Raw genomic sequence first — 144,179 nt, forward strand, 5'->3', positions numbered from 1 at the left:
AAATAGTGGAAAGTGTTACCCAAAACAGCATACATATTTTTATTTTTTGTGAAGATGTGCTTTTGTTTCATGTGGACTCCCTGCGTCTGTGTGCCTTTAACCAGTTCACCTGAAATAAGGGTTGATGCGTCCTAAGCATACAAAATATCTTGAAACCAATTTTTCTAATAGGGCCACAAAGGCACAAAGTATTTTGTCAACAGTTTTGCAGAATGAAGTGTAGCTTCACTGTCATTATTCTAGATCATCACCTAGATGTGATTACAGGTGTGGCCACACATTCTGTATTTCAGTTTTCTTGGTAAAAGAAAAAGTACATTTAGCTCTCGTCACTATCAAATATAGTGTCAAATTTATATTTGTTATTTTAATTCTCTAACCAATTAGTTCATATACACATTTTAAAACCCAAATAGTTACAGGATGTATGACTACAAACAACGATACCCATCCCAACACTTCCCACCTTTGATTTCTGCTACCCCAAAACAATCTTTTTTTTTAAATTTTTTTAATGTTTCTTTTTGAGAGAGACAGAGCGTAAGCAGGGGAGGGGCAGAGAGAAAGGGAAACACAGAATATGAAGCAGGCTCCAGGCTCTGAGCCGTCAGCACAGAGCCTGATGCTGGGCTCGAACTCACAAACCATGTCATGGATCATGACCTGAGCTGAAGTCAGATGCTTAACTGAGCCATCCAGGTGCCCCAAGAACAATCATTTTTTAAATGAAAATTTTTAATGTTTATTTATTTATTTTGAGAGAGAGAGAGAGAGTGTGTGTGTGTGTGTGCACAAACAGGGGAGGAGCAGAGAAAGAGAGATAGAGAGAGAGAGAGAGAATCCCAAGCAGGTTCCACACTATCAATGCAGAGCCCAACACAGGGCTTGATCTCACAAACCACGAGATCATGACCTGAGCGGAAATTAAGAGTTGGACACTTAACTGACTGAACCACCCTTCCTTCCTCCTCCCTCCTTCCTTCCTTTTTTCCCTCATTTTATTTCTCTCTCTTTCTCTCTCATTGCTAGAAGGTCATATTTCTTGAAAACTTATCTACAGGAATTCTTTGAACCCTACGCTGAAGGTTAATTTTCAATATTTGAGACACCTGAGGATGTCTGCTAGCTCAGGACTACTTGCTTTTTTCACCTGCTGGTTTATTTTTTATTTTATTTTACTTTTTCATGGTAAAAACACTTAACATGAGATCTACCCTCTCAACAGATGGGCACATGTACACTACAATACTTTTATCTATATGCACAATGTTGCATAGCAGATCTCTAGAACTCATTTATCTGGCCTAACTGAAACTTTGTATAGAAACTTTATTGTAAGTAGAATCAGGCAGTAGGACTACTATAAATTAGATTCTTGGCTTGAGTCATTCAGAAGCACCCAGAAGCTGCAAATTCGAGCTGCAAAACCGTGTGAGAAAAACCCATGGTTACAAATTATAATGGGAAAATATAACCTTCCCAGTCACTCATTGGTTGGCAAAGCTCTTAACAAGTAAGTCAGATTTTGTGCTTTTGTTTGTTTCCTTGCTTTGCGTCTTAAAGTTTTTCGGTAGGTGTGTGCCTGACAAAAGGATGGATGGGTGTGTGGGTGGGGTGGTTGCGTGGGGAGGGAAAGGGTTATTTCTAGCTCACCGTTACACTGAGGATGTAGCCAGTTACATCCACCATCTGGACTTCTCTCCCATCCCCATATCTCATGAGGCCATAATAATTGCCATTCAAGTTCATCCAGTGGGGCAGATACCCCCAAGGAGAAAGCCGAGGTCAGTCTTCTGTCTCCTCTCTGGGTTACTGCCTACATCCAGCTTTTGGCTTTGCTGCCCTGCCAGCTCATCAATGCTTTCAAAATATATATATTTGAAAATATTTCATTGAGCATTTTTAGTTGTTTCACTTGGGAGTTTCCCCCATACTGCTAGGAATAAAAGTTGCCCCCTTTTTAATGCACAAACTTGGTATTATGTCTTTATATAGCATCACATATTATATTTTGTTGATGTCCTTAATCACTTTATTTATTTATTTATTTATTTATTTATTTATTTATTTATTTTTAGTTGTTTTAAAGTTTCTTTATTTTGAGGGAGACAGAGAGAGAGAACAAGTGGGGTAGGGGCAGAGAGAGAGGGAGAGAGAGAATTCTAAGCAGGCACCACACTGTCAGCGCAGAGCCCAACATGGGGCTCGAACCCACAAACTACGAGATCATGACCTGAGCCAATATCAAAAGTCGGATGCTTAACCAACTGAGCCACCCAGGAACCCCCTTAATCACCTTTTCATATATGTATATCACCTTTTCTCAATTAAAAATGTCTTTGTTTGGTCCTTACTCTTAGATCAGAGTCAACTGGGTATAATAAATTTGTTTACCTGTTTATATTCTCTGAGGTTATTCATTTTTCCTCCTGTGGCATCTGTTATTACTGTCGAGAAGTCTGAGAGCAGCTTCACAGACAATGCCTTGTAAGTAAAATTTCTTCCTTCTCCAACGCTTTTTAAGATCGTTTCTTCGTGCTTCACATTTTGACATCTGTTCACAATATGTGTGATTGTGGATTAGAGTTTCCTTCTAACCCGAGGGTTCACATCTTCCTATAATTCTGGAAAATTCTCTACGATCACCTCTCCATTGCCTTTGCACCTTCTTTCTCATTCTTTTCTTCTAAGTATTCTATTACATAAATGTTGTAGCATCTCCATCTAACCTCCAAGCTCTTACCTGGGTTTTCAAAAAAAAAAAAAAAATCTCATGTCTCTTCTCTGCGTTACACGTGAGTGTGCTAGTATTCATTTTGAATTCATTAAATTAACTCATTCTTTCGCTGGGTCTGGGATCAAACTTTCCTTGTCTACTTTTTTTTTTCCTTCACAATAATTGAATTCTCTTTGTTATTTTCTTTTTTTTCTTTAATTTTTTTTTAACGTTTATTTATTTTTGAGACAGAGAGAGACAGAGCATGAACGGGGAAGGGGCAGAGAGAGAGGGAGACACAGAATCGGAAGCAGGCTCCAGGCTCCGAGCCATCAGCCCAGAGCCCGACGCGGGGCTCGAACTCACGGACCGCGAGATCGTGACCTGAGCTGAAGTCCGACACTCAACCGACTGAGCCACCCAGGCGCCCCGTCTTTGTTATTTTCGAGATGTCTTTTAAGTCGTACCTCTTCCTGTTTGTGGTAACAGTCGTTTTGCCCTCCTCCCCTCTCCATACCACTAACTCTTATTTACTCCAGCTCAAGGCTTCCTTTGGCCAGAGAAATGTGTTCAGCCCCTATTCAGGACAAGAAAAAACTGCAAGGTGTCAACACCCCTGTGAGCAATGCTTCACCAATAACAAATGGAACTTGATAAGTATATACCTCGAATTCCTTGCCTCTCAGGAAAGAGACCTAGAGCAGGTTCAAACCGTCTCCCAGAAGCCCTCGGTGATAACTGAATGTCAAGGCTTGAAATGGTACCTACCTGATCGCTGACTCTCCATCTTTTTGGCTTCCAGGCCCCTGTCTCACTTCCCCACTCTTGAATGACTGGTGCTTTCAAGAATCGTCCTCCAAATAAACTGCCTTCAGGCAGATTCTAATCTCAGGATTGGTGTCTGGGAAAACCAAGCCTGGGCGTTCCTTCCAATGCGTTTGTGTTAACTGTTTGTTTGGGCAGCCTCAAAAATGCCCAATTTAAAGACTCTGCTTAGCTCATAAATTTGCAAGACTTATGAATCTTGGTATACGAAATGGCTGTTGCAATTGTAGCTGGTGGTCTTACTTTAGTAGAAGAGATTTTGGTTTTTTGTTTGTTTGTTTTCCCTTCTTTTTATTCTTTTTTTTTTTTTCCCACTCAGGTGTCTACTCCTTTCTCTTTGAGTTTGGAGCCACTGCAGTTGGGAATCATTAGAAAAATGTCTCATGTTTCTATTTCTTACCCAGTATGTTTTACATCTTGCTTTATATTTCTCACCTTTTCATCTCTTCTTGACGCCTTCTGGCAGAATTTTCTCAGCCTGGATTTCTAACTCACCGGTTTTTTTTTGTATCCACTCGGATCTCCATTCCTTGATTGTTTTATTTCAATGGTTATTTTTCATGTTAAATATTTCCAGTTCTTGAGAAACACCTATCACTATCACTCTTAGATTTGTAAGGGCTTTATCGTTCTTTTAAATTGGTGTCCTGACTGTTTAATTATGTCCACCTCCTCTGGTGTAAGGTTCCATTTTCTTTACAGTGCATGTGATTCTCTGTCTCTATCTCTATCTCTGTCTCTCTCTTTCTCTCCCTCTCCTTCCCTCCCTTTCTTAACACCAAGCTTCACTTTATCCCCTGACACTGTCCCCAGCTTACACTTGAAGTGGAGACCTTGGAGGAACAATTAAAACAGAGCCTTCATGGCAATTTGTGAGTTGAGCAGGGCAGGCCGCCTCACTCACTCAGTTTAGCAACTCTGGGTTTCACTGTGTACAACTCTTGGTTTTCTTGGTCTCCCTGCTCCCTCTCCTTCCCACCTCACCTCTCTGTCCCAGGCACTGGTCAGCTATGGGGACACTACCCTCCTTTATAGTTGTCTTAGAGTTTCGCACAGAAAGCTCGGGAAATAATAGGACAGTCAGCACTTTTCCTCCCCTCAGTACTGACACCATTCCATGCTGTTCTTCTGCTTTTTGATGGCACTGCCAATGTCACCCAATGGCACAGCTACAGCAAAACCTGGGGATTAGAGCTTCAGGGTGATGGGTGCTTTTGATCAAGACCATTTTGTGCCCACTTGTGGCTGGCCCTGCCTGCCATCACTTCCCAAAGCTAACATGCACAGAGGTAGAGATGACAGCTTAGGCATACTTGTTTGACCCAGAAGTGTCATTAGGTATGTCATTCCACCCAGATAACAGCTTCTGGACCTGGTTTTCCAGGGCTGAGGCAACATGGCTGCATCCCACTGCTTCCATCCCCTGAGTCTCTCTTTGTCCCCACCTTCTCCTGTATGTCCCCTGCTTCACTCCTCCAGGCCCCCAACTTGCCCTTATGTTGGACCCTAAGTGCCTCCCATCTCTTGGAGCCTTCTTGTAGGTGTGTTCCAGCTGTTAAAGCGAGACTTCACATTAATTCAACCTTGATCAGTGGACAGTCAAAACCCAGGCTGGATTCCCCATATGGAACTGGAAGCCAAATTCCCACTGGGATAAAAGTGCTCAAGGGAAAGAAATGGTCATATCTTCTCTTGAAAATGATTGGGAACCAAGTGAATAAAAGATAATTCAAGCATGAGGTTTCATCAAAAAAATTTTTTTTGTTACTAACAATTTTAATTAGTTCCCAGAGTACTTTATCAGACACCTATTGGTTAAAGTCTTTCTATTTTTAAAAACTTGTTCATTCAGTTAATTAATACTTTCGTATCAAAATGATTGGATAATCTCTTTTGTGTAACTCTAAAGAAAAATAATGACAGAAAATTACACAAAGCTAAATTTAGTATAATTTATCAAAAATCCATATGCAGAAACTAAAATACAGTAATAAAATGCTAGCACTAAATGTGCTTTTACCATAAATCCCCATTTTATCTGGAAAGTATAATTTAAACAAAATAAAAATGATTAAATGGCTTTATTGCCAAAATCTTCTGAATCAAATAAAATCTAGAACCGTGGGTTTTTTTTTTTTTACAAAGCTATAAATTTGGTACTGTATGCAATTCTAACCAAAAGTGGAGATAAGGGAAATATTTGAATCATTCTAACCCGGGCACCTGGGTGACTCAGTTGGTTAAGCCAATTCTTGATTTCACCTCAGGTCATGGTCCCAGGGTCATGGGATCAAACCCTGAGCTAGACTCAGTACTGAGCATGGAGCCTGCTTAAGATTCTCTCTCCCTCTTCCTTTGCCCCTCCCCTGCTTGTGCACACTCTCTCTCTCTTTCTCTATCTCTCTTTCTCTAAAATTTAGGAAAAAAATCATTCTCAGGAAAAATAACTTCCCTTGGTGTGACCATTCTCAGTTCTTCTAATGGTTCGATCTTTAAAGAGTTCACTTGTGTTGGGGTGAGAAAAAGAAATTTGGGGACTTCAACTAGTTAAAAAAAAAGAAAAAGAAAGAAATAAAGGAAGGAAGGAAGGAAGGAAGGAAGGAAGGGAGAAAGAAAATAATTACTCAGGGGAAGCGTGTGTGGATTTATAGATTGGAAAAGATAAGATGGGAGGGAGAAAAATTAGCACACTCGTCCTTTGTCTTCCCCCACCAGATACTCAGATATCAGTTGGCTCTTCATGTGAGAACAGAACGTTGAGCTTCCAAAGCCCTACCTAAATCCTAAAGTGGCTGGTTAAGCATTTACAAGGCATTGCAATTCTATTCACACTTCAGATCACTTTGGGTGATTTGGGGATGATTCTGATACAGTCAGCATTATAAAACATGATATCACCTTAACTTTGAAGAGTCACCCTTGGGCGTGCCCTTAAAGAGTTGTCAGCTTGACAAAACTATAGACAGGCTTCACTGTGCCTCTAAATGCCTGATCTCTCAATCCAGCCCTTCCAGAATCCTGTGGGCCTCACCTTTTCTTGAAGAATTTACTTTTCTTGAAGAATTTACTTCCAAAAGTGAACACTTTAAACTTTCCTTGCCCCTTTGAAATGTAAATATTTTTAGATGCCTCTTGCTTGTTTTATAAGTCAGGACTGTTTTTATTTTTTTTTAAGTTTATTTATTTATTCTGGCGGGGGGGGGTGGGTTGAAGGCCGAGGGAAAGGGAGAGAGAGACTGCCAAGCAGGCTCCACTCTGTCAACGTGGAGCCTGACTTGGGGTTTTATGCCACAAAACAGAAGATCGTGACCCGAACCAAGCCAAGAGTCGGACTTGGCTTAGCCACCCAACGTCCCAATCCAGGACTATTTTTATCAAGAACACAGGTATCATTCTTCTGAAATATAATCATCGAGGAAGACAATGCCCTTATCTCCTTGTGTCTGTGGAAGGGTGGAAGCCTAACTTCCATGAGCATCTAGTTTCATGTTGTAAAACTACCTCCTGTTATAAGGCTAAGAGAAACTTCATTTTTTCTTTGGGCAAAGCCAATTAGCAAATGCTCATGGCCTACAATCCTACTACCCTAGCTCTTAAACACTTTCCCATACTTTGTTTCAATGGTGCTGAGCTCAGACCGAGTTCTGCACTATCTCTCCTACTGCAATAATTTTGAATAAATTTTTCTTGCCTGGTAAAGTTTTTCCACTGAAATTTTTGCTCTGATAAGAGATATTATGGAAAAACCACATTTGGCTTCAGCATTTTTAGGGGTTATTTGGTGCTGTATTTAGGGGTGAGGAGTTGATTGCCAAATGTTTAAAAAGATAACTTTGTAAGAATTTGGAATTGGGGCAAGTAATTACAGTGGTCTGTTATTTTCTGTGTAATAATTATAGGACAAACAAGAAGTTAGAATATTTAGAATTCTAGGTCATCCCAAATTAAGTGATCAAGGGAAAATTATTTAACCACTTTGGGCCTCAGTTTTCTCATTTGTAAAATGAAGAGTTTTGACAAATTCATGTCCAACTAAATATTCCATGATTATTTGGTCATATTTTTCTCTTAAAGATTTGGTTTGATCCCAGTTAAGAGGCAGCCTCCCTCTTCTATCCGGATATAATCATTAGGCTACATGGTATCTTTAGTTGGGAACACAGATTCATCATGATGAGTTCATTGCAATGAGCCCATACAACGTCAGTGGCCAATTAACAAATCTTTAAATGGCATCCTTAAATGAATAACACAGTTAGTGCCAAGGAAAAGAGCTACCACACCAACACTCCAGCTGTTAATTTTAATCTTAGCTGTACTTCCAATAATTTCCCTTTTCTGACTTGTAACGAATCGATGTTGGTGAAAAAGCGGATATCAGACTGCAAATGTAGAAAAAAAATGGTCTGACCTCCTCATCTTTCTTGTCCATGTTGCACCTTCAATTTCTATAAAATCTTTTGGAAATATTTTTCAATGTTCTGTCATCGTGTTTTAGTCAGGTAACTATTATTGATGAACCAATAATCCAGGGGAAAGAAAAAAAAATGTTTTCTCCCTAAATTCTCATGTCATAAGTAAATCATTTCCATTTGAAAACAAGATAATTAACTCTGTGGGGACATGATGTTGTTTTCGTACTTGTTCGTATTTTCAGGTGTCGGATCTGTGGGCCTATGGAGACCACCTAGAGTGTCACCTCTGCTCCCTACTCATAGTGGTCAAGGCACCTTATCAATAAAGAATCACATTCTAGGGGTGCCTGGGTGGCGCAGTCGGTTAAGCGTCGACTTCAGCCAGGTCACGATCTCGCGGTCCGTGAGTTCGAGCCCCGCGTCAGGCTCTGGGCTGATGGCTCGGAGCCTGGAGCCTGTTTCCGATTCTGTGTCTCCCTCTCTCTGTGCCCCTCCCCCGTTCATGCTCTGTCTCTCTCTGTCCCCCCAAAAAAATAAATAAACGTTAAAAAAAAAAAAAAAGAATCACATTCTAGAAGAGATGGCACATAGATGCCCAAGGTGTTTCGAATTCCAGAGCTAATGTGGGTTTCATAAATCATCGAGTCCAATGATCTTCTTTACTAATGAGAATATGGAGAGATTTCACTGGTTTGTGCCATTCAATTTCTAGTTCCACCATTTGAGCTACTCTTTTGATTTACTTGAAGGTACTGTTTGGTTACTGCGATTAGCTCCTTGCCGGTGCTTTGATTGTTGAGTGATTGATCCAACATTAATGAAAACCTTAACTAGAAAAAAAAAATCTACCTTTGCAAGTTCTGCCACCTACATCCTCTTGTGGTTTCACAGGCTTCCCTCATTTTGCTATTCTTTCTTTCTGGCAAATTACGAATTTTAATTTTCAGACCTGAGGTCAACAGAATTGGATGAACAATGACTCTTGGTTTGTGACCCAGCATCACCACTGTTCCTTGAAAAGAGCCAAAATAGTTTTCCATTTGTTTGTTCCCAGCTATTTTTTGTTTCCTTTCATAATGTGATAAACAGCCTTGAATCCACCCTCAAGCAGGAGTTGACATTGTCTCATCACACGGTCTTCCTTTTCATTCTCCTGCTTGCTCTACCCAAGCCAAATTATTGATTCGTGCGTGGTTATCCCTCCCTTCTTTCCTTCTTCTCTCCTTCCTTCCCTTCCTCCCTTTCTTCTTTCCTTCCTTCTTTTTTTCCTATAGAGTTATTTTTTTAATGTTTATTTATTTTTGATAGAGAGACACACACAGAGTGCAAGTGGGGGAGGGGCAGAGAGAGAGGGACACACAGAATCCAAAGCGGGCTCCAGGCTCTGAGCTGTCAGCACACAGCCCGACACAGGACTTGAACTCATGCACCAAGAGAGCACGACTTGAGCCAAAGTCAGATGCTTAACCGGTTGAGCCATCCAGATGCCCCAATACAGTTATTTTTATAAGATTTTTTTATGTGTTGTCCTCACTAGTTAATTTTCCTTTATTTTTTTAATAGCTTGATTGAAATATAATTCACACACCACACAATTCACCCATTTAAAGTGTATATCCAGAGAGTTCAATAGCTTTTAGTATATCCAGAGAGTTCTTTACCCATAACCACAATTTCAGAACATTTCATTACCTCAAGAAACCTGGCCCCTTGGCTGTCACTTCCTTATCTCTCCATTCCCTCCCCAATCCCCCAAGTGTAGACAACCATGAATCCATTTTCTGTCTCTCTAAATTTGCCTCCTCTGGACACTTCACATAGTGTAATCATACAATATGTGGTCCTTTGTGCCTAGTTTCCTTTACTTAGCATTCCATTTATTTCATGGTTCATCCACATTGCAGCATATATACTTTTTTTGTTTTATGATTGAATAACACCCCGTTGTATGGAAATTTTATTCATTCATCGGTTGGTGGACATTTGAGTTGTTTTCACCCTTTGGCTATCATGAATGATGTGGCTATTAATATTCATTACAAGTTTTGCATGGTCTTACATTTTCATTTCTCTTTGGTATACACCTAGAAGTGGAATCATGGGACCATATGGTAACTATATATTTAATAGTTTCAGAAACTACCAGGCTGTTTCCCAAAGTGACTGCACAATTTTACACTTCTAGCCGAAGTACATGCTGTTTCCAAGAAAGGAAGGAAGGAAGGAAGGAAGGAAGGAAGGAAGGAAGGAAGGGTTGCTACATTTTACTTACGAGGTTAGAATTTTCTTTGTATTCTTTTGTGAATGGGTGAGCTTTTTACTTTCTATTTGTTATGAAGAGATCCTTCATGCTTGGAGTTCAAAGTGAAAATGTAATATCCCCTTGAATAGAAATATGATCTACTTCTTGTGCCACATCGTTAACCATCCTTGTGGCAACAATATGTGGTGCATTTCAATGTTACCAACCCACATCTAATACAATGCACGCTATGGTAACTGAAACAAAAGAAATGTCTCTCCATCTGGAAGTAAGAACACTAAGTTCAAACCCCAGAACTGCTATCTACTAGTCTATAATCTTGGACAAGCCATCTAACTTCTTTTCACCTGATCTCTTGCCTGAAAATGTACGTTAACAATAGCTTTCCTATCTATTTTTCAAATTGCAGTAAAAAGGAAGTGAAATAATATAGGGAAGACTCTTTACAAGCCTGAAATGCTATTTAAAAAGTTATCTTATTTTTGCCACAGTTAGGGTTTCTGACTTCCTTTCCTTCTATTTTGCTCTTAATCCAATTCTGTATATAGAAGACACGTTCGGGACAGACTTTTCAGGGCATCGTGTAGGCAAAGCAGACAGTGCATGAAGCTGGATCAACTCACATATTTTTCATTCTTTATGTTGAGTAGCAATCTCGATCCCTGTTAATCACCATCTTGAGAATCCCAGTATATCATAAAATTTTAATGGGACTCTGTACTTTCTTTCTATATCTATCAATATGGGCATACCTTATATTTAAATTAACCTGTAAAATAAAAATCATAAATATCAATCTTAAAAATTTTGCTTTGTCAAAGTAAAACAAAAACAATTAGAGTTACTAAGATCTAAACCCTGAGTTCCTAGTTTCATTAAATACAGTCTGGAATTCAAATGAAAAGATACAATGAACTATATCATCCTTTAGCTTTTTATGACAATGATGAGAACTTTACACTTGGTAAATAGTTTATTGAGAACATATACTCTGTTAATATCGTGGATCCAAAAGCACTTAAAAACTATAGTGCTTCCACAAGGTAAAAGGATATTTTCGTAATAAGCCAATCAACTTCTTTGATGTAGACATCCCAAATCAAAAAGATCTGTATCCTCTGGATGACTTTCTAAATGTATGGTAGGTCCCCCCCGCCCCAGACTATATCCAAGCTCCTCATCCCTAAAAAAATAAAAATGTAAAAAAAATTTTTAAATTAAAAATATTTGGTAAAATGAAAACTGCATTTTGTTTTAGTTTTGAATATTCAGGATTAGACTTTGTGAAGCTGGTTTTACTAAAATGTCTATTGATATTTAACAGATAGATTCAGAAGATTTTTTTTTGCTACAACATGTTGAGTAGAATTAACTTTCAGTGGTTATATCGAGTGAGCACATAATGCATATTCACTCGAAATTGTACATTATGTGGTTGATATATGTTTCACCAGGAGCAAATACTCATGCAATATCTTTGGAACAGTTTTCAGTTTGCTGAAAGAACTTTAAAGGGTCAGAAATGGAGCATAATCACTACAGTATTTTTTCATGATGAACCCCTAGCCACTCAACTGTTTTTATCAGTAAAGCCCATATTTTAGAATTTTCAGTATTGTGCCATCAAATAATAAATGTTGAACTGGAATTAGGTTTAGCTTTATTGTCCTCTTTCCTGATTTCTTGCTATATCTGGCTCTATTTGGGAAAAAAAAATCTTCATATATTTTTTGACACATTACATAGAAAGTACTCTCACCTTGGCAGAGATGGTTATAAAACTGGCCATCTGGGTATAAATTTTCATCAAAGGTGCCTCAAGGTATTTACATTTTCACATATGCCTCTGCTAATCCTATCACTAAAATAATGATTTTTCAGGTCTAACTGATTATAAATAATAATCAATATTACATGTCAATACATACATATGGGTGCTCATATATATTTCATATTTTTACATTAAGCAGTATGATTACCTTTTATGTAAAACACAGTTTTTCTATTTGTAAATGTAATTTGTCCCCGTAACATACTTGAAAGTCTTCTGCGTGGTTTGACATCCCAACACCCCCAGGAGACTGCAGTTTTCTGTGTGATGATCCCAACATCCAAGAGAGAGCAATCTTCCATTCCCTGTGCAGGTAGCACACAGGAGCCTAAAGCAGACTGAGACAAAGGAGTAGGATCACATGACCAAAATATAAATCCACTGGGATACTGTGTTAGAGATTGTGAGTATTAAATACTCTTCTATATCAGGTACGGTGGAACACAGACTGAGAAGTTGAGAGTATGGGGTGTTCCAAGCAGGTTGCCTGGTCTTGCCTTTGCTCCACTATTCACTTTGGGCAAATTACGTACCCTCTCCATGCTTTTCTTTCCCTTTCTTTCTGTAGGAGAGGAACAGCAGAAACAATCACTTCATGGATGTTTGAACATTAAATGTGAGATCAAGCATGCAAAATACCTGGTATTTAATTGAATCAGCAGTTAATTTCATCTTTGGGTCAAGTTCCAATTTGAAAATTACATTTGATTGCTCCTACATCATCTTTCAAAAGGCTGAAAGCCAGGTGATTTTGATAATCTAATGTGCCCCAATTTCTACAGGAGTCGAATGGGCCCAACGGGCACCCTGGGCAAAACTAAGAGCTACATAATTTGCTTGATCTCCAGCACAATTTATCTTGAGATTTCCTTACTTTCTGTTGGTTTTGTGATCTTCTAACTTCTCATCGTCTGCCTCATTTCTCTCCAATAATTTTTGCTGTCTTTCAATATTAGACTAAGCGCCGTACTAGAGTTTGAAAACAAGAATAAACTTTCTCCCCTTCCCCAAGAAGTTGACAGCCCAGTGGGAAGAGATAATATTGGCTATGTTTATAAAAGATAAATACCTCTGAAAGAATTAAATCATAGTTGAAGATAGTAGAAAAGATATCACCAGACAAGAGTGACTGATACCCGAATTCCCTTCTAATTCTATCCCTGTATTCATCTCAATCAAAAGGAATATGTCTAAACAACATAATCTAAGTTTCTACAAAAATGACCCCTGTGACTTTGTCTATTAAAGTGATCCTCTTGACATCTCTGTTGAGTACCTACAACTCCACGGAGAACCGATTGAAAACCACTTTCTTTGGGGAGGAAGCACATGTTTCATCTTTACACACACAGTCTTCTTCAGCTCCAGAGAGGATTGCCAAATGGATGGTTTGTGACTACTCAGGACTGAAGCAAAAAGCCCTCAAGACAGTGCTCAGAGACAGATGTTCAAAAATATATAATAAATTAATTCCCAGAAAAACCTCCTTTCCTGTGACCCCTTATGCTACTATAACAGGGGAAAGAAATAGAAATATTGTAACCTGATCGAAAAGGCATTTAACAAAATGTGCCATTTTTCCTAATTAACCCACTAGAGAATAAAGACAAGATCAGTGAACTTGTGGTCGGTGGAAAAACCATAGCTGATGATTCTCAATTACTGGGTGTGTACTCACTTTTAAGGAAGCATCTAATGAGATCACAGCATTCTGTCCTTGGTCCTCTTCTTTTGGGAGGCTTATTATTGACTTACAAATAGGGGGCACGCGTATCAAATGCGTGGATGACCCAGGATTAAGATGGGATGATAATTCATGGTATAAAAAGATAAATACCCTAAAAAATTCTCAACAAACTAGACTAGAAGTCAGCATCCACCACTTGAAGTTGAACAGGAATGGACATAAAGTATTGTGGTTCTCAGTTTGAGCTGAGCCAATATGAAAGGGAGATGGTACCTGTCTTAAAGTAATTAGTGTAAAAAAAATTAAGGGTCTTGATTGACAGCAAAATTAACATGAGAAAACTGTGATGTGGCTGCCAGACATGTTAATGGTTTCTTAAATCATATAAATAGAAGCCTAAAGTCTAGGTGAGACATCAAAGTACGGTGCATCACTCTTCTAAAGTGATTTTCATGCTGGTAGCCCCTTCAGAGGATTGGGGTAGGGAATAAATGGCACATTATATACAAATACTCTGTTAGTAGCTTTAAGCCTTTTTAATGGTCATTTTATCAGCTATTTTGTTTCAGTTCTATTGTAAAGTTCTTCATCTGGATCAAATTTACCAATTTATCTTATGCGTGAGACCTTTCCTTCCTTCCTTTCCCCTTCCTGCCTGTCAGTTTCCTAGCTTTCTAAAATTTCTCGTTTCTGCCTTTTCACATGTATTAATTAGAACTTACTATGTACCTGGTTTTATCCTTGGTCATGTGGAGACTTAAAAAACATGGGTCCTGGGGTGCCTGGGGGGCTCAGTTGGTCGGGCATCCAAACTTTGGCTGGGGCTCAGGTCATGATCTCATAGTTCCTGGGTTCGAGCCCGGGGTTGGGCTCTGCATTGACAGTGCAGAGTCTGCTTGGGACTCTCTCTCCCTCTTTCTACCCCTCCCCTGCTCACATTCTTTCTCTCTCTCTTTCTCTCTCAAAATGAATAAATTAAACCAACAACAAACAAACAAACAAACAAAACAAAACATGGGTCCTACCTTCAGATGATATCCACCTGGTAGGGGAGGTCTAACCCATAGGAGAATTGAAGTGCCCTGGAGCAGGGGGAAGCTTTCTGGAATTGCTTGTGCGCCAAAAAACACGAGGAGCAATAAGGAATATTCCAAAAATAAGCATTCGACTCCTGCATTCTCTTAAGGAAGGACATTTTCTGCAACCAGGAGACCCTTGCCAGGGGAAGTAGGGCCTCTTGGCAAACACAGCCATGTTCAGTTCTCCCTGCCAACCCCCAACTCCCACCCTTTGCCCACCTCTCTTTAGCCCCACACCAAAGCCATTGGCCCTGCTCCAAAAGAAGACCATACCCTAGGAATGCTCCCCAACATTGTTGGAAATGATGTCACGTTCCCCCAGCTTCAGAATTTCAGCCAGTGCTTTGCAAACCTTAATGTGCATGTGAATCACCTGGGCATCTGGGTTAAAGAGATTCCAGCTCAAAGGGTCTGGGTTGGAGCCTGAGAATCTACATTTCTAACAAGCTCCTGGGTAATTGTTATACTGCTGTTAAGAAAAATTGTAAAAATTGATAAACATAAATTAAATATTCATGAAACATCAGCAAAGCGTTAAAATGCTACCTTGTCAAGCAAGTAGAATAAACATTCAGATGTCAAGAGTGTATCAAGAGTGAGACTCCTAGACCAAATTCCTTTTTTTAAAAAAAGTTGAAGTTTGGTTGACACACAGTGTTACCCTAGTTTCAGGTGTACCACCTAGTGATTGAACAAGTCTATACCTTCTGCTATGGCCATGCTCACCGCAGGTGTCGCTACCCTCTGTCGCCATGGACTGTATTTCCCAGGCTACACCTTTTATTCACGTTCTTAAGACTTCCAGGAAATATTTTAAGTGCGAGATGGAAAAGTTGGAGGATGTTACCCGTATTTATCATTGCCTGGGAAATGATGCCACAGGTTTGTTTCTTAATTTCGTCCAAGATATTATTGAAACTGTGTTTAACTGCATTTCTGCCGCTTCAAAAACACGTTTTCAGGCTGCAATGATTCATGAGTCTCCCATCATGTGTATTTATTAGGTGACAGCTCTTGCCGACAATGGCAGAGAATAAAAGGCTTCCGGAGGAAACAAGAGATCCAGGTGTCTGCTTTTGGCTTACGTGATGTCAGCTCAGTCTCATTGTACATCGGGGAGTCTTTCTTTTTTTGTGATATGACAACAGGCAGGGTCAGATTCCAGATCGTCATCTTATTTTAAAAAGTGTGAAGAAAACAAGTGATTCCAAAAAAATTAAGAATAGATCATTTGGATAATAATATATCCTCAATTTAAGACAGTTTATGAAATGAAGAAATGTACCATGCAAATGAGAAGCTATTTTAGCAGCGAAATGTTCCGCCTCGTCACAGTTATTATTTGAATGTTTATTAGCAAGATGAGAAACTCAAGTCTGGACAATGTTGGAAGAGAAAAACAAATGGGCTCTATTTTCGCCAGACAGAAATTTAAAAGTTTCTCTATTTTTATGATATTTAACAAAAAAGTACATCTTTTGAAATGTTTGCATTTATATTAATACAAAATATAAACGTACGTTTACAGGAAAGATCACGACGATAAAAGAAGTAACAGATATGAGTTGGAATGACCAAATGAGCAAACTGTATGTTCTAGATCTCATCGCTTTCTGAGAATATCAGAAATAAAATCATAATGAGGACACAAAGGATTCAGATAATATATAAATAAAGTTTCCAACTTGGAATAATAAATGCAATACTCAAAAACTTTTAAAACTCAGCCAATAGACATTATTGTGCCTAGCGTACGTGTGCAACATATAAGAAGATTGTATTTTTGTCTTCTTATCTCAGAAATATTGCTCAGTTCCTGGTATGCGGGCAGCTTTTAATAAATTGTTTAATGAATACATGACTGCATGAATGCCTGAAATTTCTGGCAGTTACAAAAAATATGAATAAAATAGAGCAGACGTTGGCAAACCTTTTCTGTAAAGGGGTAGGGAGTAAATATTTTAGGTATGCAGGCCATACAGTCTCTTTCATAAACACCCCGACTGGGCCATCATGGTGAAATCACTCATAAATGACAAGTAAAGGAAGGGGTGCGGCTGGTATTCCAACAAAGCTTTATTAACAAAATCAAGCTCCACGTAATAGGCTGTAATTTATTGACCCCTAAAATAGAGTCAAGTCCGTCCTTGTCTTTAAAAAGGTGCAATGGGTGAAGGGAAAAAGAAACAAATACTAAAAACAATCTGAATAGGTTTCCTTCTACTTAGCATGGTGCAGGTGGTATTTAACTCATACTCCTTTTGAGAAAAACTAAAAGCTGGATTGAAAAACAAAAATAAAAAAAACTACATAAAAATGAAGACAACAACAACAACCAAGATTGCAGACGAAGGAGTGCAGCCAACACTTCAGGAAATGCATCCTGGTGAGCTGTAAATTCCCTCCCACGGGCCTTTCCCGGTATTTGCCAACCCAAACGTAGGCAGCGTCCTGCCGGGGTGCTAAGTGTGGTGCAGTGCCTATCTGGAAGCTGTTACTACCAGGATGTGTTGAGATCATTACAGTACGTGACAAATTTAGAAAAGCTTCTAACAGAGCAATTTTTTGGTCCGTTTTACCGAGTAACTTTTAAAAATGGCCCTGTATTTTTATGTCTTTCATGCATTAAATCTTCTCAGGAATTCATACTTACTGTATTTTGTAAAGGTATCATTTAAGGACAGATAAGACATTTTTAGCAAGGAAAATCTGAGCTCTTGGTGGTGACGCTAATCTCTGCAATCCCACCCGGAATGCAGTATTGCTTTGGATTTAGTATTTTTCTAGGTAGAGGCAGTTTGAATGGCTTGCATTTGGTCTTTTTCTCCAAAGTAGTCCTCACTCCACGGGTCAGGGAGCCAGTGTAGGGATTCTGTTTGCTGTTAAGTACGTCTATGCCAATTATGCATTCGAGAACTTAGGAAATAACCAAAGATGGAATCCTGGATTCAGTGTAGTTAAGAGCCAGTATCTAGGAGTCCCTGAAAGATGCAATTTCCTTTTCCCTAATTCAGTTACCCTGGCAAAAGTCCATAGATCCCTTTGGGAGAAGACTGGAAGAAAGATTGCCAGTATAAACTTTCAGTAGTTTAGTGGGGTCCTCTCTTGAGGAAATCTGGCCTTCCTTTTATTGAAGGTGTTGGGTCTGTAAACTGGGTCATGCCTGGGAATTGCTTGAGGGGTCATGACCCTATTTTTATGATTTGAGTAAGACTTGTATTCACTTGATCTAGACGTTGTCTGCTTATACAGATCAAGTAAGAATTTAGTAGGCTTACTATCTACTTCATTTTTAGAAACACCGTAGGTCTATGCAAGACACATGATTCTGATTATTGCTCTAACTCTGCTGTCCAGTGCAGTAACTACCTCCACCTTGCCTTTGACTGTTGAGTGCTGCCCCTTTGGTCCTGTCACCCTGGGGTGCAATTGCTTCCATCACATTTAAATATTCCCGTTGAGTGGCCGTGGTTCCCTCTGTAAGGTCTGGCCCCCAGATAAGAGTGATCACAGAGCTCTTCTAGGATGTTGGGAATACCCTCACAAATTTATTGCTCAAAATATTAGTGAAGGTATATCTCTTGAACCGTTCATTTGAGTAAGTAGATCTTAAATGACAAATCCATTCTAACAACCCCATCTGCCTGAGCCATTGAAACCCTTCTTCTATGTTAAACCAAGGGAAGTAAGACATTTCCAGTTTGCTCACAGTGGACTGTGCTTTGATCTATGCTTTTGTCTACTGGAGCCCCTTCTAACCCCCCAGCCTGCAACATTAAACATAGAATCTTTGCTTGGTGAGCCCATATCAATCAATTCTGCCTAATTCAACTTCACATTCCTTCTACTGTTACCCCATACCCTTCAATGACCATTTCATATATGTTCTCCTGCTGTCTGTTTGTATAAATTGGAAAACTCTTTTCTTGGAGTGTTATGCCCTTCCTCATGGCTGCACCTCACCTCACCTTTAAGGGCCTGCTGGAACTTGAGTCAAATTAAGCCTAGAAGCAAAGAGAGGTGGTGGCAGTGGGTCCTGAGGAGACTCAGCCTGTCTTACATGACAGCTGCCTCAGGAGAGGTGATTATGGTTTTGTCCGAAAACACAGGCTTCATCTCCTCAGTCAAGTGGAAAGGGAGATCTATGAATGGGGATGACCCTGCTCCTCTGATTGAGGAGGACATTTTGCTGGAGGGGAGGAGCCAATTCCACTGGGAGGAGGGAGGACTTCCCCACTGGCAAAGAAGGCACATCAGAATTTAGGGGCTCACTGTTCCCAGCTTCATCAGTGCCTTCCCAGCTTACAGTATCCCATTCTTTCCAAATCAATGCCCTTACTTTAGCAGTAGACACCCTGTGAGGCTCACAGTTCAACTTGCCTTGTAATTCAGCAATTTCAGCCATAGGGCTTCTGGAGTTACGGCTCTCCTTCAGGAGATGCTTAATAACCAGGAATTATTTCTGGGTGTTTCTGTGAGAGTATTTCTGAAAGAGATTGGCGTTTGAATCTAATGCTGAGTGCAGGGTATCAGTCCCCTGAGTACACCACATAAACTCAAGTTTGCATACCTTGGCTAATGCTCCCCTTTCTTCCTGGAAGGCACTCTTTCACATTCTCTCAGGTTTAGCTTGGTCATTTTGTTCCAGGAAGTCCTTCATGAGTTGGTGCCTTCTGCATCCCCTGTGATCAGGCTAAGTGCCTCACTGTATCTCCATAGAGCTTGGGCAACGCTCAACACCTAATAAGGGCTCAACAAATGCTTTTTTAATTTAGTTGAATTGGAAATTATCCATGAAGTTAGCAATTAAGTGAAATGTAATTATTTGCCCCAAAAGACAGATTTCATTTAGCATATTTAAAAAGGGTTATGTATCCCCTTAGATGTTGTTGGAATATCAACATTATCACTGTTTCAGAAAATACTGCCCAAGAAACCAGACACTTATTCCAACTAAAACCTAAAGTCATTTCTGAGATGTAAGTTATCGTTGACATATATCTAAGCAATTAGGAGTCATTAAACATAACTCAATATTTGAAACTATGTTCCTTTTATGTCCTTCTAGTAAATCTGCTCTATGTTTTACAATAATTCAAATTTTTGAAGAGTGTGGTAGACTGTTTTCAAACGTGGCATTGGAAGATGGAGCTGAGGGTCCAGAAGGCAGAGCCCAAAGCTGAAAAACAAAAATAAATAAAGGAATCACTCCCGGAAGGCAGAAATAGTCACAGGCTCTGCCCCTGCTGAAGGGACTCAGTGACATGCTCCCAGGTGGATTTCAGAATTAATTCAAACCAGTAACTGCTGTTTACAGTCTCTCCTTCTGTGCATTGAGTGTTGAGGGCTTGAGGCACAGATGATATACGTCTTTTTTCTTGTTCACAGATGTCTGAATGAAGAGTTGCTGCCCCTGTGGAGTCTTCCCACATTCAGACTTAATTAAAATGGAAACGATCTGGAGGTTGAGCCTGATATCAAAATGGAGATACAACTTGGGGGAAGGCTTGAGAGTATTTGTCACGGGAGAAGCACATGAACAAATTATTGTAGCTGGAGGGTGGACTCTGGAAAATCGCTTTCAAAATAGCCACAGTGATTCTCCCATCCATCTCTGCAAATCCTTTGCCATGTGACTTTCCAGTGTCTTCCAGCAAGAGGTGGAACCCTTTTCCCATTTCTTTAAATATGGGATGACCTTGTGCCTTGCATTGATCAATAGAATGCGGTGAAGTTACATCATTAGTGCATCTTCTTTTTTTTTTTTTTTTAATTTTTTTTTTTTTTCAATGTTTTATTTTATTTCTGGGACAGAGAGAGACAGAGCATGAACGGGGGAGGGGCAGAGAGAGAGGGAGACACAGAATCGGAAACAGGCTCCAGGCTCTGAGCCATCAGCCCAGAGCCCGACGCGGGGCTCGAACTCACGGACCACGAGATCGTGACCTGGCTGAAGTCGGACGCTTAACCGACTGCGCCACCCAGGCGCCCCCATTAGTGCATCTTCTTAGCTAGTCCTCCAGCCACCCTACGGCTTCCACTTTCACCCTCTTGGACTCTTGAACCCCCAGTGCTGTGGGAAAAACCCGGTTTACCCTACTGGAGAATGGTGCCCAACTGACAGCACCAACTACTGGCCAGGTGAGGGGTGCCATTTTGTAGCCTTAACCACAGTCAAGTTACCAGGTGAAAACAACTGATGAGTGTTCCCGGGGGATTGCAGCAACACAACTGCCCCGTTCACCCACCCAAAAAATGTTAAGACGTGATCAACCACTGCCGCTGTTAGTCCCTGTGTTTTAAACTGATGTGTTGCACGATTTTAGAAACTTGAAAAAAAGTGTTTACCTAAATTTTAAAAATGAGTACATGGATTTGTCATACGGCCAGGTGATTTTACCCAATCAAGTGTTATTGTTGACAATTCAAAAATCAATGTTTGGTAACTGAACAAAGTAAGAGCTCAGTAAATATTTATTGAATGACTAAATCCATGTGGGCACTTTCAATCCTCAAATCAAGAATCAACTTATTTATTTTTTTATTAGTCAAGATTCTATGTCTATTGTTAGGATTAAATTAATGTTTGTTTCTATTAATTATAAGCATCATAGTGTGGCAGCTTCTTGTGCATTTTCCTTCATTTGTTTCCATTTTTTTGGAAGCTGAAAGACAAGAGTGATGATGGAAAAGACAAAAAAAACTGATAAAGATCGCAATCATAGCTTAATTTACACACTGGCTTAAAAGGCAATAAAATATCTTTCAGAGATTTTTTTTATGAGACCCAAATGTACTTTTGTTTAAATGACGAGATTAGAAATAAATACTATGGGGGTGCCTGGGTGCCTCAGTCAGTTGGTTAAGCATCTGACCCTTGAAATCGGCTCAGGTCATGATCCCAAGGTTGTGGGATCGAGCCCTTGGTCAGACTCCATGCTGAGTGTGGAGTCTGCTTAAGGTTCTCTCTCTCTCTTTCTCTCCCTCTCTTTTTCTCTCCCCCTCTCTCCTGCTCATACTCTCTATAAAATGAAAGAAGGAAAGAATGAAAGGAAGGAAGGAAGGAAAGAAGGAAGGAGGGAAAGAAGGAAGAAAGATTATAGGGATGGCTTGTTAAAGTTTAATTGGCATTAGATTTACACTTTCAACTTTCAGCTCCCCTACTTTCTGGCATGCAAGCATAGCAGATAACCAAGCTTCTCTCAAGTGTAGTATCCTCATCTGCAAAATGGACACAGTGATATATGTCTCAAGAGATTATTGCAGTTTATAGACATTGAAGTGGTCAATAATGTTATTATTATTAATTCTCATTCTAGAAAGTTCTTTGCTTTAAATTGCAATCTTTAGTGTTGCATGTAGGCTGGCATGATTTCATAGACCAATGTAGGCTACATGACACAAAATGGAGGTTAGCCCCCTCAAATACTGAACCCAATCCCTTTCTGGATTACCTTTCTCAACTCTTAGAACTGGGAACCTAGAAACTTCACTTCCTAGAGTCTTTTTGAGCTCAGTGTGACCACACAATTCACTGCCGTACAACGAATGAGGTGCAAGCATTAGTGTGGAATTGCCTTCTTCTCTACAGTCTGTAATGTAGATGTGACGATGGGAACTGCAATAACGTCCACGTCACCATGAGGGAAAGTGAAAAGAATGGAAGCCCAGAACCGAAGCTAACAACCTCCTACCACTAGATCTATTGCTGTATGAGAAAAAGGATGTCCCTAGTTTCTTTAAGTCACAAACTGATCGAATTCTCCCTCGCAAGTGAATACAGTCCCCAGCTGAGACATTCCCAGTGTGTGCGGAATGGACAAATCGCTATTCTGGTCCTTGCTAGTCACGTGACATGAGAAAAAGCAACATGTGGGAACAAGGGTGGGTGAGGGAGGCGTCCCGCAGTTGAGACAACGCAAGGCCGAACACGGTAAGCACCTGACAGTCTTTCTGGCGTAAGAGGCTACCGGTGGCCTTATCTTAGAGCCTTGAATTGTTTGGTAGTGGGTCACAGAATTATTTCTCTGTGGCCATTTTGCGTTGAAGAGAACACCTCAGGCAATTCAGCAGAGGCAGAACAGGACATACAAATGAATGAACATATTCCGCACTAAGCCAACGTCAGCACTATCTCCTTTACGTTGTGTGCTGGCAGAGTTTCCAGACAAACCCACCAAATAACTTTGACAAATAATTACAACTTGAAACTAAGAGGAGACTTGATCCTAAAAGTACTTTAAAAAAAAATTTTTTTTAACATTTATTTATTTTTGAGACAGAGAGAGACAGAGCATGAACGGGGGAGGGTCAGAGAGAGGGAGACACAGAATCTGAAACAGGCTCCAGGCTCTGAGCTGTCAGCACAGAGCCTGACGCGGGGCTCAAACTCACGGGCCGTGAGATCATGACCTGAGCTGAAGTCGGATGCTCAACCGACTGCGCCACCCAGGCACCCCTTTTTTTTTTTTAATTTTTTTTAATGTTTATTTATTTTTGAGACAGAGAGAGACAGAGCATGAACGGGGGAGGGGCAGAGAGAGAGGGAGACACAGAATCGGAAGCAGGCTCCAGGCTCTGAGTCATCAGCCCAGAGCCTGATGGGGGCTCGAACTCACGGACCGCGAGATCGTGATCTGAGCTGAAGTCGGCCACTCGACTGAGCCACCCAGGGGCCCCCTAAAAGTACTTTTTTAATGTTTATGTTTGAGAGAGAGAGAGAGAGAGTACAAGTGAAGGAGGGGCAAAGAGAGCGGGCGGGGAGAGGATCTGAAGCAGGTTCTGTGCTGACAGCACAGAGCCCTACGTGGGGCTCGAATTCATGTACCATGAGATCATGACCTGAGCCGAAGTTGGAAGCTCAACCCGCTGAGCCACCCAGGCGCCCTGAAGGTATTTTTCAAAGTCAGTTTTCAAATGCACTATGTCTACTAACAAATGTGGTTCATGTTCAACGGTCTTATTTTAAAATAAACAAAAATAGCAGTAACCACTCGGCTAGGCATGTACATTTCATCACATTCTGGATACTGAGTTGCTTACTGTCAAAAAATAACCCAAGTCTAAGAAAATGTTTTACTAAAAACTGGCTTATAAGAATTTTTTGCTTTTTACCTCTATAAGAAAATTTCCAAATAACATTGGACAATGTAGTCCCTTGGAATATATGATCTCACGGTATTTTAAAAATAAAGTCCTGACACATTGTATTTTAAGAGTAAGAGTGGGTGAGCCATGAAAGAAAATAAAAATCTTGAGTTTCTTTGGGGTTAGAATTTGTTCTCTTCTGCATAAATAATTAAAAATAATCTCTCCCTCTTCTGAATTCAGTTATGGCAAATTAGGTAATATGGACCAAACCTCTTGCTGAAAAGTATAAATCACAAAGGATAAAATACATATTTTTAAATCTTACAACCATCAAATAAATAGCAAGGATTTACCAGGACACCTTATTGGTGAGAAAACAGGACAGCAACCTCGTAAAGCAGCAACCTCTACCCTGAGAGAATATGAAAATCTGGACCAATTTAAACCTCCATTTTGATAGCTCTGTGCAGGAACAGAGCCAAATTAAGGTCTAGAGCGCACGGAAGGTTGGGCATCCAACAGAAGGCTCAGTCCCGTGATAAGCCGGAACCTGAGAGGTCTACTCTCTGAAAATAAAGGGAATGAGACACAACACAGCTCCTCCAGAACATGCATGCCTGAATGTCCAAGGATGCTCGGCTTGTTGATTTTAGGTGCTCCCTGACTGGTAGTTCCCCAAGAGTCTGGCAAGAGCAAATGTAAATCTTCTGGAGGAAAGTGTGAAATCCTAAATCTCAAATTATTCATCTGTGTTCCCCCAAATACCTTTGCCGGCAAAGATAAGATACCGTATAACAGAACGATCTGCAAATAATAAACAAATAAATAAAACCTAGATGCACAAACACATCAGATATCTGAATATATCATAGCCCATGAAACCCATGCGTATTATGTTTAAAGAAATAAAGGTGATAAAGTTGAAAATAGCAGTCGTGAGCACAAAGCTGTAAAAGAGGTCAATAAACCTGAAAATGAAATAAAGACTATGAATAAAAATAGAGCTGGAATTTAAATGTCAATGGATAATGGGGTGAGGGGAGGCTATACTGAAAACAGTGCCACAGGCACAGGACACGGGTGGAATTGATGGGAGTGTTTCTTTCTGAAACAAATAGAATATTGCTCATCACAATGAAACATAATTTAATATGATGTATCATCCGCTGCAGACTCTTCTAGACCCATTCATCTCCCTTTTGTTGTTCATTTCATCTTTAAAGTTACCCCATCAGTGGGATAGGGAAGATGTGTTCATTTTCAAATGAGAGAACTCAGTGCATAGGTGTCTTTCAAAAATTGTCATTGGGGTGCCTGGGTGGCTCAGTTGGTTGGGCATCGACTGGATTTCAGCTCAGGTCATGATCCTAGGGTTGTGGAATCAAGCATGGAGCTGGGACCCTCCACTGAGCACAGAGCTAGCTTGGGATTCTCTCTCTCTCTCTCTCTCTCTCTCTCTCTCTCTCTCCCCCCCCTCCCCTGCTTGCGCTCTCTCTCTCTCTAAAAAAGAAAAATAAATGTTGCCACTGCCTTTTTACTTAATTTCACTTGTAGTAATTTAAAGGTGCTTTGGAAATGGATCCATATCGTGCAGCTTGCTGGATGGGCGAAATTTGAGATTAGCCCTTAATTAGGTGTTTTGTCTACCTATGGATACAAACTGTATTTACAGTTTGTAAGTAAATACTAAAATTGATGGTGAGATGTTGATTTTCAGCCAAATAGACAGCACATTGCTGAGAGATATTTGTATTTCTAGGAAAATAAATACATGTGTATCTGAGCTGTTAGGTGTGGGCGAAAGTGTTGTGAAGTCCACGGGTGGGTGATCCGGCCTGACCTGGCTTTCCGAGGTGAAACTTCCAGTTTGGGATTTATAAAGACACAGACTTCAGAAACCAATGAATAAAAAATCTATTTCCATCAGAATGTGAGGACACCATTATCCCACATCCTACGTGATATAGACAGAGACACCGAGGAAAGGCATTAGTTTTTGTCAATCAAAATTATGTAGGAGCAAAAGAAAAGGCCTCTTTGGAGGTGCTGCAACAACGCTATTTAAAGAAAAGAAGACAAATCTTAGAAATGATTCCCTGGGGCTCCCGGGGGGCTCAGTCAGTTAAGCATCTGACTTTAGCTCATGCCGTCATCTCTCGGTTTGTGAGTTCAAGCCCTGCGTCGGGCTCTGTACTGGATTCCGTGTCTCCCTCTCTCTCTCTGCCTTGCTCACGCTCTGTTTCTCTCTCTCTCTCAAAAATAAATAAACATGAAAAAAATTTAAAAAGAACAAAAAAAGACATGGGCTCCCTGTTCACAAGTGGAGGCAACAAAAAGAGGCAGTCAAGCTTATTGGGAAAAAAGTGACTCCAAAAGCGCATGTGGCCCCAGTTGCTCAGCGCCCCACCCTGGGTGGCCCCAGCTCCCACCACCAGACCCCCTTCTGGCGGCTGGGTGTTGCTCCAAGACCAAGGATGTCCCACGACCCACGCGATGTGTGCCAACGAGGACCAGGAGATGGAACGAAGCACGGTGTTGTGTTTATCAAGGAGTTGAAGTTTCTGGTAATTAAGTCCAGTGCATTTCAACCTAGGAGAGGTGAATATGGTGATCCCAAAACCCTCTTAATAGAAATTTCCTGGACAGAAACATATCCCCAAACGGCTCCAATGATTTCTATGAACGCCTTTTTTAACAACACCCATATCATCAACTGTAAAGCAGAGCATGTTATCCAATCACAGGAAGCAGTGGAAGGTCAGTCTTGGGACCACCATGACCTACACATCGTTGGACAATGAAGAGCAGTTCATGGAGAATCATCATCCCGTTGATTCTCTGAGACCCATCAGCAGGACCGTCTCCGTTGAAGCTCCTACGACTGCCGCATCAGGTAAGAAAAAAGACAAAAAAGAACAACTTCGAAAAACCCAGAAATGTAAATTGGCAGACAAAACAAAACACAAAGGAGATCTTCCTCAAGGATGGGACTGGGTTGATGCAGTGAGGCATTTAGGCAAAACTGACTCTAAAGATGATGAATAGTGCTTGGAGTTAGAGACAAGAGAAGAGCATCATTTAAAGGGTAAACTGGGCTCAGGTTGCCTGGGTGCCTCAGGCAGTTGAGCGTCAGAATCTTGATTTCGTCTCCGGTCATAATCCCAAGGTCCTGGGCTCCAACCTAGATCCAGACTTGGATCCAGCTCCAGGCTGAGGGTGGAGCCTGTTTAAGATTCTCTCTCTCTCTCTCTCTCCCCTCCTCCTCCTCCCCCCTCACTCTCTTTAAAAAAAAAAAAAAAAGTAGGGGCCCCTGGGTGGTTCAGTCGGTGGCTCAGGTCATGATCTCACGGTTCCCGAGTTGGAGCCCCGCCTCAGGCTCTGGGCTGACAGCTCAGAGCCTGGAGCCTGCTTCTCCCTCTCTCTGCCTCTCCCCTGCTCATGCTCTGTCTCCCTCTCAAAAATAAATCATTTTTTTTTTTAAAGTAAACTTGGTTCAACATCTTTTGTAGTCTTTTCTGGCATTGAGGTGGCTTTTTTATAAAACAGATATTTTTTTGCCCGTGGCTTATATAAAAAAAATGTTTTACGCTGAAAGTTCACAAAGGGATCTGGTTGTATTAAATTATTCTCACAAGCTTGCCTTAATAAAAGGTGAGACGGTACTGTTTAGTATACTTTAGAAAGATGGTTGAGCTTTGTTAAGGGACCAAATGGGGGGAAATGAATGTTAACTTATTATTCTAGTGGATGTGATATTTTTTAAAGGACTAGGAAGCCCTTTTGAAACTCTCACCCCAATGGAGCAGAATACTGAGTGAACAGTTATTTTGCGGCGTGAGCCATATTAAGAGATTTCTCGTCTTAATAAAATTCATCTCCTTTCCCTTAATGACTGAAGCATAAATTGCTTCAGATAAATTTAAATACTAGTATTTGAACTTTAGACATAATATTCTTTGTAGTTCCTTTTTACTTTTCAAGGGTGAACCACTTCTTTTTAGTAAATGAGTATCTGTTTATACTTTTCTCTTGGTTTGGGTCATGATAGTTGCCCACGAGAGTTTTCAGTGGTGTATAGAATGGGAGAATATGAAAGTAAATGTGCCAAATATCTTCGAAAGCATTTGAACAGAAGTGCCGGTTCCCACTGAAAGCATTTCTCTTTGCTGCATATACCAAGACGGGAGTAACGAATGCCTTAATATTTCATTTTTGTGTTGTTGGAGACAATGGTTTTAATAAAATCTGCTAGTGTGTGTTTTTAGTTGTCTGGTAACTGAGGTCTTCTAAATGACTTAACATAAAACCACATCTCAGGTCCCATTTCTTTGCACATATCCAAACATATTCCTCAGCCCGAGCATCTTCATAATAATAGACATTGAGGTTTTTTCAACTGCTGAATCATAGTATGTGCTTGGTTATTTTTTAAAATCACGAATAGGGTAACTATTAGTGTGATGTAAGCAGGAAGTTATTGATGTATATTGTGATTTATAGTGACTGCATTTGCTCCCTGGTTTTTTTTTTTTTTGTAACTTTATTTATTTATTTATTTATTTATTTATTTATTTATTTAGAGAGGGAGAGAGGGATGTGGGAGGGGCAGAGAGAGGGAGGGAGAGAGAGAATCCACACTATCAGTGCACAGCCCATCACAGGGCTCGAACTCACGAACCGTGAGATCAAGACTGGAGCTAAAGTCAAGAGTCAGAAGCTTAACCAACTGAGCCACCCAGGCGCTCCAGCTCCCTGGCTTTAAAACCTTAAGACTTGTTGGGGCGCCTGGGTGGCGCAGTCGGTTAAGCGTCCGACTTCAGCCAGGTCACGATCTCGCGGTCCGTGAGTTCGAGCCCCGCATCAGGCTCTGGGCTAATGGCTCAGAGCCTGGAGCTTGTTTCACATTCTGTGTCTCCCTCTCTCTCTGCCCCTCCCCTGTTCATGCTCTGTCTCTCTCTGTCCCAAAAATAAATAAATGTTGAAAAAAAAAAAACCTTAAGACTTGCTACTGTGGTATCTCGAAGGGTAGACTGTTGTTCCTCAAGTTACACCTATTCACCTTGGGTCTGAAGTTTGTAAAGAATAATTGACTTTTAAAGATGTTTCCTTCGCATAATGAGAGCAGTTTGAGTTGTATCCGTGGCTTTTACGGGGCTAACATTAGGCTCAGTTAAATCGTTTGAATTACGAAGCAAATGCCATTGGTGGTGAAGAAGTGTAATCTGATTTTCAAAAGTGGGATCACATTTTATATCTTGAATTAATATCATAGAAACATGAAAAGTCAAGGCCACTGGAATATGCCAGTTTTTGTTCTGGGGATTATGTGAGTGGTTTTCGTTGTGTTGATCTGTTTGCTTGTTTGTAAAGAAACTGACCCAGCTACATCTGCTGGCGCAACAAATTGTTTTACTCTGAAGATTCTGAAATTGTTCAGGCTTATTATGGTTCATGGATGACAAAGAATAATGTTAGTTAAATGCCAATGGACTATTTTTAATCTTTTTGTATGAAATGTACAAATTTGGGGGGCAATGGTGGCACGGCTGCCTCTTACTACTTATGTAAAACACTTGAGCTTTCTCGTCTATATTTCCATCATCTAATACTCCAAGTGTATTCTTTCAAAGTCTGTTGACCTAAAATTGTATGGAATGACATAATTAATAAGCAATAAAACCTGAATTACACACACACACACACACACACACACACACACACACACACACAAACACAAGAGTATGTGACAATAGGTTTAAGGAAGAGAGGAAATCGGGGTGGGCAGACCCCTTGCCAGCATGCACCTGTCCAGAATGTGACATTGAAGCAAATATCCTAGCAATGTGGAACTCTGTGGGGTAATGCGTCTCCAGTTTTTGTGTGCTATTTAGTTCTATTAAATAATTACATTTTGTTCAGTTAAGCAGATTTAATAGGACACAGTTTTAGATGGTTAGTTTTCTATAGTCTTTTGACGAATACATCTGAAACAAATCTGCTCGTCAATAGCAAAGTTGTTAAGTTTGGCTTCACCCCCCATGCATTTCTTAATTTTCACTGCCAATTTCACAAATGGAAAGAATCTCAAGAGCCTTCTCTTCAACTCTGTTAGCACCTTTAGCAGTGCCAATACGTGCAACCAAACAAATTTCAAGGGATTGGGGCAGCTATGGTGTGATCATGGGAACTTTAAAAAACAATGCAAATGACAAAATGGCAAACTTACAGTTGGAGACATGTTAGTGGTTCCCAGAGGTGGGAGGTGGCTTAGTGGAGCAAAAGGGCAGCACAAGGAATCTGCAAGGTAGATTTCTGTCTCTTACCTAGGGTTTTAGACACATGAACCTACACGAGTGCCAAGAATGGAAAGCACGCACAAATGAGTGAGTGCGTGCAAGACCGGTGGGACCTGAGTGAAATCTATGGACTACATCACTGTCAATCTCTTGGTCGCGCTGTTGGTGTTGTAAAATGTTATCTCTGTAGGAAGTTGAGTAAGCAGCATAGATCTTTCTTAATACTTTATTACAGCTTCATGTTAACCTATTGAAAAGTTAAAACCTATGCAGTTCAGTCTTTTTACTTTCAGTCCTTCTCATAGATGTATGTTGGTATCCCATCATGGTTTTAATTTACATAATTGGTACTTATTTGCCATTCATATATTTTCATTGGTTAAGGGTTGAAATATTTTTGTTATTTTCTTATTATAAATTGAATTTTAGAGATTTTTTTTAATTGTCTATAAGAACTTATCAATAGGTGCTTTGTCTTGTGTCTGTGGGTTTTCATTCTCTTAACAGTGCTTTTGAAGAGAAGATTTGCTTTTATGCTGTCCAATTTGCCGATTACTTATTTTATGAATTGTATTTTAGATATCATATCTATGAAATATTTTTAACCCCAGGCCACAGAGATTTTCTCCATATCAAGTAGTGATGAAGATATGGAGGAAAAGACTCTTATACACTACCTGTGGTAATGTAAAATGCTACAGCCTCTTTGAAAAACAGTTTGGGAGTTTTTAAAAATGGTAACTTATTCCTAATATATGACTCAGACATTTCATTCCCAGGAATTTACTCAAAAGAAAAGAAAGCACGTGGCCATGCAAAGTCTAGTACAGGGATACTCACAGCAGCTTTAGAGTAATGGTCCCAAACTGGAAACAACTTAAATGCCCATCAATAGATGAATGAGGGGCGCCTGAGTGGCTCAGTCGGTTGAGCGTCCAACTTCGGCTCAAGTCATGATCTCACGGTTCGTGAGTTTGAGCCTTGCATCGGGCTCTGTGCTGATGGCTCTGAGCCTGGAGCCTGCTTCAGATTCCGTGTCTCCCTCTCTCTCTGCCCCTCCCCCACTCGCACTCTGTCTCTGTCTCAAAAATAAAATAAACATTAAAAACATTAAAAAATAGATGAATGAGTGTACAAGTTGTGGTATATTTATGCAATAGTATACCACTGATAAAGATGAATGAAAGTACCCAAAGCAATCTACATATTCAATGCAATCCCTATCAAAATAACACCAGCATTCTTCACAGAGCTAGAACAAACAATCCTGAAATATGTATGGAACCAGAAAAGACTGGAATAGCCAAAGCAATTCTTGAAAAAGAAAACCAAAGCTGGAGGCATCACAAACCTGGACTTCAAGCTGTATTACAAACCTGTAATCATCAAGACAGTATGGTACTGGCACAAAAACAGAGACTCAGATCAGTGAAGCAGAATAGATAACCATAAACGGACCCACAAACATATGGCCAACTAATCTTTGACAAAGCAGGAAAGAATATCCAAAGGAATAAAGACAGTCTTTTCAGCAAATGGTGCTGGGAAAACTGAACAGCAACATGCAAAAGAATGAACTTGGACCACTTTCTTACACCATACACAAAAATAAATTCAAAATGGATGAAAGACCTGAATGCAAGCCAGGAAGCCATCAAAATCCTTCAGGAGAAAGCAGGCAAGAACCCCTTTCACTTTGGCCACAGCAACTTCTTAACACATCTGCAGAGGCCAGAGAAATAAAGCAAAAATGAACTGTTGGGACCTCATCAAAATAAAAAGCTCCAGCACAGCAAAGGAAACAATCAGCAAAACTAAAAGGCAACCGACAGAATGGGAGAAGATATTTGCAAATGGCACATCAGATAAAGGGTTAGTGTCCAAAATCTATAAAGAACTTATCAAACTCAACACCCAAAAAACAAATAATCCAGTGAAAGAATGGGCAAAATATATGAACAGACACTTCTCCAAAGAAGACATCCAGATGGCCAAGTGACACATGAAAAAATGCTCAACATCACTCATCATCCCACAATGATATATCACCTCACGCCTGTCAGAATAACTAACGCTAGTAACTCAGGCAACAACAGATGTTGGCGAGGATGCAGAGAAAGAGGATCTCTCTTCACATCATTGGTGAGAATGCGAACTGGTGCAGCTACTCTAGAAAACAGGACGGAGGTTTCTCAAAAAATTAAAAATAGAACTACCCTAAGACCTGGCAATTTCACCTCTAGTTATTTATCCAAGGAATACAGGTGTGCTGTTTTGAAGGGGCACATGCACCCTGATGTTTACAGCAGCGCTATGGACGATAGCCAAAGTATGAAAAGAGCCCAAATGTCCATCGATGGATGAATGGATCAAGAAGACATGATACATATATAATGGAATATGACTCTGCAATCAAAAAGAATGAAATCTTGCCATTTGTAACTACGTGGATGGAACTAGAGGGTATTATGCTAAGTGAAATTAGTCAGTCAGAGAAAGACAAATATCATATGACTTCACTCATGAGGAATTTAAGATACTAAACAGATGAACATAAGGGAAGGGAAGCAAAAAGAATATAAAAAACAGGGAGGGGGAAAAAGCATAAGAGACTCTTAAATGTAGAAAACAAACAGCCGGTTGCTCAAGGGGTTGTGGGAGGGGAGATGGGCTAAATGGATAAGGGGCCTTAAGGAATCTACTCCTGAAATCATTGTTGCACTCTATGCCAACTAACTTGGCTGCAGATTTAAAAATTAATTAATTAATTAATTACAAAATGAATGAAATCAATAAACACAATATGGATGAATCTCACAATGACTATGCCAAGAAAAAAGAGCCAGAACCCCTTCTTAAAAAGAACATATTGTATGATTCCATGTATATAAAAACTCTGGAAAATGAAAACTAATCTCTATCAACAGAATGCGGATCACTAATAGGGGGAGAGGGAAAGAAAGATTTCAAAAAGACATTTAGGGGTATTGGGAACATTCACTATCTTGATTGTGATAATGGTGTCCCAGGTGTATACATCCATCAAATGTGTCAAATTGTACTCTTTGTTTTTTTAAGTTTGTTTGTTTATTTACTTATTTATTTATGAGAAAGCAAGTGTGGGCAGTGGGGGCAGGGGTGAGAGGGAGGGGCAGAGAGAGAGGGATAGATAGAATCCCAAGCAGGCTCTGTGCTGTCAGCGCTAAGCCTGACTCAAGGCTCAAGCCCACAAACCAGGAGATGATGACCTGAGCCAAAATCAAGATTTGGATGCTTAATCAACGGAGCCACCCAGGCGCCCTTATATTGTATGTTTTAAATATGTGCATATATATATACATTTGATAAAACTGTAAAAAAACAAAAACACCTGTACACAGGGGCACTTCTGCTTCTGCTCAGCTGGAGAAAGAGGTTACACAGGGACAGGACAGAGCCTCCTATTTCCCTAGGCCCTCCTCTCTTACCAGCAAATTCCGGGAGCCACTTCAAGAGGGGCAGAAAATGCTCCCTCTCCCAAAGCCCAGAAAAGATCCACTACCTTGTGGAAAAGGTAGAAGCCGAAGTCCTTCTGCCTATGAAGGAAACCAAAAAAACCCTCTTGGACCCGGAATACAGCACCTACATGAACCCTAACGGAGGCGTTAGCCCTAAAAATAAAACTGCTTAATAAAAATTTATTATTAATAAAAATTTATTTATTATTAATACACTTATTAATAAAAAATAAATATTATTAGCAAAAATGGGTTTATTCAGGAATAGCAGAGAATTGCAATCTGGGATAAGCAAGCTACAGCAAACCTACAGGCAACTCTGTGGAACTAGGGAGAGAAACACGGTTTTGTTTTGTTTTTGTTTTTGTTAGAGACAGAATGAGAGAAAGGGGGTGTTGGGAGGGTCCGTTATAAACAAAAAAGCCATTGGAGTACACTGGGACTTCAAAGTATAGTGGTTTTCCATTGGCTGAGCTGTGACAGTCTCTCGTTGGGGAGGAAGGAAGCCTTTCTTTCTCCTGCTGGATAGTAAAGTATTACCCACTTGCAAGGCCCATTTCTTTCTGTTGGGGTCTGCAATTTACGATGAGTGGTAGGACATGAGAATGTCCCGTTTTAGCTCCTCAACTCCATTCTAACTGAGATTTCCTTTTATTCATTTTCACAGAGGTCAGGTGACACTCCCACCTAAGACTTGCCCTACAGCAAAGGCAGAGTTTGGTGGGAGAGGGAAGGGGGCCGATCCACTAAGAAAGCCTTACCCTTGAGTCTTAGCCCAGGCGTACAGGGCCAGCTTAAGACTGAGGCTGGACAGGGCTCTGAGAAAGAAGGTAAACATGGAAACTGGTTTTGTGCCTGGCTCGGAAGGAAGCGTCCTTGGCATGTGCTGGATCTTTATGACATTTTGTCTACTGAGCCATCCTGGATTGGCAAGGTCTGACAAAACTTCTACCCAAATGGTAGGCTCTTGTTTTCTAGCAGGTGATGAGCGGACCCCCATGTTCCAATGTAGAGCTAAAGGCATGTCCATATCTGACTCTGTTCATTTCCTCCCTCCCCCACCCCACCCCCACACCAACAAAGAGCCAAGTGTTTAATATCAGGACACGGTGATTCACATCCTTCCGCATCAACTCCATACACGTTTCTTAGGTTGGGGGAGTAGAGTGTAAACTCTCATCTACTTGAAATGCTAGAGGCACTAAGCACATGATCTTTTTCTTCCAAGTGGTTTTTGCATGAAAAGAATGATTATTATTATTATTATTGCCTCTGATAAGTTTTGGAATGAGTCGTCAGTTGGTAGGTGTTAACCTTTATTCTTTACTGAAAGAAAACACATTTCTGCATCATGAGGTATCCTGAATAGCTGAAAATTGCTTGCGGGAAAAATTGCTACAATGAAACTTTAATAGGCTGCTTAATATGGAGGTTTTTAAAAAATGTCCACCCTTATTGTTTATTGAGAGATATTTCTGTAGATTTACCCCCCCCCCAGAAGAATTTTTGCAAGCACTGCAGAATCATTGTTCCGTTTAGAACTGGTTTCGGTAGTTCCCATAGGAATGGAATATAATAGACCCATCGCTGTATTTGTTTTTCTCTCATTACATGTTTCCATGAAAGGTTTCAGTTATTTTTTTTTCCGAAGGAAATATCAACTTAACGAACCTTTTAGTTAGAGACGTTTCCTAGTCCTGCCTTTGTTTTTTTCTTTTCTTCTACAAAGGAGACGGGTCGCTTGAGTGGAGTGATAAACACCAGTCAGTACTTTCCTTGACAAAATAGTTCCCATTCGCTGAGGTAAACAAGGAAAACTAAAATGCAAGGAAAACTAAAATGAAGGTGGTCACTTAAAGCCAGGGATGCGAGAGTCCTGTTCACCCACCGCAACTCGGCCATGCTTCCTCCCACACTGTGCCGTTAGAAATCAGCCATCACACCCAACAGGCCTCCATTCTTGTCCAGGCCTCCCCAGCAGGCAGCCGCCCCAGTCAGAGTTTGGTTTGAAGTGGAGGGGAGCCCATCTCTCCCCTCTGTCACCATGACCATGAGGAGCATGGGTGTCGGAGTCGGAAAATACGTTGGTTCCACCTCGGTGTTTGCACCTCAGCTACCTCAGGTCAATGAGTGATGGTGACAATGACCAAAAAAAAAAAAAAAAAAGTTGACATCAGTGAAACACTTGTATGTGCCAGTCTTTATATTAAACACTTTAGGTGATTGATTGATTGATTTTATGAGAGAGAGAGAGCATGCACGCGCACGTGTGGGGGAGGGGTGGATGAGGGAGGGAGAGTGGGGGGGGAGAAGAGGGAGAGAGAAAGAGAGACAGAAAGAGAGAGAGAGGGAGAGGGAATATCAAGCAGGCTCCACTCTCAGCTCAGAACCCAACTTGGGGCTCGATCCCACGACCCTGGGATCATAACCTGAGCTGCAATCGAGTTGGATGCCCAACCGTCTGAGCCACCCAGGCGTCCCTTCTAATAAACACTTTATCCGTTTCAATTCATCTGCTCTTCACCACAATGTTCTCTAATCTCCCTTTCCCTTCTGATATGAAGGCTTGTAGGGACTGGAGAACTTGGCCACTTCTGATAGTATGGCTTGTAAGTCACCCGATGGCATAATTAGCATTGTATCTGATGCCTTTATGAATATGCACTGACATTTAGAGGTCATCCAGGGAGAAGCTCAGCAACCCAGGACCGTGGGTGGATGTCCATTTGAGAGACAAGAAGGAAAGTGGGGCAAATGTGTTCATGCCTCAGCATGAGGTCACCCCAACATTAAGGCCAAATGCACTAGTAGCATCCCTTGTTTTCTGGCAGTGTGAAATCAAGTCCCAAAGTAGGGTGTCTTAAACCTGCAGACCAGTGGGGAGGCGGGTGTCCCTTCCCAGGGAGGTTCCAGAAGGAAAAAGGTGGATCCTGACTCCCATGACAGCAGAAACTAGCCTCCCTGAGCCCGAAATCTTCCCTCAGGATGTAAGTTCTATTATCTACATGGATCCTCTTCCAAAATAAAGCAGGTTCGTAAGATAGAAACAAAAACTTGCTCCCTGGAAAACTGATTCGTATTTTTTAATGTAACAGTCAGTCAAGTTGTGCTGCAAGACAAGACGCGGGAGAAGCTCAGGAAAGAAGCAAAGTTTATTATACTCACAGGTCTTCGAATCAAGAGACCCTGCGCGTCTGCCTTGCAGAACCATGTGAGAAAGGGATCAGGGTGGTCAGGAGCCAGGAGCCAGAAGCCAGGTGCCGGAGGGGTGCCTAAGCTATAACATCTACTGGGGTTTCCAGGGAAAGGCAAAGCAGGGCAGGAGAAAGGTTTAGAATGGACTAGTTTGGATAATTTCAACAAGCTTTGAGCTGTAGAGGAGATCCCCAGGTGCTGGTGCCTTGGCCCTGGATGATTTAAATGGAGGAACATTGCCTCATGAGTGTGTGGACATATAGAGGAGGTGTGGCTGGGGACTGCTCAGTCTGCAGATCAAAGACATGCTCCAGCGGAGCCCTTGGTTGTCTCCAGGACTTGCCTGACCCCAAGGGCCAGTGCTTCCCGGGGTGTTTGGGTGTAGGGGTGTTCGGGTGGCTCAGTCGGTTGAGCTTGGGCGTCGCCCTTTGGCTCCGGTCATGGTCTCATTGGTTGTGAGTTCGAGCCCTGCGTCGGGCTCTGTGCTGACAGCTCAGAGCCTGGAGGCTGCTTCGGATTCTGTCTCCCTCTCGCTCTGCCCCTCCCTCGCTCACACTCTGTCTATCAAAAATAAGCATTAAAAATTTAAAAAATCATAATACACAGAAAACAAAGCTATATATATATTTATATCGTGTATATAATAGTTATATATGTGTTTATTTATTTTTATAGGCGTATATATAAAAAATACAAAAGTAAACAGCCCATTGTAAAGGGGCACCTGGTGCCCACACTGCTCGATTCTGCTTCAATGTCTTGGGTTTCCAAATGCGATCACCCTCCGAGCTCATTATCTTGCCTTCTTCACCCCACAGCAGCTGGTGTCGAGTTGGACTGTGAAGTCTCATAAAACTGCTAAATACCCAGAGTTCTGGAACCCGTTCCCAAGATGCTGATTTAGTGTGCTTGCCTAAAGACCTAGAAACCTGAAATGTTAGCAACCGCGCAGACCCCGTGCCAAGGATGCCAGCCCCAGGGACAAGCTCTTCTGTCCCTGGCCGGAGAAATGTACACACACACACACACATTCCCATGTGGACGCACGCTCACACTTGTACCTGGAAACTTCCGATCCCACCGGCCTTGGGGAAAACTTCCCCGAGCCTCTCTCCACCCTGGATTAAACCACGGCAATTTCTCACAGCCTATGCCTTTAAAACACAACAACATTCTGGACGGGGGCCATAATCCCAGTGCCTGCCAGCTTCTACTTTTGGCTCGACCATATGAGATTTGTTACTCTCCTCTTAACGTGGCATTTAATTCTCAGAACACAAAACCTGGCAAACGTGTTGATACAGGAAGGGAGGCTGCTTCACATTGCTTCCAGTTCCTGAATCGAAAAGACCAGAATGCACCAGAATGAGAAAGAAATCTAGTCAGTGTCACACTGAGTCCCCAGGAGAAAGGGTGGCCATCCTCTGAAGGGCCTTGACACTGGGCAAGGTTTGTGGCAACCCCACAAACGGAGGACTTATCACTGAAATGGTGCGGACTTTCAGGCACGTCAGCAGAAAATTGCCCTTTGAATTCCAAATCTCAGTATAACCTGCAAGACAGAGAGGGAGGGAAAATTTAAAAACTCTCTATATTTATTTTTTTTCAACGTTTATTTATTTTTGGGACAGAGAGAGACAGAGCATGAACGGGGGAGGGGCAGAGAGAGGGAGACACAGAATCGGAAACAGGCTCCAGGCTCTGAGCCATCAGCCCAGAGCCAGACGCGGGGCTCGAACTCCCGGACCGCGAGATCGTGACCTGGCTGAAGTCGGACGCTTAACCAACTGCGCCACCCAGGCGCCCCAAAAACTCTCTATATTTAAATAGGCTAAAGCGTCAATAGTATGGGCTGAACGGTGGTCCCCAGAAAGGTATGTCCACCTCTCAATCCATAGAACCTAGGAATATTATTTTCGGTGGCCAAAGATGGGATTCATTAAGGATGTTGAGAGGAGAAGCCTATCCTGGAGTACCCAGGCAGGCTCAAACTCCGATGACAAGCGTCCTTGTAAGAATGAAGCAGAGGGAGGTCTGACGAATAGAGGAGAAGTAGAGGGAGGAAGGAGGCAGAGACCCAGGTGATACAACCACAAGCTCAGAATCGCTGGCAGGCGGCAGACACTGGAAAAGCCGAGAAACAGACTCTCCCCAGGGGCCTCTGCAGGGAGCGAGGCCCTGCTCACAACTTGACTACAGCCCAACGAGACCCACCCGTCTCAGACTTTGGACCTCCAGAACTGGAAGCTGATACATGTGTGTTGTTTAAGCCACATTTGTTACAGCAGCAATAAGACACTAAGACCCCGAGTAACAAGGAAGTTGCAGGTTTGGAAAGACAGTCTAAGCAGACCAGGTGGGCTTCCAATGCTAACCCAGCCGCAAACTATCTGTGGGACGTTCTGTTTCCTCTAGTGTAGAAAGGGGATAGTAATATTTCGTTCATAGTGTTGTTGCAAAGATCACATAAGGCAACTGGAAAGTGAGGAATAGTAGACTGAAAATAAATAATAGCTGCCAGTATGAGGCCTAGTTACCAAATGTTGCTGGATAGAGAGAGTCTTTACGTTCCCACATGTTTCCGACACTCGGAAGGTGTGTTTGAGGGGCGCCGGGGTGGCTCGGTCAGTTGAGCATCTGACTTTGGCTCAGGTCATGATCTCAGTGTTCATGAGTTTGCGCCCCGCATCGGGCTCGTTGCTGTTAGCACAGAACCCCACTTCAGATCCTCTGTTCCCACCCCCCTCTGTCCCTCCCCAGCTCACGTTCTCTCTCCCAAAAATGGATAAACATTAAAAAAAGGTGTGTTTGATTTCAAAGAATGCTGCAAGAAGCACAGAGGTAAAGGCACTCCGTTTCCATAACTATGCCCGGTAGAAAGTCCTGGATTGCACAGTGGGAGAAAGTTTATGACATCTCAAGGGGTCTGGCTTCAGAGACCTCTCGGGCTCTGTCAAACAGCAAAGAGGCAAGTCTGTTGTTTTGCATCAAAGAGTGCCAGGAGACTTGCATGGTAATGGGAGTGATGGAGGCAGCCGACAGAAGCAGGCCAAATTTGAGGCAAATGGAAATATGAGAAACTAATGATGAAAAAAGCCACTACACGTGATTGTCTGATTTGCCTGTTTAAATGCTGATGCTACTGACAGTGTCTGGGGTAGGGCTGGAGGGGGTGGGGTATGGAAAAACCTACTGGATATGAAGTGCATGCATTCTTGTCTTTAAAGAAAACACTTCATCACTTGTACCTGTTGTTCTCAAGTAAACAACACTCCAGCTCTTTCAAATGGGCCACTGTTAATTAAGTTCAACAAACATTTCAGATATCTGAAATGATGAGCTAATATTAAGAAAACTTCTTCAACCTTCTGGAGCAGCATCCTGAATACTGGGCACTAGGGAATCAAGCCTGAGGAAAAAGACCAGTCAGTGCTCCACACTGACTCACCATCTGTCTCCCTTCTACATTGCCGCTTCCTGGAAGCTTGGCCCATTGGACTCAAGGGCAGCCTCTGGCCAGACACTGGCATCAGCACACACCTCAGGGAGTGGGGACATCAGTATTCCCAGGACAAGGCTCCTCAGTCAGTTGAGTGATAGCTCCGTTGTCTGCCCCACTTGTTTTGGTTTGTTGTTGTTGTTGTTGGTTTGGTTTTCGTTTTTTGTTTTTGTTTTGTAGTTCTGTTGTCTTGATCCTTGCTTTGCTTTCTGATGACTGCGTTCCTATCTAGTATTTCAACTCTAGTGGCTGAGTTGTGTGTTTTCTTCCCAGATCACAAGCTCAGCGATCTCGTTTCTCTGGGATCCAGTCCCCAAACTCTCTTTTCTAGGGCCAAATCCTAGCAACCTCCTGGCTAACACCTTGGATGCCGACTGTCCACTTGCTTGGCTTTGGTGCCTAACTGCCCCCAATTAGCTCCTCTCTCCTGGTAAGTTGACCCTTTTTCCATCCCCATTTTGTTGCATATTAAACCACTGCCATGAAACATGCTAAAATACAAATTATTATAATTGTATTAGGATCAGAAACATCATTTTCAGAAGCAAAAACCTCTTGAAAGGTTATGAGGGACAGCAGTATTTATCAGCTGATAGGGAGCATAAACTTGCTCCTAATTCATGGTTTATTTAATAATGGGAGTTTGGATATGAGATATTTTGGGGTATAGACAACTGCCCCCCCAAATTAAGTGTGGATGCTATACTGCTGTGGGGGAGTCTGGACAAGAAGAATTCAGACCATAATCCCTAAGAAGTAGAGAGGTGAGGGGTGGGGTGACATAACATGTTGGGGGGTAGGGGGAGTTGCCTTTTCTTCACCAGACAAAGCCTTCCCACTTCCTTTATCAATTGCCATATGTCGCTTTCCTCCTCTCCTTCTCCTATTCTAATATAGAAACTCATAACGTGAAAACTTTATTTGTCTGGGGCACCTGAGTGGTTCAGTCGGTTGAGTGTCTGACTCTTGATTTTGGCTCAGGTCATGATCTCACGGTCGGTGAGATCAGGCCCCACGTCTCGCTGTCAGTGCAGAGCCTGTTTGGGATTTTCTCTCTCTCCCTCTCTCTCTGCCCCTCCCCTGCTGGTGTGTGGTCTCTCTCTTTCTTGCTCTCTCTGTCTCTCAAAATAAATAAACTTAAAAAAATCCATTTTCCAGTACATCCCCTTCTAGTCTTTATATTAGAAGTGAATACATATTCTTCACTCATGGTTGATCCACATTCAATTAGAAGCTGTTTCTTTTTGGTTGCAAATAATATGCCTGTAAGGATGGAACTCATGGCTACCTCCATTCTTTCATATTCCCCCACGCTGATTAGCTAGATTATGCCTTCCTTATTAGGTGAGAGATAGCTAGATTTCCAAGGAACCTTTGATGCACCACTTTTAAGTCAATTCTTTCTCATTTCAAAATTAATGGAGCTCATTTCGTTTTGAAATTCAATGCAAAAGTTTACAGTTATCATCACTGAATTTAATCTTGTTAGAGTCAACCTCTCATTTATCACTCAACATTTCTTTGGATCCCAATCTTGAAATCCTGCATGACCTCTGACAGTTTTGTGAAATGCAAATTTGAGAAGCATGTTTTTCATGTTTTCATAAAGTTCTTCCTAGGAAAACATGCGGTGTTGAGAAAAATTACGGAGAAAAGAAAAGAAAAACGAGATTCTACATGTCTAGAACATGCTGGAAGTTCCTTGGAGCTGGACTGATGTTTTCATAGAGGAAAGAACAGGTTTTTCCTAATTTTTCATGTGTGCTGCCTGATCTTGCTGGAATAAGTTCCTCTTTATTCTTATCCATTTTTCTTATCCATTCTCCAGTTTGCTGGAGAGACTTGTGGTGAATCCCACAAGAGCTCGATATAACATGGAGGTATTAAAGACAGCAGGTATGCACTTAGATTTTGACAGGATATTTAGGAACTCATACGACATAGATTTCAGAAACTCTTTTCACCTTCAATTGAGTTCATGAGACTAATCTGTTAAGCAGTTTGGGTTGTTGGGATCATTGTCTAGATTTCCCATTTAGTTTGCCTAGGAAGACATAAAAATGGCGTTTCATAGCAGAACAGAAATTGGGAAAGTTCCATATCTGAGTGATATCATCTGCTCGTGTGTTTCCCCATGAAATAAACTTCTTTACTGGAGTGTTTGGGGGAGGTATACCATTTGTCAGGCACAAGGCTATAGCAAAATGAAAATTAAGTCATAATCCTTATTTGACTGAGGGAAATCATTTTCTAGCAATGGAGGCAAGCATATAAGTGAACTGTCACAGACTACAGACCAACCTAGCTTCTGTTGGGAATGACATCTTATAGAAAATGACTATTCTATTTTGTAGATTCAAAAAAGGTCTACAAGTGGAAGTTCTCACAAAGAGCATGTCTTCTTCCATTGCCATTAGATTCAATAACAGAACGTCCTTTTGAAAGTGCAGCTCGCTACTAACATCCCTCAATTTCCTGAAATACGCTGTCATATTGAAAGCCATCTCCTCATAGTGGCGTCTGTCTGGGTCTTCATGACACGAAAAACACCATCATTTGACTGTTTTGGTTTCACGATGTAAAATAGTTCTATTTGGAAACACTTTTTAAAGCGTCAGTCGAATGATGTAATGCTAGCAAAGCTAAACTTTTTTGTTCAAAGTAGAAACAAGTATCTGTGAGACAGGAAAACATGATTTGTCCTTCTGGATGGCATTCAGTCTCACACTCTTGTTTACGACAAGGGAACTAAGAAATCCTCTGCAGGAGAGCATTATTGCTCTGCTGGTCCTATGAAAGCAGCATTGCCACGATCCCGTACGGGAGAGCTTTCACATGATGGAAAATCAACGCTCAGCTATTTAAAGATGCTCTTTTTTCATCAATTGCCACAGTTACCTCTTTTGGAAGTTTATAATCAAGGCATTTCTATAAATGGAAAACAATTCTCTTGTGAGCCAGCAGGAGTGTATTTCTTTGGCCTATTCACGTGGAATTGAGAATTATATGCAAAAAGTGAAGATATGGAATAATCTTTCTTCTCCTCTTTCCCACTCTACCCTATACCCAGGAATGCTGCTCCTCCTATGCTCTAAGGCTAATATTACTCCCAGTACTGGTACTATTACTGCCCTTGAACTTTTACTTCCACAGCAACTACTGATGATGACAATAATCACAGCTAAAACGTTCAACATTTTGTCTTCATAATGACCCCATGAAGTTTGATTCTACCACGATCGCCATATTTAAATTGTAAAATGGAGGAAGAGAGAGGTTGAGTAACTTTTCAAAGGTCTAACAGCTTGGAAGTCAGACAGTCAGGAGTCAGCCTAAAGCGCTGGGACTCCAAATGTTCTTACCTATCATGATGGCTCTTACCGTCATTCGCCTCTGGATGAATCTTTACCTATTCCAGCTATTACAAATAATTGTATACATTTATTACGGAACTTAAAACATTTTTAAGACCTGTGTTTTAATAAACTCCAAGGCGTTTTCAGAGTGTGCTATTCATAGAAATTATGTGATAGCTTATTTTGGAAAAATGATGTTACCCTATGAAAAATATTTTTGAGCTTTTTGTTATTTTCTTCTCAAAGTAGCTCAATTAACATTCAATTTATTTTTAGCTTTTTAAGTTTTTATTTTAATTCCAGTTGGTTAACATACAGTGTTCTACCAGTTTCAAGTGTACAATACAGTGACTCATACTTCCATACATCAGCCAGTACTCATTGTGACAGGTGCACTCCTTAATCCCCATCACCTGTTGCACCCATCCCTTACCCCCGTGATTAACGTTCAACTTTTCGGGGCGCCTGGGTGGCGCAGTCGGTTAAGCGTCCGATTTCAGCCAGGTCACGATCTCGCACTCCATGAGTTCGAGCCCCGCGTCGGGCTCTGGGCTGACGGCTCAGAGCCTGGAGCCTGTTTCCGATTCTGTGTCTCCCTCTCTCTCTGCCCCTCCCCCGTTCATGCTCTGTCTCTCTCTGTCCCAAAAATAAATAAACGTTGAAAAAAAATGAAAAAAAAAAACAAAAAAAACATTCAACTTTTCTTCTCTCTGTATTTAATATTTGACCTCCAGAAATATATAATTAACCAGTAACCTAGTAACATAATGTTTTTAATATTCTGAAATTATGAAAAAATTCAAAAAGTTTATTATTTTTAAATTTGTCCAGAATATGTATATCTCTATATATATGGGTATAAATTTGCATATTTATTCATGTGTATAGATAGGCCAAGAGAAATAATAAGGATTTATTATTGCCTTTAGGCCCTCAGTCTCATGGAGAAGAGAAGTATATAAAAAGATCATAATATAATGTATAATTGCAATGCACGATTAACTACATGAAACTTTAGCTTTGTTATTTGTATAATAATGAGAAGAAATCCTTGGAGGGTAAAGAAGTGAATCTTTCTTTTTAAAGCACCATTACATGGTTTCTTTTTTGGGAACTAAGTAGCAATCCATAAATATTTATTGGGTGTTGAATCATCATGATATTAGATTATTTTTTGTTTGTAGTATTTCAGGCATCATAAGTATCTTGGTGTTTCCTAAAAGGTGTGATAAGTTTCAGAGACTAAGTAGCAGTTACCAAACCAACTCTAGAAATTGGAAAGTAGGAAAGCGATCGGAGGTTCACAGTATTGTGATTTTATTTAAAAAATGGTGAGTTATATGTATCCACAACTTTCTCAAAGCCAGAGAGACATCCAATTAAAAGTTATTTCTCATATTCAATATGTAAGTCAACTTAAGTGTTAGCAAAACAGAAAGAACGTATTTCTAATAATGAATAGTCAAAAATTAGTTTAGGGGTAAATATCACATGTTTAGTCTTCCCTTTCTTTCTTGGTCCCAAGAAAGCCGAGGGAGATGCAGTCTTCTTGTAACACTGGGGGATATTTACATTGCACATAAAACTGGAGATAAGCTTATATTTAACTCATACTATTTGGGGGCTTTGATCCAGCAAACCCGGCGCTAGGGAGTTTTAGAGCAAAATCTAAAACCTCTGCGCTAGCCCTGCTGGGACAGCAGTTGATAATCAAAATAGAGCTTTTGAAGATGGAACTGGGGTGGTTGAAAAATAAAGCAAATATAATTGATCCCACAAAGTCAGTTCACTTCTCACCGTCTTCCACACTGTTTAGATCACAAGGCAAGGTCTTCATTATTTAAGAGATTCAGAACAATAAATTAGTGTTGGTACCAAATGCAGTCTTCAGATTCTGCCATTGACCATAACACCAACAGCTCACAAATGGCGTGAGAAAACAGATAATAGGTTTAGGGGTGCCTGGGTGGCTCCGTCAGTCAAGCGTCAGCTCCGGTCATGTCTCATGGTTCGTGAGTTTGAGCCCCTCATCAAACTCTGTGCTGACAGCGTGGCACCTGCTTGGGATTCTCTGTCTCCCTCTCTCTCTGGCCCTCCCTGACTCAGATATTGTCTCTCTCTCTCCCTCTCTCTCTCTCAAAATAAATAAAACTAACCTTAAAAAACATATTCATTATAGACCTGTTACTTCTAAAGAAAAACAAACTATTACCATTGATCGCAGAAAATGCGCAATTATTTTGTGCATTGTCTGGGAATCCAGACTTTTAAACTCGGTGGCTAAAGGCATAGACATAACAAAAAGAGAAACATGGATAAGACCTATATGTTTGACTCTTTGGAAATATCCATTTTTTGCCACTCTGACTGATTTTGGAGGCAAGACTAAAGGAAAGAAAATCACGTCCCCTTCAGGTCAGGAAAAGTTATAAAGACACGCCACTTTGAGAGAGAGTAGAGTAGGACAGGTGGTGTCCGGATTACCATCTCCACGTTTATTCCCTGAATAAACTACATAAACTAAATAAACTAAATTTCACTGCAGCAGTGCTGTGAGCCACCTGAGGCTTCCCACTGGCTGAATGTTTAATAACTGCCTCGATGTGACGCTAAACACTCGTGATTGAAGCCTCCATTCCTGAGACAAAGCACTTGATAGTAATACTTGGTTTGATGATTTCATTGACAGCTAAAATTGACTTCATGCTATTTGCTAGGTCTTGTGTTAACTCTTTTACCTGGATTCTATTATTCATTCTTCTCATCAGTGCTACGAAATAGATCCTATGATCGTTTTGGTTTTACCTATCAGGCAGAGAAAGTGACTTTGAGAGGTTCGTAACTTGCCAAAGGTCACAAAGCTCATAAATAATGGAGCAAAGACTCAAACCCAGGTCACTGACTGCAAATTTTGAGGTCTTAACTACAATTTTACATTGGCTTAGGTTATAGGTAGGTCAGCTGGATTCTTGGCATATATATAAAGTCAAGATAAAGTGCTGGACCACCATGCATTCCTTGGAAAGGCGGGACTGCAGTGGAGAACTGAAAGGGACTTCAAGGAAATCATTTGACGTAGTTGATAGTTGCCTACTGGACTTTGGAAGACGACCATAAAGACACTCTCAAACACTCATCCTCAAGAAATCTAAAAAGCAAGGAGCTGCTTCTGACGGTTTAAAGGCAGAAATGGAGGACGGAGAGTCATGATTCCCATGGCCACGTGTGTGCATGATGGAGAACTGGCCATCAGAAGAATTTAAAGGAGACTCTGACCAGACGCTCATCCTGCTCAGAGAACACCGGCTCTGGTTCATGGCTTTACTGCACCGCTGAGAAATACTCTGCCTCGCTTTAACTGTCCTCCCTCTCTTATCCCACACTTACTCTACTGAAGGCTAAAAGGAAGGTTCCAGCTATATGTATGGCTAAGAAGCCAGAGTGGAGGACAGAGGGAGGAGGGGCAGGAGAGGAGTGCTAGGTGAGAACAAGAGGCTGGTCATCTCGTCTGCACCTATGTGGGCTTCTCAGACTGAAGTTAATAAAGGGGAGGGTTAACTCTAAGTGAAATGAAGGGCTTTAATTATTGCTATAAATTGAATATCTTTATCCTCCCAAATCTGTATGTTGAAACATGACACCCAATGTGATGGTATTAGAAGTTATGGGCTTTGGAGGGTCATTAGGCCACGAGGGTGGAACCATCATGAAGGCATTCATGCCCTCATAAAAAAGACTTCAAGAGCTTCTCTTCCCTCTGCCATATGAGGACACAGTGAAAATATGACTATCTATGAACCAGAAGGTAGGTCTTCACCAGACCTTGATCTTCGATTTCCCATCCTTCAGAATTAAATTCATATTGTTTATAGGCCACCCAGTTTATGATGCTCTGTTATAGCAGCCCAGATAGACTAAGAACATTATAAACATGGATGAGCATTTTAATTGCTACATTAAGACTATGCTGGAATTGGTGGAGGAGGTGCCTGGGTGGCTCAGTCGGTTAAGCATCCAACTCTTGATTCTCTTGATTTCAGCTCAAGTCTCTCAGTTCATGGGATCAAGCCATGTGTTGGGCTCTGCACTGGCAGCACAAAGCCTTCTTGGGATTCTCTCTCTCCCTCTGTCTCTATCCCTTCCCTGCTCACACTTGCTGTCTCTCTCAAAATAAATAAATAAACATTAAAAAAAATCAGGACTATTCCTGGAACAAAAGCTCACTGGCGGACTTCGCATTATCATAGAGTGGCATAAAAACATCTGGGACTTATCCAACCTGCCTTCCAGGGGGTCATAAAGATCCCACTAAGAAGATTTTAAAAGACAGTGAAAACAGTGAGTAAAGTTAGAACTTGCGTTTTATTTTACTTTGGTTTTGCTTCTGCATTGTCAAGGTTGCTCTTTAACAAAGTTAATTTCTATAAAGTATTTGTACTGATGCTCAGCAAATAGTAAGACTGATGCGAATATAAGCTATTATATTAGTGGAATGGTTTTATATTTAATTCCCCAAAGGAACAAAGTTTTTGGAGACCTTTAAAAGCTACCACTAAGAATCGTTTTAGGATAAAGCAACGTACCATCCCGAAATACATTCTGGTATAGTCTCAAGAGTGGATCTGGGGCATTATAATCCAAGTAGGCAGACATAGATGTCTACTAAGGTCTTTTGTGAGTGTTAAGACTGTATCATTCACAACTCACAATGCTGGCTTAGTATTAAGTTAATGTTTGCCCTGAAGAAGACTCTAAAACTGCACGTTATAGATGTCCTCTTTGCTACTTAAGAGTGTTAAGCTAAACTATGTACTGGCTTGTCCCTCCTACCAAACTTGACTAGGCATACGGTTATTGACTTGGTAGGGAGAATGGATTAATATGGAAAGGTAGGATACACATTGAGAAAGATGTGTTTGCCTTTAAAAACTTTCTTTTATTTATTTCTTTATTTCGAGAGACAGAGGCAGAGGGAGAAAGGGAGGAAGAGAATCCTAAGCAGCCTCTGTACCGTCAGCGCAGAGCCTGACACGAGACTTGATCTCACTAACCGAGAGATCACGACCTGAGCTGAAATCAAGAGTTGGAAACATAACCAACTGAGCCATCCAGGCGCCCCTAAAATATTTCTTAAATAAGAATCTGTAGACGTGTCTTTTAATAAATAGTAAGAGGCAACACAACCTGATGAATTGGCTTGTCTCTCTGACACAAGAGAATGAAGAATGAGAAGTAGAGGACAGGCGGAAGGACAGACACATGAAAGATGAAAATTCCTCCATGGAGAAAACAGTATGCACTAAAGGATGAACACAGAACAATTTGGAAAACTAAATATGTGTTAGAAGCCTTCTCTGGTGAGGCAACCAGGGCTGTTGGCTAGTTAGGCAATTGGAAAAGTATATGCAACATACATTCACGATTTCAATTTTTCTTAAATCATGTAAATTTATTCATTCACCAGTCTTTGGTTCTAAGAACAAGGCCTTGTTCTTGATTATGGGAGTGTGCAGTGTATGTTAATTGAACTATTGGATATTCAACTATTAATTGGGTTCGTGAAGTGAATTAATTAAATAAAAGATGCTTAGAAGAGTCCCTACTATAGGTAGAAGCAGAAACCATGGTTCCCAGAAATAAAATTCTCCTATTCTCTACTAAGGGCATTTGATTTCACCCTGAAGTTAACAATCGTGGGAGGTGACAGTGAAGAAGTTTGCAATAGGTAAGATGGCCAAATTGGAATATAAGTGAGAGGTTGATCTGGCAATGATCTAAGAAGTGATTATGTGGGCAGTGCGTCCAGGAGGTATGTTTGGAAGGCAATCCGGGAGAGACACAAAGAGGAAAATTTACAAGTAAAAGCATGGGAAAATAGAATACATGGCAAAAATACAGGAAATAGAATTAATGGGAGTCAGCACCAGGTTGCACTGGAGTAGGAGAAAGGCCATTAATAAGATTTGGGTAACTGGGTTTCTAGGAGGTTCTTCACTAGATGTATATGGGGAATGTCTACAGAGGTCCCAACTCAGGGACTGTGGAGGGCAACAATTTTTTTTCTTATGTGTTGAGTTTGAGATAAATGATGAGACATTCAAGTAAAGATGACCTATGACAGGGACGCCTGGCTCAGGTCATGACCTCACGGTTAGTGGGATAAAGCCCTGTATCAGGTTCCATGCTGATGTGTGGAAACTGCTTGGGATTCTCTCTCCCCCTCTCTCTCTACCCCTCCCCTGCTTACTTGCTCTCTCTCTCTCTCAAAATAAATAAATAAATTTTAAAAATGATGACCAATGACAGATACAGCACACCATGTACCAGGCGTAGGGCAACATGACTAATTTCAGATTTCTATGCGGTGACAAGAGTGAACTTCGGAATATGCTGGCAGTTTTGTCCCAACCAGTTTGAGTACCTAGAAGACAGGAGCCTACAAAGTCTGGGTCTTTCACACCTACAATTGGGTGCTGAGGGGAAGGCAAGCAGCACCAACGATGTGCCCCCACGTCAAGACTTTTACCTTCTGGGAACGCCTGGGTGGCTCAGTCGGTTAAGCGGCCGACTTCGGCTCAGGTCATGATCTCGCGGTCTGTGAGTTTGAGCCCCGCGTCGGGCTCTGTGCTGACAGCTCAGAACCTGGAGCCTGTTTCAGATTCTGTGTCTCCCTCTCTCTGACTCTCCCCCGTTCATGCTCTGTCTCTCTCCGTCTCAAAACTAAATAAACGTTAAATTTTTTAATTTTTTTTTATTTTTAGGACTTTTACCTTCTGAGAGGTAACTGCAATATTAGGAGTAGGACAGTAGCACGCATTATAGTCATTGCCTTTGAAAAATGTCTAAAATATTCGCTCTTCCTTAAGGAGTTGAGATAATGTGGCATCTGTAAGGAATTCAGAATGATGTTATTTGAGTATCACTCAGATTTGCTGAGTAACCAATCTTTTTGAAGGAATCGGTATCTTAGTGAAAAGAAAAAAAATAAAAAATAAAAAAATAAAAAGAAAGAGGGACGAAAGGCATTTCTCCGTGTTGGTGCCATAAAAGAAACCACAAGTTCTGCATAATAGGAGAGTTTAATGCTCCCCCAATCATCAGAAACTTGAGTTTCCCACAATATCCCTTCAGAAGAAGCCAAGTTAATATGCTCCTGATCAAATAAAAGAGATAAAGCAGTTGCCGAATATTCAAGCTCCTTTTTCTTCTTATTTTCCAACATTCATTTTTTTAATTCCAACTCCTCCATGTTTCAACATTCATTGAAATACAAAAACTGAAATTAAAAAAACAAAAAAGTCATTTTAAGTCAAGAGAATCTCGTTAAGGATTTGGGGGGAGGTGTTTTACTTTAGTTTGATAATGTCATTGCTGGTTAACCATGAAGAAAGCTCCCAAATTAACTCTGAAGGTAAGAACAAGGGCCGATACATTTTCACAATTAGGAGACTAACTGCTATTGTGTTACGTTGCAATTTTGAAAATCTCTCTGAGTTATTATTCTGTCCTGTCTGGATACCAACTAATTAAGCAAGAACCTTTAGCCCAGCCGAAGTCACTTCTATACACAAAGAAAAGAGAAGGCAGGAACAAAGGCCCAATTAAATGCTTCTGCGTTCCAATTTCTGTAATTACTTCTAAGGTCAGGATAGATCGCACCTCTTATACCTGTTGTCTACTTATAACGATTTTAAAAATAGACGCCTGTGGCTGACATTCTTACAAAATAGGCTTCTAAAGTCAGCGGCGGCACACCACAGACCCTTCCAGATGAAAATGAAAGTCAGTCAGCATTGTGTAAAGGACATGATTGATTGTGGGCTCACCTAGATACTTAAAGGCAAAGGCCTGCATAGAAATTCTACATTGACTTTGTAGTTCAAACCCAGGTCCCCTACAGCAGAGCTACTTAAAGTGTGCCCCGTGAACTGGGGCTAGTCCCCATACATTTCTTCCGGGACACTAAGGAGATTAGTGCAACAAGGAGGAGTAAACATTTAGGCACTTCCAGCACAATTTGACAGAGTGATTTTCTGTTTATCAATTCTAACAATTTTTAAAAATCTGGGCCTCCGTATTGTAGGTCTTTCTCTTATTCCATTGTTCAAGTGATTTGTTTCTTTCAGATATTTTTTTTAACCTGAGTGTAATTGACACCCAATGTTACATTAGTTTCAGGGGTACACCATAATGACTCAACAATTTTAGATGTTATGCTGTGTTCACCACAAGCCTAGCTACCGTCTGTCCCGATACATCAGCAGTACTACAGCGGTGACTCTATTCCTTATGCTGTGCCTTTCATTCCCATGACTTATTCGTTCCATGGCTGCAAGCCTGTTATCTCCCACTCCCCTTCGCCCATTTTACCCAACACTCCACTCCCCTCCCCTCTGTCAAGCATCCGTTTGTTCTCTGTATTCACGGGACTGATTCTGCTTTTTGTCTGTTTACTCTTTTGTTTGATTTCGTTTGGTGATTTAGATTCTACTTATGAGTGGAATAATAAGTAGATTTCTCTTATTTCATCTAGGTCCACCCATGTTGCCTCGGATGGAAAGATCTCATCTTTTATCGCTGCAGAATATTCCATTGTATGTATGTATGTATGTATGTATGTATGTATGTATATGTACATATGTACCACATTTTCCTTATCCATTGGTCTATTGATGAGGGACCCTTAGGTTGCTTTCATATTTTGGCTATTATAAATGATGTTGCAATAAACATAGGGGTGCATATATCTTTTTTGAAGCCAATAGTTTCATTTGTTCTCAATACAAAGCCTAATGAAAACAACATATAAGAAAGAAAAATCTACTGCTTTGTCATAAACCATTAAATAGTTAGTTAGTTAGTTAGTTAGTTTAATTTGTTAATTTAAATTCAAGTTGGTTAAAAAACAGTGTAGTATTGGTTTCAGGAGCAGAACCCAGTGACTCATCACTTACATATAGCACCCAGTGCTCATCCCAACAAGTGCCCTCCTTAATGCCCGTCCCCCATTGAGCCCATCACCATACCCACCTTCCCTCCAGCAAGCCTCAGTTTGTTCTCTGTATGTAAGTCATTTGCCTACCTCTCTGTTTTTGTCTTATTTGTCCCTCCCTCCCTTCCCCTATGTTCATCTTTTTGATGAATTCCTCCTGTGAGTAAAATCACACGGTATTCGTCTTTGTCTGACTCACTTATTTCACTTAGAATTATACTCTCTAGTTCCATCCACAAGGCAAATGGCAAGATTTCATCCTTTTTGATTGCCGAGTAATACTCCATTGTGTGTGTGTGTGTGTGTGTGTGTGTGTGTGTGTGTGTACCACATCTTCTTTATCCAGCCATCAGTTGATAGACATTTGGACTCTTTCCATAATTTGGCTATCGTTGATAGAGCTGCTATAAACATTGAGGTATTATGTGCCCCTTCAAATCAATATTTTTGTATCCTTTGGATAAATACTTAGTAGTGCAATTGCTGGGGCATATATCTTTTTGAATTACTGATTTCATTTTCTTTAGGCAAATACTCAGTAGTAGAATTATTGGTTGTATGGAATTTCTATTTTTAATTTTTTGAGGAACCTCCACACCGTTTTCCACAGTGGCTGCACTATTTTGTATTCCCACCAATAGTGCAGGAGAGGTTCCTTTTTCTCCACATCCTCGCCAACACTTGTTATTTCTTATCTTTTTTAATTGTAGCCATTCTATTGTACCAAAATAATAATAATAATAATAATAATAATAATAATAAAATACCTAAGAATAAACTTAACCAAAGAGGTGAAAGACCTGTACCCTGGAAATTATAAGCCATTAATAAAAGACATTGAAGACGACCCAAGCAATTGGAAAGATATTTCATGATCATGGATTGGAAGAAGTAATATTGTTAAAATGTCCATGCTACCCAAAGCAATCTACAGATCCAGTGCAAGCCCTATCAAAATACCAATAGCAATTTTCACAAAACTAGAACAAATAACACTAAGATGTGTAAGGAACCACAAAAGACCCCGAATAGCCAAAGCAATCTTGAGAAAGAACAAAGCTGTAGGTACCACAATTCCAGATTCCAAGATACATTACAAAGCTGTAGTAATCAAAACATTATGGTACTAGCACAAAAATAGGTACACAGCTCAATGGAACAGAATAGAAAGCCCAGAAATAAACCCATGATTGCATGGCCAATGATTTTATGACAAAGGAGACAAAAATATATATGGGGAGAAGACAGTCACTTTAATAAATGGTGCTGGGAAAACTGGACAGGTACATGCAAAAGAATGAAACTGGACCACCTTTTAACACCACACACAAAAATGAACTCAAAACGGATTAAATACGTAAATGTGAGACCTGAAACCACAAGAAGCCTGGAAGAAAACACAGGAAGCAATTTCTCCGACATGGGCCAGGACATTTTTCTAGGTGCATTTCTCTTTTATTTGACAAATATTGAGTCTCCAACAGATTGAATAAAGAAAATACTTTCCTTTTCAGTAATTTTTTTTCTCCACAAGTCACTGGAGATCCCTTCCTCTAGTCATGAGATGACGGAGTTAGAAGTGGTTTTGGACACTGGAGATTTTCAGTACATTATCCAATTTCTCTAGAGTTCTGTTTCTTTGTCTTCTCAGTGAAGAGATTGATCTTGCATTAAGGGTTTAAAGTGGCTGCTCGGTTATGGTCCACAAATGAATTGGGGACAGTTGGCGGTTGTGCTCAGCAGTTGGGACCCGAGTGCTGCCCTTCCCAGTGGGACATGTTTGTAAGCACATGTGATGTTCAAGGTATGTCAGCTTGTGACCTCCAGGCTGTGACCGTTAAACTTCCTTGTAGCTCTATGATTGACAGGAGAACATAAGATAATATGACATTATTATTATTATTATTATTACCATTATTATTATTTCTTTTCTGTGAGAATTTGACCCCACAGGAGAGCTTTAGTTCTAACGTTTTTCAAATTAAAGCCCTGAGTGGAGGTGGACTTAGAGCAGCCAGGACTCCAGACCTGCTATCCCAGAGCTAATGAGAGCAGTTCATCTGTATATGTTTTACATGTTGGGGTCCGTGTAAGGTTTCATGTCAGAAAGGGGGTTCATAGCAATAACTTTTTGAAAAGAATTGCTCTAAATGTTTGAAACCAGTATAGGTTTTCCTTTATCATGTTGCTAATGTGTGGTTGGTCTGCCATGCTTGATGTGGAAGGAAGCTCGGTTCACTCTGTTCCTATTTCCCCTGGAGACATTTTGCTCACAAATTTCACCACACCACTCCATTCATGAGATTTTCCCTTAAATATAAATGAGGACTATGCCCCATCTGAAAAAATAGGAGAAGTAGGAGGACATTCAGACTAGGTCTATATGATCTTTATGGCCAAATAGCATCTGCGTAGGATTCAATGTGAGTTATGAATCAAAAACAAATGAATCGGGTGGGTCTTAGAAATGATCCCTGCCCATATATCTTGTACAAGCATCAAATTTCATTATCTTTGCAGGGCAGGACTTGGATAGTGTCCCTTCTTTCCTAGTAGGAGAAATTCTATATTATTTTTTTATCTGAACCTCTTGTTTTTTTTTAAATTTTTTTAAATGTTTATTTATTTTTGAGACAGAGAGAGACAGAGTATGAATGGGGGAGGGTCAGAGAGAGAGTGAGACACAGAACTTGAAACAGGCTCCAGGTTCTGAGCTGTCAGCACAGAGCCCAACGTGGGGCTTGAACTCATGAACCGCGAGATCATGACCTGAGCTGAAGCCGGACGCTTAACCGACTGGGCCACCCAGGTGCCCCTGAATCTCTTGTTTTTAACGGAGCTACCCATATGCCCACACTTATCTTTTCTCTCCACAGAGTTCCAGCCCTGTGGCAGGCTGGGTTCTGTGTATACCGGGGGTTAAATTCGGCAAAAGAATAAAATCGAAATTAGGAGAAACAAGGGAAGGGAAAGGAATGGCCTGGGGATATCAGGTGGGACGTCTCGTATGTTTTCTTCCTGATTTCGCTCACAGATTGACCTCCATTAGACGCTGTGAGGCTTCACTGTGTCATATCAAGGGGTCAGAGTGACGCCACCAGCCTAACGTAGTTCTTTGATCACGGAAAATAGGTGCTACACACTGGAGCACTGCTTTTATTTTTAGTTTGTTTACTAGTTGCCCAACACTGAGTGTGGCAATTTATGTGCTTTATTGCATTTAGATACGATATGATATTATTTTTAGGTATTCTTTTTTTTTTTTTTTTTTTTTTTTTGGGATATGAGGAAATTGAGCCACAATGGACCTGGGCATTTGCCATTAAGTCACAAAGCTAGTGCGTACCACACAGTTCATCTCAGTTAATTGATTTCTAACTTGTGCTTATCTCTGGGGGACTTCTGGAACCATAGTCCTAAGCTATGTCCATACCAGAATGAAATGTGCTGTCTAATGATTAATGTGTTTCCATGCTAAGATTCAGAAACACATGAGGGAGAACGTGTGCGTGCGTGCGCGCGCGCACACACACACACACACGCACGCACACACACACTTTCTTCTGGGTTGTGTACAAATAAAATCTCCTTGAATGAATCAATAGTTTGCCTGAGACCAAGTCATGGTGTTTATGTGTGTCTTGGCAGCTTACGCTCTAGAGACAAAGCACAATCTGTGTGACCAAGAAAGAAATTTGGAAGCTGTGCTTGGATGCCTGGGACTTACCTGAGGATTTATCATGATTCCTCTCTCTGGCCAATCGTATCCTTTGTCCTTATTAAAAACTTGTGAGAATCTACTTCGTTGAGTTTTGTGATTCTTTTCAGCAATCCAAAAAAGCGTGCTTAGTGCCGTTGACGTTGGACTATTAAACTGGCTCCAGATTTGAGTCAAACGGCTAAAGCTTTATTCTCAAGTAAGGAAGATAAGGAAAGAAGGATAGAGAACCTTTGACACAAAGCTGATTCCTGAGCCAGCCTACTTTGAGGACATACAAGCATTGAGATAATTAACTAAAGAGTCTTGATGGAATTTAGAATAATCTATTCAGAGGGGGGAATAAGTGGAAAAGGAACAAAACGTAAGCTGAGGATAAATCAGCAGTGATTAGAAAACACAGAATCAGTTACAGAGCTATCCAAAGTCCAGAATCACATTGAAACTGGTTGTTGCTTGGGTTAGGAACCGAGAAATGGTACCAACAAGAGACTGGAAAATGCCAATGGCCCACTGTTGTGATCCTTATTTAACCCCTAGTTACTGAAATAGCTATAAAAGTGAAATTTCCAAACAGAAGACTAGTAAAAGAGAGGATATTCTATCAAGAAGGTGTCTAATTTTATGGACAGATGTAGGCAGTTCCCAAAAGTACCTTAATGGCATTAGTTTTAATGTTTAATATTTCCCAATTTGTGTCTCTGAGCATGATGAACAGGAAGGGATTTTTGGTGTCAAATTATCATAGCCTTCATACATTGCAGAAATCTGGGAGACATATGAAAACTGAGTCTCTAAGACTCTCAGTAGGTGTCTACCTTTACCACTTACATGGATGCAGATTCCTCCAGTCCTACCCCTAAGTTTTCTAACGTGGATCCTGGATTAAAATGGGAATTCAAGGGGCGCCTGGGTGGCGCAGTCGGTTAAGCGTCCGACTTCAGCCAGGTCACGATCTCGCGATCCGTGAGTTTGAGCCCCGCGTCGGGCTCTGGGCTGATGGCTCAGAGCCTGGAGCCTGTTTCCGACTCTGTGTCTCCCTCTCTCTCTGCCCCTCCCCCGTTCATGCTCTGTCTCTCTCTGTCCCAAAAATAAATAAACGTTGAAAAAAAAAATAAAAAAAAATAAAATAAAATAAAATGGGAATTCAAGCAATTTTCAGCATGAAATATTTCTCTTCTCCTCCTTCATGTTGATTATAAAATAGAATACCCTACTGAGGATGTTAATATGTTGAGAATATAAGCCACATTGGATTGGCCCCATGATGATAATAAAGCCTCATATAAGTTTATGCCTTGACTCAGTTTGTAATGATGTTGTAGTAAATAGTACTTCTCTGGTGTGGTGTGGGCTCCAAATGCTACCTTACTATGAGAGGGAAAACTCTGGGAAGGAAGCTTTTATGGTCTTGCCAGTTCAGTGATGAAAATGGGATGGACTTATATGCAAAAGTTTTGTTTCCAGAACACAAGGAATAATATCTTTTTAAATAAGAAACAATATACTAGGTAGAGTACATCAAAAGGAAGTCTTTAGGTAGTTAATAAGGATGTAACGAAAAAGGAGGCTATGGATAGAGTGTCTATAGGGTATTGACAGACCATTACTGAAGACTGAGTGGACTCCTTAGGCACTACGGGACGGTGGCATCTCAGCGCCATTTATCCTAGCTTTGATTAATTTTTAAAATCTGAAGGAATATGCAGAATACATAATCCTTTTAGAACCAGATCCTATAAGATGGAGAATAGGGCTACAATTTTGAGTGGCAGTGATCATGGTTTCTTAGCACAAAGCCCCTCTGGGGGAACCCCCCACCAGAGACCTTCACTGTTGTGTGGTTTTAATTATCTAGAGTTAATAAAGAAACTTCAGGGTGTCTTCTGGATAGCGGTGCAAAATGTACTGTTATAATAAAAGCTTCCAATAAAAAATTAAAAAAAACAACGTGACTAAACAGGGGAAATAGAGTTGTGTGATTGGAAGACTGAAAGTCAAACTTGTGCCAGTAAATGAGAATTTATGAAGAGAAATTATGCATGATAGTTGAATCACCCTGCCCTGCGTGTGTGATTAGTACAGATGTCACACGAATGAGAAGTATCTACAAGTTTACTATTATCCCCCAAGTATGTTTAAATTCTCCTTCTTCTTGTATAGCTTAATGAAAAGAAACAGATTAGAAGCAATTTTGAAAAGCATTATCAATTGTTATATTGACAATACAATGTTTGGATCTAAAGATAAAGCTAAAACTGTAAAACACTTTTTTCTTAATTATAGGAGGACCATTAAGAATGAATGATCAATCCCGCTACAAAACAAAACAAAACAAAACAAAACAGGCTCCAACACAAATGAAGAAATGCTTAGGAATAATTTGGGCTGGAGCCACTGGACACATTTCACTCAAATAACCAACATTAAATTGTTTCACCTGCTAGGTCCAAAACTAAAATCAAAGCTTAATCGGCTGCTGTGGTGTCATTTCCCACATTTAAGGATTCTGCTAACCTTCATTCATAAAGTCACATGGAAGAAAACTTAATTACATGGTGTTCTGAATGGTTAGTCTTTATTAGAACTCTAAAGAGCTCAATCAATCACACTGAGGGCTTCAAATACCCATGCTCAGATGACGTCACCAGGGTCAACAATGCCCTCTTACATCTACTGGCATGTCCTTGACTATTAGCCAGCAATGGCCACTAGGATTTCAGATTATTAAGTTGCCTAAGACATCCTCCAGTTATATGCTCTTTAAGGGGTAATTGTAGGCTTATTATTAAAATGTTTTAATGTTGATTTATCTTTGAGAGAGAGACAGACAGACAGAGCACAAGCAGAGGAGGGGAAGAGAGAGACGGAGACGCAGAATCCCAAGCAGGCTCCAGGCTCTGAGCAGTCAGTACAGAGCCCAGTGTGGGGCTCGAACCCACGAATCATGAGATCATGACCTGAGCCAAAGTCAGATGCCTAGTAGACAGAGCCACCCACGAACTCCTATTGTTGGCTTATTATCGAACCTTAATCGAAACTGTATTTTTTTTTACGTAAAACCATAAAAATATTTTGAGACTTTAAATACTGATCCATTCATGGATGATGACAGAACAATACTTCAGAAAGGAGGGCAACACAAAAAAATTTCCTCATTAAGCAGTGTTATACTAGTAGATTAATATATTCAGGAACATGTAAACAGGGGTAACCATGTGAGGTATTCACTGCATACACAAACAGTGGTAGCTATGCTTTAAAATCCTGCCTTCAATCCTTCTGATCCACCTAATCTCGGAGGTAAATGAAAAACTACATTTGGCCAACTATCAAAGGATGAAAACAAGTATGCATGGTTTATTGATGGTAGCTCATGGGTGGAGGGTCAATATTTGATGTGAAGGGTAGCTACATTGTGACTGACTAATGGTCACTTTCTAATTGAAAACAGAAAAGATAAATACTAAGTATTGGAGAAGCTAGATGATGATGATGATGATGATGATGATGATGATGATGATAGAAAGTTAAGAATTATGCCAATTATTAAGCCATAGCCAAAGGACTAGTAGCATGTTTTCGAACATAAGCCTCATGTCATGAGCAATAAGCACCCACATTATGATTTTATGTTATAGGAAACATAATAGAATCAGAAGTGAGAATTATAAAGAGAACTGGAACCAATGAGTAGATGTCATCATCCATTCTTTGGAGACAATCACGAAGGGCCCTCAAAGACTGAAGGACACCAGGAGCTGCGTATCGAGAGGATCCAAACCCACTCACAGGTGGGAAGTGGATTACATTGGCCCATCGCCCATGTACCCAGAAGGAAGCTGAAGGGCCTTTCCTGGGATAGACATTTATTCTGAATTTGGATTTGCATTCCCTGTAACAGTAGAAAAGGTATTAGACGCCATCAGTTTTAAAGTAGAAATTTTGTTTCATTTGGGGCCTCTTGTTTAGATAACACCTGATCAAGGAACACATTCCCTTGCCGATGCTGGACAGCGATGGCTCACAAAACTTTCACACACGGTAAACTAATCATCTACGTCACCACCCGTCAAGGACCTGCTTACCACACTGGGGGGTGACAGTGGGTAGGAATGATTTGTGCAACTAAACAAACACGGCGAAGCAAAATGCCTGGTCTTAAGAGTAGCTCACTATTGGGGCGCCTGGGTGGCGCAGTCGGTTAAGCATCCGACTTCAGCCAGGTCACGATCTCGCGGTCCGTGAGTTCGAGCCCCGCGTCGGGCTCTGGGCTGATGGCTCAGAGCCTGGAGCCTGTTTCCAATTCTGTGTCTCCCTCTCTCTCTGCCCCTCCCCCGTTCATGCTCTGTCTCTCTCTGTCCCAAAAATAAATAAAATGTTAAAAAAAAAAAAAAAAAGAGTAGCTCACTATTGTTTTTTTCTTTGCATTGTTACAGCCTTGCATTGAGTGGGCTTTAAGGAGGTCAGGGGGTCCTTTCAATAAACTGAAGACGTGGGGACACAGCTAGTAAATGGAAATCCCAGGGTTTTAAATATTTTTTAAACCCAGAGCCATAAACCACTCCAGATATGCTTTTGAGAGGAAACGTGTGCCTTGGTTGATAGGAATTGATTATAGGTCCTTTACCAAGAGCAGATTTGTTAGCTAGAAGGATGAGATATGAACATAGGAGGAAGTGAAAAGGGACTGGGTCCTCTGAATTGGAAAATGACACTGATCATGGAGATGTTAAATAGAACCACTGTGTTCTCCCTGGCTTCCCTTCCAGCTGCCCTGTTTTGAGTCATTGCTGAATCATAGTTCATTATGGATTTATATCAGTGATTGCAGTCCACTTTTTAGGTCCTAAAACAGAATGCCTTGACCCGTATAAATTAGATATCTTTTGGGCTCTGACTCTATTTGATATTCATGAATTTTATTGATGTTTAAAAAATCATAAAAGGTAATTTTCAACTTCTGTGTAAATTTTAAGCATCTAAAATGCTAGTGGAAATGAAAACAAATTACTTTTAATATAGAACTCAAATAGTTTTCAGAGCAAAATGTCTCAGATCTACATTAGAGGTGGCTAAAAACTGTGTGCTCATTAGACGTGAACCATTCCTTAAATTTGAGTTCATAATTTTTCAATTGGAGATTTCAAAAGTAATGGATATAATATTGTTGAATTATGAGATCATTAGTACAGTAAGGCGTTGTCTAATAATAGAGAAAATTATTGTCATAAATCATGAAACTACAGAAAACTTTGGGTTTATAGAGCACAAACAAAAACTTTAAAGATTATTTTTCAGAAGCCCAATTACAAAGACTATTTTTCTTAGTTTCCCATTCTCACATTATTTTTATTATTTTTTTATTATTTAAATATAGCTTAGCCAAAGACATTTTTAAATGGAAAATATTCCTTTTTATCCAGATGACCTAATATAGATTTCTTGCTGGCCTTAGGTACCTTTCAGTGTTTAAAAAAAATACATAAAATTAGGGGCACCTGGGTGTCTCAGTCAGTTAAGCATTCGACTTTGATTTTGGCTCAGGTCATGATCTCATGGTTTGTGAGTTCGAGCCCCACATTGGGCTCTTTGCTGCCAGCACAGAGCCCACTTCAGATCCTCTGTCCCCCTCTCTCTCTGCCCCTCCCCGAGTCGGGTGGTTTCTCTCTCTGTCTCTCCCTTCTCAAAAATAAACAAATACATATTAAGTTTTTAATACAATACAATAAAATAAAAAGTTTTCAAATTAAAAAAATGTAAAATTATCTCATGGCTACTCTCTGTTAGATGCGAATTCAACTTAACTCAGCATTTTATATCTCTGCCTTGATATAATTCTTACAAAATCTTTTCAAGTCGGATATTTTCTTTTTTTTTTTTTTCTTGAGATTTTGATGTGAGGAGGCGGTGATGGGAAAGGATGTCCATGAAAGTGATGGGCTTGAAAAGTGAAAAAATAAAACCCTTAAGCTTACAGTTGACGTTGATTTTTTTTTTTCCCCCGCCTTGGGCTCAAAATTGCTACGTATATCAGGCCTCTGAAGAGAATAGACATGTAGAATGTATTTATAACATGTATATGTGTTAAGTAGCTGTGACTTACAACTATATGGTAAATTTAAGCTGTGTACATAGTCTAAGTGTAGGTACGTGTTATACGATCCCCTAGAAGAAGCTTTGGGTTTAATTTTCAAGCCTAACCTCTACACCCAACATCTCCGACCCATCAGGATTTTGTCGTGACCTTACTCAAAGCAGATTGATTGATGTCCTGTGGGTTTTTTTTTTTTTCCAATAATGAGTTTGTGACCCAGAAATCAGATAAGCTTTGTAAAACTTGCTAGTGCTGTAGACTATGACTCTTCTTGCTGAGAAGAAAAAGAAAAGAAAAGAAAAGAAAAGAAAAGAAAAGAAAAGAAAAGAAAAGAAAAGAAAAGAAAAGAAAAAGAAAAGGAAAAAGAAAAAAAGTGTGCAAGAGCTTGGTGCAACGTCCTTGACTCTCATCTGATAAACTTTTGCAGAGGGCACGAGAGATGAGAAGCATTGTGTTTGCCTTCTGGGCCTTGTCTTATCAGTGTTGTCATGTACACCATTTGGACTCAATTGCTTGGAGCTGCTGCTAAAAATATATACAATGTGAATTTAACTCCAAAAGAGCCCTGCAAAAAGAACTGACAATGAGTGATGAGTGATAAAATGCACTTTTTAAGTATTTCCTTATAGGAAAATCTTTGGTAGGGGGATGAGGCGGAGGGACAGATGGTTCTTTCCATACTGGCTACTTTTCCTGTCAGAATTCCTGAGAGTTGAGTGAATTCACATTTGAAAATACATTTTCACTCTCGGAACAACAACAGCAAAACAACAACAACAACAACAACAACAACAACAACAAAAACCCTTTAACACACATGGTTTCAACCGTCATTCAATGTTAACTTTTGATCAGACACCATTCTGGATTCAGGTTTTTAACTGAAACGTTGCTTAAGGTCTCAGATACAAAGAATATCACTCCAGAAAGAGGACTGGAAAGAAAGGAGTGGCAAAATACACTGAGACCTTTGAGGAAAGTTCAGAAAATGTAATTTTGCATTTCCTTAGCGTCCTATCCACCCTCTTCCAAATGAATTCCAGTTTACTTACAAAATTCTCCAATTGTGGGTTTCAGAACAGGTCAATGTTCCAGGTTTGGGTCTTAATAATTTACTATAGGCATGCTTTTTTGGAATAGAGGTTTAGTCCCTCCTAATTTTTTTAAATGTTTATTTATTTTTGAGAGAGACAGAGTGTGAGTGGGGGAGGGGCAGAGAGAGACAGAATCCGAGGCAGGTCCCAGACTCTGAGCTGTCAGCCCAGAGCCCGATGCGGGGCTCACACTCGCGAACGGTGAGATCGTGACTTGAGCCGAACAGAGGTCAAACCGACTCAGCCACCCAGGTGCCCCAGTTTAGTTCCTTCTTGAATCTGAAATTCTCTTCTGCAGGTGATAGCCAGAGGGTGGCAGTACTGGGTCTCATGGCTGGTGGGGTCCCCCGAAGGTCTTTCGCACAGGTTCCTGCTCGCTGCCTCGGCACAAGTTTATTACCACTTCCAGAAGGGAAGCATCTGTGGGTTTTCACTTATGGGTACTTGGTTCACACTCTAACAGGTTGCGGTCAGAACAAGGCTGGATTTCACAAGGGGAGTGTTGTTAATACACAACAGGCAGGTCTCGTCTTTGTCCTCTTCGCCTCTACGTCCTTGCTGACGCCTCCTTCTCCGCCCCTTGTCCATCACATCCTGGTCATAGGATGCGCCTCCTTATTTTATTAGCTGGTGATTGTGACTCGTTGCTACTACTTTGTAACAGGCAGCAGCATCCAGACATTTCATTTCCCAGGATCCAAAAGTTGAGGCTGAAGAGTTGGCTGTTATCTTGAGAGTATTGGCTCATTTATCATCTTAAAACCTAGTGGTGTTCTGTGTAATTATTATGTATGATTAAAAAAGGCTCGCGAGTCCCTTGTGTTCTTATTACGGCCCTTCCTTTTTCCAAAGCGACCTGGGTTACTCTCCCTTCTCTGTCTCTACCTCATTCTACTCATAATATAAACACATATTTTACAAAGACCAACATATATTTGAACAAAGGAAAGGAATCATAGTGCCTTTGGATGCCATTTGGTGACAGAGGATGCCAAGCCAACAGGAGGCCATATCCAGCTACTGCCCTCGTTCGAGTGGACCTACCAGTAAGCTCCTCCCACATTTGTACCATTTTTGTATATTCTCCTGTAACAAAGGTAAAACGCTGTCAAGCCACATGACAAACCCACTGCATCCCCTGAGAGCCATTGAGAAACAAACACCTCTTTCCATGATGAACGAAATGAGTGTCCATCCATGATCAACAAAATGAGTGTCCGTCCATGATGAACGAAATGAGTGTCCATCCATGATGAACGAAATGAGTGTCCGTCCATGATCAACGAAATGAGTGAGGGCTACCTAGGGAGGCATCTTCACAACTTCCCACTGATGGCCATTTCACACTCCAAAGCATGGCGTCTCCCTTTACCATAAGGTACACACTTCCATCCCTCAGGCACACTTCTTAAAAATTTTTTAAGTTGATTTATTCATTTTGAGAAAGACAGCGACAGCATGAGTAGGGGAGAGGCAAAGGGAGAGGGAGAGAGAATCCTAAGCAGGCTCTGCACTGCCAGCATAGAACCTGATTCGGGGCTTGAACTCACAAAACCGTGAGATCATGACCAGAGCTGAAACCAAGGGTCAGACGCTTACCCAGCTGAGCCACCCAGGTGCGCCATCAGGCACGTTTCTTTAATTCAGGAAGAAAGGAAGACATTTTTGTCTGTTGTAGGAAGCAACGGTGTATCAAAGTAGGGGTGGTGTGTGTGCCTACAGAGGTGGATATAAAATAGACTATGAACATACTACCCTTCCAAGCAGTTAACCTGCATTCAATTCAGGACCCCTACAGCTTTGTTGGTCAGGGCTCGAGAGACTCAAACTCCTGGGTTTGGAACCGATTGGATGAGGAAGAAATTATCAGCCCTATTGTCGATAAGGCTGAATTGGAGAACGTGTCTTGTGCACTGGTCACAACGGGATCCCCTGACATGCTCTTAGGAAATGACCGGACTGATCATCCCAGAATATCTGTGTTTGTAGGGACCACCCTCTTATAGAGCAATAGAAAAATCCCATAGGGGATGAGACATATGAGCTGATTTTTTATTTCCAATGTGACCAGTCTGGAAAGTAATTCCTCCTCTAACAGGGAGAAACAGAAAGGAAGTAAAACGAAAAAGAACAGATGTGTCCCTCCCATTCATTTTCCTCCAAAGGAATCCATGTTTCCTCCCCTTTAAGGAACATGAGGAATAGGAGAGAAGCATTCTCCTCTTACGTGAATAGTTGCACAGAACTTGTGTTTTAAAATCACTTTAATATACTCTAACACACAAATACAGCTTCTTGGTGGTGGTTAAACTATAGGGCAGGTAAGAATCACCTGGAGCTTATAAAAGAATAGACGCCCCCGACCTCACTACACACTTAATACCTACTCCTGGGGTCCCCCTCTTTTTTTAAAGCAAATGTAAATGTTGGAGCCTCACCCTTTAAGAATTACTGCATTTGACCATGTAAGCCAATTCTGTTTTACTGTTAAACAGACCTTCCTGAGAGCATGAATTCTGCACCGTGGAATCACAGAGGAAGTTCTATCTGACCACGGGATCCAGCTTCTGCTTCTCAGGATGTTCCTTTAGTTGCATTGGTACGTGGTCATTAACATAAAAAATAGGGAAAATTTAAATATAGAGATGATCTTAAAAGTCAGAAAAAATGTTTGTTGTTCTCTAGTATTAAGTAAGCACAACATAGGAAAAATGCTTCTCTAACTAGGGACTTTGCTTTCTGTCTGAATGATCGTTATGTTCAATATGTTCTGTAACATATTACAATAACACATAACTGTAGTTATTTAGAGGAGCACTCTTCGATAGGAATTTCTGTGATGACAAAAATGTATTATGTCTGTGCTTTCTAACATGGGAACCTCCAGCCACATGTGGCCATTGAGTACTTGGATGTCCACAGTCCAAGTACAGAACTGAAGTTTTAACTTCATTTCATTGTAATGTATTTAAACTTAAATGTCTGTAGCCATGTTTGACTACTGGGTGCCATATTGGATAATAAAGCCATAGAGCATGTTGTTCGAAAGGAAAATAATTTAATGTCATATGGAAATTAAGATATAAGACAGATGAACATAAGGGAAGAGGAGCAAAAATAATATAAAAACAAGGAGGGGGGCAAAACATAAGAGACTCTTAAATACAGAGAACAAACTGAGGGTTGCTGGAGGGGTTGTGGGTGGGGGGATGGGCTAAATGGGTAAGAGGCATCAAGGAAGATACTTGTTGAACACTGGGTATTATATGTAGGGGATGAATCACTGGAATCTACTCCTGAAGTCATTATTGTACTATATACTAACTAACCTGGTGTAAATTAAAAAATAAAAATAAATATAATTTTTATATATATACACAAAATTTTTAAAAAAGAGTTGAGATGGTATAGATAATATCAAAGTTCCTCACGCAACCAAGAAGTTTTTGTACGAGGGAAGAGAAATTTAATACCAAGGTCATGGTAGACAATGTGTCTTGTGTGATTCACTGACCACTGCCCTACCTGGTTGATGAAATAATTAGTGTATTTCAGGGAGCGAATCAAAGAAGCAGCTTACAGGAAAAGCGCCATGTTGTTTTTGTTCCAAATACAGGAGCCAGTGACAAACTGTGTGACGATAGCTCCTCCTTGCGGTTCGGTGATAACATTTCAGGCAAGGAAAGACTAAACCAGCAGAGTAAAGGAGAATACACTAATCTCCTCATAACGTTTACCCTTCTTTCCAGAGTCTTCAAATGAAGGCCCCGCTTGTGCCAGCCTTCCAGAATTTAAATAGGCCTCTTCACACACAGGTTCTCTCACTCACTGGAGCCCACATTAGAGGGCGGAACCTGCTTGTGATTCCCCTGCCTGTGTTCTGGCTGAGGTTTTTGGATGTGGCACTTCAGGGAGTGACAGGCAACCTCAATGGACTTTACCTCAGAGGCAGCCATGAGGCAGCCTCCGAAGGTGGCTATTAACTTGAGACACTTGGCAACATACATCTCATGGTGTAAAGAGAGCAAACATATTAAATCCTCAGAACCTATTAACTGCAATACAAACACAGAAGTCTGACAACTGTGTATCCTAAACATGGATGGTGTCATGGTGTTTTTATTTGCTTATCTGTCTGTATCTACCTATTTATTTTGTAATTCTACTAGAGAACGTGGGGAAGTAAGTTGAAGAAGGAGACACGGACTTCCATATCAGGCAAAAGGAAATTGGTTTTCTTTATGGGGGCTTAACTGACATAGAAGAAAATGGATTGCTTTAGGGGCACCTGGGGGGCTCAGTCAGTTAAGCGTTCAATTTTGGCTCAGGTCATGATCTCATAATTCAAGGGATGGAGCCCTGCATCAGGTTCTGTGCCGACAGCTCAGAGCCTGGGTCCTGTCTCAGATTCTGTGTCTCCCTCTCTCTCTGCCCCTCTCCTCTCCTCCTCTCTCTCTCTCTCTCTCTCTCAAAAATAAGTGAAACATTAAAAAAAAGAAAGAAAGAAAACGGATTGCTCTGAAGCATTCAGTCAGACGAGTTTTGACAATTGTGTAAAAATATGCAACCACTTGCCAAAACAAGGTAATGGACAATGTCATCAAGCCAGAAAGTTCTTTCCTGCTCCCTTCTAGTTCCTGCTCCTTGCCCTAGGCTATGGCTTCCTAGCCCCAGAGACCAGCCTTGTCTGTTTTCAGAGTTCAAATAAGTGGACCCCTGCACTATTTAGTTTACATGTCAGGTTCTTTGGGCTCAGGGTGGCGTTTTGTGTTTCATCCCTGTGGTTCCGTAGGTCAGTAATGCATCCCTTTTCATTACTGAGTAGGGTTCCATTCTATGAACAGGCCACCACTTGTGTCCCTATTCTCTTTCTGGACATTTGGGTTGCTCCCAACTTGGCACTAGTTTTTTTAAATGATGCTGTGAACAATCCTATGCAAACTTTTTGTGTGTATGGCTGTGTATTCCAGTATATAGCTCCCATTTGTGTACATTTTGCTCCAGTAAATACATAGAAATGGTGAATTTCTGAGTTGCATGGTAAAGACATGTTCAACTTTGTAAGAAACTGCTGAAAAGTTTGCCACAGGAAGACTCCATGCCCAGGTGAATTCTGCCAGCCATTTCTTAGGTGTTCTATGCATATTCAGGATGCCAGTGCTCTGTCAGATACACGCATCACTAGGAACATTCTGCAGCCTGTGGCTTGCCTGCTCGTTTTATTTATGTCCTTTGGTGAATGTAACCCTTAAATTTCATTGAAGTCAAATGTATTATTTTTATCTTTTATGATTGATATAAGATTGCTATCATTTCTTACCTAAATGTTTGATAGAATTCACATGTGAAGCCATTAGGGCTTGGAATTTTCTTTGGGGAAGGTTTTTAAACTATGGATTCAACTTCTTTAATAAATATTGGACTATTCAGATTCCCTATGTCCTCTTCTATCAGTTTTGGTAATTTAACTTTTTCAAGGAATTTATTTGCCCACTCCATTGAAGTCGTCGACTTTATTGGCATAAGGTTTTAAATAATTTTGAGGTCCTTTTAATGCTTACAGATTATGTTATAATGTCTCTCATTTTATTATTGATACTACAATTTATTTTCTATTTCTTTTTTTTTTTTTTTTAGTTTATTTATTTTGAGAGAGAAAGAGATGCAGAGAGAGAGGGAGAGAACAAGCAGAGGAGGGGCAAAGAGAAGGGGGGGACAGAATCCCAAACAGTCTCTGTGCCGTCACCACACAGCCTGATGCGGGGCTTGAACTCACAAACCTGAACTGAGATCTGAACTGAGATGAACAGTCAGATGCTTAACCAACTCAGCCACCCAGGTGACCCTCTGTTTTCCATTTCTTGATGAAACTAGCGAAGCACTGATTAGCTTACTAGTTTTTTCTAAACACAAACCTTTTTATTTTGTGGATTTTTTTTCTTTTTTTTTTTTTTTAAATTTTTTTTTTTCAACGTTTATTTATTTTTGGGACAGAGAGAGACAGAGCATGAACGGGGGAGGGGCAGAGAGAGAGGGAGACACAGAATCGGAAACAGGCTCCAGGCTCTGAGCCGTCAGCCCAGAGCCCGACGCGGGGCTCGAACTCACGGACCGCGAGATCGTGACCTGGCTGAAGTCGGACGCTTAACCGACTGCGCCACCCAGGCGCCCCTGTGGATTTTTTTTCTATTGTTTATCTGCCTTCTAGTTCACAAAACCGTTCTTACTCTCGTTATTTTCACTCTTCTTACATCGAGTATAATTTGCTCTTCTCTTTATAGCTTCTCAAAGAAAAGCTTAGATAATTTATTGCAAGCACTTTCTTGTTTCCAGTACAGGCCTGTGGCTATAATTTCTCCCCGTTAATCACTGTTCCAGAGCATCCTACACAATTTTTGATGCACGGTATCTTAATTTTGACTCCTAGCTTAGTTTTTTTTAATTTCCTTCTTTGTTGTTGCTGTTCTTTGATCCTAAGGTTATTTAGGAATGTGTTGCTTAATTTCCAGATATTTTAGAATTTTCACATATATTTCTGTTAAATTGCTATCTAATATACTTGTACTGTGGTTCAATAACACACTCTGATTTTGATGCCTTGATAGTTCGTAAGGATTAGTAGATGGCCCCACCTGTAGAATATATTGATTTTATATGCACTGGAAAAGAATTCTGCAATTGAGGGTATGGTGTTACAGCCTTGTCATTTAGATAAAGTTGTCTGATGGTGTTGTTCAAATGTCTTATATCTCTACTAATTTCTTATCAGCTAACTCTATTCAGTATTGATAAAGAAGTAGAAAAATTTCAGGGGCGCCTGGGTGGCTCAGTCGGTTGGGCGTCTGACTTCGGCTCGGGTCATGATCTCACAGTCCGTGAGTTCGGGCCCCGCATCGGGCTTTGTGCTGACAGTTCAGAGCCCGGAGCCTGCTTCGGATTCTGTGTCTCCCTCTCTCTCTGCCCCTCCCCTGCTCATGCTCTGTCTCTCTCGGTCTCAAAAATAAATAAAAACATTAAAACAAATTTCAGAACAAAGAAGTAGGAAAATTTCAAAACAAAAAGGTAGGAAAATCTCCAGCTGCATTTGTGGATTGGTGTAGGTATCTATTTATTTTTCCTTCATATATTTTGAAGTTATGCTGCTAGCCGCTCACGCTGTCATTTTAAAAAAATTTTTAAATGTTTTATTATTTATGTTTGACAGTGAGACAGGACAAGCAGGGGAGGGGCAGAGAGAGAGAGAGGACACACAGGATCTGAAGTAGGCTCCAGGCTCTGAGCTCTCAGCACAGAGCCCAACGTGGAGCTCGAACTTCATGAACCAAGAGATCATGACCTTAGCCGGAGTTGGACGCTTAGCCAACTGAGCCGCCCAGGTTCCCCTCACCCTGTCATTATCATCATCGTACCCTATTGTGGAATTTCCATTTCTAACACTGTGAAGTACCCCTCCTTTTCTCTAGCATACTTCCTGTAGGCATGTGACTTACTAATACTGATATACCCATGTCAGCTTTATTACGCTGGGTGTTTCCATGGTATCTCTCGTTTTACTTTTAGCTTATCTGTGTTGCTGTATTTAAATGTGGCTTTCTTGTAAACAGCTCGCACTTCAATTTTTTTTTTCCATACTGAAAAATCTTTTGTATCTACTTGTATTGTTCAGAGGATTCATGGTTGTATTTATGTGTCTAGTCTTTATTTTCCTGTTCCATCTTCTATGCTTTCTTTGTTTTTTAATCTTTCTTTCCAAACGTTTATTCATTTTTGAGAAACAGAGAGAGGCAGAGTGCCAGCAGAAGAAAGGCAAAGAGAGAGGGAGATGCCGAATCCAAAGCAGGCTCCAGGCTCTGAGTTGTCAGCACAGAGCCTGATGCGGGGCTCAAGCTCACGATGCACGAGATCATGACCTGAGTCAAAGTCAGATGGTTAACCGGCTGAGCCACCCGGGCTCTCCAATGCCTACTTTTAGGTGAATAGAGCAATTATTTTAGCATGTCTTTTTATGTTTTCTATCCATGGTTTGGCTCTATATATTCATGTGATTTTCCATGGTTTTTTTTTTTTTTTTTAGAGATTACAATATACATAAAAAGCATGATTCATGACTGATAAAAACACCTCATGATAATGTAATTCCATTCAACCACTTCTTTTGTTCTTAGTGTCATATACTTAACTTGTACATTTTTCAAATCCCAGGTGACATTATTCTATTTTGTTTAAAAAGTTGTCTATTAAATAAACTAGATATATTTAGAGTACATCAGATTAGATAGATAGGGTTAGTCTAGAATTTTCCTGTTCTCTGCGATCTTTATCCTGTTTGGCTATCTATGTTTTATTCTGTACGAAAAACTGGATTTTTCTTTTCCTATGCTTTCAAATAGTTTGTCGTACTGGAGTTATCTGATCTTTGAAGGTTTGGTAGAATGCTGCTGTGTCACCACCTGAATTTTTTAAAGTGTGAGAATTCTGGAAGAACTAGACATGTTCCACTGCGGCCCTCACATGTTCTCAGCCTCCAGCACTATTCCCCGGTACTCCCTCCTGCACTTGAACTGTGCCCCTACAATTGCTCCTCCCCACCCCCACCTGTCTTAATTCCGGCTGCTATCCCTGAATACAACAGGATGGGGGCTTATAAACAACAGAAATTTATTTCCCACAGTTCTGGAAGATGGAAAGTCCAAGATCAAGACACCAACAGATTTGGTGTCTGGTGTAGCCTCTTTCCTGGCTCACGGTCATGTGACAGTCTTCTTACTGTATGTTCACATGACTAAAGGGGTGAGGGAGTTCTCTGGGGTCTCTATTATAAGGCACTAATCCCATTCACAAGAGCTCTACTCTCGTGATCCAAGCACCTCCAAAAGGCCCCATTTCTTTTTTTTTTTTTTTTTTTTTTCAAATTTTTTTTTTCAACGTTTTTTATTTATTTTTGGGACAGAGAGAGACAGAGCATGAACGGGGGAGGGGCAGAGAGAGAGGGAGACACAGAATCGGAAACAGGCTCCAGGCTCCGAGCCATCAGCCCAGAGCCCGACGCGGGGCTCGAACTCACGGAGCGCGAGATCGTGACCTGGCTGAAGTCGGACGCTTAACCGACAGCGCCACCCAGGCGCCCCAAGGCCCCATTTCTTAATACCCATTGAGGTGAGGTTTCAACATGTGAATTTGGGAGGGAACGCGCATACGTTCTATAGCAGTACTCAATGCCTAACTTGTGGCTGTTAATCCCTAAGAACAATTTCTCCTTCTTCCAAGAAGGTTTGGCCAACTCTTTTCAAAACTAGCTGACTCCAGATCTGATACCTCTAAATTCTGCCCTTTGTCCCCAAGATAGAACACTCCTTCAGACTTCTCTTGTGGCTGGCATTAAAAATAAGGGCTTATGATTAACACTGCGCTGGTTTATTTTATTGCACAGAAATTGGTGTCCTGAACAGGATTGGATAAGCTCAGGCCATTTTGATAAGGATAGTGTAAAGGAGAGGTTCCTTGATGTCCCTTGACCCTCCTTGGGACACTAGTGATACGAAAATTGCTTACATCTTATTCTCAATAGATAAGTGCCCTATTTTCTTATGTTGAAGTGTCATCTAAGGCTTTATTTTTCTTAGTTTGTGGTGAAAAATCTTTATTTTGATTCCTTTCACTACACAAGGCTCCCAGTGATGGGGTGTATGCGCACTTACCAAGATTCTTGGGGCCAGACGATTTGTCTCTTTGTTTTCAACATTGAATATAGACAACCCATCACTCAGCAAACCTCCAGACATGTCCAGCTTCGTAAACTTTGGCGATTACCAAAGACAATTGGATTGCAGTAGCCACTCTGGATGATTTGGGATACAAATAAGTTAAACTATTTGCGTGCTGCCTTAGAATCAGAGGGTTCAGATGTTTTAACGATTCTATGGTCAACGATTTTGAATGGCATAAGAGGCCTCTAAAAGAAATTGATATTTTAAAATTTCTTCTCTTAAATTCTTCTTAGGGGCGCAGGGATGGCTCAGTCAGTTGAGTGTCTAACTCTTGATTTCGGCTCAGGTCATGTTCCCAGGGTCATGGGATCAGGCCCCCACAAAGCGCTCCACTCTGAGCATGAAGCCTGCTTAGGATTCTCTCCCTCTCTCTCTCTCAAAACTAAACAAACAAACAAACAAACAAAAAACAAACAAATAAATAAATACATTCTTCTTAGAAAATCTGGCAGAAATGTGGAGGATCTAAAATTCAAACTGAAACTCCCCTTTCTGTCTCTCTTGACTCAATTTCAGATTGGGGACCTTCCTGGAACCCATGTCTTAAGTCCTGCTGCCCCTTGATTTGCACCTTTCTCCTCCTGCTCCTATACCAAGTCTTATCCCTTTCTTCCATCTCTTCTCCCTAAACATGCCTCTATCACCACACATCACCCTTTCAAAGATCCTGGATGAATCTTTGGATATGAGTAAAAAGACATGCATGGAGACATGGATGGAGTTGATGACCAGCTTCACTGGTCTCATACCTTTAAACCTTGGTCAAGAGCAGATTTGATCATCTAATTTAGGATTTTCTAAACTCTTGCTAAGATTTCAGGATTCTACATAGGATATGGGTTCCAGAGGCACCTGGGTGGCTCAGCCTGTTAAGTGTTCGACTCTTGATTTAGCCTCAGGTTGTGATCTCGCAGTTCATGAGTTTGAGCCCCTCATCAGGCTCCACACTGACAGTGAGGACCCTGCTTGGGATTTTCTCTCTCCCCCTCTTTCTCTGTGTCTCCCCGACTCATGCTCATGCTATCTCTCTCTCAAAATAAAGAAACTTTAAAAAAGAAAAAAAAAAGGATATAGGGTCCATAAGGTCCTGATCTCCGTCAATTTAATAACAACAAAGAAAGTTAGGGAAAAAATGAGACTGATGACCACAATCCAGGGATACTTTGGTTCACTGAGGCAGTGATATCCCAATTACTATTTCCTTCTTTGTTAATGGTCTTAGACCTGAGCTGACATTCACTCTTAAGCACTTTGAAGAGAGAATTTACAAATCAAATTACATATCTTTGTATTAAGCGTTAATGTTGTTAAGAAAAATAACACCTCTCTATGTAGTGTAGGCAAAAACACCTGTCGATATCACAAGGAAGGGCACGCTAAGGACGACTGCCTTACCTCGGCTTCTAGAGGGACTTGACTACTCTCACCGCACTTATTTCCATCTATCTTTGCAATACTTTAAAGCCCTCCACACTTCTTTGTCCCAGAAGAAGGTGAGACTTGTGATTATCATGTGCTTATCAGGGTATTTCTTTGCTCACGATGATCTCCTTGAAACCCTTTTTAGACAATCCAAATTTATAACCCTTTGTGCATATAAGAAATGAACAAGGAGATTATTAAGCTAGAGATATAATCACAACTCGTTCAGGATGGGATATGTAGTCTACTCAGACTTGGTTGAGGAGAGACACAAATAGATAATTCTGGAGGCACATTTCTTCCTTTTTTAGCAGTGGGTCTGAGTTAACTCAGTGCAAAAAAGGGATGATTCCAGAAACAGAGCTTCAAAGAACCACCTTTTATAAAAGCCTATTTAATTATCCAGGAACCTCTCACTGCTACACAATTGACTATATGTAGCCACTCTCTCTTACCCTATAAACATGTAGAACAATACAGAACACGGGCTATTCTACTGGAATCCTTTTCATAATGGATTTAACTACATTCTACCTGAGCGGACTTCTCTGCGGAGCAGTGAGAAGTCAAGACCATGCATTCTGAGCCCCCTCCCCTCCATCCATGCTTCGTCCCAATGAACCTCATATGCAACTACACCATGGCACCAGGCGTATATAGGTCCGTGCCCCCTCTGCACCACATTGAGTCTCGCTCCTTGCATGTGTGCCTCTCCACAGTCTACTCTCCACACAGAAATTGGTTATCCTTTTAGGACATGACCTATTTCATTCCTTTGGTCAAACCATCTCTTGGCTGCCTGTCTCATTCAGAGAAAAATTCAAAGTCTTTATCGTGACCAGCTGGGCCCTTTGTGATGTAACCCTCAGCTGCCACCCCTGTCACACTCCTGCTCTCCCTCATCCAGCCCCTCTCCACCTTGATCACTCCAGTCCATGCCTTTTTGCAATACCTCAAGGTCATGAGCTTTTGTTCTTTCTCTGGCTTGCCCTATGTCCCGCCCCCTCACTTCCTTCTCAGCTCAAAGGTTTTCCTCTCTAGAGGCTTTCTCTGACTCCTGTTCGTAAAATAGTGCTGTGCCTCCAGAACTCTACTCCCTTGGCCTTTTAAACATTTATAGCACAGATCACCAGCTTTCATATTCTATATTTACTAATTTACTGTACATCTCTCCTACGATAAGCCTCACGAAAGCAGAGACACTATTTTGCTGATGATTGTCAGAGGCTAATGTGCAGGAGCTCAAACAGTAAGTGTTATATTAATTAAATGAATGAATGAAATAATGAATGAATATTCTCTCAAACTCCTTGCCTTTAAGCAAAGTGTTCTCTTTGCATAGAAAATCTCCACCCTCGGGACTCCTGGAGGGCTCAGTTGGTTAAGCGTCCAGCTTTGGCTCAGGTCATGATCCCACAATTCGTGGGTCCGGGCCCAGTATTGGGCTCTGTGCTGACAGCTCAGAACCTGGATCCTGCTTCAGATTCTGTGTCTCCCTCCGTCTCTCTCTCTCTCTCTCTCTCTCTCTCTGCCCTTCCCTCACTCACACTCTGTCTCTCTGTCTCTGTCTCTGTCTCTCTCTCTCTCAAAAATAAATACACGTTAAAAAATTAAAAAAAAAAAAAAAACAGAAAATCACCACGGTTCTTCCCAATTTCTAGACCCAGACCTATAAAACACTTACTGGGCCAAATTCAATATATGGCAAATATACTTTGATATTCTGGGACAACTTTGTTGAAAATACACTATTCCCTTGTCTCCAGACATGATATGGTACTTAACAAGTGATATGAACCGTGAGATCATGACCTGAGCCGAAGTCAGATGCTCAACTGACTGAGTCACCGGGCGCCCCATGTTTATCTGTTCACTTTTCTGACTTCCTAACTAAACTTTGAGTTTAATATGCCCAAAGCCCATATTTTATTCATCTTTTCATTTTCAGGGCTTAATGCTAGATATGGCACATAACAAGAGCTCAAGAAATTTTTATTAGTTAATGAATAAATTCCACTTCTATCATACTATTCTTCCAGGTTTATCACAGCCTCCTTCTTTGAAAAAGTAAATAATTAGGAAGTAATGTACCCAAGATTGAATTAGGAAATACCTGAATGGTATACCCATAGCTGTTCACCCAACCAGAGATGTGAAATCTGGGCTCCTGGGATTAAAAATAAGTCATATTAACTGAAATAGCAAATATTCATTGATTTTTGACTTCACTAGCTATCTCAGAGCTTTTAGCTATTACAAAGCATGCCTTTCTACTCTCAAATTTCTGAGCATTTCCTACAGTGTCCCCTTTGCAAATAAGTCCTCCAAGTAAGCAGGTATCAGACTTGATTATGTGTAAGAGTCCTGGGTTTCTTGTTAACAGGCAGGTTCTAGTTCAGCGGGTTGGGGTGGGACCTTATCATCTGCATTCCTGACAGGCTCCCAGCTGATACTGATGCTATCCAAACTCAGACTGCACTTTGCCTTGCAGGGCTATAAGCTACAACATGCAGGGGTGCACCAAAGGTTCTTCATCACTGTTTGAATGAGAAAAAAAACAAAAACAAAAAAACCCTATCTCTATGGCTCTATACCAAACCCAGCAATGATGATCGTGATGTTTATTTGCAATGATGACTGAGATGTTTAAGGGTTTGCATATGTATCTACAAAAAGTAAGCTGAACATGACAGAAGTAAGAGTTACTGTGGATAAATTCGAAAGAACTGCAATCCTGAAGTGTCTAGACCACATCAGTCTAAACGTTTCTACATAGCCATACCTTTATTTCACTTTGTAGACTAAAAATATGTGAATGTGACATTCAAATTAAGAGGAAAATGAGAACAAAGTAGAAGAAATTAAAAGAACAGAAAGAGAACAGAAATTAAATAAGGAAAAGATTTGAGGTAAGCAACCAAATAATTTTTCTCTTCAACTAGCTAAAATCTCTGGCTAAGGCCCCTGAGTGGCTCAGTCGGTTAAGCATCTGACTTCGGCTCAGGTCAGGATCTCGCGGTTCACGGAGTTTGAGCCCCGCGTCGGGCTCCGTGCTGACACCTCGGAGCCTGGAGCCTGCTTCGGATTCTGTGTCTCCCTCTCTCTCTGACCCTCCCTCATTCGTGCTCTGTCTCTCTCTGTCTCAAAAATAAACAAACATTAAAATATTGTAAAGAATTTTTTTAAATAACATAAAATAAAATAAAACAAAATAAAATAAAATAAAATAAAATAAAATAAAATAAAATAAAATCTCCCGCTAGATTGGTCAAGAACAAACACAGAATTAGGCAATATTAGGAATAAATATAAGAAAGTCTCTAAGGTACAGAGGAAATTGAAAAAAAAGCAAACCTAAATGAAATATATAAAATATTTAGTAGTCATTTGAAATGTAGATAAAAGCAAATGTCCTAGAAAAGACGTAGAGACAAGGGGGATTAAGAGCACACTTATTGTGATGAGCGCTGAATAATGTATAGAATTGCTAACCATTATATTGTACAGCCAAAACTAATATAACACTGTATGTCAATTACACTTCAATAAAAATCTTTTAAAAACCTAAAATGGAAGATTATGACTTTTTTCATTTATTCATTCAAAAACACATAAATTATCAAACTATCAGAAGAACTAGAAATCAAAATAGATAATTTACCATGAAATTAAAGTATTTATCAAATATTGATTTTTCTCTGAGCTATGGTTCACATTTTCCTGTGCTATTTTTGGATTTTTGCATGTCTTGTAATTTGTTATTATAGATAGATAGATAGATAGCATTCCAAATATTATGTTTAAGAATTTGAATTTTTTTTTTAAACTGAATGTTAGGTTTTTTTCCTGGAAGATAATTAAGTTACCCAAGAGCTGGAATATTTTGAGGTTATTTTTAAGCTTTGCTATGTCGGGTCTGGAGTCACCTTTACTCTAGGGATAATTTAATCCTACTGCTCAAATGTGATTCATCTGAAGGCTGAATGCCCCAGGGATTAGAAATTTCTGTCCATTTTGGCTTAAGATCTGAAATATATGCCCACTCTGTATGAGCTTAGAATTGCTCATCTCATGGCATCCTGGCCCCTTCTTGCCTGGGTTCATGAAATGTCACCTTATGCATGGGCACCTCAATATGCAGGCCCAAAAGGAGCTCTGAGGACATTTTGGGGATTATTTTTCTCTCTAGCTCCCTCCTATCCTAAACTCTGCCCCACAATTTCCAGTCCCCTCATCATCACAGAACTGAACTGAATGCAGCTCAACAAGACACATATGCTCTGCTTGGAGTCAGTCCTGGGCACTAAATTCTACAGTGTGCGTGTGTGTGTGTGTGTGTGCGCACGCGCGTGTGTGTAGGAAGAAAGCCACAACTGTGATAAGGTTCATCTCGCTCATTTCCTTTCCCGGGGGGCACAGCTCTTTGATGCCTGTTATCCAATATCTGGAAATCTTTATTTCATATTTTCTGTGTGTGTTTTTAGTTGTTTCCAGCTAAGCATAAGTCTAGTCCATTTTATTGCATCGTGGCCTGAAATGAAATCATCATGATAAGCTTTTATGGAGGGGAGTCAACTGGTGAAAGCAATAATTGAATATGGGTTTGAAAGCAGTGGGAAAAATACAGAGACATGTACGTCAATCCCTAACGTCAGGAATGTACAATTTAATGTGAATGTTTCAAGATTCCCCTATTAGAATGTATCAGGAAGATACACTCTCCCAATTTTAAAGACTTTCTTGTGTATTCATATGTCCTGTGTCAGAGATCCCCATGCCCGGCTTTAAAACCGAATCATTAGAAAAACGTTGAAAAATAAAATTTAAAAAAAAAATAAAACCGAATCATTAGAGATCTTAAAAAAATGTACAGATAACTAAGGCCACACACCACACAGCTCTGATTCAGCTAGTCTGGATGGGACCCAGAAATCCGTATTTTTAAAACGATCTTCTCAGGTGGTTTTTGTACAGCCAAACTTGCACATTCTAACTTCACTGCTTTAGATTATCTTCTGGGAACCGTAAACTTCTCAAAATTGTTCATGGTTAAGTAGATACCAATCTGGGTTCTTTGGTCTTCCTCTTCTCTCTCCCGAGGCTATCTTATTACTCAGCCTCTAGCTGTGTCGTAATATTTCTTGGAAAGCCTCGATGGCCCCCCACGTTTTCCAATCTTTGTAACACAGCCCTTTGTCCCACATCAGGTCACATGAGGAGATTTGCAGGGCTGTCTCCTTTACCGCCATTGCTATTTGGAAGAGCATCTAGTGAGTTTCACTCACTAGTTTAGTTTCTCTAAAATGCGTGTTTACCCAAATGAAAGCCATTGGCTTTCACAGTTGGGCCTTTCTGCTTGAATGGCTTTTAGGCTCTGGGGCCCGGAAGGAACTTCAGAACACCATTCCGTGACTACAAAAGATGGCCGGGAGTCCTATTCCCTCAGGGCTCAGTCTTACTCCCTATTGAGATCTGAGACTTTGGATTCCCTTTTTCTACCTAGCACTGTATCCTAAGGAAACCCCACATTGACCTCTGCCTTTAGAAACTTCCATGAGGGAAAACAATTGGCCTCTTTCTGGGTCCTTGGGACGAGCCAGCTGGCCGGCGCTCCCTTTCCGCAGCTGTGTGGAAGCCTTCTCTGCAACTCGACCTTCACACCGTAGAAAGTCAGTTCTGATCTGTGTGGTCGACAGTGTCCCTTGGCCGTGAACCACGTCGTCTCATCTTACACACTTGATCTAGGAAATTATGTAAGTTCAGCTGCATAATGAGAAATGTCACATAATTTCTAAGGTCACGATTGAAGACGTGCCCCAACCCAGTGAAAGAAATTCAGGCCCCAGTGTGGGATTTGGGGCTGCCGTGATGGCTGACTAGATGCGCTTGATCTCTGTCTTCAGAGCTTCCTTTGTAGCTCATCCTGACAACCAAAAAGCCAAATTTTGGCAGTATTAAAAGTTAAGAGAAGACCATATGCTAAATTCCGGGGGAAATTTCTACTAATTGAAATGTTGATGTAGGAGGAAAAAGATGTTCTTGTGCAAGATGCCACATGCATCAAACCCTGAAGCAGAGGAAACAGGCCCCCAGAAAGTGGGTAAAAAGAATTTGCTTCAGCACTGCCCTCCCATGTGACTGCTCTCCCTGAAGCATGCCTTAACCATAAAAGTAGGTAGTTCTTGGGGCTCCTGGGTGGCTCAGTCGGTTAAGCGTCCAGCTTCGGCTCAGGTCACGATCTCACGGTTTGTGAGTTCGAGCCCCGCGTCGGTCTGTCTGCTGTCAGCACAGAGCCTGCTTCCGATCCTCTGTCTCCCTCTCTCTCTGCCGCCCCTCAAAAAATAAAGAAATATGAAAAAACATAGGTCACTGCCATGTAAATATACATTAAAGTATTCTGAAACCAGGAACTTCAGCTCTACTTACCTTCCCATCAGTTTCTATTTCAATACATCCATTCAAAGGGATCAACACTAAAATCAGCAGGTCAACACCAAACCCTAAAATTAAGGACAATAGGCACAGTGCCACCAAAGCCAGTTGGTTACATGAAGAAAAGTTCTGAGAAAAAATAGAAGAGTGGGAGAAGTGAGTGTTGGGTGAGCATTGTGAATTCGCCCATGCATTCATGCATTTGTTTTGCAAGGCACGGGGTGCACAAGAGTAAACAAAAAAGATCCTGTCTCACAGTGGAGAGAGAAGACAAAAAAGCAAATAAAAAGAGTACCTGCAAATATCTTTTTTTTTAAAGTTTATTTATTTTGAGAGACAGAGAACCAGCAGGGGAGGGGAGAGAGGGACACAGAGGACCCGAAGCATGCTTCGTGCTGACAGCTGTGAGCCTGACGTAGGGCTGAAGGTCACAAGCCGTGAGATGCCAAAATTAGGACTCACGCCAAAGTCAGCTGGTTAACTGACTGAGACACCCGGGCGCCCCAACAAATATCTTTTAATATCAAATCTGTTCTCTGAGGTTTTTAGTGAGACAGATTATTTTATCTGACTATAGTTGGTTTCTATCTGTTGAATGGGAAGGTTTAGATGCCAGGTATAGATCTAAAAATTTATTCAAATGCATTTGGGTTTTGAGTTTCAGTAAAAAGAATTAGAATTTGGGGTTTGAGTTTCGGAATAAAGAATTAGAACAGGGAGAGTATTGGATGCCGCTAGGATATCTGTGCTTGTAAATTGTGATAGAGTCCACGAAAACGAAAACAACATGTTGTGGTTGATAAAAAAAAATGGAAGGGCTAGTTTGGGAAGAGTGATAAGACGACTCCTTTCCAATGGGGTGATATTTCAGAGCAGATCTTCAGAATGAGAAAGAGCTAGCCAAAGGGCGCCTGGGGGCTCAGTGGGTTAAGCGTCCGACTTCAGCTCAGGTCATGATCTCCCCGTTCGTGGGCTCGAGCCCCGCCCTGCGTCGGGCTCTGTGCTGACAGCTCAGAGCCTGGAGCCTGTGTCTGATTCTGTGTCTCCCTCTCTCTCTGCCCCTCCCTTGCTCACGTTCTATCTCTCTCTCTCAAAAATAAACAAAACATGAAAAAATTTTTTAAGAGCTAGCTGAGTGAAAAGTGAGGGGGAAATGGTTTTCCTTCTGACCTTCATGGGCGCTTAATTAAAATGTCACGGGAGGGGCACCTGGGTGGCTCAGTCGGTTAAGCGTCCGATTTTGGCTCAGGTCATGATCTCACAGTTCTTGGGTTTGAGCCCCATGTTGGGCTCTGTGCTGACAGCTTAGAACCTGGAGCCTGCTTGGGATTCTGTGTCTCCCTCTCTCTCTCTGTCCCTCCCTGCTCATGCCCCCCTCTCTCTCTCTCTCTCTTTCAAAAATAAACATAAAAATTTTTTTAAATGTCTCGTGAAAGGCTATAGGGTATAAAAGGACAGGAAGAATACTAGTAGGTCTGGAGTGGGTGGGGGCTGTGCTGAGGATGGAGATTTGGGAGACCCCTGACCCTGTAGGACCTGTGGTGTTGGGCCAACGTCTGGACTCATTTCAAGGGAAGGAGCCAGCTACTTCTGGGCTACCCGTGATAGTGCTCTTCAGAGTGACTCCCCTGGCCCATCAGAGAACCCAAGCATCAGTGCAGGAGAGTATCTGTTAGTGTCTTCATGAGGTTTTTAGACTAAGATCCTAGCAAATGGAATTGCTGACATCCACAGGAACTATGGGATCGGTATGGAAACCAAGTGACAAATGCCACATGGATGTGTCACTTCCGTGTTCAGCTGAGTAAACAGATGGAAAAAATAACCAATAACCTCATCAAGAAAAACAACGGTCTTTATGCAGCATAAATCAAAGGCATGACAAGCCCAAAGGATGAGAAAAGAGGTCAGTACAATCACTAGGGATGAAGGTCTCAGACGATCAATGAAAAAGGAGATGCTGTTCCTGTCGCAGCCCTTGGTGGCCAGAGTCCCACGGCAGGCAGAGGCATGTGTGAGAAGGCTGTGAGTCTCCGTGCCTAAGATGAACCTCATACTCTGGGCTGTGGACATTTACCTTGATTCAGCCTGTCACTAATGTAGCCGCTTATCTCGTTATGAGACATTCATCTTCTAGACATAACGGGACTTCCCCAATGGGTCAGGACACTGACAATGTGGCAGGTAGCAACGGCCGAGAGAGACCAGATAGATACAGCTAAATCAGTATTTGGAGACGTTAGGCTGGAACAAAAGTCCAGATCTGGGAAAAGTAGCCTCGTACGCTGATGTTTCTGCACGGACATGAATTCGTTGCCTGCCATACTTCTTAGAGGCATGAGCAATGGATTGATAGCATCAGTCTGCATCATCAGATTCTTTAACTTCTGCTGTAGGAAGATGAGTTACAGGATCTACAAAACAGGGGCAGGGTCATACGATCTTTGGGCTTAAATAGCAGGCAAATAGCTGACTTTCTTTGGGAATAAACACCACCGGCAACCAAAGAAAACTTCAAAATATTCCACAACATAGAAGGAGAGAGACTTAGCGTGAGGAAGACAGAGGAAGGAAGAGACATTCCTATGGGGAAGCAGAAACACTTTCAGACAGCATTTCGTGGCATCTCGGCACTTGCGAAATCAAAATGGTTTTTATCAATCAAGCCAGAAAAAAATGAAGTAAGATAGTACACTCAAAAGAAAGGGGAGTTGGAGAAAAAGAAAGAAAACAACTTGATACAAATCGTGGTTTAACATCATTGTAAACAGAAGTAGATGCTTCAAAGGTAGGGACCAACTACAGAAAACCCAAACAACGTGGTGCAAAACAAGGGTGAAAAGCTATTTAAAAATGAAAGGGAAAAGGTACCTGGCTGGCTCAGTGGGTAAAGCAGGAGACTTTTGAATTATAACCCCACATTTAAAAAATTTTTTAATGTTTATTTATTTTTGAGAGAGAGAGAGAGAGAGAGAGAGAGCGTGAACAGGGGAGGAGCAGAGAGAGAGGGAGACACAGAATCAGAAGCAGCTCCAGGCTCTGAGCTGTCAGCACAGAGCCTGACACGGGGCTTGAACTCACAAACCGCGAGATCATGACCTGAGCGGAAGTCGGACGCTTAACCGACTGGGCCACCCAGGTGCCACTTACCCCACGTTCAATGTAAAGATTGCTTTTTTTTAAAAAAAAAAGTTACTGGCTACAAAAATAATTTTAAAAAAGTAAAATGAAGGTAAAGAAGAAAAAAAATGGATAATGTGACCAGACAAGAGAGGTCAGATACACAGATCACTGATGTTTTTTAAGGAGGAACAAGGCCAAAAAAGGAACCTCATTATGCATGGTATTCCGACCCACTATGATACAATTAGAAACCGAATGTGGCACATTCAACACACACACCCTGGTGGAGATTTTGGTCCTTTTTGTTTTTGTTTCTAACTGCTTAGGCTTTATGGATTTTACCGCTGTTATTTGCATACTATATTTTATATATAAAGAGCACCTATACATTAACAAGAATATAGAAATAAAAACAATATAAAAATTGACAAGAAATTTTTGTATTTTGTAAATTGGTTCTACAAACATGAAAAAATAAAAACACACAATAAATAGATTAAAAATAATAAACTTGCTACTAATCAAATGTACACCTATAAAAATGCTAATAGGAACGATTTTTGTCATGTTGGTAAAGTTTTAAATATCATAATATCTTTGTAAAATTTTGTTGATGTTTATTTTTGAGAGAGAGAGCGAGAGAGCACAAGCAGTGGAGGGGCAGAGAGAGAGGAAGACACAGGATCCGAAGCAGGCTTCAGGCTCGGAGTTGTCAGCACAGAGACTGACACGGGACTCAAACCCACAAACCGCGAGGTCATGACCTGAGCCAAAGTCGGATGCTTAACCAACTGAGCCACCCAGGCATCCCGTAAAAATCATAATATCCTTTTGACAAAGATGTGGGGAATGGAGTGCTTGGGTGGTTCAGTTGGTTAAGCATTCGACTCTTGATTTAGGCTCAGGTCATGATCTCTTGGTTTGTGGGATCGAGCCCCACATTGGGCTCTGTGTTGACAGTGTGGAGCAGGCTTGGGTTTCTCTCTTTCCCTCCATCTCTGCCTCTCCCTCACTCATGCTCTTGCTCTCTCTCAAAGTAAATAAATAAACGTAAATAAAAATGATGTGGGGAAAGGGACACAATACATAATGTGTGAAAGTATAAACAATGCAGCCTTGATGGAAGACAATTCAGAAATGTATTTAAAGTGGGAAAAAATATTCATATTATTTGACCCTCCAATTAAATAATATTGAAAAATGTTTATGAGAAAAAAAATCACACGTTACCGTTAAGAATAAATACAGGTTATGGGGCATCATGCTGTCTCTCATACGCTAACACGCGATTATGTGTTACACATAGATATTAGATCATGGAAAGAAAAATACACAAATTCCTAAACGGCCGACTTTTTTTGTTTTTGTGTTTGAGGTAATTTACTTATTCTCTGTGTTTCTCTATAGCTTCCGAGTTTCCCGAAATGAACACTGATTATTTTTGTAATATGTGAAAATAAATGAGCACAAATAGAATAATAGAAAATAATTCCCAAGTAATAGTCCTTATAAACTCAAACTGATCAAATATAAATAAGGACATGGAATACAGGTGCAATATACGTGATAAAGTTGATTCATTAGGAATCGGCATTGGACTCTGTAAATAGAATATAGACCTCTCCTCACACACCAGTTTTTAAAATTTTCAAATGATTCGTAGAACACATTAAGCCACAAGGAAGTCCTCAAAAATTCCAAATTGTCGATGTGCACACCACATACTTTCACTGCTGTGTGACAGCAATAGGAGTTTTACCACAGGGAATATGTATAAATAAGAAATACGGATCGTAGATGGAAAAGGCCTCCCTCTACTCGGCTGACTCTCACGTGTATGGCTCGGTAAGATCATCACGAAGGCTAAACTCAGAGGTAAATCGTTACCATTTTATGCTTTCTTCTTTTTAAAAAAGTGAGTTAAGTGTTCATCCTTCAAAATGTGAAAATAATGTAAAACACTGATAAAAGTAAGACATGCATTTAAACTGCTGAACTAGTAAGTATGAAAGACCCAGGACTGACAAGTAACACGAAACGCTAATACGGGAGGGGACAATATCATTAACAAAACTGGACCCGAGACAGAGAATGTCACAAGATATGGACTTCTTTAAAAATAAGACTCGAATTCTTGGTTCTCTCCGGATACACCTGTCTCCCAGACAAGTCATTCGACTTTCTGACATCTTAAAATGAGGAACTGTAACCAAGTTACACCAAAGGTGACATCTGACTTCCTAAGGTTTGCAATTCTCAGGTGCCTTTAACGCTAGGAAGGATGAGGTGCGGTACCCGATTTCAACCACTAGAGGGAAGAGAAACAAAGGAAACAGAGTTGGGGTGGGGGTCGGCGGGGGGGGGGGGGGGAGGAGGGACACGCAGGCTCCACTAGCCAGGAATCCATGCATGAAGGGAAGGGAGTCAGTCCAGCATTATGAAGACATGCCTTACAGTTCAGCCACAAGCACAATCCTGGAAGGTTCCAGATAATAGCAAAAGTAGTAGCTGTGGCTTGTTGAGCAGTCTCTATTCCCAGCAGCCTCCTTCTCACCATGTGTTATGTCTGGACAAAGGCAGATATAAGGGATTCACTATAGACATTAACCTGTGTGCTGTTCGTTGTGTATGAAGCTTGTGAAACAGATGAGTCTGTCAGATCTCTCTGCAGGTGGGACCACAGCCCGGCTTTACTCCTTGTTCTTTTCTCTTTCTAGCCTCTCTCGCAGGAGTCACCTACTAAAAACCGTATTTTTTGTTCTTTAGAAGTCTGCTTACGCCTTTGCTCAGGATGTTTGGGCCAGACAGTGCGGGGGAGCGTGATCCAGGGGCAAGGGCGGTGGTTTGTCCCAAGTCCTGGTAGTGGATGGGGCGACTGTCAGGGTATCCTGACTCCAGAGCCCAACTGTGGTGTCTGTCAGAAATAACACTCCCCTCGTTTGCCCAAACCCAGGAGGCTCACAGAAAAAAATAAGGGAAAAACTCTGACATTGCACTTTGACCAAACGTGGTGCCTGGGTTTCAAGACTGGATTCTATTTTATTTCCATCTAAGAAGACAACTAGGAATAAGAAGGGAAATGGTTGAGAAAACCTTAGCTTTATCCTTAATGCCATAACTTACACTGTGACTTCTGACTACAACTTAAAAGTCATATATATATTTTTTAATTTTTAAAAAATCTTTAGTTTTGAGAGAGAGAGACAGAGAGAGAGAGCGGGAGAGACACAGAATCTGAAGCAGGCTCCGGGGTCTGAGCTATCATGCGGGGCTTGAACTCACAAACCGCGAGATCATGACCTGAGCCAAAGTCCGTCGCTTAACCGACTGAACCACCCAGGTGCACCAAGTCATGGATTTTTTTTTTTAATTAAAAGAAAAAAAGGAACTGAAATGAACTCTCTGGGTTTCATGAGACGCGGTTCATATCTGATAAACATCCTTATCTCATATAATTCTGGGGATATGAAATAATGATTCTTATCTCTATTTTCCACATGACAAAACTGGAGCTGATAGGGTTTCAGGAAATTACCCAAAGTCACACAAGAAGTGACAACACCTGCCCATTTCTCTGCACTGCCTGCTGGTCTATTAACTGCGCAGAGAAGGTTTTAAAACTTGGGAAATGCAAAATCAGACACAGTTGCCTGCTAGAACTTTTGAATGTACAATTTTAGAGATTTATTTCAAGCTGTATTTTAATGCTTGTCATTCACATGGTGGAAAGTGTTTTCTCCAACTTGGGAAATAGAAAGGATGTGACTCCAAAAAAGGGCAAGACCACAAATTTATCATTTGTCTCCTTCAAAATCAGTGTTTGGGGCTCTTTGTCTCTTTACGTGGTTTTCATCGGTTTATTTGTTTAGCTAAGCATCTGGTCTCTAAGTAGCGACCAAGAGTCTAAAATCAAGAAAAAATAAAAAGACACAAGGCAGCAAGGCCAGAGAAATGTTTGACAAGTATATATCATCTTGGAAATTTAAGACCTTTTATTTGAATTTACTTTTAAAACATGTTCCTATGACCGTATATATCCTTAATAGAGCCTTGGGAGGGAGGCTTAGATGTTCATTTTCCAGACAAGGAAAGTGGGTTTTAAGAGGTTCAATGACCTTGATCTCACAGTTCCTGGGGTCAAGCCCGCTTAGGGCTCTGTACTGACGGCACGGGAACCTGCTTGTGATTCTCTCTGTCACCCTCTCTCTCTGCCCCTCCCCCACTCATGCTTGCTCTCTCTCTCTCTCTCTCAAAAGTAAATACAAAGACTTTAAAAAAAAAAAGAAAAGAGTTCAATGACCTGCTCCTGGTTAAAAGGATCCGTGAATGGCGGAAGCAGAGCCTGACCTGATGGGTATAGCGGAGACCCTCCCTTTCGTGACCCCACATGTTGGTGGGAACACCAATAGAACGTCAATATCCAGGATGAACAACTTGATGGGGGAAAAATTATATGAAACCTAATGACTCTGTAATGAAAAACCCTAAAACCTTCTGTGTGGTGACATTTACCAGTCATTCCAGAAGTGAGTGCATGAACCAGATCTGGCATTTACATAACCACACTTACAAAGGGTCCCATTTTCTGGGTATCTGCAACTCATTTGGTTGCTGCGAGTTTTTCTGCGTTAGCTCAGGGCAGAGCCCATAGATCTACAAGCAGTTGGTTTTCTCCACTTGTTTTCTCCAATATGTGGCTGGATGATCAGGTTTCCTGTGGGAGGGAAGGGGGAGGGGCAATGGAAACCTCCGAAACCAACTGAGTTTACCCCCGAGCCAAGTCAGTCCTCTCTTCTTGAGGCCTCTGCTGGTGGTTACCAGGAGGGACCGGAACAATTTGGGAGTTGAGCCCATTGGAGTTTCGGGCTGTGGGCAAGGTGTGGGCAGGGCAAGAATTCCAGGCCCCAATGCCAGCTGCACGGCTTGAAAATGGCTGAGTGTGTAGCCGTGTTTGCAAGTTTTTGTAGAGAGGCAGGGTACACGGGGCAAACCAGCTCCTTTTTAAACCAGCTCCCTCCTGCCTAGAAATGCTAACTGGGAACATCCTTCTGGATCATCTGTCTCATCTTGGATTAACAAAATGCTGCCATTTGCTTCAACCAAGTTCAGTTTACTGAGCCTCGTTTGTACCAGACACGATGCTGGGTTCTGGACATTCAGGGCTGAAGACGGTCTCTTCCCTGAGTACCTGACATCTGAAAATGTTTCCGTGGGATTTGACTGTTTTTCCAATAGAATATGGCTCTCCCCTGCTTCCTGCCCATGAAACCACCCACGCTCTGAGCTCCCACAGGCACTGCATTCAGTGCCAGAATGTTCTACGGCAATGATCTAGTATCCAGTCACAGAGATCTAGAGAAATAAATGACCTTATTAAAAGCAAGCAAACACACAAATAAATATCCTCCCCTCCCAAATGCTCTCTTGTTACCGTTACGACCCAACAATAACCACAGGAATTACTCCTTGCTTCTGAATATTTGTCTTCACCCTTGCACCGAGTTGATAAATACCATGGAATCAATGGTGTGGGAGTTAGGAGACCCCAAATAAGATTTTGTGCATCTGATCAAAGAGCCCTGTTCCAGCCGTACCAGCCTGAATTGGTTCTGGAGCAAGCCAAGCATGCTCCTACCTTTGGGCATTCGTCCTTGTTTTTCCCTCCTTCTGGAACATTCTTCCCCCAAGTATCCACATGGGTAGTTCTGGAAGGAAGGAAGGAAGGAAGGAAGGAAGGAAGGAAGGAAGGAAGGAGGAAAAGAGGAAGGAGGGAGGAGGGGAGGGAAGGAAGGAAGGGAGGAGTTTCTCAAAAGAGAGGCAATTACAGTCTACTTTGAGTAAAGCCTGTTGTGATACAACTCTAATGGGCTAAGAATCTAGACATACAACTAACTCATCATCTTGGGCTCTGGGCATTTGTTAAACCAACTGACTTCATCAACATCACCCCAAATGCTTCCAAATCTCCAGCAAATCTACCCATGTCTTCTTGGCTTTGCTGGATCACCCTTTTACCTTTAAATCCACTTATCCTGTAAACTCTTTCTTTGGTAACCAGCCCCTCCTCGTTTTACAGGTGTCTTCTCAAAACCTCTCTTCTCAGAGAAGACTCCACTGACCCACTGCCCCCCCCCCCCCCATCCCATGCTTTGGGCATCCTGATGTCTTCTCTGAGCTCCCCAGCCCTATTACCTGTTGCAACCCGAGCAACCCAGCTGTTGGTGTCTGCATGTGGGTGGCTCTCTCTTCAACTGAGTCTAAGAGGAACATGCTTTGTCTCCAGGATTTGGGGCAAAACCTTACAGGAGGGGAGGGTTCTGTACATATGCAGGAGCTTCAGTAGTTGCATCCCCTGTGTCTTTGGGAGCATGGAGTTTACCTAATTCAGCTTGGGAAGGCAAGGTCAGACATGAGAAGGACACTCTTAACTCAGTCTTAAACCAAGGAGTACCTACCAGCACTGGGGAGTTGTGGAGGAGATGTTCGAACGCTTACCCAGCACAGTGAGTGTTCTATGTCCATATTCTGGTATTATTTTCACATAGCCCAGGGCCCTACAGAGACACTGGCCTAGGGTGGAGTTTGAGTGGGTGTTGGCAGGTGGGCAAGAACAATGGTTCCTTCCCCCAGCACTTCCCCCTTACTAACACCAGAGGGCGATCTGAGCCCATTAATCATGCCATCCCTGCCTCCTCCCCAGGCCCTCCCCGCCTCACCTGCTGACAGATCATCTTGATTGGGAAGTCACCTGCTTCCAGGCTCTCAGTCTCTCCGAAGGTGTGGCTGCATATAGTCATAGCATGATATAGAATAATTATGGAATAATATTAACCACACTTAAATCATTATACTTCTGTCTAGATCTTAGAATACCAGGCACCATGCCGTGTTCTCTGTGTGTGATCACCGGGAACCTTCACAGAAGCCTGGCAACATGAGCACACTCCTTGTCCCCTTTCGGCAGATGGGGAGAGTGAGGCACAAAGAGATTCAGGGTTCTCGTCCACGTTCACACAGCCTCGAGATGGAGCGGACTGGAGAAGTAGCATCTAACCCCTACGCTCCACTCCCTGCATGGGGAACAAGAGGCGAGAGGGGAGGGGAGGAGCCCCTTAGGAACGGACTGGGTAGTGGAGACCTGTGATCCAACGGTCACAGGTCACAGGCATGCTCGCTGAACTATCACACGCTTGATAGAAAATAGAAGAGGCAGTGTTGACAGCTGAGGCGAGAAGTGTAGCAGGGACCCGGTACCACCCAGCCCGTGACAGATAAGGAGCAAATGCCATTTTATTTGCAAAGAAGGGGGACCCTGGGCGTATTGGGCCGAGTCATTTGGTTGTCAGCTGTAGCCATTTAGAACTTCAGTGTTGTGGATTTTGAATGTTTTGTGTACATAGTGGTACCACTGCATTCTTCCTAATGACTTCCTATCCTTGCTTCTGATAGTTCATTCCCATCCTTAAATATTCAGATATATTCCAATACCTGTTTTGAAATACTGGAATACATATTCCAATAATTCCGTGGCCAGGGTACCGGCGTGTCCCGCAGGCATTGGGCAGTCTTTTGGGGGTGACTTTAATCACTGAATGTGTACGTTTCTCTAGTTTTGTGAGACTGGATTTTGTGAGGAAGCAAGTTCACTGGGAAACCTAAGCCCCTCTTTTCCAAATATCTATCAAGTGCCATGCACTTCTCTATGATATAGGAAGAAAGAAAAAACACAAAGCAGTGACAAAAACAGTGCTACTGTTCTCCCGAAATTTCCACCCTAACACCTAGGGGAGTGGATCGAAGAGTGGGGGGAAGGCAAGGTGAAGGCCCAGTTACATTTAAATTTCAGAAAATCAGGGGCGCCTGGGTGGCGCAGTCGGTTGAGCGTCCGACTTCAGCCAGGTCACGATCTCGCGGTCCGGGAGTTCGAGCCCCGCGTCAGGCTCTGGGCTGATGGCTCAGAGCCTGGAGCCTGTTTCCGATTCTGTGTCTCCCTCTCACTCTGCCCCTCCCCCGTTCATGCTCTGTCTCTCTCTGTCACAAAAATAAATAAACGTTGAAAAAAAAAATTTAAAAAAAAAATAAAAAAATAAATTTCAGAAAATCAATGAATAATTTTTAGTATAACTATGTCTCATATATTTGGGTCCTACAAAAATATTTGTTGTTCAGTGCAAGCATATGTCAAACATTGCATGTAAGATACTGATACTAAATAACATTTTTTAGTATCAATTGTGTTCCAAGTATTGCATTGGACACACTTGCACTAAAATATCATTAATTAATTCTCCAAAATTCTAATTTAACTGGAGGACTCTATTTTACCTGGCAACTTAGAGGGGTGGGTAAAGAGACATATAATGGAAAAATTATAATAAGACATATAGTAGCTCACATGGTAGTAAGTACTGTTGAGGAAAACACAATGTTTCCATGAAAGAAAGAAAGAAAGAAAGAAAGAAAGAAAGAAAGAGGAAGAGAGAGAGGAAGGAAGGAAGGAAGGAAGGGAGGGAGGAAGGAAGGGAGGAAGGAAGGAAGGGCCATCTTCATGTTATGGGTCTAAATACCAGGCCTGAACCCGGCTCCCCGGATGCCCAACCTTGCGTCCTCACCCGTGATTCAAGGGGTGATTATTATGTCTTGAGAAGGGAAGGATGTTCTGAAATTAGCAGAGGCTGAGGAACGTCGCCAAGGGAGACAAGATTTGTCTTTAGCTGAAAAAAATTTTTTTTCAGAAATTTTGTTGGTGGTCCAGTCTAGAAAGTTGGAATCCTAAAATCCCAATAACATGACACAAACATAAGGAAGTATGTGGGATCTCCCAAGCATTGTCCAGCTTAGGCCAGTCATGCCTTTTATATTTTTTTCATTTGATGTTAGTATCCATGAGGATCAAGGATTCTGTCAACAGGGCCCAGGGACCACTGGTATAACCTTTCTCTGGTTTCTCCTAAAACACATCATAAGCACTAGAACTGTTCAGTCAGGGCTCAGGGTCACCGTGTATAATGATTTCTCTTCAGAAGAGTTTGGGCAGAGTGGATATCCATGAGTGCCCATCACGGTTGGAGGTGTGAATGGTGCAATATGACCACATGGGAGACACCTCGGATTGCTGTTTCATCTTTAACAGGCACTCCTTCAGGTGTATTCTACTGCAGGAATTGTATTCCAGATCATGTAATAAAAGGAAAAATGGTTTTGAAAACTATTAGCCTTCAATATCTATAAGGCATTATTGTTACTACTACAGGCAAGTGGAGGTTCAGCATGGATCACTATGGACGCTATTAAAAATTACTCAATATCCACAGCCTTATGAGAGGTTTTCTTAATAAAAATTAAATTATTTGGGGCGCCCGGGTGGCTCAGTTGGTTGAATGCCCGACTTGAGCTCAGGTCATGGTTTTACGGTTTGGGTTCGTGGGATCGAGCCCCGCGTTGGGCTTTGCTCTGACAGCGGGAGCTTGCTTGGGATTCTCTGTCTCCCTCTCTCTCTCCGCCCCTCCCCTGCTCACACTCTCAGTCTCTCTCAAAAATAAATAAACATTAAAAATAAATTACTTGTCTATCCAAATAATGATGAGATTTAGATGTGTTTAGGGTAATCGTGAATTGCAGCTCGATACAACCCATGAGTTGATCCTATATTCTAGAAGGATCTGATAGACAAACTAAATGAATCATTTGAGGTCCAGTCAGAGAGACAGAAACCATGCAGCAATTCGGACAAAAAATGTGATGTGGAGCTGAGAGGTGATAAATTGATAGCTGATCCAATAGGTGTTAATACTGAGGTTTTGCTCTTTAGGGGGAAACTACCTGAAGACAAAAAAAGAACAGGGTCTTTCGTCAGACTAGATTGTGAATCACCTGAAGAGCATGTGTCAACGCACATTTCTGGGCCCCCTTCTGGGCATTTCTGATTCAGGATGTTTCCATTAGACCCGATCATTTACCTCGCTTAACTAAATCCACAGGTGATGCTAATGATCTCAGTTCCAAGAGAAATTTTCTTCTCCTTTCATCTTTAGGTGCTTTATTGTAGTGAAGAGCGTCTTATATTTAACACTTCTTTTTATGATGGGACCACAGTTAAAGTAATTTGTACTCGTTTGTCTGTTTGCTTCTAATTTAGTTATCATATCCAAGCAGCAGAAAACCTTCATCTTTTTAAATTTTTTTTTTTTTTTTCAACGTTTTTTATTTATTTTTGGGACAGAGAGAGACAGAGCATGAACGGGGGAGGGGCAGAGAGAGAGGGAGACACAGAATCGGAAACAGGCTCCAGGCTCCGAGCCATCAGCCCAGAGCCCGACGCGGGGCTCGAACTCACGGACCGCGAGATCGTGACCTGGCTGAAGTCGGACGCCCAACCGACTGCGCCACCCAGGCGCCCCAACCTTCATCTTTTTAAAGCACATTTGGAATTTTTAAATATAAGCTCATTCCTGCTCGATTGCATACTTAATTACTTCTAAAAACTATCACCTCTTTCAATTTGGGATTTTCCAAAATGCTTAGGGAAAAATAATAACTTCAGTAATATTTTCTCAGTTATTCTAGTAAAAGGACTGCTCGGACCATTCTGTGAATACGACTTGGAATTGTCACTTTCACACATGATTTAACACTAAAAAATAATTTTTAAAAACCTCAAGAAACTGTAGCATGTTTTTATATTGAGAAATTGTGATGAAATTGAACATAAAATTGAAAAAAATAAAAGGGAAAACTGCTCTTGGCCATTTCTCTCTCTCTCTCTCTCTCTCTCTCTCTCTCTCTCTGTAGGATCAGGTATTAAAACCAAAGGTAATTCAACCTCGCTATGTTTTTCCTATATAATTCCTAGGGCTTACAAAATATCTCTTTCACATATCTAAAAATACAACAATTATATATATGTATATATATATATATATCTTTTGTCTTAGTGAAAATATTGCTTACGTGACACTAATGAGTTTCACTTTGAGCTGATGACATAAAACCTTGAATTTACGTCCTTATAAGACTCCTTTTTCTCTCCACACATCAAACCTCTTTGTCCATATAGTTTTGTTTCATGGGACCTTTAATTTTATTCCATAAGGTGATGATTGAATTTCCCTCATATCTCATCTAATCATTTCCATGACTTCCTGATGCTTTTTCCAATAAAGTAGTGAGACAGTTTTCTTAGCTAGTAAAGCCAAATTGCAGAAAAATCTCCAGCCATGAGTCACAATTCCTGGGGTTTTCCTCTGAATTTACCAACTAGCTGTGAGGTCTTCAACAAATGATTATAGAGTGTTTTTCTTTCTGGACGTAGGTTTCCTCATATGTAGAATGACAAATTTAAAGAAATGATTTCTAGGAATCCTCTCTCTCATTATAATTTTTTTTAATATTAGAAAATATATGATGCTGTTTGGTTTTATTAAATAACCCAACAAGGTTAATAAAATTATTGGGATTTTTCTTTTTTATTGGATTAAAAAAAAATAACTTTGTGAGTCTTTTGTCAAGATAGATGAACCGTGGGGTATAATTGTGGGCATGTGCTAATGTCTCGATTGTCTTTGTTCTGATTTTTTTTAATGACCCTACTGGTAATGGCAGATAGACCTTTCTAGCTAATGTACCATAATAAAATGAGCCGGTAGGTGGCAGTACAATGCAGAAAATGGCAGGAGTTAGGGCTCTGTAGCTTTATATCTAATGAGACGTGTTTTGTCACATCATCTATAATGAGAATTATTTAATCCATACAAACTACAGTGAATAGGAAGATATTAATATCACAGTCTGATGCTTAAGTATTGGCAACATTTTAAACTTTATGATGAAATTCATTCTAAAAGATAGTTCTGAAATATTGGGATTTCTCATCATTTCAGGAATTCTAAAGGTTTATTGAAAAAAGTATATCAAGAAAAATGCTTATTTTAAAAAAATAGGTGCTATGAGTTATTAATTGTGTGAAAGGGGGTGGCAAGGGGGAAAGGTCTATTAATTTTTTTTTTCATTGTAAGTTTATTTTTAAGGCTGTGTTCATTTTTAATTTATTTTTAAGTTTGGGCTACTGAAGTACCATTCATGTTATTCCCATGCATCTTGTGAAGTGAGATGTTTCCACTGACCCCATACTCAGGCGATGGCTTAATCCATATGATAGCACATTCTGTAATTATGGAGTCATCACCACGGGGGCTCATCCACTTTCCCACAGATGTCCTGAAAGGCTCTGTTCAGACCCTACTACAAACCACTCTGCCCCACATTTAACTGCCATCACCAGGTACTTTACAAGAGACTGGGTCAAAGGGGTGAGTTCACTAAGCTCATTGAGAGGCTAGTCCTTCCTTTCCCCATAGGAGAGGGGCTAAGATCCCACAGGCAAGGGGAGTCCGAAAAGACTACTAGTGAAGACTCCAGAAAGTTGGCCACATTTGCGGGGCAGCTCAGTTGCTGTTGTGACCTCCCAGGGCAGGAGCGAAGATTGAGGCAGACGGAAGCCTGAAGTGGTTCAGTACAACACAGCTGGGAGCAGGTGGTGAGGAAAATACACAAAAACTAGTTTTACAGGCACACCCCAATGGATGGAGACTTCTGAATTGCCCTGTATTGCACGCAATTCTCCAGGTTACGGCAAAATTTCAGCTCCCATCTAATTTCCTAGTGAAAACAACACATTGGTAGGTTTGGATATTGTGGTAACTGTGCTTAATTATGCACCTTGAAATTCTGAATTTTTGTGTCTCATTTATCTTTTTATCTGGTGTCTGGCCCAGAAAAGGCACACAAAAGATATAGAACTACAATAAGCGTCAGGTGTGTGTGAGGAGGTGTTTCCCTCTGGATCATGCTATTTCCATTGACCAATTTCTTCTATGCTATTTCTAAGGCAGCTCCTACTAGAACCCCCTCACACTGTTCTCATTTATGGAACTTTTAAAACAGGACTGCCTACATCTTTTCTTCAGTGATTTTGATCTCATTGGCGTGGAGTGTTGTCTGGATGCTGGCAGTTTGAAATTTTTCAGGAGATTCAGATATGTTGCCAAGATTGAGAACCACTGTCTAGATTAATTTTCCTTCTTACCGATTCTTCCTTCAGCTGTATCTAATCTACAATTTTATTCACCCATTAAGATTTGAATTTAAGTGACTCTACCTTTATTTAACTTCTGGCACATCTATTATTATTTTTAATTGATCTACTCATTTGTTATGGTGTCATTTTTCTGATGATCTCAGCAGCTTTGATAAATACTTTTGAACATTTTTCATCTGTTTCATAGTTTCTACTGCGTGATTATTTTACTGGAAATTCTCAAGTTTCTATTCCTACTTTTTTGCATATGCTGTTTCTTGCTTATGGAGGCTTGGTCTCCTGCATGTTTTAGAATTTTGAATTGGGGACCTAAACTAAAAGAGCTTTGTCTGGGAATCCTCGTGGCATGGATTGGAGGCAGTCTTGCCTTTTCTTTTGCCAATGCCTGGGAGTATCTCCACAGGCCTAGGAAACCTGTTTTATGTACATTTCTGGTATCCTGCTTTCCTGGAGCAGATATTTGTATTTTCCTACTCCAAACCATCTTCCTGGTCAGGGCTGGGATTTATTTTAAAAAAATTTTAACGCTTATTCATTTTTGAGAGAGACAGAGCGCAAGTGGGGTGGGGCAGAGAGAGGGAGACACAGAATCCAAAGCAGGCTTCAGGTTCCAAGCTGTCAGCACAGAGCCCGACATGGGACTCAAACTCACAAACCATGAAATCATGACCTGAGCTGAAGTCGGAAGCTTAACTGACTAAGCCACCTGGGCACCCCCTTTAAAAAAAATTTTTTTTTAATTTTATTCATATTTACAGGCCGGGATTTAGAAGCATTTTTTCTCCTGAAGCTGGCAAAGGGTAGACAAGGTTGTTCCTTGATTTTTCATGTGGACGAACAAATTCATTAGCTGGGTTATTTTCCTCGAGGGTACAGATGCTTTCTTGTTTTTCTTTTTTTAAAAAAATTTTTAAAAATGTTTCTTTATTTATTTTGAGAGAGGCGTAGGGGTAGAGAGAGAGGAAGAGAGAATCCCAAGAAGGCTCCACACAGTCAGTGAGGAGCCGATGTAGGCTTGATCCCACGAACCACGAGATCATGACCTGAGCCAAAGTCAAGAGTTGGACACTCACCTGACTGAACCACCCAGGTGCCCCAGATACAGATGCTTTCTTCATTGTGACCCACTTCATGCAGGCTGAAGCCCTCTGTTCTTGGCTCCAGAAAGAAATGGCAGCCCGGTCCCCAACTTTGGGCACTGTCCCTCCCTGACGTACCTCCAGGGAAACTGTACCTCTGTTCACGGTGTTCCTCTTCTTCCTTGACACCTCAGCTATGCATCGAAAATAATGTTTGCGTCACTTTACCTGGCATTTCTGTCAGTTGGTTTCAAGAGACTTTGCTGAATTGTCTGTCTTCTTGCATAAACGAACCCCTATCTCACCCCCACCCTACCTCAACACGTTGGGTGTAACGGATGCTCAACAGCGTCTTCTGTTTTCAGTGCCCACCAGCCTCACTTACACCACCAGCCCCTGACATCCTGCCGGAGCCCTCAGTTACCTGAGAAGCATCCGTCATCCCTTTACCTCTCTTGTGATTTATTAACTCAATTTCTTTCACGTATCTTCCCAGCACTTGGTGTGTTGGCATTTTCAGGTTTACTAAGCTTGTTCCCTTTTATGGATGAAAGAGTTGCCTGAAATCCCACCTGTCCCAGAAAGTTTACAGGCCACGGAGTGATCATTTTAAAATAGACAAGGATTTTTCAAGTTACTGATAATTTTGAAAATAACAAACATCTCACTACTTCTACTCCCCAAATGGTCTTGCATGGATGCATATGCTTAATTAAATGAAGTCCACAAAATATATGAGATTACACTATTTTCAATGCATTTTGAAATAAGTCTGGTCTGTGCTATGTAGTTCACATTATAAACTGAAATAGCAGCCTGTGTAATTTGCTATGTATTGAGATTCGGTGAGTTTGTTGATGGTGATACTGGTGGGTTACACTGAGACTCTTTTCTTTATTGATTGCACATATTTTAAGAGGTAGAATGTTCTTTACAACAGAGATTTTAAAGGACTTCTGGCAAGATAATAACAATAATAAACAAGAAAAAAAGACGGTCTCCTCTATGTAATATTGAGGGAAAACTCAATAATAAAATAACTGTAATGCAACTGGAAATTAATTCTTAAATTGCATTGGTTCACTTAGATTTTTAAAGGACAAAGGAAATAAAAGATAATGAAAGTAACATTCATCATCAGATTTCTCCGATTGCATGAAAATGTCCCTGCCCTGAGTTAAAAAAAAAAAAAAAATCAGTGCCTCTTGCATATGATTAGCCAGACTTGGTTTTGATTGTCTCCATTATGATCTTCTTGTTAGAGTGTAATGAGATTCAGTCCTGCACATATGAATACCCACCGCCTGTCACTGAGCCCATCTGCCCATGACTTGAAGGCATGAGCATTCTGTCTGCAGTGAATAGAGAAAAATGGAAAATTGTATTAGAATCGTTTCTCTTTGTTCTTTGTTCATGATTTAAAGCCACTTGACATTATTCTTTGGGACTCAGATATTTAACAGGCAGCCTATCTAGCAACTTTAAAATACATCCTAAAATTAGGGTATATTTTGACATCTGGACATTTAGTCATCCGTCTTCCTGGACCAGCTATTTTTTAAGGAAGTCCTTTAAAAAAATAATAGATTTTATTTTCTAGGGCAGTTTTAGGTTTACAAAAAATTGGGCAGAAAGTATGGAGTTCCCATCTCCTCGCTCTCTCCCCTGGTCCCGCAGACTCCCCTATTATTTTTTTCATTTTTTAAATGTTTGTTTATCTTTAAGAGAGAGAGAGGCAGAGCGTGAGCAGGGGAGGGGCAGAGAGAGAGGGAGACACAGAATCCGAAGCAGGCTCCAGGCTCTCTGAGCTGTGGGCACAGAGCCCGACACGGGACTCCAACTCACGAACTGCGAGATCATGACTTGAGCCAAAGTCGGACGCTCAACCGACTGAGCCACCCAGGCGCCCCCAGACTCCCCTATTATTAACCTCTTGTGTTGGTGAGGCACGTTTGTTACAACTGATGATGAACCGGATTGGTACATCATCATTAACTGAAGTCTGGAGCTTGCACCAGAGTTCATTCTTTGTGTTCTAGGGTTCTATGGGTTTTGCCAAACGCGTTAACACCATGCATTCACCATTACGGTATCACACAGAAGAGTTTCACTGCCCTAAAATCCCATGTTCCACCTCTTCATCATCCCATCCCAAGCCTGCATGGCAAACCAAAAACTGATCTGTTTTACTATCTCTATAGATTTTCATTTTTCCAGAATCTCATAGAGTTGGGGTCATACACTATGTAGCCTCCCCAGATTGGTTTCTTTCATTTAGTAATGTGCATGTGCGGCTTTTAATTTCCTTGAGTACCTCTTTCATTTTAGACCAACTCATCCTCTGCTTTTCTTTCTTCTTCTTCCTTTAAGTTTGATTTTTTCACTACTCACCAGTCACATTATTAATTTCCAATATCGGTTTAAAAAAAACCCCACAACCCTACATCAGGAAAATATTTAAATAAATTGCCAACGTGACACTATAAATTTTATTTAGTGGGTCTCCTTTTATAAATGGAGATACATAAAGACAAATCAAACAGAGGGTAATGATATGGCAGGAAGAGATGTGAGCATACATCGCAGACTTGCTGAGTCTCAATTTTGCCATCTCTACAATGGGGATACTGTTACCGTAATCCAAGTTCCCCATCAGGATTGAACGTTCCATGTGATGTATATGGAAGGCACCCAACGACAGTGAAGGAAACAGATAAGAAGTAGAAAGACAGAGGATGTGGAAAGATACAGGAATTGGAGGAAGGAGCAGAGTTTACTGCAACTCAAACATAGTCGAGGTTGTTTCTGAGAACAAGGTCCGTCAACAGGATACGAAATCCTACTGGTGGGTGTGAAGTAGAAAAATGTTTATCTTTCAGAAAGTCCCCATGGCTGTTGGAACCTGGGAAATTTTTTTGATGCTCATTTCTCAAAGTCAACAGAACAGGCAAAATATTTAACGTCTATTTTTCTTCCCTAATAATTCTAAAAATAAAGGGCAAGAATTTGCCCAACGTTGTATAATAAAAATGGTGATAAAATGAAATATTTTAGCTATTTTAACCCCAAACACCCCTTTTGTTCTGATTTTCTGTCAGCCCCATCTTTAGAGACTACATTTCAAAGTGATGCTATTCATCTTCTTTAATGCTGTTGAATATTCTAGATCAACAGCCAAGGCACTCATGTACTATTTTGACCATGCGTTCTGATTGTCACACTTTTTTAGTAATCATGGAACTTAGTGAGAAATTGCTTAAACATAAGACAAATCAAAAGGCAAAACCTTGTTGGATGTCCTATGAACCCGGGATAACGTGTTTTCCAAGGAAGGTGTTGCTTCCCTGAGTTTACACAGCTGATTCCATCCATCCTGGCCCTAAGGTTTCCCATTGGTTACCATTCCTGGGAATCTTACCTGAGAAGAAAGATGGAAACTCTTTTGGTGTTGTGTGCTGGCATCCTTGACTCCCCCAGAGTTATGGGAACTCTCCATACTTCAAAGCAGCATTATGTTTACGGCCTCCCCTGCTGAAGAAGAGGCATCGAGCGGATCACTCACACAAGTGGGGGGGAGTGGGTCCTGCATGTTTTATAACCATAATGCCCCCAGTTCCTAGCATCCTTGAATCTGCAAAGCCCAGCTACACTGAAGGTAAAATGTTAGTCTGTCCCTTCCTCCTCCAACTGGGGATGCTCAGCGATCTTCTTTAGCTCAACTACCTTCTCAGTGGCGCTGAACTAGTGCTCTGTGAGGATCTTTCAGGGTCTTATACGTCCATGTTCATTTATGACTCCTGGGGACCAGTCATAGTCTGCTTTTGTCTCTGGGTGAACAGCTGAAGAGAGTCCTCTGGTAGCCTACTCTCTCTCATCAGGCTCTAAGATGGCCCTTATCTGTGCTCTGGGATTATGAATACGCAGGGATGTGCCTCTCAAATCCCTCTTCAGGACTGTCTTCTTGTGATGACTGTGGTTAGCTGATGACCTTCAGCTGTTTGTTCCTTCAGGATCCACCTCCGGTTACGCTCAGGGCTCCCTCCAGGCACTGAGCAAGGACTTAGTCATTTCTGGCCAAGGCTGGTCAGGCACAGGGGCATGCATGGCTCCAGAGCACCTTCTCGGGGCTGACAGAGGCATCGTCAGTCTGCATTGTGGCTGCAGGGTTCCCACTGCCCAGTCCTGTTTCTGTCCTTTTCTGACACACGTGTTTCTTCTCCTAATTCTGCCTCTGCATCCACTTCCTGTGTCAGGTGTTCTCCACCCAATTGATTAAACAGCTCCTTAACCGAAGAGGGGGACATTCATGGTGGGGCCCCAACGTCACGGTCCAATGGTAAGCGAGTATAAGGTGGGTCCAAGTCTTCCTCGTCACCCACAGGGACTGCTTATGATGGCCTTCCAGTGAAAGCTCCTTGAATTCAGTTTTCCAGAATTCATTTTTGGCAACCTTTGTGTTCTTTATCGGCACAGATTTTACCCTTCCCCCCAAAGCCCGTAAATGCGGATCTCAGCCTGAAGGTCTATACCTCCCATGCTTAGGTATGATTATGCTGATTAAAAATCCGCTCCCCATCGCTACCCCAGGTAAATTCGGGTTAACCGCTTCGTTGCCAAAACCCTCCTGCTTCACACAGGACGTGAAAGGAGGCCCCCTCTGTTCTGCAGCTTTCCTCCCCCGGCTTGACTTTGTATCACCGTTGTTCTTTAGGCAGGCTACACTGAGATGTCATTTTTGAAGAAAGGGATTCACTTATAATTCAGCTGCCTGCCTCCTTTATATGTTGTAATGTGTGCTGGCAGCTACAGCAAACAGAGATTAGGCGTGGGCTGCTCTCCCTTTGAACACAACTTGCTAAAACAGTCCGGGACACGTCTCCCCTATTTCAGGGCACATGCAGTCTAATGAGCCACATGTGAGTCCCTGAGATTTCCATTCACAAGAGGATTGTTGGGGTTGGCTGCACACGACGTGGTGCCCCCGGTACAACAAGTATAAAAAGGACACTTCTCCGGAGAGCCTGGGGGGCTCCGTCGGTGGGGCGTCAGACTTCGGCTCCAGTGGTGATCTCACGGTTCGTGGGTTCGAGCCCCGGGTCGTGCTCTGTGCCGACAGCTCGGAGCCTGGACCCTCTTCGGATTCTGTGTCTCCCTCTCTCTCTCTGGCCCTCCCCGGCTCACACTGTGTCTCTTTCTCTTTCAAAAATAAATCAACATTAAAAATAAATAAATAAATAAAAATATGAAGGACGCTTCCTCGTGGTGACGGGGTGTATTGTCCTCCTAAGAGCTGTGCTCCCTCACTCTTCATTAGGAGGCTGTGGGGTGATAGGGTCAGGGATCTGGGTGATTAGCATAGCCTTACCTCTTTTTGAGGCCAAACTTCCGGGTGATCAGCACCTGTCTCCCCCCACCCCCCACCACCAGGTCCTGTCCACCCGTTATGGTCTGAATGTGTCCCCCAGGTTCATATGTTGAAATCCTAATCCCCAAAGGTTGTTAGAAGGCGGGGCGTTTGGGAGGTGGAACCTTCATGAACGGGATGGTGCCTTACAAAAGAGGATCCAGAGAGCTCCCTCGCCCCTTGCACCACGTGAGGACAAGGGAGAAGGCCCTGGCTATGCACCAGGAAGAAGGCCCTCACCCGACCACGCTAGCCCCTTGACCTCCCGCTTTCTGCCTCCAGAACTCTGAGAATTCGATTTCTATTGTTGATAAACTTCCCAATCTGGAGCGCACCGTCAGAGCAGCTCACGGGGATTGAGGCATTTACCGGTCACATTTTTACTCCCTCCTCTCTGGTGCCAACTGTAAGCAAGCAGGGACCGCTTAGCCACGTCATCCACCCGTGTTTTGTTGCGCTCCGTTTCTTTCGATCTCTCTTAATATTTATTCCTAAGTCTCACCTGCCTTCTCTGCTTTGCTATTCTGCCGATTTGCTCCCCTTGCTCCGGAATACTTTTCACGCTTCCTGCCAACGAATGCTAAGCGCCCCCCAAGACTTCATTTGGGGAGAATTATTCTGTTATCAGGAATTTACTCTCTTGGCTGCCCAATCCATATCACGCTCACTGAATATCTGAATTTAAAGCCTATGCCCCATACCTGCCTGATTTTGCGCAAGCTAGCTTACGATCTATTCAAAAATAAAGGTTACCTTGGGTGGATGTAAGCCCCTAAAGAATGTGGGATGGAGCCAACTATCGACACAGCTTCAGCCCCTTTAACAAGGTGAGCTCCTTAAGGGACCTGAGGCCTTCCGCGTCTTTGCAAACTCTAGTTCTCTCTTTCGGAGGAAGACTCCTTGGAGCAGTCTCCCGGCTCTTTCCACCGCCTCACCTCACCTCTGCGATGGTGGAGGAGAAGGATCGGAAGAGAAGTTCAACAACCGGGAACGCACATCTCCTCTGCCGCCCTCTCTTTTCATTCAGGAGATGCCTGGCGGTCTCTCAGCCACACGGTAAACTCTGCCCCGGGGAGAAGCCCCCCCACCCCCACCTCCACCCCCACCCCACCTCGTGGTACTGAGAACCTCCAGTGGCTACAACAGTGTCTAAATCTAGAGGTACCGGTAGTAGTTGCACTCGGCACGCACTCGAAAGTCTTGCTCTCCAACATCTGCATCAGCTGATTGACTAACATCCTTCGTGCTCTATGTTAGACATCCTTCTCATTTCTACTTGTACTTGATTTCCTTTTTTCAACACTTTCTTACGAAAAATTTCAAATGTGGCAAATCTGTAAAAACCCACGTACCACTCACATTTTACCAAACGTGTTTAACACGTGACTCTCCGTGTAGCCAGTTCTCGCCCCACCAATTGTTCCATCACGTATTTTGAGACACTTCTGTATGATGCCTTAAAATAAGACCACACTGACTTTTGCCCCAAGTGCCTCAGCATGTATTTCATTACAGTTTATTTTTGTCTTCATTTAAACCAAACATTCCAGAAGTGCACTAATTTTAAGTCTACGTAGGTTGAGTTTTGACAGATGCGGACATTAAGGCAACCCAAATGCCTGTCATACTTAGCACTAATGTGGCAGAGAGTTATCTAACCCCACTTCCCAGTAAATTCTTATCCCCAAGCCTCAAAAGCAACTTCTGTTCAGATTTTTCCCCCCATGTGATAGATCACTTTGCCTGTTCTGGACCTTTATACAAATGGAGTCTTACATACAGTATGGACTCTTTTCTGTAAAGGTTCTTTCATTCCACGTAATGGTTTCGAGATTCATTTACTTGTTCCATAAATTACTAGTTCATTCTTTTGTTATGGCTGAGAAATATTCCATGGTATGGAATAGGGCAGTTTATCCAGTCTCCTGTTGATGGACCCCTAGGCTTTTCCGTTTAGGGTCTATGATGGTAAATATACTCACCAATCTTGCAGAAAAAAAAAAAAAAATCTTTGATGACCGTACATTTTCATCTCTTTTGAGTAACTACATAGGATTAGAATTGCTGGGTAGGTGTGTGCTTGTTTCTATAAGAAAATACTAGATCTTTATCCAAACTAATTGTACCATTTTACTTTCCTACCAAAAACATGAAAATTGCAGTTGTTCAACATCCTCAACAACAATTAATGTTATCCACCTTTATATTCTTAGCTATTCTGTTGACTATGGAGTATTACATCATTGTTGTTTTAATTTGAACATATCTAATGACTTCAACTTTCTTGATGGGCTTATTGGCCATGTCAATAACTTTTTTGGGGAATGTCTATTTAAACTTTGCCCACATCTTATGAAGTTTCTTATATTTTTGTTACTAAGTTGTAAAAGTTTATATATCCTGGATACCAGTACTTTGTCGGATATGTTTTTTGAGTATTTTTCCAAGTCTATTACTTGCCTATTAATTTTCTTAATGGTACTTTTGACAAAAAAAAGATTTTTTTAATTTAATGAAACATAACATCAATGTTTCTCTTGTTGCTTTTTCTCATCTAAGGAATATTTTTCAACTTTGAAGTCATGAAGGTATTCTATAACATTTTCTTGTAAAACCTTTATAGTTTTAGCGTTTACATGGAGGTCAGTATTCCATCTCTAATTACTTTTTTGTGTGGTAGAAAGTAGGACTTTACTTTTCTCCATGTGGATATCCAATTATTCCAGCATCACTTGCTAAAAAGCGCTTTTTTTTCCTTCCCTTGGCACTTCTACTAAACATCAAATAGTTGTACAGACTATAAGTCTATGCTCTTCTATTGATCAATTTGTCAATACATATGCCCATATCACACTTTCTTAGTTATCGTCTTTTTAAGTATTAAATGTTTAAATTCATTCTTTTAGATATGATTGATGTTTGGGACATCTGTGTTCTCTGGTTTTCCATATAAATTTCAGAATTTGCATGTCTACCTATACCAAAATCTAATCTACTAAATTAATGGTTGTAGTTGTGTTGATTCTATATATCACTATGGATAGAAAGAGTATCTTGAAAATATCAAGCCTTCCAACCCATGACCATAGTTTATCTCTGTATTTATTTATGTCTTCTTGAATTTTTCCTAGAAGTTTGTTTTAGTTTACGGTGTAGACTTTTTGCGTGTCCTTGATTAAATATAATGTTAATGATTTAATATTTTAATACTATTGTACAATAATCGGTTTATTTTGTTTCCATATGTTTGTTGCTAATATACAAACATACCATTGATTTTTTAACATAAAATTCTTTTTGTACATCATAAAACCATGGTAAATTGCTTTATTAGTTTCTGTATTTTATAGATGCTTTAGATTTTACACATAAACAATGAAGTCATCTGCATATAGAGAAAATTTTACTTTATTTTCTTTCTCTTTCTTTCTTTCTTTCTTTCTTTCTGTTTTTCTTTCTTTCTTTTTTTTTTTTTTACTGGCTACATTATTCTTACAATTTTAAATACAAGTAGTGGGAGTATACATTCTTGCTTTGTCCCTAAATTTTAGGAGGAAACATTCAATATTTCATCATTACGCATGATGCTAACTGTAGATTTTTCATAGTTTTCCTTTGTATTCTATGTTTGCTGAGTGTATTTATCATGATTGAGTCTTGAATAGTTTTTCTACATGAATTGATACAATCAAATGGTTTATGTTGCTGTTGTTCTGTTAATATGGTAACTTACATTGATTAATGCCTACATTACATATGGAGAAAATTCAACTTGCTTGTGAAATATTATACTTTTAACATATGTCTATGTTTATGAGGGATATTTTAATGGATATCTGTAGTGACTGTCAGGTTTTGGTGTGACTGTTATGGTAATTTTATATAATGATTTGGAAAGCACTTCTTCTGCCTCTAATTTCTGAATGAGATTAATTTCTTTCTCAAATATTTGATAGAATTCACTAGTGAAACCATTTCAGTCTGTAATTTTATTTGTGTAGCGGTTTATGATAATGAGTTCAATTTATTTAATAGATTAGAGATAGTTAGATTTTTTTAATCATATGCCAGTTTTGATAAATGATATTCTCAAGGAATTTGTTCATTTTTCCCCAAGATTTCTAAGACATGAAGCTATTTATAATACTATATCATTATCATTTCAATACCTGTAAGATCTGTAGTTAACAATCCCTCTTTCACTCTCAATGTTATTAGTTTTTGTTCTTTGTCCTTTTTCTTTTGTCAGTCTGGTTGGGGTTGACCAAGTTTCTGGAATTTTTAATAGAAACAACATTTTACTTTGATCACTTTCTCAATCATTTTCCTCATTTCTATTTCATTGATTTTTTTTCTTGCTATTATTACTATTGTTAGTATTTCCTTTTAATTTGCTTGTAATTTTTTTGTCGGACTCTTAAGATTGATTATCTTTTCTTTTCTTTTTTTTCAAATAAGGGCACATTAAACTGCATATATCCTTCTATTTAGCTAGTTATATCCCACAAATGTTGAAATGTATATACACAATCATTCACTTAGAAATATTTTCTACCTTCCTTTGTGACTTCTTCTGTGACCCATTTATACTGTTAAACCTGTGTATCATGTCCCTAAATATCTTCTTATTATGCGTTTCTAATTAAGATGTGTAATTTCAGTCATTCTCAATTATTGAAGCCTGTTTTATGGTTAAGCATATCGTCTATTGTGGTGAACTTATGAAGCACATTTTAAAAAGTGTGTACTCTGTAATTGTCGGTGTATAAATACCAATAGTAAGACAGTGGATAGTGTTGGCTAGATTACCTTACTTTTTCCCTAATATTGCCAATATTGTTCTATCCGTTGTCAAGATAAGACAGTTAAAATCTCTCATCAAGTTTATTTCCCTGTAGAATTATGTCCATTTTTGCTTCATATTTGTAGGAGTGCTGACAACACTGACTCTATCTTTGGCCCTCCATCATTTAAAAAAAATTTTTTTTCTAATGTTTATTTATTTCAGAGACAGATAGACAGAACACAAGCAGGGGAGGGGCAGAGACATCCAGAGACAGAATCTGAAACAGGTTGCAGGCTCTGAACCGTCAGCACAGAGCCCGACATGGGGCTCGAACCTACGAACCGTGAGATCCTAACGGGAGCTGAGGTCTTGCACTTAACTGACTGAGCCACCCTGGTGCTCCTTTGGCCCTCCATCTTGTTCGTGCCCTGCAATGACCTCCCTTGGGGCTATGTTCCAGCGCTGTGGAGATTAACGTAAGTCCCAGTGGGAATGCAGGGAAGCTATTCTGATCTTCCCTACAGTGGCACGCAGAGGGCCCCACTTCAGCCAACTAGTAGAGATCCTGCCACTAGTTAGTGGCACAGATCGTGTCCCTTTAGATAACTACCCTGTGACTTTATTGCAATGCCCCTAGCTCTATAAAAGCTGTGAGTCGAGTCTGGACTGGGTGGAGAGTAGCTGCTTAGTGCTTGGGTTGTGCCTTCATCTCATTCCCCAAGGTCAGTAAGTTGCCCTGAATAAATTCTCTGTGGAAATGGTATGGAGTGGTTTGCTTTGATTTTTGGTCTTAAAGTGACCTCTCAGTCTGGAGGATAATTTACTGACCCTTCTCCACCTTCTTTCTTTCTTCTTCTTCTTCTTTTTTTAATGTTTATATGTTTTTGAGCCAATGCGAGAGACAGAGTGCAAGCAGCGGAGGGGCAGACAGAGGGAGACACAGAATCCGAAGCGGGTTCCAGGCTCCGAGCTGTCAGCCCAGAGCCGGACGCGGGGCTGGAACTCATGAACCGTGAGATCATGACCTGAGCTGAAGTCGGACGTTTACCCGACTCAGCCAATCAGGCGCCCCACCCTTCTCCACCTTCTAACAATATTCTTTTGGAGCACTGTTACTAGACTCACCCTTATTTATGATTATTGTATATTCCTGGGGAATTAAACTTTTTCATCATTATGATTAACTTTTCTTTAAGTCTGTTTTATCTGATACCAATGTGGCCGAGTCAGCCTTCTCGGGCTCTTGGCCTGCTACCTCTGTTGTCATTCATTTCCTTTGCAACTGTCTGTGCTTGAAGGTGTGTTTCTATAGGCAGCGTATCGTTATGACATTTCCTGTCTTTGAATCATAATGCTTTGGCCATTGCAATTATTGTAATTTTTGGCAAGGTTGGATACAGGTCTACTATTGTATTAGTTCTTTTCTGTGTCTCCCCCTGTTTCTCTATTCTTTGTTCTTTGACTCGTTTTCCCTTTTAAATTAGTTGAATATTTCTAGAATTGTGCTCTTCATTGATGGTATCTTGCATTATTTTTTTGATGTTTAATCCTTTGTTTTTCAGAGTCTACTTACCCTTAATACGATACCATTTCACGTTAAATGTAGAAATCTTACACAAGTCTCAGCCCATATGTGCCTATATCCTTCATATTATGTTCATCGTATATATTAACAGGTGTACCACTAAACCCTATATAACAATATCACGGTTTTTGCTTTTAGGATCATGTACTGTAAAGAAATCAAAAGGAAAAGTAGCCTTTTATATTTAGCCATAATTTTACATCTTGGCTGGTATTCACTTTTCCAGAATATCCAATTACCCATTTGGTAGCAATTTCTTTCATCCCAGAGAACTGCTTTAGCGTGTCTTATACCGTGTGTCTGCTGGTTTTACTAGTTTTACTAGTTTTGCCAGAACTAGTTTTGCTTTATCTAAAAATGTTTTCGTTCCAACGTCATTAGTGAAAGATGTTTTTGCTCTATATAGAATTTTGAGCTGACGGGTTGTTCTTTCTGCACACAAAGATACGTTCCACACTATGTCAGTATCATAGTTTTTGTGCCAAGTCAACATTCGTTTGAAAAGCTGTTCCGTATGTACTGGGTCATTTTGCTCTGGCTTCTTGCACGATATTTTCTTTATCGTTGCTTTTTAGCAATTTGAATAGCACACGCTTAGCCCGATTTTCTTTATCTTGCTTTGGGTTTATGGAATTCTTTAAATCTGTACCCTTATTATGTTCACCAAATATGGAAAAATTTGGGCCTTTATATTTTTAAATAATTTTGGTGCCGTTTTCTCTCCTCTCCTTCTGGAACTTCAATTATACATGTATGTTAGATCTCGACATTGTCCCATAGGGCTGTGAGGATCTGTCCACTTTTTTCTTTTCAATCTTGTTTTTTTTCTGTAGTCTTCAAATCTGATCATTTCTATTAGCCCAACTTCAGGTTCACTTTATCTTTTCTCCTTTGATTCCATCCTGCTAATAAGCCTACCTGGTGCATTTCTAATGACTGGTACGTTATTTTTCAGTTCCAGAATTTCCATCTGTTTCTTTTTGTTTCTTTTTCTACTGAGGATTTTCTCCTTTTAGGCCTCCTAGCCCTGTTTTTCTTTTCACTCACCGAGCATAACTTTAATAGCTGCTGTAAAACATTCAGAGGCTCATCCCAGCATTGGATGATCTTGGAGTTGCTTCTGTTAATTGCTTTTTCCCTTGACAAGGGCTCACATTTTCCTGGCTCTTAGTACGTCAGATACCTTGGAGTCATATCTAGGAAATGAATTTTGTTATAATCTTCAAGAGTATTGATCTTCGCCTTGTTTGTTTAACAAGGACATTCACTCTGCTGAAGTCGAAGGCAAATCCCGTGGCAGTTAGTTAAGTAGATTTTGAAAACTCAGTTCTGAGCTGGACTGCTTTGAATCTTCTCCATGTATGTGCCATTCATAGATCACACCCACAGATCTCGCTAGAGTTTATAAACCAAATTTGAGGCTCCTTCCCTCTCCTTGGCTTGCTGCCTGCTGGTATCTCTACCTCATTCACCAGTAGTTGTTGTGTGTAGCCCTGAACTCTATCCTCTGGTTTTTCCAATAAAAAAAAAAAATCAAAGCTTTTGTTTTTGAGAAGTCTTTCATTCCACATGTCCCTGGTTGCAGCTGCTTCCATGCTAATAGTAAAGCCATAACATGAGAAACACATCCCATGCTGTTCCCTCCTTTCAAATGTCGATTCTCCACGGAATTTGCCTACTTTTGTGCACTGTCCAGTACTTTTTTTTAAATGTTTATTTATGAGAGAGAAAGAGAGAGAGAGGCAGAGAGTGAATGGAAGACGGACAGAGAGAGACAGAGACACAGAATCTGAAACAGGTCCAGGCTCTGTCAACACAGAGCCCGACGCAGGGCTCAAACCCACGAACCGTGCGATCATGACCTGGGCTGAAGTCAGGTGCTTAACTGACTGAGCCACCCAGGCACCCCCTGTCTAGTACTTACAAGTAAGTAGGGTTTTTTTTATCCCCCCGTGTCCTTTCTAGGTTTATGGTTATAACCTGTGGCATTTGGGTTATTACCAGGCTGGTAAAAACTTCCTTGGCCATATGAAAAGCAGATTCCTTGTAGCAACTGATATTTTGATCGCCATCTGCTTGACTCTATCTCTCTATACTTTTAAGGAGCACATAATTAGAACCAGGTATTATAAGACAGAAGGGATTGAACTGGGGCAGTTTCAAAAGGAATATGAAGGATGGATGGATCTGTAATACAAACTCAATGGGACATGGCATCAGGTGTAAATTGGGAGGAGTCAGGAATGATCCTAAAACTGAGAGTTTGCCTGGGTGGAAAAGTCAAGTCCTGGTGCAGATCAGTCTGAGAAAAAAAGAAGACAAGTACTTTAGTTAAGCCTGAAGGACAAAAGAGAAAAAGACTCTGGGGGTGGGGGGGGGTGCATTAAAGCCTGCACACGTATTTGAGGTGCCAACAGGGAACCTGTATACATAGCCTGTAGCAAAGAGATGAAAATTTAGGCTTAAAGCTATGGAATAATATTAGGAGAGAATTCTATATTTGTGAATCAATACTGAAGACATTCGAAGGAATGTTGTAGGGATTCTTATTTTGAACCGTATGAAATGGTTGGTTTTGCTTTTTTTTTTTAAGTTTATGTATTAATTGTTGAGAAAGAGAGAGAGAGAGAGCAGGGGAGGGGCATAAAGAGAGGGAGACAGAGAATCAATCCCAAGCAAGCTCCGTGCTGCCAGTGCAGAGCCCGAGGTGGGGCTTGAACTCACAAACTATGAGATCATGACCTAAGCCAAAAGCAAGAGTTAGATGCTTAACCAATGAAACCACCCAGACGCCCCCAGTTTTGCTGGTTAAAGCTAATCAAATACCAGCAGTTAAGTGGTGAACTAAATAAACAATGAAAGACCATTAGGAGTCATCAGAAAAGTAGGAGAGGGGTCAAAGGACGAGGAAATATGAAAAACTGATGTAAAACTGAGGTGGAACTAGAGAGTAATGGGAAAAAATAGAAATTCAATAAAGACTAAGAATCTTGAAAATATGAAATTATATTCTTACACCATAGAAAATAATTCTGCACGTAATACTTAGAAATGAAAGGCAAATTTCAAAGCTCTTAGAAGAAAATTGGAAGAATATTTACGATGGGGGCATGAAATAATAATCTGATAAATGTTATTACATTAAGTTTTTTTTCATGTTCATTTATTTTTGACAGAGAGAGAGACAGAGCATGAGCAGGGAGGGGCAGAGAGAGAGGAAGACACAGAATCCGAAGCAGGCTCCAGGCTCCGAGCCGTCAGCACAGAGCCTGATTCCTCAATTGAATATGAGTCTAGCATATCCTAAGGAAATCCAACTGCAGATCTAAGAGATTCAGTGAGCCTTAGAGAACCGTGACATCATGACCTGAGCCGAAGTCGGATGCTCAACCCACTGAGCCACCCAGGCGCCCCTAAATGTTAAAATTAAGAACTCCCATTTATCCAAGGACATCATAAAGAAGGTGAAAAGATAGTCCATAAACTGGGAGCAGTTATCTGTAATGCCTAAAAGTAACTAAGATTTAGAACCAAAAATACACAATGCATTTCAAAAAATGTCCAGAAAAGACAAGTAACAAGTAGAAACACTTTCACTTATGTGTACCTAGAGACATGTGCAAGGATCTTTATAGAAATATGTATTGTAACGTAGGGGCACCTGGGTGGCTCAGTCGGTTAAGCAGCTGACTTCAGCTCAGGTCATGATCTCATGGTTCATGAGTTCAAGTCCCGCATCAGGCTCTGCGCTGACTGCTCAGAGCCTGGAACCTGCTTCCGATTCTGTGTCTCCCTCTCTCTCTGCCCCTCCCCCCCTCACGCTCTGTCTCTCCATCTCTTTCTCAAAACTGAATAAACATTAAAAAATATTTATTGTAATGGAAAACTATGGAAATCAAAACATGTAGAGAGGAGAATAAGTCAATGAGTTCTTATATAAAAAAATGGAATATTAGAGCAATTAAAGTTGAACTATGGCTACAACATTTTGTGACAAAAGAAAGTTGTAGCTGACTCCCTACAGTATGGTATTTCTATAAAATTAAAAACCAGCAAAAATTCACAATATGGTCTTTTGGGATATATATAAATATGATTAAACTATAAAAACAAAAACAAGCTAATGGAAAACCTCAACAGATAAAGGGGAATATGGAAAGTGTCACAGCTTGATATATATAACATATATAATATATGTTAGTAACAGTTTAGTTCTTAAGCTGACTGGTGAGTTTATGGATATTCATTTTATTATTCTATAAAAATGTTCTTTTAAAATAAATAAAAATATTTTAAATTAAAGGAGAATACATAAAAATAATAACCTAAATAAAACCTCAATCCAAAATCTCTCACATTATGTGATATTGTATATGCCACAAAATTCCTTAATATTACGATAAGTAATTTTTATATTTATTTTTTCAAGTTTTTAAAATCTACTTATTTTGAGAAAGAGAGAGAGAGAGAGAATGAGTAGAGAGGGAGAGACAGAGAATCCCAAGCAGGCTCCATGCCATCAGTGCAAAGCCTGATGAGGGGCTTGAGCTCGAACTCGAACTGTGAGATCATGACCTGACCTGAAGTCAAGAGTCAGATGCTTAACTGAGTGAGCCACCCAGGTGCCCCTACCCTAAGCAATTTTGAAAGTAGTGTCTAAGTTACATGAAAATTGTTCTCATATTTAAATATACATATATGTAATGTATATATATATTTGTATATATATTATATGTATATTATATATATAATTGTAAAATGTTTTTTCTTATAGAGGAAGAAATTGTAGCTGATACTTCATTTTTGGATAAAAGATATTAGTGAGGGACAGACACATGAGCCTTCTCAGGCTCTCTAGAACAGCTGGTACTACATAAATTTTCCTGTTTTCCCTCTAGGGAACTGAGATGCTGACCATATACGTTTTTCTAGATCAAAAATAAACATTAGCCTTATTCCTCAATTGAGTATGAGTCCAGCATATCCTAAGGGAAATCCAACTGCCGATCTAAGAGATTCAGTGAGCCTTAGAGAAACGTATCACCCATTTCTTCTGCTTCCTCGTGAATTTGCTTTTGCTAGGGAGGGTATTTGTAATGTTTGAGGAATCATAAATTAGAAGGAAAAGTAAAAACTGAGTGAATGAGGCTGAGACACATTAAATGCAAAACTGAGTTATGCATAGATGAATAGGGAACACACAAGAAACTTAGATCAGTAATATTGACTTTCTAAGCCAGCCAGTGTCCTGAAAAGGATGCATTATATCATTTTATACCTTTTGTGTGTCCGAACCATGCCATTAAAAATGTAAACTTTCAAACGGTTTCAACAAGAAACCCCAAAGCCCAGCACATAATGATTCGCTCTGCAAAGATGTATTGTACATGGGGTCAAGCTGTGCTCAAACCTCCAAAAGAGGTATTTCTTTTCTGTGAGAAATGAAGAGATACAAGAGTGGAACTTGAATGCTCCAGGAATGGAGTTAAGGGCTCAGAGAACTCCAACACCTGTCTTGTGTCTTACATGCCTGGAAAGCAGTCTAAACTGAGAGCCATAGATACTCAACAGGAAGTGGTTCTTCCGGCGAGAAAAGACAGCGTGAAGCAGTTGTCAATTCACCTGGGATTTTGTGAGAAGAACATTTTGCATGGAAATGATAGAATGTGGGAATGATTCCAAAAGAGGCTCACAACAGTCTTGGCTTTGGCTTGGGAGTATATTTGCTTGAATGTTTGTAATGGGATACTGAGGAGCAAGACTGCAGCTTGGAAAACCTCTAGAAAGGATCATTTTGTGTTGTTAAAAAGCAGGATATTTGGCATGAAATGACCTGGATCCTTCTCCTGCTACACTATGTACAAGAGGTGTGGCATTGGGCAAGTAAGTTAATCTTTCCAAAGCACATTTGGTAATTTGGAATATGGAAACATCACCCTCTTTCGTTTTTTAAATAAATAAAATAATATATGCTCTTTGACAGTGTAAGACTTGAGATAGGGGGTGCCTGGGTGGCTCAGTCGGTTAAGGGTCTGACACTTGGTTTTGGCTCAGTTCGTGAACTCACAGTTCATGAGATCGCGGCCTACATTGGGCTCTGGGCTGACAGTGTGGAACCTGCTTGGGATTCTCTCTCTCGCTCTCCCCTCCCCTGCTCATACTGGTGTGTGTATGTGTGAGTGTTCACTCTCTCTCAGTAAATAACATTTTTTAAAAAAGATAACATAAATAAAGGGTTTTATCTCTAAGCAGTAGAAAAGAAGCCTGGAAAAGTAGATTTGGTCATTTGATGAATGGCCATGTGGGCACAGATTCTATAGATTTTTATAATTGACTAAAAGTGGAAGGAAAAATTACGGATGAATGAAAGGTATTAAAGCAGGTTAACTGAGAGGTTGATATCCTGTGGCATTAATAGGCATAAAGGAAGGGAAAGAACTGGTTTGAAGGTCAAGATAATGGGCTTTGTTTTCAGCATGCTGAGTTGGTGGTTTGAACAGGACACACAAGCAAAGAGGTGCAGGGGTGCCTGCGTGTGTAAGAAAGGAGCAGGGCTACAGATCTCTTTCTCCTTTGTCAACTTCCCTTTTACCAAAGGACTCCATGGTTGAGAGATGTGAGCCTAAAGCCAAAATGGCTATATGGTTGAAACCACAGAGTAGGTATGAAGGGTAGAGTGTAATGAGAGATAAAAAGAGAATACCAAAGTCACAACAGAAGGAATGTTCCAGAAGGGGGGGATTAGGAACTAAAAAAAAAAAAAAGCGAAAGACCAAAGGATGGAATTAGAAGAGTGCTGGAGGCATGGAAAACGGGAGTGAGGAATGAAGAGTGTGAGGGAACAAAGTAGGGGTTAGGAACTGGAAAACGTGACAGATTAATACTAAAGATTTATGAAAGGCCCTTAAATTTGGTGGTTTCCCTGGATTGATTTCAGTTTGGTAATATCAGTAGAATAATTCAGACTGCACGATACTACAGTGCAAGCAAGTGTCTGAGAAAGAGGATTTTGATCACTGTTTCAGTAATTCTGATGGTGAAGTGTAACATTAATGAAGGAAGGAAGGGGCATGTTAGGAAGCTACAAATAATCCAGAGTTTTCTAGACTCTTATCCTAGTAGTGTGGAGCACAGCATGGAAAATGCGTCTACGAGAAAGAAGATGCCGGATTTGGGGCTCACATGCTGGTGTGGTTGGGTCTGTTGGTAGTTCTCTCATCTCTGGGCAGCCCCAGAGAATCCCTGGACCGGCATAGTCTCCACCTTCTGAATAGCAGCCCCTAAAGAAATCAGGGACACACGTTAGGTCATTGTGAACAAAGTCAAAATAAGCAGCATTAATGCGGTTCCCTGGTAGACGCACTGATGTTTCCCTACCCCATGTCTGCTCAGACCGTGCCGGCTTTGATCACAAAATACGAGAAGCCTTGTCCGACACTCTCGTCCAGAGCAGAGAAACCAACATCTCAGGAGAAGTGATCTATGGACAACAAAACAAGGGAAATGTCATGATGAAACAATCAAACCCATTCGAAAGACTTTGGATCCAGTTACTTGGCTTTTGGTGTCCAGATGAAAATTTTAAAAGATGATGTCTACATGATCAAGATCTCCCTTGTAGTGGACGAAGCATGGCTTAAAGGAAATGTGGGCACTAGTGGCCAGATGTAGGTCCGGCTCAGTAGCCCTCTCCTCTGGGAAGACCCAGGCAGAATTAATAATCACCTTCTCTGTTCCTCCATCACATGGGATTCATTAAAAAAAAAAAAAATACAGTGTCCAGGGGCACCTGGGTGGCCCTGTCAGTTACACGTCCTACTTTGGCTCAAGTCATGATCTCATGGATTGTGGGTTCGAGCCTTGTGTCGGGCTCTTCACTGACAGCTCAGAGCCTGGAGCCTGCTTTGGATTCTCTCTCTCTCTCTCTCTGCCCCTTCCTCGCTTGTGCTCTCTCTCTCTAAAATAAATAAATGAACTTAAAAAAATACAGTGTCCATCATCTTATATATTTATCTCCTCTTCCAGGCAAAGTACTCCTTGTAACAAGGACAACATGTAATATCACATTTTACTGTTAACTTCGAATTTGGGAGACATACAAGCAAAACATCCAGGAAAAAGTTGAAATGCTGTGTACTAGACAAAATCAAACTGAATATAAGATTAGTTATATCTGTATGGATTTAAGAGTTGCAGAGAGTTAAGATATGTTCATAATTCACAACGCTTTATAGGGTTAAACTGCAGTCTTCTTTAAGCTCTATTTATTGGCCACGCTGAATTTGTGTGTAAATACCTGTGAGATCATATTTATATGTTTCTAATTTAACCCGCAAAACCTGCCCCCCACATGTTTGGTATTCTTGTCTCTGTTTTGCAGATAAGGAAACAGAAACGTGGAGAGACTTAGTATAGTGGGCTGAATGGCAGCCCCTGAAGAAATCGGATCCTAATCCTTAGAACCTGTGGATATTCAAGATAAAGTCTTTGCAGATATAATTAAGTCAAGGATCTTAACTCAAGATGGGGACATTATCCTGGTATTCGGGGAGGCCCTTATAGGAGCCAGGTGGAGTGAGATCTGACCACCCCCAGAGCAGACTATAATGTGATAGATGGGCCAGAGAGATTTGAAGATGCTGGCCTTGAAGTGATACAGCCATAGCCAAGGAGAGCCAATGGCCACTAGAAGTTGAAAGGGTCAAGGAACAGATTCTCCTTTAGAGCCTCCTGAGGGAGTGTGGCCCTGCTGAGGCCCTGATATGGGGCTTTTGACCTCCAGAACAGTAAGAGAATAAATTTCTGTTGTTTTAAGTCACCCAGTTTGTGGTCATTTGTTACAGCAGCCATAGGAAACTAACACACCGAGTAACTTACCAGGAGTCCCACCATTTCTAATGGAGCCGGAACCGGAGCCCAAGTCTTTCTGATTCCAAAGCCTAGGCCCTGTAGGAACAGGATTTAGTATTTCCAAGGTCAAGGAGAAGGAGGAGAGGGTGGATGGACCATTGAAAGAGAAAAGATAACCACTATTGGATGTCTATTTCCCACTTCTTTTCCTTAGAAAGTGATGTGGTGAATGACCCCTCTTCCTTCCAGTCCTCTACCCCATTTCTCTCTACAGTGGCCTGATTTCAAGGAAATGTTAGGAAAATGTAACATATAAGTCAAATTCCTCTGCCCATGAGTTGTATGTTAATCTTTGAAGTTGGAGGTCGCAAAACTCCGGGAGAGCAAACCACAATCTAAATCATCGCTTCCATTTGAGAGTATAGCACTGAGTGAAGACAGAAAGAGATATTGTTACTTTAGAAACACAGCTTCAGGGGCACCGGGGTGGTTCAGTCCGCTAAGTGTCCAACTTTGGCTCAGGTCATGATGTCACAGTTAGTGAATTGGAGCCCCCACGTTGGGCTCTGTGTTGACAGTTCAGGGCCTGGAGCCTGCTTCGGATTCTGTCTCCCTTCTTCTCTGCCCCTCCCCTGCTCATGCTCTGTCTCACCTCTCCAAAATAAATAAACATTAAAAACAAAATTTGAAAAAAAGAAAGAAAGAAAAACAGCTTCAGTGTAGAGGATTTTACCAGATTGAACAAGGTATTTATTTTGTAATATATTGACCTCAGATGTACCCACTGCAGTCCCTGCTCTGGCTTTCAAGGGCATCGAGCTCAGGTGCCCTGAGTTTCCAGCTCTAGAAAGGCCCCTCTGGTGAATTGTTTCTTCTCTACTTAGGGTTTACAAACTCTTAAGTCAAGACACATTCATAGTATGGATTTTTAAGGTAATGTTTCTAATGTTTATGCAATTAAAATGTTGCTTATGGCAGGTAATTTGTAGATATGCTTCATCAAATGAAATTCGCTTCTATCTTTAATTTATAAAGATTTTTTGTCCTGTGTTTATGTTGACCTTTATAAAACAAAACGTTTCTCTGCAGCTACTGACATGTAAATAGAGATTTTATCTTTTGACTTGTTAATATGGTGAATGGAATTTTTAGATTTTCTAAAATTCCACAACTCTTGCTTTCCTGAATCGTACCTCATTTTGTTGTGTTCTATTTTAAAAAATTGTTTGATTTGATTTGCGTATATTTTAAGAATTTTATATCTGTATCCAAAAGTTACACGGACTGGTCATTTTCTTTTCATGAACTGCCTTTTCTGGCTTTGAAATCAAAGCTATATGATGAGATGGAGAGTTCTTCTTTCCTTTTTATTTCCACAGGGGAATTGTCTCAAACTAAAGCCATTAGTAGAAAATTCCTGGAAACCCGAGTCTGGTATTTATCAAATATTCAAATACTGTGGTACTTATAAAATTATTTAGACTTTCTATTTCATGTTGGGCCAAGTTTGGAAAGATGAATTTTCTAGGAATTTGTCCACTTTGTCCATGTTTAGATATCAGTTGGTTAAATTGCTGATGATATTCCTTTTTTTTTTTTTGAGAGAGAGAGAGAGAGAGCATGAGCAGAGGAGAGGGGCAGAGACTGAAGGACAGAGAGAGAGAGAGAGAGAGAGAGAGAGAGAGAGCCTTAAGCCCGCTCCACGCTCGACACAGAGTCCAAGGTGGAGCTTGATCCCAAGACCCCAGAATCATGACTTGAGCCAAAATCAAGAGTCTGACGCTCAACCGACTGAGCCACCCTGGCACCTCGATAATATTCTTTTATTAGAGTTTACGTACACATTTTCTCCTAGGTGACATTTATAATAGTAGGTGTTTGTAACTTCTTTTTCTTGATCAGTTTTTCCAGAAGTTTTGCTAGTGTTTGTCTATAAAAAGAATCGACTTTTGGTTTTAGTGATCCAATAGGTTTTTAATTTCTATTTTATTGATTTCCACAGTTTTATTATATACTTTCCTTTGGTTTCTTTAAATATATTCAGTGTTCTTTTTCCAGCTAGTTAAGTTGGATGCTAAGCTCATTTACTATCAGTTTGGTTTTTTTCTGATGTATTTAAGATAATACACTAAAAAAAAAAAAATATGAACTACTTTTTGCGAAGCCCACAGGGTTTGCTACGTGTTGTCATTTTGATTCAGTCCTCATTTTGTTATGATTTCTTCTTTGATCCATGAATATGGGTGATATCTCTTTTTACAAATGTGTTGAATTTTGCGTTGTGGCCCAGTAAGCGGGAGGTATGAAAAGACTACATTCTGGTCCATAAAAGTGTATCAGATCGTACCAGGCCTCAGTTCGCTATCCTGTGTTGTTCCCCTTTTTACTCAGAGTAAAAGCTAGCAGCCTCAAAGTTGCTTATTTGGCTCTATGGGTTCTTCCTCACCACCCCTTGTCCCCCTCTCTGACTTAATCTGCCATCACGTTAGTCTCAGTCATCTGACCTAATCTGCCTCCATGCTTAGTCTCAGAAACTACTTTGGCCACACCCGCCTTCTGGCTCTTCCTCAAAGGCGTCAGGCGTGGGGCACCTACATAGTTCAGTTGGTTAAGCATTCGACTCTTGTTTTTAAATTAAAGTTTATTTTGAGAGAGACAGAGACACTGCAAGTAGGGGAGAGGCAGAGAGAGAAAGAGAGAGAAAATCCCAAGCAGGCTCCACCCTGCCAGTGCAGAGCCTGATGTGGGGCTTGGACCCACAAAGCTGTGAGATCACCACCTGAGCCGAAATCGAAAGTCAGACATTCAACCGACTGAGCCACCCAGGCGCCCCAAGCATCCAACTCTTGATTTCAGCTCAGGTCATGATCTCACGGTTATGAGATCAGGCCCTGCGTCAGGATCCACACTTAGTGCCAAGCCTGCTTAAGATGCCCTCTCTCCCTCTCTCTGCACTCCCCCTCCTTTCTCTCTCCTTCTCCCTCTCTCTCAAAAAAGAAAGGTCACAGGCATGGATTCTTTGTCCTGCTAACTCTGCCTGCGTGGCCCTCATCACCTCCAGGATGACTTCCTCTCTTTCAAGCCTTTGCTCTCATCTTGTTTTCTCAATGACTTTCTTCTTCTCTTAAACACCCCCACCTACCCCCACTCTCACATCTTGTTTTCCATGGATCTTGTTAACTTCTAAGACACTGTTTAATACCCTGTGTGATACTCCAGGTAGCCTTGATTAGATCACTTCTGCCTCCTCAAGCTTCAGTTTCTAGGTGGGTATATATATATATATATATATATATATATATCCTAGCCCTTTAATATATATATTATATTATATTATATTATATTATATTATATTATATTATATATATTATATATATTATATATATTATATATATTATATATATTATATATATTATATTATATTATAATATATATTAGATTAGATCAGATTAGATTAATATATATTAATATTACCTATAAATAATCTGTCCTATTTTGCTAATAGAAAATTCTGAGATTTGGTTTTTTGAATTTTAACTCTTAAGCCCTCAGTATTTCATACTGCATGGTTCTCAATGAGGACAGAGTAGAATGCATGTGTGTGAGCAGAATTCTGAGAGAAAAAAACAGGCATTTACAAAGAGGACCAGTGAGATGTGCATCGGGGAAACCCCCGCGTGACCGTGCAGCGCACAGAGGAATGTGGCACGAGCACATCGATTCTCCCCTTCTCTGGGAGCCACGGTCTCTGGTGGCCACTCTGAATAATTAGCTCATTCATGCTAACTTGTTGACATGTTGTTTGGGGTAAATACCAGTCACCAATTTCTGTCCTAGTGATGAAAAATAACTTAGGAAGGTATAAAAGAGGATGTTCTATTGTTTTTGTAATGTTTATTTATTTTTGAGAGAGAGAGAGAAAGAGACAGAAAGAGACAGAAAGAGAGAGAGACAGGGCATGAACGGGGGAGGGGCAGAGAGAGAGGGAGACACAGAATCCGAAGCAGGCTCCAGGCTCTGAGCTGTCAGCACAGAGCCCGACGCGGGGCTCGAACTCACAAACTGTGAGATCATGACCTGAGCTGAAGTTGGACGCCCAACCGACTGAGCCACCCAGGCACCCCAAAGGATGTTCTATTGAAAAAAGACTCCTAAGAGAACTCTTTAGGCTAGAACCTCTCCTACTTCCTGAAGGAGCCAACAAAAGGAATCGGAAAGACTGCAGGATGGTCCGATGCAGGCTTTGGTTAAATACAACACATCTCACTGCTGGAGGAGAATGTAGTAGCTGAGAACAGGTGATCTCCAATCAGACTCCTGGGTTCCCATTAGGACTTGACCTTTGAAAACATTACTTAATGTTTTCTCCACCGCGCGTACATTGATAGTTGCTGTCTCATTCAAAAATACTTGTAGGTTCCAGTCTCTGTTCCAGGGACCAAAGATAGAGCAGAGAACAATATATAACATGCTACCGATTACTGAGTTTAGGTTTGGGAACAGTCAGAGGGGCTTCATTTGCCAGCAGGAAGTATTCTGCTTGTGAGATGCTCTGACTCACACTTAGGTGCCCAATGTACTTGAATCCATTATTTTCGTTTCCGTGAGGAGTTCGTGTGATGTCTGCGGTCTGAGAAGGAAAACCAGGAGGGAAAATTGCTCCTAGCTAACATATTCTGGTGGAAATGTTTGTAATTTCCCAGCTACATACGATGCTTAGCAGCGTTAAACTAGGTATAATAAGAGCAATGAATGAATTAAAGTGAATTCGGCCTTGAAGTTTTTGAGTGACTCCGGATTTCACAATAAATTACAGCAGGGTGTCCTTGATGACTCTCAAGCAGGAAAGCAATCTAAAAAGGTTTGTACGTATCAAGAGTGTCACAATCTTTTTGGATGTCTATTTGTCACTTTCTCACCTGGTGCAGCCGTAAAAGGGAGGTGATGAATTTCACTCTATCCTCACTACTTTGGACATCAGGCAGGTGCGTTCTCAGGAGACAATAGATTCAGCTCGGGTAGGATCTCTTTCACATTTGTTTTTTGCTGAGCATGCATTTCAAAAGGACCTCTGGTCAGATTAGGCTAAGTCCTAAAATTTAAAGCAAGTCTTAAGTAATTGCTTGTCTTTCAAACCCAACCCTTTTCTAAATTGTATCTATGGCAATGAGTCAAATAATCATGGGTCAGTCATTAGAGATCTGCCTCAAATCTATTAAAAGGTGACAGACCCAGGGAGGGAAAATGGTTTAAAAGCCTCTGAAATGAGAATAAATGATTTTATTAGGATTATTCCACCTGCGTAGGGTGGCATGCATTGAAACCTAAAGCACACTCGTCACACTTACCATGTTGGAATGTTCACTCGTGTGAATCAGGTCCGACCACACACCACCTCCCTCCCACCAGCTTTTCTTTCATTCGTTCAAGGAACAGTTGCTATCAACCTGTCTGGCACTTGGGAATACACAGCACATGGGTCCTGCCCCCCGGTCTCACGGTGTTTGGAGAAAGACCTGAAAACAAAGATTATGAGTGTCGTCTGCTCGAGGAGATGCCTCACATACCTAGGACGATTAAGGGGAAACGTTACAGATGCGGACATGATTAAGTCGAGCCTGGAAACAGGAGTAAGAATAAATGTGACAGCAGAATCGTAAGGGTTTGCCTCAGCCAGGTGGAGCAGGTGCAGAAGCCCAAGGAGACAGAGGGCATTGTGGATTTAGAACCCCAAGGAGCTGGTGTTTGTCTGCTTTGTTAGGAAGTTCAGAACAGCCACAAAGTGTCGCATGAGAGGGCTGGCTACGGCGTTCATATCGACATCCTCTGTGCCTAAAATTGTGCTTGGCCTGCCGTTTTTTTTTAAGTTTGTTTATTTGGGGTGGGGCAGGGGAGGAAGACGGGGAAAGACAGAGAGAGAGAGAGAGAGAGAGAATCCCAAGCAGGCCTCACTGTCAGCACAAAACCCGACATAGGCCTTGAACTCACGAACTGTGAGATCATGACCTGAGCTGAGATCAAGAGTCTGACATTTAACCACCTGAGCCACCCAGGCGCCCCCCCTCCCCCACCCCGCATAGTTTCTTGATGGAGTTTGCTGGATAGAATTGGTAAATACCTGGGTAAAGTGCAGGAGATACAGGACATCTGGCTACCGCTGAATGTGTAGGTCTCCTTGGCAAAGTAATGTATTTATTCAGTGTCTGCTTGGGTAAGATAGAAGTGTTAGAGTGTTGAGTGGCTGTCCATGTTAAAAGCCTTTAAAGCTTTCCAAGCTGTATTCATTTTAAAGTTAAAACTATACATGTAACTTCCAAATTAAAAATTTTTCGAAAAGACTTAAGGGGATCTTACAAACAGTAAGTAAAACTAGTCACCTGGAAAATGGGGAAAATATAATTGGGCCATTCGGGGGGGGGGGGTAAACCTAAATGGCTAATAATTATTTGGTAAGATTCTCAATCTCCCTACTAATTAGGAACATTTAAATGAAAGCCACAGGAGGATTCAGTTCCACATTCTTCTGGTTGGTAATAAATACAACTTGAAATATGACCAAGGTTGGAAAAAGCTACTGGCTAAAGGAAGTTTAGGGTCCAGGCTTCCACACAGGCTGCAATTCAGAGCAGAACTTTGTGCAGGAAATAGGGGGTAAGCATGAAACCCCAGTCACATGGACGGAGCCTGGAACTGGAGTGTGGAATTAAACCACGTACCTTACATGCAGGCCATGACCCTGACCACAGGTACCCAGTCTTGCTTTGCTCACGGGTAGAGAGGAGAACATTCGTAGGATGGGAGTCCCATGAGATCAGGAACATACTAGATCTAGATCTAGATTCTAGGCCTGTAGTTCTCAAACTTCACTTTGCCCACAAACTGCTCAGGGGGCTTTCTTTTTGAAACTACGATTTTGGTTTGCTGCAGGGCAAGGGAATGGAACGCCAGCGTAAAGCAACAAGTTTTATCCCGCTGTGAGGCAGAAGTTGGAGTTCAAGGCTGCCAAAGCCACAGAAACTTCAAGGTGAAAATTCTTAGAGAAAGTTCACAGAGAAAGTGGCTAGAAAGTCTATGTACGAATTCCACTCCAATTGTTGGCTGACTCCTAAGCTATGCACGTATAAGGTGAGCGTCCAGAAAATATAAAAAGGAAGCAGCAGCTGGGGGGTGAACGTTGTGACCTGAGATGTCAGTAGTTACCTGTGCTAGGGAAACTGAGGCTGGAGTTTTTGTGATTTGTTAAGTTGGGGAAGTGTGTGAAAACTCTAGGGGCTTTTGTTTACATCATCCACCACCAACCCCCCCTCCTGCCCCCCAGAAGGCTCTTGCTACAGAAGTAAGGCGTCTCCCTAAAAAATAAGAAAAAAGATTTAGGAACAAGAGGTATGACCTAGGAGTAAAAGAAATTCTGAAATAATATTCACAACAGAAAAACAAGCCACAACAGAGTTATCCGTTGCCATTGTATCTGCCCGCCTCTTTGGAAGAAGATTTTTTTTTTTTAATACAATGTCTATTATTAAATAAAAAGCAAAAGGAGTCTTGATTACAAAGGCACTTGATTAGAAACAGTGAAAACAACAGACACCAAAACCAAACCCACAGTGATTCAGATATCAGAGCAACCAGGCAGAAAGTCTTCAATGAAATAAACACACAAACGAAAAACTCCACTGTGATTGATATGCTCAAAATTAGAGAAGAAGAGATTGGGGATTTTCAGCCCTGAGGCAGCCAAGGAAGTATGATGCTGATATCACATTTCCAGGGGGAACTTGCTGTCGGAGATGTAGTTAGCAGGCAGCCTTCAGCAGCTGCAGTCTAAGAGTCTTCTACAGTGTCTATACCAAGGCCATGTTCTCTCCAAGAAGCTCTCAGCCAGTGACTGAGCATGGCAGGTGTACTGGTCAGACATTTCTGCTTAAAAGAGGTTTCTTTTGTAGGCAATGTTTGCTCTGGTTCTCCCATCAGCCTGACTGAGACTCTCAGAGCTACACAGCTCTCTGTGGCTTGTTCTACTCAAGCCTCCTGATGATTCTTGATTAATTATCTGTCTTGACTCCTACTTCACATCGTATGTAAGTATTAGTCCTGGATGGATTGTAGACTTAACTGTGAAAGGTACAACAGTCCAACTTCTGGAGAAGAAAAGCTGAGGGTGTATTCTGATCTCAATGCAAGCAAGCACGTTTTAGCCAGTACTAACTATGAAAGAAAAGATTGGTGGATTAGACCTCACCAATTTTAAGTACTTGTCTTTTTTTTTTTTCAACGTTTATTTATTTTTGGGATAGAGAGAGACACAGCATGAACGGGGGAGGGGCAGAGAGAGAGGGAGACACAGAATCGGAAACAGGCTCCAGGCTCTGAGTCATCAGCCCAGAGCCCGACGCGGGGCTCGAACTCACGGACCGCGAGATCGTGACCTGGCTGAAGTCGGACGCTTAACCGACTGCACCACCCAGGCGCCCCTTAAGTACTTGTCTTAATCAAAAACACCATTAAGAAAGTGACAAGACGAGGCACCTGGATGGCTCAAGTTGGTTAAGCATCTGACTTTGGCTCAGGTCATGATCTCACAGTTCATGGGTTTGAGCCCTGCACCGGGCTCTGTGCTGACAGGTCAGAGCCTGGAGCCCGCTTTGGATTCTGTGTGTGTGTGTGTGTGTGTGTGTGTTTCTCTGTGTGCCCCTCCCTTGCTCGTGTTCTTTCTCTCACTCAAAAATAAATAAACATTGAAAACTTTTTTAAAAACATGGGCAAAACACTTGAACTGGCATTTCACAAAGGAAGACATCTAACTGGCCAAAAAAGCGAAGGCACTCAACATTATTAGTCATTCCATTAATGACATAAATTAAAATCATAAGACAACAAGTCACACCGACAGGAAAGCCTAAGACGAAAAAGACTGCCCATGCCAAGTTTTGGTGAAGATACCAACAACTGGAAGTCATATATGTTACACCTGGGAGAGTAAGGTGGAAAACTGTAGCATCGAATAAAGCCAAACATGTGCCCCAGTCAAGGATCGGGCAATTCTACCGCGAAGTACATGTGCAAGAAGAATTAATGCACGTATCTGCCGAAAGACATGACCTTTACTTATTATAAATACCCACAGTGAGTGGAGGAAAAGTTTCTATGTGAAATAGGAGGGATTTCTGCAACTGAGTAAAGAAATTAAATCAGAAGGAATCATGAACTCGAAGTTGGAAAGAACATACACAATCCTTTGGTCCAAAGGGTTCTGGAGGGATTGCCTCACACGGGATGATAGTGGAGGGTTTCAGTTACGGACTGGCATATGAAATATGTTGGGAAATGTCAGAATGGTCTAAATGTGCATAACAGGCAGATTTAAAAAAAGGGCCCTCACCTGAAGTAATTCAGGAAAGAGCTGTCCTTGTCAAGATATTCTTGACATCTAAGGGCCTGAGCATGTGAAATACAGAGCATCGAGTGAAGATCACAGAAGGAGAGTTTGGGAGGACACTATTGGCCAGCTTTGCTTACCATTGGGTTTTTACTATTTACTGCTATCTTACACACAGAGGCTTTCCCACTCCTTTTCGTAGATGCTTTATTTTAAAATTTTGATAACCGTCCTCTTCATCCACTTTGGTCTTTTAAAAAAACAATCGTCACACAAAAGCTAAGGAACGCCAGTTCAGAATCCATGAGATTTCCCAGAAGTTACAGAAACTTTCATGAATCCAGCATCAGGGTTTTTTTCTACCTCAGCACATTGATTCTGACTCAGTTTCCTATCCTATGAAGTGAGCAGAAAGGTCACTACTGTTCTGAGATGGGTGTGTGGATCCAACGAACCCCTATATCTCAATAACGCTTGCAAACCTAGAGAAGACTTTTATGAAAGGCCTACCAGACCCCAGCTACACGAGAGCTTGTCTTACACAGCAAGAGAAGTGATATCGGAAGCTATTTCAATTTTCCCATGACGACGGGGCAAGTGTCTTTTCTTTTAGTTTCAGCTCTATCGAGGTATGATTGACCAGTAAAAATATCTAAGATGTACAGTGTTATTATCTGATACAGATATACACCGTGAAATGATTACCACAGTCAAGCTGACACATTCATTGCCTCACATCATTCACCTTTTTCTTTTTTGTGTCTTGTGAAAACACTTAAGATCTACTTCCCTAGCAAATTTAAAGTATAAAATACAGCATTAGTAACAATAATCACCACGCTGTATATTGGAACCCCAAAACTTACTCATCCTGCATAACTGAAATATGTACCCTTTGACCAACATCTCCCCATTTCTTCCACCCCAACCGCCCTTTATTCTTCAACACACTTAGGCTGATCTGCAAAACTAGAGGTGTAGAGAGACATCTTCTCTAAGGTAAATTGGAAGAGTTAACAAGGTTGACACGCAGCTACTCACTCCTATCCTGAGCCATACTGACTGTGTCCCCCAATATTACCACCAGCAATACCCACTGTGCCATTGGACTGTTCTTGGATTTTGGTATCATCTTGAGATGCCATGAGTTAAAACTCATTTTGAGGGGCGCCTGGGTGGCGCAGTCGGTTGAGCGTCCGACTTCAGCCAGGTCACGATCTCGCGGTCCGTGGGTTCGAGCCCCGCGTCAGGCTCTGGGCTGATGGCTCAGAGCCTGGAGCCTGTTTCCGATTCTGTGTCTCCCTCTCTCTCTGCCCCTCCCCCGTTCATGCTCTGTCTCTCTCTGTCCCAAAAATAAATAAACGTTGAAAAAAAATTAAAAAAAAAAAAAACACAAACTCATTTTGAATGTCTGTACTCCCTAAGACTACTTCTTTAAGAAGTGCATTCTTGCCACAGGATTGATATTCTGACAGCCAATTGGACTTCGGATGGAAACTACATCAATCTGGTGGGTATTTGCACTTAGACATGAGATTCAGTTGAGTGGGTCTGATATGGATTCTTCAAAGGGAATAAATGCGCCTCAGAAGCTACTGGAGAGCCACGCACTGTCTGCCATATATCAGGAGGGCAGAAAGCCTGTTGGCTGGGTCCAAGAGGCAGAGATAAGAGCCAGAGGTGTAGCAATGACAGTTTTATAGAGAGTTCCTAGCCCTAGTTCCCAAGCAGCCAGTCGGCATTCCTGAGTTCCAAGAGATAACCCTGTATCCTTTTAATGAGTTCCCATTTCATATTTAGCTAGCTGGCTGGTTTCTGTTACTTGCACATAAGGATCTTGACTAAGATTCCCAGGATACATTTTCTCTCCAATGTCAAAATATAAACTATGTAATGGTTAGAGTATAGCACTATTCCTTCTGCGAACCTTCACACAGTTTCACATTCCTTATATGAGAGAAACCGACTCCAGTGGCAAATAGTGACTCATTTATTTTGAAGAAATTGCTTTTGAAATATGTACACTACTTTTTCGTTTATTATTATTTCTGCTTTTCTTTTAGATGAGTACAAATACTTTATTTATTTATTTTTTTTGTTTTGTTTTTTAAATGGTTCTACCTAACTGGGAACACAACTTGGATTGAATCAGACTCTCTCTAATCCAACTGGTATTTTCTAAAAGCTATTAAAACTGACAGTTAAAATGTTTTTAAAAGGGAAAAAAAAGAAGCAAAGTCAAATTCATTTTGATTGTAAAAGCACCACTCCACCTTCTCCTGACTATAAAACTTTCGTGTTTTCATGACTATAAAACTTTCAGAATAAAAAGTGCTCGGCCTGGAGATTCTTTTTAAGCTGCTAATTTCTTCACACATGGACCAAGAGTTTCCAGTAGGGAGGAGGGCCTAGGTGAGTAGTTTCCATTTAGGTAATTGCGCTAAAGGACTACATTCTTTGCGTGCTCTCCAGTTATCCATTTGCAAAGGCTCTTGTTCCGAACTCCACAAAGTCTCTCATTCCAACAGAGTTCCTGCCTGGTGGCCAGAGGGCTGCTGAAATCACAGAGCCTTTTCTGGCGTGATATGCCAGGCTTCCCACACTGCCACAGGCTGAGCACAGAGATGTGAACTCGTTTGAAATATTTATTATATCTTATGATTTTAATTCATTTCCTTCTTCTGTGAGGTCACCAGGCTATTTGCCGGAATGTGAAAATATACAGTGGACTTGCAATAATGACGGAACTTAATGTTTTTGGTAAAAAAAATCCTCGAAGTTTCTCAGTTACAAACTAATCAAAAAAATTCACACTGGGTGCAGAGAACTCTCAGCTCTGGCTGACAGTACTTGAACAGCAAAATGCAGCGGCATTTCAAAGGACTCAGGACGAAAGGGCCACTTTAATAAAATTCCTTTTATGAAAACTAAAAGCCAAACCAAAACAAAAAGTCGTCAACCTTTACAAGGATTCTGATTATGAACCAAACTGATCATAATATATTATCCTTTGTATATAGTATTGGATTTATTGTAATTTTGTTTAGGATTTTTGCCTGTGTTTATGAGGAATGCTAGCCTGCCATTTTTCTTACGATGCCCTCGTCAGTTTCACTATCAAGGTCATGCAAACCTCAAAACTGAACTGGGCAGTCTTATAGCTTACCCTATTTTCTGGAAGTGATTATATAACATTTGTGTTATTTTTTCCTTAAACGTTTGGAGAAATTCACCAGTGAAGCTATTCACACCAGCAACTGCCTTAGTGAAAAACTTGTTAATTGCACATTCAATGTCTTTAATAGTGTAGGAATATTCATATTTATTGTTTCTCTCAATTTCAGTTTATTTTTCAAGTGATTTGTCCATTTCTTCTCCATCAGAACGTTTATTGCTGTAAAGTTCTAGATAATTCTAATAGATTGAATTATGGCTCCCAATCGTGTCTCCACCTCTCTCTACATACACCTGTGGCCTGTCGGAGACTTTGGGTCTGGAGTTCTCTCTTGTTCAGCAAGACAGAGGACGCAGGATTAAAATGAGAGAGAGGCTAATGTCCAGGAGGAGACAAGTGCCCCAAGTAGGTCCTTGCTCCGGTTTTATTAAGATCAGAAGGCTTACAAGGGTGATGGATGTGCGCAAAGAGACAATGAAACTGCGAACATTAACTCACAGGTGTGAGGGAAAGGGGGTGTTGAAGATATGCGGTGTTAGGGGTTTCGGTCAATACACAACAAAATCCTGGTGCTGGGTGAACCGTTGTTTTGGGCAGGCATGAGGTGCCAGCTCTGTTTACCTAAACTTCCCTTGGGGATAAGGAAGACAGAGCCTGCCACCTCAGGGTCAACAAGGCACCTTGCTTTTGCTAATTAGCTCCACTCCAGGCAACTTTGCCCTGCTGAGGTCTGTAGCCCTGTTTACCAGTTTACCTATTCTGGTCCTTCCTTCCTGTGAAAGCAGATTTCTGCTATTGTACTAAGTTGGGGGGCACTTCTGCCCTGAATCTCTAATCTTGTTGACCTCATCTTGGATGTTTTCACCCTGAGATTTCCTATTCCTATACGTTTATCCTATACTGGGGGCCTTTGCCCTGTTTACCTAATCTTGCTTACCTAATCTTGGATGCGTACATCCTGTGGCTTTTTATTACTTTCTGCCTTGTTAACCCATCGGTGCAAACTCAGGGAATTCCTGTGTTTGTTCCATAGTGGCCATTTGCTGGGCACAGCCTGGGCAGCTTAAAGCCCAGCAGTTCCACAGACATAGGAGAGACAATAAATGTTTATGATTAAATGCCACTGAAATTTGCGATGGTTTATTTTACAATAGTCCAGCAATAAAATAAAACTCCGTAATTAGTTTTGCAAATGTGTGTGAAGTGGAGAATTTATATTTTCTCTCTCTTTTTTTTTTCTTTTCGGTCAGCATTGCTAGAGATTTAACAAGTTTATTAATCTTTCAAAAAACTTTTATTTTTTTTGCTATTGTGTGCTTCCTTTCTATTTCTTAGATTTTTTTTCTCTTACACTTGTCACAGCCTTCTACTTTCTATGAGTTTAAGTTGGTGTTTTTCTTAATTCAAATATTGCCTCTATTCATCCTTTTATAATAGAACTCTTTTTTTAATGTTTATTTATTTTTGAGGGAGGGAGAGACAGAGTGCGAGCTGGGGAGGGGCAGAGAGAGAGGGAGACACAGAATCCGAAGCAGGCTCCAGGCTCTGAGCTGTCAGCACACAGCCTGACGTGGGGCCTGAACCCACAAGCCATGAGATCATGACCTGAGCCGAAGTCGGACGTTTAACCAAGTGAGCCACCCAGGGGCCCTGCATGTTTTATGTTTTTTTATTAGATGCCAGGCATAATGTGTAAAAACTATATTAGATAGATCCTTCAAAAAACACATAGTTTTTTGCTGAAGGGTAGAGAGAAGTCTAGTGGTTTGACTTGATCCTGGTGAAGGTTGGCTTTAGGTTTTAGAAGGCATGGACTATTTCAGTTTTGACCTTTTCCTAGGCCATGGCCCTTCTGGGGTTTCAAGAGAAAACTTGAGTTGTTTATCAAACCCATTGTGGTAGGCAAAATGATGCACCTCCAAATAAATCCATGTTCTAATCGCCAGGAACTGTGAACACATTAGGTTCCATTGCAACAGAGAATTAAGTGTGCAGATGGAATTAAGTTTGCCAATCAGCTGACCCTGATGTGGAGTGAATATCTTGAATTCTCTGGGTGGGCCCAAGGAAATCAGAAGTCTTATCAGGGAGAAGAGAGACAAAAGAGAGAGATAGAAGCATGAGAAAGTCTTCAACAGTCATTGATGCTTTGATGATGGAAGTAAATCAGCCCAGGAGTGCCGGAAGCCTCTGGAAGTGGAAAAGGCCAAAGGATAGATTCTTCCCCAGAACCTCTGGGAAGAAACACTGCCCGCAGACTGCTTGTTTTTAGCCCAGTGAGATCCATTTTAGACTTCTGACCTCCAAAATTGTAAGATAATAAATCTGTATTGCTTTAAGCCTCTAGAGCTGTAGGAAGTTGTTACAACAGCAATAGGAAACTAATCCCTATTGCTAGGGACTAAACTGTGCCCCCCCCCCCACCAAGTCATATGGTGAAGCCCTAAGCCCCAGTGTGATAATGCTGGGAGATATAAAATTTTTGCGAGGCAGTTAGGAGAGGGCATGAGGGTGGGGCCCTCGTGGTGAGTTTGGTGACCTTCTGAGAAGAGACACCATAGGGCTTGCTCCCTCGCTGTCTGCCACATGAGAACACAGGGAGAAGGTAGCTGTCTGCAAGCCGGGACAAGGGGCCTCACCATGAACTGACCGTGCCGACACCCTGTCCACAGACTTCCAACCTCTGGAACTGTGGGGAAAAAATGTGGTTCAAGCCACCCCAGTGGCGGTGTTTTGCTCTGGCGGCCAGAGCAGACTAAGACATGCACAAAGTCGGATGGACTCAGTTTCTCACCCTTAGCATTAGACAGCTGTTGAAATCTCTGCTCAATTCTTCTGCCTTCCAAACTGTTTTCCCAGGGGGGTTCTTGGAATCGTAATTCCTCTAGATGTACCTCCCAGGAGTCTGCCCTTTGCTTGAAGGGAATTTCTTTACAGGTATATTTGGGTCCCACCCGTTCCTTTCCCTCCTTTTCATTGTCCCTCCATATCCCGCCACTCTGATGGTTGCACCTCTAATTTGTGTCTCCTCTGATTAGTCAGACTGTTATTTGCAGCTTGGGTTCCATTCCATTCTGCTACACTGAGCTGGAAAATAGGGATACATGTGGAACTTACATCTTGTGTTTCCCTGCTTTTAAGAATTGCAGTCCCAGGGGCGCCTGGGTGGCGCAGTCGGTTGAGCGTCCGACTTCAGCCAGGTCATGATCTCGCGGTCCGTGAGTTCAAGCCCCGCGTCAGGCTCTGGGCTGATGGCTCAGAGCCTGGAGCCTGTTTCCAATTCTGTGTCTCCCTCTCTCTCTGCCCCTTCCCCGTTCATGCTCTGTCTCTCTCTATCCCAAAAATAAATAAAAACGTTGAAAAAAAAAATTAAAAAAAAAAAAGAATTGCAGTCCCTCCAGTTACTACCTGCTATCATTGTTGACCAGTGTCTTCGACAGGTGTTTTTCTGTTATGTCCACCTTCTATATTGATATCCTTGGGAAGCTTAGCCCGAGTCAAGCTACTGGGGCATGATTAGAACTGGAACCCTGATCTAACTGAATTTAATTCAAAACATTAATTTTGTATTTTAAGTAGATTATAAATCCCAAGATCTTAGTAGATACACTAGGAAGCCACGTTGTACAAAGGGAGCAGTAATATTGTACTTCTGGATGAGTCTATGCCATGGCTTTTAATTTTTGTTAACACTATTTTTTTTTTGAGAAAGTCAGACTTATTACGTAGACATTGTATCAGTTACGTATAACTTCAACAACAACAGAACACTACCAACAGTTGTTTAAAGAAATACAAATTTATTTTGGAGGCCATTAATGTCGTCAAAGACCCAGGATTTTTACTATCTTTCTGCTTTGCCAGTCTCATCTTTGTGCTTTTAAGCCTCATGGTAGCAGAAAGGCTGCTGTAGTGCTGGGACTACATCCATTTCCAACTCGGGTAAAGAAGGGACAAAGGAAAGTATCAGCTAAATCTAAACACTTAATATGTTCTTTGTTCTGTGTTTGCTATAAATTGATAATTAGATCTAGAGGCTTGATCTGATTCACAGATTCACATTCAACATTGCTTGGAAAGAGCATTTTATGGATGTATTTTGGTCTTCCATGAGAAGATGGATAAACCTGTGTCTCCGTGAAAAGTAAGCTTTCCTGGAACATTCCGTGTCCCCCTCCTCTGCCAAGCAATCTTCTGCTTCAGGCTTATTGTCCAGAACTGGATCATGTGATTATCCCTTGTTGCAAAAGAGGATGGAAATGAAACATTTGACAAAGTAAGCAGGATTGGGGCTGGGGCGGTTAATAGTCCAAATAAGATCAGAGCTCTCTTGCAGAGGAGAGGGGGGCCACAGGAACCGCATGGGCAGCAACACTGTCTGCCATAAAATCCGTGATTAAATGCAGGTGATAAATGTTGTTGATAAAGCATCATGATATAAATAACACTTGTAGATAACAATTGAAGGTTAACAAGGAGGGAATGCTTAGGTTAATGATAACTTACCACAATACTCTTTGTTATGTTTCAAGTAAGTTCAGCTGTGTATGGTAGTTTGTGGTAAGCACAATACAAAATGGTCCTTTATTTTAAAGACTGTCTTTTAGAACAGTTTTGAGTTCACAGCAACATTGGGTAAAAGATACAGATTTCCCATTTACCCCGTGCACCCATACCTACGGAGCCTTCACCATTTTCAATATCCCCCACCAGAGTGGGACATTTATTACAACTGATGAGCCTATATTTATTGACACACGATAATCACCCAGAGTCCAGAGTTTACACTAGGGTTCGCTCTTGGTGATGTACATTCTATGGATTTGGACAAAATACATGACACGTATCCACCATTATAGTATCATACAGAGTATTTCCACTGCCCTAAAAATCCTCTGGGTTCCACTCATCAATCTCCTTTCCACCAACCCTTGGCAACCCCTGATATTTTTACTGCTTCCATAGTTTTGCCTTTTCCACAGCATCACACGGTTGAAATCATACAGTATGTAGCATTTTCAGATTGGCTTCTTTCACTTAGTAAAATGTGTTTAGGGTCCTTACATATGTTTTCATGGTTTGATGGCTCATTTCAGTGCTGATTAATATTCCACTGTCTGAACATAGACGTCTTGGATTAATTGAATGGCTAGAACGTTTACTAGAACAGTTCACAGAACCCAGGGAAACACATATTGGTTTACTATATAACAGAGGACGTGGTACACAGGGTGAGTTCTTGAAGCGTCTCAAGCATAGGTTCTTCTCTCTTCCTGTGGAGCTGAGTCCGCCACCCTCCTGGCACATGGAGATGTTCACCAACCCAGAAATTCTCCAAACCCTGTAGTGAAGGGATTTGGATGGAGGCGGAATCACGTAGGCACAGTCAATTATTAACTCAATCTACAGCCCCTCTCCCCTTCCTGGAAGATGACAGATGGGGCTGAAAGTCCCATGCTTCCAATCATGCCCTGGTCTTTCTGGTGACCAGTCCCAATTCTGAAGCTATTCAGGAGTCCACCAGGAGATGTTCCTTTCATGCAGGAAATTCCAAGTGTTTTAGGAGGTCTGTTTCAGGAATTGGGGTCAAAGACCAAATATTAAAACAAAAGATGCTCCTAACACCAGTGCATTTGAGACATCAAAGGCTGAAGAAGGTCTGGTCACGAGCCAAGGACCAAGACCAAAATGTTTATTTCTTATTTTATCACAATATCAAAATTGTGGATTGGAGGTGTAGAATTCTTGCTGTGTTGATTATAGCATTTGAGAACGCCCCCTCCCCAACACGACCTTTTTCTTATACTACTAGAACTTGCAAACATGTCTTTATCTACCCCCTGCCAGGTTTTATTTTGATTGAATACGTACATTTTTAAATGCGCTTTGAAAGCATTCTGAATTGGTTGAAATTCCATGTACCTCCGTAGGATGCTGTAGTAAATTTTTATTCTCAAATCACATTCTTGATTTTGAATGGGTTATTTCTTCTAAAGATCCAGCTTGCTTTATTTCAGTCGCCTTTCAGATTAAGATTTTAAGATAACCTTCCTCATTCTATAGGACTTCAAACTAACTGCTAAACTGAAATAAAAGTTCTAGAACTGGAAGCTGATTTCTTTCAAAGTACAGGGATGTGCTTTTACCATTATAGACTTTTGGGAGAGGAAATATTTTTTTCCACACGACTGAGGGGGGTCAGGGGACGATTGGTTTCTCACTGAAAGCTTTCAGGCCATTTTGTTCTAATGGAGAAAGGTAGAAGAATAAAAAATAAAACAAAAATAAGAATAAAAAATAAAACAAAACAAAAACACAGTAAGATACAAAATGTGAAGAAAAGACCTGCGGTAGTTTTTTTTAGAAATAAAGTTGTTTTTCTAACGTATTCAAAAATGAGACTCCATAAAGAGCAACAAATTAAATGTTACTGTTGTGAACATAAATATGAACCATAAAAGAACACAACAAAGGAGAAAAGGGATACATATAAGGCATTCGAGATCCATAAAACATTAATAATTTTTTCTCTGATGAAAATGAATTTTTGTATATTGAAACATGGTGTTGATTTATAGGCATGTGTATCCCTTACATCTAGTGGAAATTTAAACATAAAAGCCCTCGCGACACATAACTTATTGTAAATATCAAAGCATATTTTAAATAGTCTTTTTATACTTTGAAACTTATCTTTACTCTAGAATATTGTATATGTTACTATCAAGAAAGAACACATCCTCAATATTTCCAGAGAAGACAGTCAATATCTCTTCTATGATGTTCAGAATCTCAGGCCTTTCCCTGCCGCTGGCTCTTTGATTAAATTGAGGAAAGAATCAATATCCTTGGCATAGACAAGAGAGATAGTCAGTGATGTTCTAAAAACACCAGCTCAGTATCCTTATTCTCCATTAGGGTTTAATACCATAATTATAAAGAATGTCTTTTATTTTGAGAAGTCCATGTTTCCACAGGAAAACAACTGCATGGCTATATTTACTTTGGATCAAGCTGCTCTAAAAATCAATGCATCTGCCCAAACTGTCCATTACAACCAACAGAAACTCATTCCCATTCCATTGCAAATTCTTGTATCTCTGGTTTTAAATCTTAATTCTTTGAAGTAGTGACTTTTCTGTGCTTTGCAGCATGAGTTGCCCCTTTCTTCATTTCAAATTCTTGCTGAAAAAACCTTGATATTTTAATTTTTTCTCCTTCTAGTTTGCCACAAGTTGTGATAAAGGCGTTTAATGTAGGTTTCATCACGTTTCTTTCTAGCAGTTATCATGTATTATAATTAGCAACCAATAATAAAATTATTGAATTCATAAAGAACCTTTAAAATTTTTTTTTTTTCAACGTTTATTTATTTTTGGGACAGAGAGAGACAGAGCATGAACGGGGGAGGGGCAGAGAGAGAGGGAGACACAGAATCGGAAACAGGCTCCAGGCTCTGAGCCATCAGCCCAGAGCCTGACGCGGGGCTCGAACTCGCGGACGGCAAGATCGTGACCTGGCTGAAGTCGGACGCTTAACCGACTGCGCCACCCAGGCGCCCCAAGAACCTTTAGACATATGATACCCGTCAGCTTCTTTGCTTGGTGCAGAGTATGCATTTTTTTAAGCCTTGGCATTTGCAAGATATTTAGAAATCTAAGAGGAAATATAACTGTAAATGGTGTTTGATAAATTCACTTCTCTTGTCGTTTGGATGATATAAGATTCAAAGTAACTAAAAGTAATAATGTTATTTGTTTTTTCTTTGTCTATAAAAAGGTTTTAAAGTGGGAGAGAAGGCTTAAATTGTGTTAACTTGAGATAAATAGAATTTTAAGACATAATCTCTCATTTCCTGTCAAGCCAAATGTTTACTGGGGCTCAAACATCTGTAATTCTATCTTGTGGACATGAAGTGTTTTATAGTTATTAATGATGTGTCAGTAAATTTCACTTTTAAATGAACATACATCCTTGCCTAACACACCTTAGCACTATTTAAACTGGGAATTAAAATAATAACTTCCATATTAAATATTCAGCAAAGTATCTATAATTCTGAACATCTGCTGTGTAGAAACTATATCAGAAATAAGAACATAAAAATATAACATAATGTTGGGGCTCCTGGGTGGCTCGGTTGGTTAGGCATCCGGCTCTCGGTTTCAGCTCAGGTTGTGATCTCATGGTGTGTGGGATTGAGAACCACACTGGTATCTATAGTGACCGTGTGGGGCCTAATGTTGAGATCGGCTACCCTGGAGTCACACACACCGAGTGTGGAGTTTACCTTCACTTCTTAGAAACTTCTTGTCTAGTTAGTTCATATCTTGGTGACTCTATAAATTCATTTTTGAAACACTGTATACTAGCATATAATGCAGTAATTCCACTACTGGGTATTTACCCAAAGGAAACAAAAACATTAATTAGAAAAGATATATACACCCTTATGTTTATTACAACATGATTTACAATAGCCAAGATATGGAAGCAACCCATGTGTCCATACATGGATGGATAAAGAAGATGTAATATATACATACACACACACATGTACACACACACACACACACACACACACACACACACACACACACTGGAATATTACTCAGCCATGAAAAAGGAAATCTTGCCATTTTCGACCACATGCATGGACCTAGAAAGAATAATGCTAAGTGAAACAAGTCAAAGACAAATGCCTTATGATTTCACTCTTATGTGGCATTTAAGAAACAAAACAAATGAACAAAGAAACAAAGAGATGAACAGAAAACAGTCTCTTAAACACAGAGAACACACTGGTGGTTGCCAGAGAGGAGTTGGTGGAGGGATGGGAAGATAGGTGAAGGGAGTTAAGGAGGGCCCTCACGGTGAGCACTGAGTAATGCACAGAATTGTTAAATCACTACATTGTACACCTGAAACTAATGTAACATTGCATGTAAATTATACTTCAATAAGAAAAAAGTAAAAATATTGTAAAGAGCAAGTACTTTGGTGAATTAATGTGAGGACCACATGAATTAACATCCAGAAATCTCAGTGCCTGGGTGAATTGAGTGAACTCTAAATAAATGATAGCCATTATTATTAACGTAAGTGTTTTGAGTGCTGATAGGTCCCTCCTCTGGCATGTTTTATGATCACTTTCCCTTTTCTGCTTTTTTATACTCTTGTTCTGTTGAGAATATAGTTCTCAGGTTGAGATTGTTTGGGTTTGTTTTTTTAAATATTTCTAGGTTTATCACTAAGTCATGAACAGAGAGGAGTTATGCAGGAGGCCCAGCACATTTCAGCCTCTCCAACACTCACAAGGCAGCAGATTTTCAAATTATATTGCTATAACAGCAAGAGAAACTTAAATTTTAACTGCTTAGAGATATACATGGATAAGAAACTCAACCTAGGATATCCAGTAAAGGGATGTCTATCCACTATTCTCCAAACTATGTCAAACATGTTCTCCTGAGTATTTACAGACAAGTATTACCTTCTTTCCACAGACCCCTCGCTTCTAGAAATGTAGAAATGTAGCCAGTTGTCAGCATGAGGGCCATCTGGGTTTTCACCAGCCCTTTGGGTACATGCCTCCCACAGCTGCCAACATAATTTTTGGGATCAGGGAACCCCCTAGGCTCCACACCATCGTGGGACTCAGAGAAACCCTTTTATCTGCTGGGTAAGTTGAGTGGAAATGTGTTCCTGATGGTTTTGGAATGTATCTCTCATAAAAAAAAAATTAAACGTGAGGTTTTGGTCCGTAAATCGTGTTACCAACATTACAGACTTTAAGTACCCCAGGTCTGCAGTTCTTGGAGACTAACCTGAAAACCCAGTCATTGCCGAATCACATCATGTCTAAGGAAAAGTGAATTCTTCCAGAGAAGTTCCTGAAAAAAATGACTTTTTTAAAGTCACAATCTCTCGCCCAGACTCTACTTTTGACACCAGAGTCTACTTTTTCTCTGTCTTTCATTGCACATTCGACAACCAGTTATTTAGAAGCATCTACGCCTGTGCTACCCTGAAATCCAAAGTTTGCTTTTCTGGGAATCAGATCTAAACAGGCGATAGCATCATGAAGAGCAATTATTGATTCTCCTCTGTGATTCCAAGTAAAGAGAGATGCTTGTAGCCATTGAAGAAATTTGTTTTCCTCCTCACCTCTACTTTTTGAAGACCACAGTACATTTCTCCATGCATATGAGCATTATATCTTGCAAACATCTTGAGACTCCCACCCATCCAAGATTTGATGCCTTACTCTTGCTTTTCCTTCCAGTTAAGTTTTCATTTATCTGCCAGATCCAATAACAGAGTTGTCTTTGTGATTATACGACCTGTGCACAGAAGAGCCCCCGTGCTTGGTTTAATGCTCTGCTGTGGTAGATTTGAAATCCCTAATCATTTTTATCTCTGAACTTGCGTGTTGTAAGTGAGGTCTGAGGAGACAATGGAGCACACATGGGGTCAGGGGATATACACTCAATGTGCAGATCTATGATCCTTGGTGTCCCCTTCAAGTATAGCATCTGCAAGGTGCCATGAGCACAGAAATCCAGTGGCCCCCGAATGTGTGAGAGTTCAGCGTGACTCAAGGAGAGTACAAAGTATCTGTGACTGAGTAACCGGAAACACTGACAGCTGGGAGGGGCCGTATTTTCTGGTCAAACCAGAATTTGTTTCAAATCCAAAAAGAAGGCAATGCATTCTAAGAAATGCAAATGGCCAAGGGACATTAACATATTCATCTTTTCTTGTGTTTCTTCCCTGGATTAGCTAACAGTCTGTAGACGGAGCAGCCCAAATTTCCTGATTTCCTCACGTCCAGTCCACCGAAGGCAGAGAATGTGGGTAGAATGTGTGTGTGTGTCAAGAAGTGCTACGACAGCTGAGTGAGTTTTCCGCAGTGTTCCACACCATTCTGGTAGGAAACCAATACATATGCATGTACACGCTAACAAATAGAGATTATGGCACTTGGACGATTCTACAACCAGTGAAATGCTCTAAAATATGCATCAAAAGCTGGCCTTGCACAATGTGAAGATGAGCTGAAAATTCATACTAATAATTTAAATTTTTAATTTGTCTTACTTGGAATGGCATTAATTAGCAAACGAAAGCACCATCACAAATCAAAGGAGAAATCACAGAAGAAAGGAAAGAGCTTTATATGTTAGTACCTAAACGATGACACTTTGGCCCTACTTTTGGAGTAAGGGGCCCCTGCATTTTTATTTTGCACCGGACTCCACAAGTTGTGTCGCCAGCCCCGACTAACAATGTGCGTGTCAAACACAATCATCGCACGTGGCTCTACTTTATTGCTTTCCAAAAAATTAATAATCTAAAAGCTGTGCACGTAGCTTCAATCCCATGTTAGCTAAGTAACAAATAGTCAAGATGGCGATTCATTTAAAAGGCTGAAATTTGGCCTCTGTGATTGTATTTACTGTGGTGCCTCCATTTGGTTTCCTGCACATTACAATCGTGGTCAAAACACGCTACCTCTCATTCTCTTTGTTCTTATTACAAGGCAAGGACATGTGGGATCCAGGAGAGAAATGAACCACAGAGTCTGCCTTCTTCCCAGAATCCATCATATCTGGTGTCTAGAAAATGCCCTGTGTAGGTAGCATGCTTATTTAATGCCCGAGTAGAAAGATAGCTCACACCTAGTGGTCAATATGCACCAGTGATGCATTTGGGTGCATATGCAATTTATCTGTTCCAGATTCTAAGAGCTCCTTTAACCCCAGGCCTTAATCCCTTCTGCTGCCTATTTCTTCTGACCCGACGTAAGCCGAAACCCAGGCCCCCTGCACTGTTGAATCTGCGGGCTCAAATCTGGAGATACTTGCTCCCAGCCCCAACTCTCTCCACCCCTCATCTGAATTCCCCCCTGAATGCCAGATCTGGCCCTTTGACTCAGCAGCTCAACCTTGCTTGAAACCTCTCCAGTTTTGTCTTGTCTATCTGAGGTCAGCTTTGCCTTTGGGATTCAAGGCAATCATCCAATCCTACAGGCCAGTCGCTATCTCAGCAGTGACTTTAGGTATGGCCAGTCTCCGAGGTGAAGTTCAGACAAGGAAGTGATGTACTAGGCCAGGGGAGAGTGAAAATAAGGTTGAGCAAGTAGGAAGGTGGAGACTATTGAGGGAATCTTTTAAATAATCCACTCTTTGTATCATTCAGGCACCCAGCAAGTATTTTTTTTTGGGGGTGACTGCAGTGCTGTAGGTTCTAGGAACGTAATGGTGAGGAGGGAAAACACCCAAAAAGGTCTTTGAGGGAGGTAACGGTTGGATACACCAAGACATTCAAGCTGAAGACGTTGCGCATTGCCTGCCTTCATTTTTAGAACTTTTATTTCAATAAATAAATATATAACACACAAATAAATAAAACTTTTATTTCTACTCTGTGCA

At 41.0% G+C, this 144,179-nt stretch overlaps 1 pseudogene; it reads left to right on the forward strand.

Moving 5' to 3' along the window:
• The first annotated feature begins 26,584 nt into the window (after positions 1–26,584).
• LOC112867343 (RWD domain-containing protein 4 pseudogene) lies at positions 26,585–26,994 on the forward strand (annotated as a pseudogene).
• The last annotated feature ends 117,185 nt before the right edge of the window (positions 26,995–144,179 follow it).

Source organism: Puma concolor, chromosome C1 (assembly GCF_028749965.1).
Source record: "Puma concolor isolate L17-30 chromosome C1, mPumCon1.1.hap2, whole genome shotgun sequence".
NCBI lineage: Eukaryota > Metazoa > Chordata > Mammalia > Carnivora > Felidae > Puma > Puma concolor.